The sequence below is a fragment of the Pituophis catenifer genome, unplaced genomic scaffold (assembly GCF_029215685.1).
Source record: "Pituophis catenifer annectens isolate HBS135680 unplaced genomic scaffold, rPitCat1.0.hap2 SCAF_3, whole genome shotgun sequence".
Classification (NCBI taxonomy): domain Eukaryota; kingdom Metazoa; phylum Chordata; class Lepidosauria; order Squamata; family Colubridae; genus Pituophis; species Pituophis catenifer.
The window spans coordinates 196,126,919-196,271,097 of record NW_027256883.1 but is presented as its reverse complement, the minus strand read 5'-3'; the positions used below and the strand labels follow the sequence as shown (position 1 = coordinate 196,271,097).

Genomic DNA, 144,179 nt, shown 5'->3' with positions numbered 1-144,179 from the left:
TCTTGTGAGCTGTTGTACCTTGAGTGCTAAAATAGTTTGACCTGTCTTCAGTGCTAAGTCTTTCCTCCAGAGATGGACTCATTCTTTTTTAGTTATTCATTTATTTATTTCAAGATTTATAAGGCCACTCAACTCCGCCAGTAAGACTTTGGGTGTCGTATAAGGTAAACAATAATAAATCAAAAAGAAGTAAAAACAAAGAAAATAATCTAACAACCAGCAACAATATATAAATCCAAAATATAAAATGAAAATTGGAGACCAAACATACAACAGAACAACCAAGAAACTGAGGGGTGGGGGGGGGGGGAGTATTTAACTAAGTTGGAAGTTTGCATCTGAAGAATTGCTCATTCTTTCACATGCTTTTGCATTACTTTATATTTATTCCAAATGCATCATAAATACAGGTAGTCCTTGCCTTAACACTATAATTGAATCCAGAATTACAGTCATAAAATGTTTAATCATTAAATTATTGCAAGTTTGAATCTCCCCAGGCTCAAGGTTGACTCAGCCTTCCATCCTTTCTAAGGTAGGTAAATTGAGGACCCAGTTTGTGGGGGCAATAAGCTGACTTTGTATAAAATATACAAAAGTATGAAGGCTATTGCTTAACGCATTGTAAGCCACCCTGAGTCTTTGGAGAAGGGCGGCATATGAATCTAATTTAAAAAGAAAAAAAAAGTGTCTCCCACATACCTGATTTTACAATATTTTTTTTTGCAGTGGTCATTAATGAATCTCTTTTTTTCCAATGGGCATTTTTTGACAGAAACTGGAAATAAATACTGGAAACTGCCACTGATAAACCAAATATTGCCTGCTTTCCTGAAATGCCTCTCTAAAAAGATTGAACCACAAGTAGTCCTTGACTTACAACAGTTCATTTAGTGACTGTTCAAAGATACGACGGCACTAAAAAAACCTGACTTATCACTGTTTTTCAGAGTTATGCAGCATCCCCATGATCACATGATCAACATTCAGACGCTTGGCAACTGGTTCATACTTATGACTGTTGCTGTGTCCCAAGGTCATGTGTTCATCTTTTGCAACCTTCTGACAAGCAAAGTCAATGGGGAAGCCAGATTCATTTAACAACCAGGTTACTAACTTATCGACTGCAGTTAATTCACTTAACAAAGGTGGCAAGAAAGGTTGTAAAATGGGGGGGGGGATTTTGGACTCAGTCGTGGTCGTAAAGCAAGGACTACCTGTAATTCCATGGAATTATGCCAGGCTTCACTTTATTCCTATGCTTATATGTATCAGATTTCAGACCGGAAGTGGCCCTTTCCCCTCATCCACACTTAAAGGACAGTTTATTTAATTATTAATTATATTATATTATATTATAATTAATTAATTAATTATATTTATATTAATTAAATATAATTATATTAATTATATTATATTATATTTAATTAATTAATTAAATTTCAGACCGGAAGTGGCCCTTTCCCCTCATCCACACTTAAAGGACAGTTTATTTAATTATTAATTATATTATATTATAATTAATTAATTATATTTATATTAATTAAATATAATTATATTATATTATATTATATTATATTATATTATATTATATTATATTATATTATATTATATTATATTATATTATTATATTATATTTAATTAATTAAATTTCAGACCGGAAGTGGCCCTTTCCCCTCATCCACACTTAAAGGACAGTTTATTCTACATTATCTTCCAGCCTTTGAGGGTCAGAGGAGACATAGTCCCCTTTTGTGACCTTCTGACAAGCAAAATCAATGGGGAAAGCCAAGTTCACTTAACAACCCTGTTACTAACTTGACTGCAGTGATTCGCTTAACAACTGTGGCAAGAAAGGTTGTAGAATGGGGGAAAAATTCACTGATCAAATGTCTCACTTGGCAACAAACATTCTGGGGTCAATTGTAGTCTTAACTTGAGGACTACCTCTATTTATTTATTTTTTTTAAAAAAAGGTGGGGAGGCTAAACAGCTATTCCAAAATAATACATTGCTGATCATCTTTTGGATTTGGAAGCTAGGAAAAATGGGACAGTTTGCCAGTTCAGTTCTATATGGCCTGAATGAAAAGCATGAACTAAAATCCCATTTTCTTTTCACCCTATGAATCATACAATTCAAGTCTTATGTATACGTGAGTTTTACATAGCAGAAATTTGCAAATCAGTCTGGTTGGACGATCCGTGCCTGGAATCACCGCTGTCCAAACCTTAATGGTGGATGAAAATTAATCCCTGCTTTCCCCCAATCCCTCCTTCCCCCCTAGAGCAGGGGCTGTTGTTTCATACTGTGAAAAATACATCTGATGCTGTTTACCTTGGATGAGATGAAAAGCTTAGGCGTTTTAACAAACATCCCAGCATTTGTTTGTTTCTCTGCCTAGCCCACATACTTGTCATTCTTCCAGGCAGTGGAGCCAGTTCATGTCTCTTTCAAAATATTACAGTTCTTATAAACCTTTTCAGCTTTCTTTTATACTAACAGAAGTTTGCTCAAAGTTACCTGATCCAGATATCAGCTCATTTCTTATTATGACTCTGCCGATTCCTCCTTGTAATAAGCTGAGCGACGTGCATTCCAAAAAACACAGAGAAATGGTTATTGGAGTCTTGTTAGCAGAAATCATGGTAATGAAAATAAGGAAAGCAAACAAACACAAATGGGAATTTCCTGCGCCCACCCCTCCCTCCAAGTTTTCTCCTCACAAAGGAGCTCTTTATTTTTCCAGTTCCATATTGTGCATTTTTGTGAATCAAATCTCAAGAACCTAACTGGATACTCATGTTCTTTCTCTCCCGCTTTGTATTTTGCACTAAGCCAAAGCCTGCATAATCAACTACATTTGAGTTCAGCCATCATATTAAAACACTAGTCCTGACTTACAAACCACAGTTGTCGGGTTCATACAACACGCTAAAAAAAAAAAATGCTGATACGGAAAGCTGTAGAACTATACTGTATTGTTGCCTTGTTTGTGTATTTTATTTCTTTTTCTATTTGTATTTTTTCTTTTTTTTTCCTTTCCTTCTTTTTTTTTTTTTACTTGTGATTTTTAAACTTGGAAAATGTTCAGTAAAAACTATTTTTAAAAAAACAGCAACAACATGCTAAACCACAAGTAAACAAAAACTACCTTAAAGTTCAGAACCCCAGACTTGGTAAATAATACACAGGCAGTCCAGAGGTGGGTTTCAGCAGGTTTTGATCAGTTCTGGAGAACCGGTAGAGGAAAATTTGAGTAGTTCAGAGAACCAGTAGTAAAAATTCTGACTGGCCCCGCCCCCATCTATTCTCTGCCTCCCAAGTCCCAGCTGATAGGGAGGAAATGGGGATTTTGCAGTATCCTTACCCTGGATTGGGGAGGGAACGGAGATTTTACAGTATCCTTTCCCCTGCCACGCCCACCACACCATGCCACGCCCACCAAGCCACACCCACAGAACCGGTAGTAAAAAATTTTGAAACCTACCACTGAGGCAGTCCTCACCTTATGACCACAATTGAGCCCAAAATTTCTGTTTTATTAAATAAGCTTTTCCCCATATTACAACCTTTCTTGCTACAGTTGTTAAGTGAATTACAGTACTGCAGTTGTTAAAATGGTAACACGGTTGTTAAATGAATCTGGCTTCCTCGTTGACTGCTTGTCAGAAGGCCACAAAAGGGGATCACATGACCCCCTTGGAACACCGCGACGGTCACATGTACATGCCAATTGCCAAGCATCTGAATTTTGATCACGTGCCCATCGGGATGCTCTAATGCAGAGGTCTTCAAACTTGGCCGCTTTAAGACTTGTGGACTTCAACTCCCAGAATTCTATGCTGGCTGGAGAATTCTGGGAGTTGAAGTCCACAAGTCTTAAAGCGGCCAAGTTTGAAGACCTTTGCTGTAATGGTTGTGAGTGTGAAAAACAGTCATAAGTGACCTTTTTCAGTGCTGTTGTAACTTCGAATTCCCTCCATGGAATTGCAGGACTGCAGGTTAAAGACACTTCTCTGGGGAATGGAAAGCTACTTCTATATTGTATAGAATGTGAAGGATGTGTGTTTGTGTTTTATTTTTATGGTTATAATGTACACTGAAGATGGCATTTAATTTCGTTGTACGAGGTGCAATGACAGTAAACTAAACTATTGCTGCTGAGAAAATGGTATGAATATGTTAATGAAGCCATTAGGACTTAAGATAGAAAACGTGGTAATTTTTTCCCCCGAGCTCTACATCTGGAGGCTGGAAGAACTGACCACTCTAGACCAGGGGTGTCAAACTCGTGATGTCACGTTGTCTTCATGTGACATATTGCAACTCCCCCCCCTTCGCTAAACCAGGGGTGGGTGTGGCCAGCGTGTGATGCATCCGGCCTGTGGGCTGCAAGTTTGACACCCCTGCTCTAGACCAGCAGTCACCAACTGGTGATGCGTGGACCACTGGTGGTCAATTTTGGTGGTCTGCAGAAAAAGTATTTGCATTTTTTTTATATTGCACTATATCAGGGGTCTTCAAACTACAGCCCCTGGGACAGATACGTGCAATGAACGTTTGCAGCGTTCCTGAATCCAGTTCCACTTAGCAGCCGTGTTATTAACTTCACAACTGCAGTGAGTCACTTAACAATTGTGGCAAGAAAGTTTGTAAAATGGGGCAAAACCTAACAATTGACTTACCGTATTTTTCGGAGTATAAGACGCACCTTTTTCCCCCCCAAAAAGGGGGAAAATCTGGGTGCGTCTTATACTCTGAATGTAGCCCCGCCAAGCCTCTCAAAATGGAGGTTTCAGAGGCTGAAAAAAGCCTCAGAAATGAAGCTTCAGAAAAAAAGCCTCCAAACAGAGCTTCAGAAAAAAAGCCTCTGAAACAAAGTTTCAGAAGCTTTTTTTCTGAAGCTCTATTTCCGAGGCCTTCAGAGGCAGAAAAAAAACGTTTTTTTCTGAAAAGGAGTTTCAGAAGTTTCAAAGGCAGAAAAAAAAGTTTTTTCTGAAACAGAGTTTCAGAAGTTTCAGAGGCTGGAAAAAAAGCAAGGCACAGAGCTCACAACCAACAAACCTGTTGCTAAAATTCACCTCTGGGAACAGATGATTGGGGGTATTCCGGGAGGCCAATCCACCTGCCAATCAGCCTTTTTCTTATTTTCCTCCCAAAAAACTAAGGTGCGTCTTATACTCCAAAAAAAATATGGTACTTAGTAACAGAAATTTTGGGCTCAATTGTGGTCGTAAGTCGAGAACTAGCTGTACTCAAAGTATGCCAAGGCTCTAGGGCAGAGGTAGACAATTTATAATCAGGGCCATTGGGGAGATGCAGTTGTCAAAATCTGCAAGATCTCAAGTGTTGCAATCCTTGCATGTAACATCAACTCATCTACTGAAGGGGCATGGCTTGTATCACAACAACCCACCATCTCTTAGAATTTGGTACACACATCTTTATATGCTACAGTTTGTACCATACCAAATGCTGATGAATAGCATCTTGATTCCCAAGGAAGTATGGCTGTTGCTGGAATTATATAGCTCAGCAACCTTTGACATACCATAGGTTACCTACCTCTATGTCAATCTCAAAACAGTACTTAATACTAATTCCTGAAGTTCAGATGTATGGTTATGAAACTGGTTCACCCCAGGGGTGAAATGTAAAATTTGTTACTACCGGTTCTGTGGGCGTGGCTTCATGGTTGTGGGGTAATGTGACTGGGGTGGGCGTGGCCAACTTTTTATTTTTTTTTTAACTTTTCAAAGCATTTTTTCTAATGCTTTGAAAAGCCTCTGGCGATCAGGCAACTCAGCTGGGATCATCAGAGACTTTTGAAAGCATTTTTTAACCACCTCTTCGGCCAAGAGGTTGCAGAAAAAAATGCTTTGAAAAGCCTCTGACAATCCCAGCTGAGCCGCGCAATCATCAGAGGCTTTTTTTTTTACTTTTAAAAGCATTTTTTCGTCAGAAGAGGTTGTAGAAAAAATGCTTTTAAAAGTAAAAAAAAAAAAGCCTCTGATGATCATGCGGCTCAGCTGGGCATGGTGGGGGGGACGCAGGGATTTTTGCTACCGGTTCTCCGAACCACCCGCCGCCATCGCTACCGGATCGGGCGATCCGGTCCAACCCGGGAGCATTTCAACCCTGGTTCATCCTATTTGCTTATTTTAAATTTATTTATTTATTTATTTATTTATTTATTTATTTATTATCAATTAAAAATAGATGTCTACGGAGATTCTCGGTCATCCAGGTCATGGTTGTCCCAAAGGTGTTTTTTCAAGAGGCAACTGGACTTTCTGTTTTTTTTTTCCTTGAAGACATTTCACTTCTCATCCAAGAAACTTCTTGAACTCCAGTTGCCTCTTGAAAAAACACCTTTGGAACAATTAAAAATAGAGTTTAAAAAAGACCTGACTCCAACTAACTTTACATATAAAGTGCCACATTAAAAAAAAAATGAATAAGTGTCTGAGAGAGGAGAAACATGCAAAATAGAAAAATATATAAGACAAAATCTTACAGGGGTTCATCCATAACCTGCCTCAATGTTGAAGAGAGCAAGCTAAGTTTTCTATGCCTTTCAAAACATCATCAGGATAGGGGCCATATGGATGTGCACCTTAGAACTCCACCACTCTTTGCACTGCAGTAAGAAATTTCACGAGACTTTTTTAAAAACCTGATTGGAAAATGGAAATTTTCAGGCATGGAATTGGTTGGGAGCAGTGGTGAAATTCATTTTTTTTTTACTACCGGTTCTGTGGGCGTGGCTTGGTGGACATGGTGTGACTTGGTGGGCGTGGCTTGGTGGGCGTGGCAGGGGAAGGATACTGCAAAATCTCCATCCCCACCCCATTCCTGGGGGAAGGATAGTGCAAAAACTCCATTCCCACCCACTCCACGGGAAAGATACTGCAAAATCTCCATTCCCACCCACTCCAGGGGGAAAAATACTGCAAAATCTCCATTCCCACCCCACTCCAGGGGAAAGATATTGCAAAAACTCCATTCCCACCCACTCCAGGGGAAGGATACTGCAAAATCCCTATTCCCTCCCCACTCCTGGCGGAAGGATACTGCAAAATCTCCATTCCCACCCCACTCCAGGGGAAGGATACTGCAAAATCTCCATTCCCACCCCACTCCAGGGGAAGGATACTGCAAAATCTCCATTTCCATCCCACACCAGGAGAAGGATACTGCAAAATCCCTATTCCCTCCCCTCTCTGGGGGAAGGATATTGCAAAATCTCTATTTCCACCCCACTCTGGGGCCAGCCAGAGGTGGTATTAACCAGTTCTCCAAACTACTCAAAATTTCCACTACCAGTTCTCCAGAACCTGTCAGAACCTGCTGGATTTCACCCCTGGTTGGGAGAGGCCTTTTCACCCAGTGAGTCCAATCCCTGCTCATTGCAGGGCAGACAATTGCCTGGTTTCTCTTGAGCTCATTGACTGAGAAGGTTCATTATCTCCCTTGGAGATTGATTCCTTTGTTGAGTTGTGCTTATGGTTGGCTGGCTTTTCTGTCTTACTGTAACTGAAAACCAGTACTCCATCTTCTGCTCTCTGGAATGATAGACATCAGATATTAACCTTCTACGTTGCATCCTTTTAGTGTCTTTACAGTGTTCGCTCCCTCCAGCCATCTTTTTCTCAAGATTTAATATACTCAGTCCCTTATATAAGTCTTTTGTTTTCTTTGTACCCATTTCAATTATTCTGAGCTTTTCTTAAAATGTTAGGCATCATCTGCACCATACTTGAGATACAGAAATAGTTGCATTTCTAAGCCATTGAGAGTTAATTTCAATGTTTCAAACAGTATTAAAGTTACAAATAGCAAGTTACATAAATGAAACAGTGAATAAATGAATTCTGCATTAACAGCTACTCACACTTTTCTAATGTACCATCATTACCTTGAATTTTACTTATACTGTATATTTTAAACTATCAGCTCTCTCAGCTGTGTTTCATTTGCAACTTTTTATACAAAACCTTTTAGTCCTTAATCAACTGGGAGAAAAATCTTGCTAGAGAGGGAATTTTGAAGCACGAGTATTGAGTCTACTCCTTACTCAAGAAAGGAGTAACAAACATATCATTAAAAGTGCTACGTGGTCTTGCTAGAGGCTTTATATAGGTTATCAAAACCAGCCTTAGTTCTCAGTCTGCCACTTTTCAGAATGATTAGTTTCACACATTGCAGCAAACCACAGTTTTTTTTAACTGTCACCTACTGAATATAAGAACCAGTTAAAATAGTAGTTAAGCCATCAGGCTAGAAACCAGGAGATGCTGCCTATGTCTTGCCTTGGGCACAAAACCAGCTGGGTGACTGGAGCCAGTCACTCTCTCTTAGCCCTACCAAGCAGGCAATGTCAAACGACATCCAAAATCACAGGGACTTGTCCAGGCACTTATCAGAAGTCAGATCTGACTTGAAAATGTACACACACTGAATACACCACAGCATCTTATTAAGCCAAACTCAAACCACTTTAAGACTTAGTGGAAAGTGTGACCTAGATTAGAGAAGGACAGTGGCTACTAGTAAGCCAAAACCAGGGGCATGGATTCAATCTTTGTCTGACCAAAACATTGTGCAGCTTGTTTGCTTGGGCTTAGATATGTGAACTACTTAAATAACAAATTAATGTTGCCTCTTGTGAGCACTCTGTCTGCAAAACAACTTGCCATTCAAGAGGAATGCATATGTGCTTCCTATTTTGTCCTTCATTGGAGCAAACTGAACCACAAACTTGTCAAACCTATTTGACACTTAAGTGTGTTGTGTGAACCCAGCTAGGAGGCTGGTTTAGGATTTCATGTCTGAGTTTATACCCCACAATTAAGCCAACGAGTTATAAGTTTCACATACCCACATCCAGTTAAGTTTCCTTGGGTTATAACAGTTTATGGGCTTTGTGATTTTTCTGTGTTGGATGTCCTGTTTGATTCCAGAAAGCAATCCAAGAATTAACTTTGATGAACTCAACTCAGGGTGTCACACAAACTAACAATAGTGGGTTAACTCAATAAAGCACAGTTCAGTTAACTTTGGGTGAGCCCGTTGTGGAAATTCAGGCTGTATAAAAGGCTGTATATTCTGTGTCATAAGGGAGAATTGTATTTGCAACCTTTTTTACAAGGTAATCCATTCACAGTTTGGAAATCTTAAGCAGCTTGTCCTTTATCCCCCCCAAGGACCATCTTATCTTTGAACATTCGCTTGAAACCGGATTGTCAGATTCATGCAGGCTTCTCAACTCCTCTGTACATCCCTTTTTCTTTCTTCCTCAAAGTGGAAATCGCTCCCCACCCCACCCCACCCTACCCTTTTCAAGGCAAATAAGCTAAAGAACCTGCAAGCCTAGAGCTAACCCCATCTGGGCTGCACACCTCTGGACGACCACCAGGTGGCAGCCAAGCCAGATTTCACCGTCTCTCTTCTGCCATCTAGTGGTCCTCCGGATTTTTGGCAGAAAATGAAGTGAGCTCCCCACACACATGCACACACACTCGAAAATCCAATTCAAGGAAGGCATTTTCACGGAATTAATTTTTAAAAATGTATACATTCGCTCAATGTAAAGACGCCTGAATGGCGCAGCAGACTAATGCTACTGTTAAAGGTAGTATTTAGCTTCCAGCTGCCTGCAATTACTGCGGGTTCAATTCTCACCAGGCTCAAAGTTGACTCAGCCTTCGATCCTTTCTAAGGTAGGTAAAATGAGGACCCGGTTTGTGGTGGCAATAAACTGACTTTGTATAAAATATACAAAAGTATGAAGGCTATTGCTTAACGCACTGTAAGACGCCCTGAGTCTCCGGAGAAGGGCGGCATATAAATCAAAATAAAATAAAAATAAATAAAAATAAAAAAAAATGGCCAGGAGTGATTTTCACCATTTCCTCTTTTCGTTCTTTTTCTCTCGAACTCGACGGCTCTGATTGTCAAGTAAATCTTTGAAGGCAGCCTACCCCCCCCCCCAAAAAAAAGGGGGGGGAGGGGAAAGTAAAGAAGCAAAGGATAAAGTTTGCACGAAAGCTTCCTCCGGAGGAGGACTGGGGAGAAAAAATGTGATTTTCTTCAGTGTAACGGGGGGCGGGTGGAGATGCTTTTCAGGATCCTTTCCACGCGCGCACGGACAAGCCCTAAGTTCTCCATGGAGGCAGAAGACAATGCGAGGGGAAGATAAGGGAGGCAGGGGGAGGTTGTCCAGCCTGCCTAAGAAAACCAGTTCTGCCCCGGCTGTTTATTTACTTTCAAAGATGGACTCGAGAGCTGCTGCTCGCCTCTTTTCCCTCTCTCTCTTCCTTCCCTTCAGGGAAATACCACCCAATCGAGCCGGCGGGCCTCTTGCGCGAAACCCCTCGCCTGCGCGGCGGCGGCGGCGGCGGCGTCCGGCATCCACCCTTCAACCACCCGGACGAAGCCGGGCGGACAGGAGCGGGTCGAGGGAGAGACTACAGTGCCCAGCGTCCCCTTCTGCTCCCTGATCAATGGACCTTATTTGAATAATCTGTGAGCTCTTGGACTCAGGCCAATCAGCTGTCAGGGACCCATGATAAATCGCAATGCATTATTGATAATCATAATTACTCTGACATGCGCATTCCGCTCTTTGGGAGTAATTTCCCAACTCCAGGAATTTGTTGTGAAGAAGAAGAAAATAATTGCTACTATTTTGCTCCCGATGCGTGTTGTGCACCATGTCGAGGCGCAAGCAAGCGAAGCCCCAGCACATCCATTCGGACGAGCGGCAGTTCCCGGATGTAGCAAATGGTAAGGGGAGGAAAAGAAAAAAAAAAAAAAACAATCGAGGGAGAGCCGGTCAATTTCCAACTTTAATTGATGGGGGGGGGAGAAGAAATCAAGCAGGGGGATCGGGTTGGGGGTGGGGGGTTTGCATGCTTTTGTGCGCGTGTGAGTGGCTCCTTCTCCCACCTACCCCGTGCCGCATCGGGGTTTCTTGACCGGGATCCTGAGCCAAACTCTCGAAAATCTGGACCACTTCTCTTTCATCCTGATTTCCCACGACTGCGGGAGCAGATCGGAAAGTGTGTATCTTTATTTCTTAATATGCGCCTCCCCCCCCCTCTTCCACCCCATAGTCTTTCCTTCTTCCTTCATCCATCGGTGCTTGAATGTAGGTTTTAATTTATCGGTGGGAGGGAAATTGAACTCTGAACTCAGACTATTTTTATTTATGGAGAAGAAGAAAAAAAAATCCAGGTTTTCGTAGTGGGTGATTCTCTTTCCCCCCCCCTCTCCCCCCCCCAAAGCCCCTTCTCCGGTTGGGAAAAGTTTTTCTACCTCCTCAGTGTAGGTTGTCTTTAGCATCTCTCCCGCACCCCCCCAATATCCTCGGGATTGATTTGGAGCCATCGTAGCCGAAAGCCGCGGCCAGAAGGTAACTCCCTAAATATTTCTGGAAGGGAGGGGTGCGCCGAGAGGAACGCTGCGAAATACCTTTTGTGATATCTCTCTCCCCCCCCCTCCTTCCTTCCCCGTTTGTGCCTCTTATTTGGATGAACTACTGCTGCTTCTGCCATTTAGTAACTAAAAACTCGCCGAGAGAGAGATTACAATCGCTCGGGACCTTTTGTAGCCTGACCTCCAGCCATCTTTGATTTCCGACTTCCTAAAATAACTCCCGTGAGCTAATATGGGGGGGGGGGGAGAGAAGGGAGGGCAGAGAGCTTTTAAAAATCTTCCCGAAGTAGCTGCATGGAACCTCCACCTTCTCTCTCTCTCTCTCTCTCTCTCTCTCTCTCTCTCTCTCTCTCTCTCTTTCACTCACTCACGCGGATCTCCTATAATTGATAGCGTGGCTTGATCTTTTGGCAGATTTAATTGATTTTGATAATGGGGAGGGGGAGCCGGCGCTGGAAAAGAAGCGCTTTGGTGATGGTAAAAGCGCAGAACTGGACGAAAGGGGGAAAGGGGTACATTTCGGGATGGTGCGCTGAATTAGAGACGAGGACTTTGAAATCTCCTCCAAGGTTTTGGAAAACTGGATTTCAAATCTTATGATCCATCCTTTTTTTTTTTCCGGGGCGGGGGAGGCGCATGGGAGATGAATGGAGTTAATGGACCCACCAGGAAGGGGAAGACACTTTAGGAATAATCAGTTTAATATAGAGAGCCCTGAGCTTTGTAGTTTCGGACGGGGGGGGGAACCTGATACTTTAAAATATTGGAAACTATGCCTAATCGATACACCTCTCCAATCTCTCTCTCTCTTTCTCTCTCTCTCTCTTTCTCTCTCTCTCTCTCTTTGGATCTCTCTCCCCCGGCTCCAGAGGCATAAATGCAAACTTTGGGTGAAATCTTTAGGTCTACTTTTAATGTTTAAGCAAGCGAGGAGAGGGTGAAGATCTCCCTGAAGCCCAGATCCGCCATCCCAATTGATAGGAATGCATATTTTGGGAAAGGGTGGGTGAGAGCTGCAGGAGGTTTGAGTCTCTTTGCCCCCCCCTCCCCTCCCCTTCAGCCTCCCTCTTTTCTTTTGAGTCCAAACGTGCAATTGTTGAGCCCGGTTAATGGTGATTTAAGAAAACGAGCGAGCGAGCCCAGAAGGCTATAAATCCCATGTTTAATGCATGACTGTTTTTCCTTTGTGCATCTGGTTAGGATGGAGCTGGCGCGGGAGGGGGGCACGTTGGAGGTGATGTTGCCACATGTAAATCTCGCTGCCGGCAGCTGGAAACCCACCCGGGAGACTGTCTTGAAACAAAAGGGTTAATAACTTCTTTGGAGTTGCGTGATGGAGGGGGGGAGGGGGGGAACGAGGGCAATCGGAAGATTAGGTAGATGTTCCTGCTTAAAGTGTGTTTCTGCTCCCGCTGCAAGGCACCCGAGCTTCCAAATAATACTTCTTGAATCAATTTTTATCTCAATACACACAAATTAATTTGCAGCCAAGGCTTCAGCTGTTGTTGGGTTGTCGCTTTAGGGTTGCGGAACCCTTTAACATCAGAAGAAATGGGGATTGGGGGAGGGAGGGAGAAGAGAGAGAAAAGGCGACGTCTTGATAAATCTTTTGAGTATGTTGTCAATCTGGGAAAAAGCATCCGCGCTTTTTAAATCGCGCTGAAATGTTTGTTTATCGTTGCGGATCCGGGATGTTTCGATTGCTCTGCTGCGCCACCTCGAGGATGCGGCCGGCGTCGCACGGCCCATCAGATTAAAAATGTGGATTTGGTTTCCCTGCCTTTGGGGGGGGGGGGTTTAATGCTCAGGGGTCTGAAGGATCGGATGAAATGGACAGCGACACCCAGACGCCTATCTTCACAGAATGTAGCTGAAGGTTCACTGAATGAAATTTCTGAACAGGGTGTAAGCCAATGATGATGCGGTCACATTAAAAGGAAAAAAAAATTGCATTTGATGCCCTTCAAATAAATTGGGCCAATTCCCAGTTAATAGAAAATTGCAGAAGATCGAGTTCGGCCTATCCAGCTTATTAAATCACTGTACTGAGCAAGGTATTTGATCTCCCAAGATTCTTTAAACTCTCTTGCTGAATTTCCATGCAACAAAGCCAAAAAAGGCTTTACTTGCATTTTATATAGAGTAAACTCAGCTAGTGTGGCTTCGTTTATTCAAGAAAATAAGCAAATTAAAGTTTAACACACTGTCTGAACCCCACTGTGGTTCTCTGTCCATTCCAATTCTGAAAGGAATGTGCTCAAAAAGAAACCCTAGATATTTTGGACATGAGCTTTAACTAATATGACCTCTCTAGTCCAAGATTATGGAAACCCTCCTGCAAAAAAAATAGCTAGTACTCCTACATAGGTAATCAAGCATCTTGTGTATTTAAAAGATTGCAGCACTTAAGGTGGCAGGGTTACAGTATCAGAAAACACTTCGGTTGGATTCACACAACATGCGGCTAAACCTTAATGTGGTTAGTTGGCATGTACCTTTGCAAACTGAACCTCCTCACTATTCTGGCTAGTAAATGGTTGAGGGTTCTGGGTGCTGTATGAATGCAGCCTTTGCTTCTCCTTCCATTTGTAACCTCAGGATAAACCTGAGAGGTAGATGTAGCCAAATACTGTAAGGAATTGAATTTGGGTGTTTCACATCAGCCTCAGGGCCTGGATAAGAGAGTTAGTCTGGTGTAGTGGTTAAGGTGCTGGCTAGACACCAAGAGACTATGAGTTCTAGTCCTGCCTTAGGGATGAAAACAAGCTGGGTCACTTTGGACTCATCATTCTCTCTCGGTCCATCCTACCTCTCAGAGTTGTTGTTGTAGGAAAAATAGGAGGGAGGACTGCTAAGTATGGACGCTGCCTTGAGTTAACAAAAATAAATGCAGGATTAAAAAAATCTAACATACTTTCCAAAGAATGGAAATTGTGTTGTATTACTGTACTGTCAAACTCTTGCCCTCTATTTTTGTACTGGGGGATGTATTTTTAAATGGTAGGGAGAATCATTTTAAAGGTGAGAAACTCATAGAAGATATCTGACTGTTAACAGTTTGTGCGTGGAAGAAGTCTAGCAACTGAGCTATATCTAGCTGAGGCACTTTAAGGTATGATAATAATTAAAATAATTATTAATTAAATAATTTAAATAATTTAAAATAATTAATTTAAGAATTCTGAAAGATTTGTTGGGAGACATTTTCCCACATTTTGGGTGGGGTTTATAATGAAATCAAGCTCTTTATCTTTTGCCTTGAAATGAAATCCAGATACTACAGAAATTTGCAAAAAAGACTTAAGTGGATATGGGGAGGGCCAGAGTGGGAAGGATGATTAATTTGATGGGTCAAAATAATAACAGGTGATTGTCTTAAAAGCAACCATTTCATACTGACAATTAGCACTTCCCACCGTCCAAAGGTTTTAATTGCTCTTTGCAGCTGCTAACTGTCCTTGAGGCAAACTTCTTTTTTCTTAATATGTGAGGTATATCTGATAAGATTCTTCCATATGAATAACTGCAGGATCTTCAAGTATTTTTAACTATTACATTTGAAAGATAAAAACAAATATAAAACAGCACGGGAGAGCTCTTCCTGAATATTCTTCCTGATTGCGTCAATTACTTTCTGACATACACTGGTGTGGAAAAGATCTCCAAATATTTCACCTGAAACACGCACGAGGTCATTTTATTTCAGAAAGGAAAAAAAAAGATTAAGCAGTGCAAACCTTCCTTAGGACAAGAAAGTTTCTTTTATGCTTGCAAGAGAAGGTAAGGGGGGGGAGGTGCCTTCGTGATGATTTTCTTTCTGTCCCCACCTTTTTTTTTAAAAAAAAAAATTCAACTGAAACATCATATTGGCTGCAGTGATTGGGCCTTTTCTCCAAAGCCTCACGCAGCTTATGATGCTTTTTTGACAAGCTGCTGCTCTAACCTTTGCCTCCTCCTGCCTTCTGTGGGTGGTAAGTTGATGTCAAGCTTACAATTAGGACTTTCCCGCAATTGACCTTGGCAGCAGGATTTGGGGCTGTTTTGGTTGGTCTTAAAACACTGCCCTAGTGTTAAGTGTGGTCTGGAGTTGCCTTGTTTATAATTGGAGGGACTTGGTGGTACGTTGAAGCTTCCATAGCTTACTAGTCGGTGCAGAGGAAGAAATGATTCTTGGATAAGGTAGAACAACTTGTTACCGTCTTCTCTTTCTTTCTGTCTGTCTCTTTCTCTTCCCGGGTGATGCAGTGCAAAATTGAATGAGGTACTCTCTATTATTACTTAAATACATGGGCTTCTGGCTGGTAATGTCTGGTTTGAAGTTTATATTTCCCCCAGCTCTAATCTTTGAATTCAAACCCAGTCCAGATCACTAGCTAAGAATTCTTTTATGGATCTTGCAGTATTTTACATAGATAGTGTTATGTTTATCAATGCTTTTTTTGATATGTTTATCATAATGCTTTTTAATGCTTATCGAATGCTCCTGGCAGGAATGCAGTATTAGCCAATATGGATGAAGTCATGACTCTTTTGTGCATAGATAACTCATCAGTTGTGATCCTGTTTTTCTAAAATGCCACCAGGTCGAAATTTTATTTTAAATCTCTTTTTGTTTCCTGTATCTATTTGCCTGTTTGCCTTTCTTAGAAGGCTACTTGTGATATAAACACAGGATTCTTTAATTTGATCCATCCAAATTTGAGAATTTGAACATTTCTCTCTCTAAGTCTTTAAAATCATGTTTAGTAGAATTGGTAGACTTTTTCACTAAAGCATAATTTTCTTTTAAAGATGTGTTACTTGGGGGAAAGAAAAGGTATTACATTCCTTCAAATGGTTAATGTTATGTGCTGTTCCAAGGCAGCATATTGAAGTCTGTTTCAAGTGAGTGAATTCCTTTCACTTCTGTGTGGCTTATTAGCAACTACAGTACACACATTTAGCTATCTCCAATCTCTTAACAAATGTGTTTGGGTGTTTTGCATTTTTCCTAATTTGGTGCAAGACTTTTAAATCCAGGAGAGTTTTATCATCTGCTTGACATGTGGTGTGATATTCACAAACAGCTGTGACAGTTTGATATGTGTTTTAACTTAAATGGCTGAAAGCAAAATCAAACACCTCATGCATTTAAAAAAAATTTTTTTTTTGTTACAGTGGCCCACACAAGCTTCTTGGTGACCCACATGTGTAACTAATTAGTATTGATTTAACTCTTAGGATATCTAATGGTGTTATCTTCATGCTTGGAATATTGGAAATGTTTAACCAAATAAAGCAACACTCTCCCACCCCCATACTAAGCCTTGCTATGTGCCTAAAATTCTTGGCCAAATATCTACCCAAGAAACAATTTGGAAATAGTTGTTCTTGGTATTGGCCCCGCGGTTAATGCGACTCTTTTGCAGAACAAGTAAAAAGCTTGTTTTGTGAGACAGAGACTCTGACTTGTAACATGATCTGTTTGTAATGTTCACAATGCTATAATTTTAATAGGAGTAAAACCATCCATATTCTGCCAAAGAGAGAGAGAGAGAGTTCTCAAAGTGCTTCCTCTTGACTGAATTATGCTCTATTTGGGAATTACAATCTCTGCTTTGGTGGACAACTTTTGAAAACAAATTTTTAAAAACCAATCCTCATAATGGAAGTGGGATGAATATAATAATTCTCTGAAGCATGAGAATTCTTTTGGAACAAATTGGATCCTATCAGCAGTTGTAAGCACTTGAGTAAATTAAATCAGATTATGAAAGGGCACCAGGGAAAACTTCACGGACTTGTGTTAAATACTGATGCCCAATATCGCATGATCTCATCTATACTTTAAGATCTGCTTCCTGTTTGTTGTGAATCTAGATTTCTCAGTGGAGTTTGGTGCATTTGAGTTATTCAATAAGTTTACAAGATCTTTAAAACATAAAATGCCTATGCATTTTTTGAAGAGGTACAGAACCTGATATTCATACACTGGATCTGGGGTTAAAATATTTCCCAATGTAATTTTTCTACATGCATTGGTATCCTAACTCCCATCATCCCCAGACAATATGCCCAGTTTAAATTTGAAATTTAGCCTATACCTAGACCTGTATTCTACAATGTCTTCTCACATTTAAGAGAATGAGATATGCTATTCTTTCTGGTTTCTCATCTAAGTGTAATACATAGATTCTGATAAATAATAAAACAGCTTTTCTCAATTTAATGTTCCTCAGGTACGTTGGACATCGAGTTTTTAAATTCTCAACAAACATGGGATTATGGAATTTGAAATTCATTGTACCTGCAAGGGAACCAGATTACATTTGTTCAAAAGGCTAGGCAGTGGTTATTTATTTATTTATTTATTTAATTTATGTATGTATGTATTATTTATTTGTTTGTTTGTTTGTTCATTAGTGGAGCTCACAAGTTCTAGTCCCAGAGCCAGCTGAATCATTTTCAGCCAGCCCACCCACCTCACAGGGTTGTTGTGCGGAAAATAGGAAGTGGAAGATGTGTCGGATATGTTTGCCACCTTAAGTTATTTATAAAAATAAGGCAAGGTATAAAAAAATAGATAAAAATGATGATACAGTTTGGGCAAAAGAACAGGTAAAAATAGGTACGCTAAATTCTATTAAACTTCATTTTTTAATGGTGACGGTTGCTCACATTCACTTCAGTGACTAAACCCCCCCCCAGCATAATTAGCATTACATCATGCTATGCCTTTAACCATATGGTAGTTTATTGGTCATGATGACTAGATCCACTCAGCGTTCTAAGGCAAAGTAAAGCAGGCTATGGCTTAGCCTAATGCATGAACTTGTCTGGGTATTTCAACCATGAATCAGAGTTTGCCTTCAAAACCCTGCTTGAGGTTTCTGAGGATACCTAACTGACCATGGTGAAAAAAAAAAGTTTGGCTCAATAGGCTTTTGTTGTGATTCAAATGTTTTGTTTCTTTTTGCATTGTGAAAGACACTCTGAATGCATGGGTGGTTTTGATTACTTCGGATTCAGGCCTGAGTCTTGGTAGTGAAATGTGCCCAAATTGGTACTAGGATCACGGGGATTTGAGAAGAGTTGCATGTGGCCATCCAATCCCAAAGGTGCTTTTTCAAAAGGCAACTGGACTTTGTGTTTTTCTTTGAAGTTGTTCTCTTCTCACCCAAGAAGCTTCTTCAGAGAAAAAAAACACCTTCGGGACAACCAGCTTATTTCACCTTTGGGAAATAAGGAGAAATTTTCTGACAGTGAGAACAATCAACCAGTGGAACAGAAGTTGCCTTCGGAAGTCGTGGGAGCTTCATCACTTGAGACTTTCAAGAAGAGATTGGACTGCCATCTGTCAAAAATGGTGTAAGGTTTCCTGCTTGGGCGGGGGGTTGGACTAGATGACCTAGTCCAACCTAGTCCAATTCTGGGAGTTGAAGTCCACAAATCTTAAAGTGGCCAGGTTTGAAGACCTCTGACCTGCAGGATCCCTTTCAAATCTGTTAATCTGCAATCTGTAACCAAGACGTGGATGACTGAGAATCTCCATAGACTTTGCCATCCAATCTCTCTTCATACAGGCTTTCTCCTTAGCAGGAAGCGGTCTACTTCACAACTACAGGTAGCTCTCAACTTATAACCACAATTAACATTTATGTTGTTAAGTGAAACATTTGTTAAGTGAGTTTTGTGCCATTTTACAACTTTTCTTGCCAGTTATTAAGCGAATCGCTGCAGTTGATAACCTTAAATCTTGGTTGTTAGGTGAATCTGGCTTCCAGATTCACTTATCTCGCTTCTGACTTTGCTTGTCAGAAGGTCACAAAAGGTGATCATATGATCTTGGGACACAGTAACGGTCATAAATATGAACCAGTTCCCAAGCATCCAAATTTTGATCACATGATCATATGATCATATAGAGATGCTGCAAATGTCGTAACTTTGAAAAACGGCCATAAGTGTTCTGCCCCAGCTACGGACTCCAAAGAACACAGCACCCACAAAGTATACAAAACTTAATTTACTAAAATAACTCAGTCTTTCTCAAACAAAGGCTGTTAATAAACTTTCTTAACAGCCTACAAGAAACCAAAGATAAAGTAATCACAATCTTACTATGGTTGGCAGAAAGCCCAGAAGCAATTTTGCAGAGAATCCACACGCGAAGGAGAGAGAACTAAAGTTGTTCCCTACAAATTGCTTCAGTCAGCGTTCCTCCTTAAATAGGCTAAGGGAGTGGCCAATTAGCCCCAAGCCTTACTCTCGAGGAGACCTCCTCCTGAGGAGCCACTCCTGCCTTTTGGCAGCTCTGCGCGCCCATTTATCGAGAAGAGGCTCCTCCTCTTCATCCTCTTCACTTAAAGGAGCTTCTGGAGGTTCTGAAGGCCCTGGCTGAATCCCTGCCTCTGGCACCACATCTTCTTCAGCCTCCTCATTGTCTGACTCGAGTGCCAGCTGCAAAGGCTGCTGGCGTAGCACCACACCAGCCTCCTCGTTGTCAGAATCAGCTACAATATGCACAGGCCGCTGACGGGCCACAACAATAAGTTTTTCACATTTTTCAGTGCCATTGTAACTTTGAACTGTCTCTAAATGAATTGTTGCGAGTTGAAGACTACCTGTACTGTTAAGATTTAAAACCAGGTCTGTGTGATTTGTGGTTTATCAAGCTCAGCCCCGCCTTCCCTGTGAACTATTTCTCTATACCCATCTCCTGCAGCAAAACAGAAGATGCCTCATCTTTTCTGGAGGGCTGCAAGTTAATGGGTGTAGGAACAATGTGACACAATTTGGTGAGTCACTATTGCACTGGTCTAATTTTACTTTTGTTAGCTCATTTGTTTCCTTATTGCCTGAATTTTAGTCTTATCTGGTTGAATCATGGTTGGCAGATAGCCATTACTCAATAACATGATCTTTTTTAAAAAAATAAATTTTATTTATAAACATTTTTGAATACAGTGCATTGTCAGGGTATACCATTTACAAATAAGAGAGGCCAAAGAAAGGGTGATAGTAAATATTAACAGACAAACTAATAACAGTAATAATAATATCATAGCAATAATAATATAACCAAATAGTTTTAATTAAATTTCTTCTTACATTAGCTTATTTACATTTGTGTTGATTATTATAATTATAGTTATATTCATCTCTATTTTCAATACAAACATTCATAGTCTTACTTTTTCTAATTTCTACCTATTGTCTCTATCCATTCGTAAACTTTATTCCACATCAAATAATATTCTGTGTCGTCTTTATCTTTTATTTTTAAAGTTAGTCTGTCCATTTTGGCACAGTCTGAAATTTTCCAAATTATAGCCTCCTCTGGTGGGGTGTTCTCATTTTTCCAATACTTAGCATATATGATTCTTGCTGCTATCAATAACATAATCTAATATTAGATATACTGGATGAAAAATTATAAAATGGTGGTTGAAGAACTGAAGATCTATTCCTCTTGTTTCTTCCTCAAAGCTGCTGGGTCTTTATCTCTTCTCGTAGTCTTATCTCAGATAATCAGACTAAAAGTCTGTCTGACTTTTTCTTGGCCGATTCTCTTTGCCCAAAATTCATATTTTGCTGCCCTGGTATTAGGAGGCTCCTCAATTGCTTCTTTGGAACTTAGATTTATCATTCTTTGTATGGAGCAGATAACAGGTCACTGCTCCTATGTTAAAAAAAAGCACTGAGCATCTTGCTTCCCTAAAGCTTTACTAGATCTTGGTTCTTCATAGTTGGGGGATCGGTAATTGATTTCTTTCACTAAGTTTGACCTTCGTCAGCATGAATCATCTGGAGTTAATATAAACTGAAAGTATTCTTCTACACGGCACCTAAAACTCAATGCCATCACCTTTCTGCATTATTTAATTTCAGTTTTTTCACATTTTTGAACCATCCACACAAATACATTATACATCGTGTTTGGTCTTCGAGCTTTAGCATCACAGCTAACCCTGTGCAGGTGTTGAGTGAATGCATAGAGCTCAAACTAGGTTAAAAAATGAGACAGACAAGATGCCCTACTCCTTTCTTTCACTGTTTACCAAGTAATTACCATGCATGTCTACAGGAATGCTGTATAAATGTTTGCTTGAATGCAAGAATAACTGTTTGCATGATTTGGAAGCCTGCTTAAGATTTTGGATCATGTAGAGAGAACCGCATGCCTGTTCAAACCAGGCAAAGACGTTCCTTTCAGACCTACTTATTGTTGGAGGTTGTGAAATGGAGGGGGAAGGGCTTTGTTTATTTATTTGTTTATTTACTATTTTATTTAATTTCTATGCCATCCCATCCTACTGAGCTTGACTCTCTGAGGGCTATGTTGCAACTCCATTCTCGGTATCTTTTCATGTCTTTCAACCAAAGAGGGCTAATCTCATCAGCATTTCTAAATTTTGTCAGCATCTACTTACCTGATAGTCTGAGAGAATAAGCTATGCTTCTCATATCAGAGCTAGAATTCATATTGGGGGTGGGTGGGAACATTAGTTCTTTCAAGCTTTTAATGAAAATGGCTAATTCCTGGCTGTTGGTTTAGTTGCAAAGCTCTCGTGCCGGCATTTTCTTTCTTTCATCACTGAAGGCTGCTGATGCATCCATTCTAGCTGCTAGTTTCTGATCATGGTTTTGAACATCTCCACATGAAGAAACGTATGAGCGTCATGAGAATGTATGACATAAATATGATAACAAATTAAAACTTGAATTGCACCGTTCCAGCCATTGACCTAGTTTGACTTTTACTAGCAACTAATCAGGTTGAACCCCTTTGACATTATGAATCTTCAGAGGAAACTTATATTAGGGAAGGTTAGATATGCATGATGCAAATTGATGGCATCTACATAATGTCTATAGCAGTGGTGCGTTTCACATTTTGTTAACCACCGGTTCGCCACGAGCGCATGCCTTTTGCACATGTGCCTAGCCTTCCGTGCATGCGCTTTGCTCGTGCGCATGCCTTCCGCACCTGCACCCTGCCTCAAAAACATGCCTAAATAGGATGGCATAGAGCCATCTGGAAGTTGAGTCATGGCCACTCAACTTCTTTTCTTTTTGGTTTGCAACATCTCGCTGCTTCTTCAGGATGACTGAGAATCTCTTATTGACATTCCAAATGGATCTTTCCCATTGCACGTCATTGTCTTATCTATGCTAAAACAGCCACTTGGTGCAACCTCCATATATATATAAACTGTGACATCATGACAGTTTTTGAATAAGGTATTGTTTTCAGCATCTTTCTAGTTTGAAGAACACCAAACATTTTGCTAGAACAGGGGTGCTGTTGTGGTACATGGAAGATCAATAGAACATTTGTTTCTCGAGCGAATCATTTAATTTAAAAGCGAAGGGAGTTTGGCTCTTCTTCAGAAGGATCACAACTCACTGGGAAAGAGTTGATGAGCTGCGGCTCTGTCTGTCATACAGCTTTAAAGAGTCAAGTTGGTGGCCATGACAGCACAATCAAATGGAATACCTGTTAAATAGGAAGCATAGCTTGGGATTGGTCTATTGCCTTTTTTGGCACACTCCTATGAATACCTCTGCTGGCATTTGTGAGTAGGTTGTGGTTGAGTCTTATTGTTCTGACCTAGGCTTCCTTTATCTTCTTTGACATGCTGCCAAATACCTAATTGGCAATTATCTTGGCAAGGCCACACGGAAACACAGAGTCAAAAACGGAGCTTCAAAGTACAAACCAACACCATGCACAACGTTGCTTCCTGCAAAGGCCCACATGCCTTTGCTCTTCCTTTATGTCTTTTGGGAGGGGCCAATCATCTCCAAGCCTTACTCCTGAGTCGTCCCTTTTGTTTTAACTGTTCTTGCCTTTTGGCAGCTCTGTGCATGCGCGCACTAGGAACATATTCCTCCTGTTCCTCTGGCTCTCTAATGTCCGACTCTGGAGGCTCCAGAGTCCACACATAACTCCCAGATGGCCCTGTCCCCATCTCTGCCTCTGATGCAGAGCCCTCGTCCGAGCCTTCCCCAGACTCTAGGACTGGCCCATGTTCCTCCCCAGCCTCCTCACTGTCCGACTCTGCTGCTAGCTCCACAAACTGCTGGCGGCCCACTTATTTCTAAACCCAGCCCATTCAATATTCAACAAATCATAGTTAAAATAAGGGAGAAATAACTGACCTTTCCATATTGAGATCTGTAACATTTGCCCAAGCAATGTAAGCAATTTTGCTAGACATCCACAAGCTTAAAAGATATGTCAGTATGGCAGAGCTTGTATCTTGTGCTTAACTGAATTTCAAGTTTCGATCATAACTGAGTCTGGCAATTATGGCCATAAGTCACGACAGTCGTATACTGAATTTATGACTTTTTATCAGAGCAGTCGTTAAATAAATGCCACGGTCATTAAACGAACTCTGTAGTTGTTAAGTGAACCCATTGTTTCCCAGGGGACAATTTTTTGCTAGCAAAACTATAGTAAATTTCAACCAAAAAATGAAATCATGGTCTTGTGACCACAGGACTTTGCAAATGGCTGTAAATGCATGCCAATTGCCATGTGCCCAGTGGTGGGATTCAAATAATTTAACAACCGGTTCTTTGCCCTAATGATTTCTTCCAACAACCAGTTTGCCAAACTGCTCAGAAAGTTAACAAGCGGTTCTCCCAAAGTGGTGCGAACTGGCTGAATCCCACCACTGCATGTGCCCCAAAACAGTCACTTGACTAGAGGGGAAATAACACCAGAACTTCAAAACCGTGTCAGAAGTAGCTTTGTATCTGTCATAATTTTCAACATTCGCAAATTGAGGACTTGCCTATATTGACTTAATTTAGATTCCCATTTTTTCCGTGAAAACTCAGAACAGCTTTCCTGAGGTTCGTCCTTAATTTTATTCACATCAAAAGTATCTTATGATTGAATTAGGCTCAGAGACTGGTCCCAGGGCCTACCTTGAGTTCATTAGTCAGTGGCTACATTGGAATGGGAAAAAAACTGCTTCTAATTATTGTTCACTAATTTGCTAATAGGTGAGGAGGCTATTAAAGGAGAACGGTTGCTTCCTTCGACCCTCCAGTCCGGTTAAATTTCTATGGATTGTAGGGGGGAAAGGCAAGGTTATAGTTATATAATTGCTAGCAGGTGATTGAAATGTCCGAATTGGGATGACTTTTTTAAAAAATGCCCTATCTTATTCTAGATTAAATCCTCCTCCTACCCTGTTTCCCCAAAAATAAGACATTCCCTGATAATAAGACCAATAGTGGTTTTGAGCGCATGGCAATAAGGCCAAGCGCTTATTTCAGGGTTCAAAAAAATATAAGACAGGGTCTTATTTTCGGGAAAAAACGGTAGTTTACCCACCTCATTTTGTTCAGCTTAAAATCTTTTTTTTCAATAAATTGTGTTGCCTGGAAAATGTGCTTGATTAAGTAGCAGCTTATTCTTTCTGGTTTGTTGATTTGCTAGCAATTGCACATTCGTATTGCAAGCAACTACCTCCTTGTGCCAGAAAATACTGTCTGGCTTCCAGATAATGCATGAAATATTAATAAACATCGGGCATCTGACAATTGTTTAGACAGTTTTGATTTAATTTTGAAAAAGAAGACTGTCGAAAGAGAACTGGAAATATGTGGTATAGGTAGTCCTTGACTTACAACAGCTCATTTAGTGACCGTTCAAAGTTACAACAGCACGAAAAGAGGGATCTATGATTGTTTTTCCCACTTACAACCGTTGCAGCATCCCAATGGTCATGTGATTAAAATTTGAATGCTTAGCAACTGGTTCATATTTATGACGGTTGCACTGTCCCTGGGTCATGTGATCCCCTTTTGAGATCTTCTGACAAGCAAAGTCAACGGGAAAGGCAGATACGCTTAACAACCGGGTCATTAACATAACAACTGCAATGATTCACTTAACAACTGTGAATAACATCAAATGGGACAAAACTCAATAAATTTCTCATTTAGCAGCAGAAATTTGGGGCTCAATTATGGTCGTAAGTCAAGGACTACCTGTATTTAGTAGAGCTGTTCATCTTTAATGGATATGAGGAGAAATAGTTTTTCATCATTTCTTCTTCAGCTTCTTCCTTAGAACTGTCCCAGGAGATAGGAGGTACTCCCAGAACAGAGTTCATACAATACGGGAAGACCAGAAGCCTTCATAGTTTAGCATAAAGGAAGACTAAGGCAATTGGACTTGTGTTTGATTTTCTACTTCCTTTGACAAAGACATTTCTTAGTCCACCCATTGCAAGTAGCTGGGTGGAAATAGGTTGGCAAAATGTTTCTTCTATCTGAGTTTTAAAGGAGGCCTTTGATTACGATTCTTCTGTCCGAACTTCGCATATAAAACCAGCTATTGATGGTCAGACACTGTGGTTGGCAGTTTGGCATTGGTGTACCTGCAACTGTGGTTATTGACACCCATGAGTTCTTGGCCCATCTGTCATTTCAAGATTTTTCTCGGTAAAATAAAAGTGACATTGGTATACTGTAAAAGCCCGGCATCATTTTTTTTTTTAATTTGATTTATATGCCGCCCTTCTCCGGAGACTCAGGGTGGCTTACAATGCATTAAGCAATAGCTTTCATACTTTGAATATTTATACAAAGTCAGCTTATTGCCCCCACAAACTGGGTCCTCTATTTACCTATCTTAGAAAGGATGGAAGGCTGAGTCAACCTTGAGCCTGGTGAGATTTGAACTTACAGTAATTGCATACAGCTGGTGTTAATCACAATGCTATCAGTCTGCTGAGCCACCAGGCTCATACCTTACACTCAAGCGTTTAGCTGAGCCCAATAGATCCTGTAGACCAGGGGTGTCAAACTTACCCACCCCCGGTTTAGCAAAGGGGAAAAAAGTTGTGATATGTCACATAACGATGTGATGATGCAAGTTTGACACCTCTGCTGTAGTCATACTTTGAAAATTAAAATTTACAGGAGAAAGCTAGACAAAAATCTCATTACTTGGCCTTCTAAGAAATAGATAGTTTGTCATTGGCTATGTCCATTTTGTCATCCACACTATTGGAAGAGAAGTTCTCTGTAGCTATTTGATAAGAGCATCAATGGTACACTCTCAAAAACTGATATATGAGTATTGGCTCCCAAAGCTTTGCATGCCACTGATCTTCCCCTTCCCTAGAGTTGCACAAACCTTCGACTTTGCTAGGTTAAAGATGACTCTACTTGCACTTTTCTTTCTTTCTTTCTTTTTTCCCCCACCCTGTCCTTCTCATCTTTTGCTCTCCCCACTGGCATTTCCAGTCAGCCCTGGGTCCAAGGAGAAGGAGGGAGTTGGCTTGGAAGTTAGGCCAACAAGAAATGGACTCTGCAATGAACACTGTAAGGCTTATTTGGGCAGCAATCTGCTACTTGAATCTTAGCATTCATCTAGTTAAGAAAGAAATTTAAGAGAGTTTGCAAATCACCCTAAGACCTGGGGTCATATTCCTGTGGAGTTTTTAGGTGCGTGAGTTCAAAGAAATGTTTCAAAACCACTTTTTCCACTGCTGAGTGTGATAAGCCATTTTTGTGTGTCTTGGCATTAAAACATGCAAACAGCTTTCTTTTTGGGGTAGGGGGAACATGAATCTTGCTCCAACTGAACTTGGCAGTTTCTTCTACATCTTCCATAAAACTTTTATTGGTATAAATGATTCAGTGTGTGTCTGCTCAATTGTGGGTGGAGGAACATGGTAGCTACCTGTACAACATTTTGGTAATTGTTAACAGTGAAGCTGACGTTTACTCTTATAATGAGTGAATTATTAAAAAAAAATAAAAAATAGGCCGCCTTGCTTTTCTCTGTAAAGTTGCCATTTACTTTTATAAAGTTTTTGTTTTAAAACCTGATGAGTGATCTTCAAAGCAAGCTTAATTAGTAGATTAACTACAAGCTACAAATATCTCAAAATACTGCTTTTCAAAGACTGCTCCTTAGTTCACGTTTTGAAGTTTTGCTGAGGCAGTATTTCCTGCAGTCATGGATAAGTTATTTTCTGAATAACTATTTACCCGAATTTACCTGAATTACCCGATTAAGCACTTTACTCCCTCTGTTTTAACAGCATAGGAGTTCACACTTTTTTTTTTAGCGAACAAGACAATGATTGTGGTTATTTTCAAGTATTTCTTTCCCACCAGCTTTGTCATTTGGCTTTTAAAATTAAACAATGAATCAAAATGCATTGCAAAATTAAGAATGCTCCTGTGTACCATTTGGATCATTTTATGCACCCTGTGAAATAACAACAAAGAGTCTTTGCACAAACTCTGCTGGTCAGGAAGTTTCCCTAGTAGAACTCCCTTGTATAATAGCAGACTTAGAGGCAAATTGGTCTTAAAGGCAAATCTGTTTTCAGTGATCAGGTGTTCAGCCGCTGATCCATTATCATGATTGAGCTGACTGTCAGGGCATTTGGCGGGGTGGGGGAGCAGGGATTGAGTGCTGTGGCCCAGTAACATCAGGAGCCTAGTCCATCTGATGGACTTCCACAAGCTATTCTTTGAGCCACACCGCATTAAGGTAAAAATAAAGCCTCCTTTTATTGAATTTAGTTCACAATCACTGCATGGGTGTGTCCAAGGGTGAAATGCTACCGGTTTGCACCGGTTTGGGAAAACCAGTAGTAATAAAAGCTACCAGTTCAGGTGAACTGGTACTAAAAAAATGCTACCAGTTTGTCTGAAAACAAACTAAATCAAACCACGGAGGATTTCACCACTGGGTGTGTCCGTTTAGTTTTCTTGACAGCATTTCAGAGGTGATTTGAATTTGTCACCTTCTGGAACATTTTTAAGATTTCTCTGTCTGGTTTACTTTTTTTTTGGATTTGTCAGTGGCCTCCTTTCCAAGTACTAATCGGGTCCAGCTATTCCAAGATCAACCATAGTGGCTTGATGCTGCCACCAGTTATGACTTGTGTTTTACTGGAACTTATAAGCAGAAAAGCAAGAACACTGATGATTCGAAAAAGAATAAAAAGTGGGAAAGGTAGGTAGGAGCATAAGAACCTGGTGATCATTTGCCTGCAGAAGCAAGCAAACATTTAGTGTTAGGACTGCATTCTGATATCTAAAAAAATGTTAAAATCATGGGGACCGGATCTTTAACCTTTTTAAAGATACTTTTAGCCTGGATGATTGAGTTTTCAATGGCAGACTACATTCTGAGTTTTAAATGTTTTCTTTTTGAGGGTTACACAAGTCATAGTTATAATGTAGTGACATTAAAATTTCAATCCATTTAGGTAGAAGTATTGGCGTTTTGAAAAGGAATTGCTTGTTTTAAAATACTTTTTTGTCCCTTGTTTTGCCATCAGGAATGCAAAAAAAAAGTAAAAAAAAAAGTAAATCAGACATTATGGGGTTATACCAGTGATGGGTTGCCCTCGGTTTGGACCGGTTTGCAAGAACCGGCGGGAGGCTCTGCCCACTGACCAGGACGTCATCAGAAGTAATCTGTGCATGTGCAGAAGCTTCTGCACATGCGCAGAAGAGCCTGCGCACGCGCACGCATGAGCGAAGCAAGCATGTGTGCGCTGGCATGATGTGAACCAGTAATAAAGGTAAGTAGAACCCACCCCTGAGTTATACATGCTATGACATAGTGTTTCTCAACTGTGGCATGTTGGCAATGTGTGTGCTTCAACATCCAGAATTCCCCACCCAGCATAACTGGCCGAGGAATTCTGGGAGTTGAAGTCCCGACATCTTCAAGTTGCCAAGGTTGAGAAACACTCTTATAGCAGCTAGGGAGCTACTTGTGAACTGTGAGTTGTCAGTACTTCTGCTAGTAGAATAGGAGACAGTGGAATCTCCATTTGCTGGAGTACAAGCAAGGATATCAGCCAGAGGTCTTCAAACTTGGCAGCTTTAAGACTTGTGGACTTGTGGCTATGCTGGCTGGAGAATTCTGGGAGTGGAAGTCCACAAGTCTTAAAGCTGCCAAGTTTGAAAACCTCTTTGATATACCATATTTTTTGGAGTATAAGACGCACCAGAGTATAAGATGCACCTTAGTTTTTGGGGAGGAAAATAAGAAAAAAGCTGATTGGCAGGTGGATGGGCCTCTGGAATATCCCCCAATCAGCTGTTCCCAGAGGTGAATTTTAGCAACAGGTTCCTTGGTTGTGAGCTCTGTGCCTTGCTTTTTTTTTTTTTTTTGCCTCTGAAACTTCTGAAACTCCATTTCAGAAAAAACTTTTTTTTCCTGCCTCTGAAAGCCTCCGAAACAGAACTTCAGAAAAAAAAAGCCTCTGAAGCTCTGTTTGGGGGCTTCTTTTCTGAAGCTTCATTTCTGATGCTTTTTTCAGCCTCTGAAACCTCCATTTGAGAAGCTGGGTGGGGCTACATTCGGAGTATAAGGCGCACCCAAATTTTCACCCTCTTTTTGGGGGGAAAAAGGTGCGTCTTATACTCCAAAAAATACGATAAGCAATTCTTCCAAGGCTGAAGGCAACACTCTCAGTTGCCAAAATAATGGTGCTGTGTTTTGCAAGCCAAATGAGACTAAAGAACGAATTCACACACTCTACATCTCAACCAGCTTACTTCGGTTTCTCAGTTTCACCTTTCTCACAAACAAACAAACCAAAATACAACTGAGAATGAGGAAAGGAGCCTGTATCTAGATAAGATGAGAAAGACCCAAATAAACACAAACGTATAATTATCTTTGGGAGGGTCTGCTGCGGTTAGCATTGCATAGCGCATTGTCTTGCATTATGTGTTTGCTACTACTAGTCATTACAGTTCTGGTATCAGGAAGAAAATACTGCTGCACAAAGTGTTGCATTTAAGGTGCAAAACACTCTGTTTCATTTGCCTTCCGCACATGTTAAGGTGCCCTCCCTGAGTTTTCCCCCCACTAAAAATACTGTATTTTTTTCCTGTAATAGCTTACAAAACAGGGAAAGATGCCTATCCAGTCATTTCTTGCAAATTCATTGATTGTGAATTTTAATGTAAAGAAGAGATTTTTATTGCCGCAGCGTTTCTGCTAAGAACAACACATCTTCATTGTACAACCAGGTAGTCCTCAATTTAGGACGATCATTGGGAATTTCCAAAATTCCCATTGCCCAACAAGGCAGTTGTTGAGTGAGTTGGACCCAATTTTATGAGTTTTTTTTTTTTTTCCCATGGTCATTAAGCAAATCACTGCATTTCAACCATTAAGCAAATCCGGCTTCCCACATTCCCCTATCTTGTCGGAAGCCAGCTAGGGAGGTCACAAATGGTGATCAACGTGACTCCAGGATGCTGCAACCCTAATAAATACATGCCGGTTGACAAGCCCCTGAGCACATAACTGTGGGGAGACTGCAACAGTTGTAAGTGATAGGACTGGTTGTAAATCACATTTTTTCAGTGCAGTTTTAACTTCGAACAGTCACTAAACAAATGGCTGTAAGTTGAGCACCATCTACCCTGTTTCCCTGAAAATAAGACATCCCCTGATAATAAGCCCAATCGGGCTTTTGAGCACATGCGCTAAAATAAGCCCCCCCCCCCCCCCGGAAAATAAGCCCTCCTAGAAAATATTTAAATGCAGAGCTGGAAATCAGGTAAGACGGCAAGAGGAGCCCCATCTTGCCCCACGTGCCCCAAAATAATAAGACCTCCCTGAAAATAAGGCCAAGCGCTTATTTCGGGGTTCAAAAAAATATAAGACAGGGCCTTATTTTCGGGGAAACACAGGTATATAGTGTTCTTTCAGCCCTTCCAATGTCAACCCAGCTCAAGACTTTCACCCAGCCATCCTTTCTTATGAGGATTTCCCCCTGTGGTAACCATTCTATCAGTTTGAGAACGGATTTTTCAGCCTTTCCCTGGTAATGAAAATATTAATTTTGCCACATGGGGGAGCCTTCAAAGAAAAAACTAGCTCAGTGAAATTATTGCAGAGTCTTACTATGGGTTTCTTAGCACATATAACATGACAAAGCAATACGGTTTCCAGGATTTCTGATGTGGATACATGCAGGGGTGGGATTCTACCGGTTCGGACTAGTTCAGGCGAACCGGGAGCTCCAACGATAAGCTGGGCCCACCCGCCCACCTCTGCGCTTTCCTTACCTATAAGTACTTTATTTACCTGGGGTGAAATGCTACCGGTTCGGACCGGTTCAGCCAAACCGGTAGCAATGGTGGCGGCTGGTTCTGAGAACCGGTAGCGATGGCAGCGTGAGGCTCCGCCCACCCACCCAGTCATCGTTACTTCCTGGTTTGAATCCGGAAGTGACCTGTTTTTTACCCTCTGTGCATGTGCAGAACGGTTTGCGCATATGCAGAGGGTCCGCTCGCATACGTGCACTTCCAAACCGGTAGGGAAGGTAAGTAGATTTCATCCCTGCTATATCTTCACAGCTGATTAGCGCATCAGAGTGGATTGCCATGCCTCGGCTGTTTTAATTCCCTAGCACTAATACTAACATGGAAGGTGATTTTTCGTTCAATTGCGAAGCATTTGTGTGCAAAGCACACGATCACCGAACCAGTTGTTAAACTGGTAGAATCCCACCCCTGGAGACACGTCCCTCTCTTTTTGCAGAAGTAGAAAGTACACTACAGCTCCCCCTCTGGAAGCGCTTCCCACAATATTGTTTCATTTGTATGCCACATAATTGAAATAAATAATAGTGCCAACCTTGAAGTGAACCTGGCTGAGGCCATCTTTGAGGCTTCAGGGTTGCCACAAAGCAGGAGGGACAGGGAGGGGGGAAATAGCTAGATGAGGTTTTGTAGCCAAAGCAAAAAAGTTTTCCTGTGGGAACCAAGGACATTCTGACAGGTGTCTGGCCAGAGGAGGAGTGAAGTAACCAAGCAACCGGCCAGCACCTTGGTTGGACAGCGTGACCAAGCAGTGACTTGTGGGTTCAGTGGTCAGGTAGTGATATCAGCAAAAGAATTTGGGGAAGCTTGAGTGCTTTGGGATCTTTGCCACTTAATATCTGGATTTAAGCCCATTCAAGGTTGGAAAATGGTGATGACATCTATAGGGCTATTTGCAAGGATTTTCCAATTTATTTAAGTAGACTCACAAGGTTTCCTAAAACTAATAATATTTTAACAGTTGCTGCTGCTGCTGCTCAAAAATCACCCTTCCTCCACCTGATCTTAACAGAAACAATGGAGGGCACGCTTCAGAATTCCCAGCTGGAGGAGCCTATCCAGGCTAATGGGAATTTCTACAATCCCAATAAATCTGGAAATGTTCCAATTGGTAAACACCAACATAGCAGTTCTCCTGAGCACGTAGCTACTTGAAAAGTAGTACCACAGTTAGTCCTCAGCTTACAACCACAATTCAGCCTAAAATTTCTGTTGCTAAGCGAGACAGTTGTTAAGTGAGTTGCTCCTCATTTTATGACCTTTTTGCCACAGTTGTTAAGCAGATCACTACAGTTGTTAAGTAAATCATGTTGTTAAGCGAGTGGCTTCCCCCATTGATTGCTTGTCAGAAACTGACCAAAAAGGTTACAAATGGTGATCACATGACCCTGGGATAGGGCAACTGTTATAAATTATCCAAATTTTGATCATGTGACCATGAGGATGCAGCAATGCTCATACTTGTGAAAACCGGTTATAGTCACTTTTTTCAGTGCTCTTGTAACTTCACTGAACAAATGGTTGCAAGTCAAGAACCACCTATAGATCCAAACACTGGGAAATCAAAATGGTGTGCAGCCAATGGTGACCTGGAAAGCAAGTCACCCATCTTTGATTCACCAACTTTGTCTTTGCCCTAGGACAGGGGTCTCCAAACTTGGCAAAGATTTGTGGACTTCAACTCCCAGAATTCCTCAGCCAGCCATGAAGAGTTGGAGTCCACAAGTTTTAAAAATTGCCAAACTTGGAGACTCCTGTCCTAGGATAATTCACAAATTGCTTTAAACTATAGCAGGCATAGAGACTGTTCAAAGACTGTCCCTATTCATCATAACTACGTAGTATGATGGACTGCAGGGCCGGCGCAATGTGTAACATGTTCACACTGGTGCAATAGGACTAGGTGTTTTGTTAATATGATTTATTGGGTTAGGGATTTTTTGTCTTCACTGTGAGTTGTATTGTGTTGTGGGGGTGCACTGAGGGAGTTCAACCAATCTCATTGTACATATGTTGAGCATGATAATAAAGATTTGGATTTGAATATTCCTCTGTATTTCAATCATGGAAGCCAGGGTTCTCCAACTGTGGCAACTTTAAGACTCGTGGATTTCAACTCCCAGAATTCCTCAGCCAGTCATGACTGAGCTGCTCATCCCATTGACCTTGCTCATCCCATTGACTTTGCTTTTCTGGTCCGTGGTGTCATTCCACTAAGATCTTTTCTCTCTTTCTGATGTCTTTCCAGGAAGTCCACAGGATACCCCAGGTGACAGAGGTGAAATGAATGCCAAAAGATGTCGGACCGAAGAAACCCATGTCTGTGAGAAATGCTGTGCTGAGTTCTTTGACCTCACCGAACTCCTCGAGCATAAGAAAAATTGCACTAAAACACCACCTGTCCTCATCATGAATGACAGTGAAGGGGCAGTGCCCTTAGAAGCCTTCCCTGACAGCTCTGTGGAGACTTTTCCAACCAGCCAAATGGATGGTAGGTTGGCTGAGGAGAGTCACGTAAAGAGTTCCCCAGCTTCAGCAGAAAAGAGAGAAGAGAAAGCTGGATCTGAACCTTCAGGAGTGACATATCTAAAAACAGAGCCCTCTGTTGCCTCCGCAACTCAAGGGCTAAGCTTTCTCCCCAAACCCAAAGTACCAAACACTAATGTGACTTTGCAAACTATACATGGCACTAAAGTAGCTGTCAACCAGTGTACCTCAGAGTCTCTCCCTCCCTCTGTGGCTGGCCTCAGTGCCATCCCGATGATCCTGGAGCAGTTAATGTGCCTACAGCAGCAGCAACTCCAACAACTCCAGTTGACGGAGCAGATCCGCATCCAAATTGCCATGATGGCCCCCCATGTCCTACATCCCTCCACTGCTGCTGCAGAACCCCTCAAAGCTTTGGGGGCTCATATGTCCCAGCAGTTGTCGGCTGCTGTTGCTTTAATTGGACAGAAAGCTGGGAATCCAAGCCTATCCCTCGAATCCTTGAAGCAAGGCAAACTACCTCATTCGAATATCGCTATTCCGACAGCCGTCTCGGTGGCCGGTGGGCTCGCTCCTGCCCTTTCCTTGAAGCCTGATGTGGGTCGAAGCTTGCCAAGTTCCATGTCTCGCTTCCTGAGCCCTTTGCTACCTCAATCCTCCAGCTCAGCCATTTTCCAGAATCCCCTTTCCACTGTCTCCCCAGCCAGCGACCCCTCAAAGAAGGGGAAAGGGAAAGTAGCAAATGTGAGCGTCCCTGAAAGTAAACCGAGCCAGGAGGAGTCCTTCTTCAAACACAAGTGCAAGTTTTGCGGCAAAGTCTTTGGCAACGACAGTGCTCTGCAGATCCACCTCCGTTCCCACACCGGGGAGAGGCCCTACAAGTGCAACATTTGTGGCAATCGTTTCACCACCAAAGGCAATCTGAAAGTGCATTTCCAGCGACATAAAGACAAATACCCTCATATCAAAATGAATCCTTATCCTGTGCCTGAACACCTAGATAATGTGCCCACCAGCACCGGCATCCCTTATGGCATGTCTGTCCCACTAGATGAATCTAATCTCATTGTGGATTCCAAACCTATTTTGACCACCCTGCCTGGCTCCGTAAGCTCGTCCTTGCCACCACCTAACACTTCCAACCCCACAGGTAGCAAGGATCCTTTTACCAATACACTTCTAAGTGATGCCCAGCCTAGGCCTTCTCCAGAAAGTGAAGGAGAGTCTTCATCAGGTCCAGCCAGTCATGAATCGGGAGCTGAGCAGAACCAGAGCTCTCCGCAGGCTGGCTGCAGTGGGAGCGCTTTCCACGGATGCCAGATTGGTGAGCAAGGCTCTGAAACAACAAAGCTCCAGCAGCTGGTGGAGAACATTGACAAAGCCACCACTGACCCCAATGAGTGCTTGATCTGCCATAGAGTTCTCAGTTGCCAGAGCTCCCTCAAAATGCATTACCGCACTCACACGGGAGAGAGGCCCTTCAAGTGCAAGATTTGTGGCCGTGCTTTTTCCACCAAAGGCAACCTCAAAACACACTACGGCGTGCACCGGGCAAATACTCCCCTGAAGATGCAGCACTCCTGTCCCATCTGCCAAAAGAAATTTACAAATGCAGTGGTGCTACAGCAGCACATTCGCATGCATATGGGAGGGCAGATTCCCAATACCCCAGTGGCAGAAAACACCCATGATAATAACGACACGGAGGCTACTTCAGCTGAGAACAACGGAGATCCCTGTTGCTTAGAGATCAACGAAAGCATGGAAATGGATGAAGATTTGGAATCACCCCACGGCCCAAACCACTCTTCTAAATCTTGCAACACTCAAGCTGATCCGTCAACATCTGTTTCTGCCAGTATTTCAGCGCTAGAAAACCATATGAAGATGGTGAATTCGGCTCTGACTTTGCAGCGACAGAGCAGTTTGAAGTCGAGTGATAATGGATCTGCAGAGAGCGATGGCATGACCAATGATTCTTCCTCGGTGGCAGGTGATCTGGACTATCAAAACGGTAGCCGTAGCCCCATCACCTCTGAATCGACTTCCTTCCTGGCCATGTCTCCAACCAACAGTCAAGCAGAGAGCACCAGATCAAAGTCACCATGTTTTAGTATCCAAGAAGACGGAATAGTGGGAAGTAAGGCTGAAGGCCCTGAAGTCACACCTACAGAAAGAGAACGGGCTTTGGATCTAACATATGGCAATATTAGTCGAAAAGTGATCAAAGAGGAACCTGGGTTATACTTCCAAAATGGAGAATATGGTGAGTCACTTTAAAAGGAAGCAAAAATCCTAGCAATTACTGTGAAATTGGTTTTCTTTTTAATACATGAAGGGAGTTAAATGTTTGTAGTCTATGCTAGGACAGCCAATCTCCCAGATCAGAAAATTTTACTTCATAAATCTGAGTTCCATTCATCATCGGCCATATTTTTCTCTAGTACCTAATTTTTGAGGAATATTGACTGTGAAAAATGACACCTACCTATCTGATCAAAATCAGTTGAAGCCTAGGAACAATTCCATAGCTCTCACCAAAGAGGTGAGATTGTAATCGGTACCTATCTTGTTTGCATGACTGTATTGTTTCCTTCCTTCCCTTGTGTTCTCTGCCATGATTTTCAGGAGCAGCAATATTAAATCTGAAGTCAGCGTAGCTAGACAAAGTATAATGCAGAATTCACTTTATGAATGACAGGTAAATGTGAATTTGTTTCCTAGGCAAGAAAACTCTTTATTTCTAGTTTTCTTTTACATCCGATTACTTAAAATAGCTTAAAATATAACTCATGGCTTTGGAACAAGTGGGAAAGTACTGCAACTCAACATGGCATCATATCGCTGTTTTGAATTATTTAACTCCGATTTTTCTTGATGGGATGGGAGCTGTGATCTCATTATCCAAACAACATCCTGTTGAAGGCTGGCTTCTCGCACTAAATGATACAGAATTATAAATCAAAGTAGGACTCTTGTCTTGTTTCTGAAGGAGAGCCCTTTATGCGTCACCAAAAAAAGGAAATGCACCTACCCCAAAAGAACAAAAGCAGAATTGTATGGGCTCTAATTTATACACCATGTTCTAATGTTTCACGCCAGGCTGAAGAAGATGTTGATCTTTTCACCAGTTGCATCTGGCATTTGGCTGCTAAATGTTGATGGTTTAATTTTAAGAGTCTTGCTTTCTCTCTTTAACTAGACTTAGCTGGCAGGCAGCCCTTGACATAAAGAATAACAGTTCTGCCAAAAGAAAATTGTCCTCTGTAAAATAGGATATCTAGCTATTCTTCTTTCCTCTAACTTGTACAGTTTGCTTGGTAGCTAATACACATATCTGGAAAATACATGTTCTTCAGTGTAAACAGTGACTGGGTTCATATAGCATGTTAAGCCATGATGAGGTTTGTTTGGTTTTGGCTTAGACCAAAGTGCGAACTTAACGATTATGGATTGGTAGATGTGGTTTATAACTTATTGTTAGTGAATCCAGTCAAAAGTATCTGTTCAACTAACTATAATCAAGCAAACTATGACTTAGCAGGATGTGTGAACTAGAGTTGTGTTAAGATTTGATTCAGAGTTTGAATTTCCATTAGAACTGATTTTTCTGAGTAAGTTCACTGATTCAGATCAAATGGTCAGATTCGATTAGGTGCTTCCAAGTAACATGAGAGATGTTTCTCTCGTGAGAGAGAGTCCACTAATTTAAAAATGACACATCAATTCAAATTATTATCTCAGTTTATTTTTTCCTGCCACACTCTCCTCCCCCCCCCCGCCAATCTTTCGCAAGCTTTTCTTGAACAGCTGAAATGGTTTGTGTGAATTCCAATTAGGGAAAAAAAATTGGCCAAAATTATAGTTGTAAAAAGCAGAGACATCACCCTGCCAACAAAAGTGCGTATCGTCAAAGCTATGGTTTTCCCACTTGCCATGTATGGCTGTGAAAGTTGGACCATAAGAAAGGCTGAGCGCCAAAGAATGGAGACCTTTGAACTATGGTGCTGGAGAAGACTCCTGTGAGTCCCTTGGACTACAAGGCGATCAAACCGGTCAGTCCTAGAGGAGATCAACCCTGACTGCTCTTTAGAAGGCCAGATCCTGAAGATGAAACTCAAATACTTTGGCCACCTAATGAGAAGGAAGGACTCCCTGGAGAAGAGCCTAATGCTGGGAAAGATTGAGGGCAAAAGAAGAAGGGGACGACAGAGAATGAGGTGGCTGGATGGAGTCACTGAAGCAGTAGCCATGAGCTTAAATAGACTCTAGGGGATGGTAGAAGACAGGAAGGCCTGGAGGAACATTGTTCATGGGGTCGCGATGGGTTGGACACAGCTTCGCAACTAACAACAACAATAATTGTAAAATTGAGCAATTTAGTTTACCATCTATTATGCTGAGGTCATGGAACTTCATGGCTGGCTGGCTGGGGCCTCCCGAGTCCTTGCCCAAATCCTGGCTAGCATTCAGATGACTGAGTTAAGTGCCCTGTACTGAACCCAGCCATGTGAAATATGAATTATGGCTTTCTTGGTTTGGAGGAAAGATGGGTTCAGAAAAAAAAATTAGGCTACTGTGGTCTATTGAGAAATATTGTTCAGCTTTTAAAAACCTGCCTGATTTATATTTGTGGGTATCTTCAGTTATGACCTACATTTGGTGGGTCCCTAAGAGAGGTACTTTCTCTGCTGTGACACCCACCTTATGGAAAATTAGATTAAATTAGATTACTCCCATTGCTTTTTTTTTTTTTTTAAGCCTCAAGACCTAGTTATGCTGCCAGGCCTGAGGCTCCCAGGGAACCAGAGATTTGTCTCAATGGCTCTATTGCCGGGACGGCATTTTTATCCTCCCTTCGCCTATGGTTTACTTTAGATGATATTTTTGCCTTTAGGCTCATTAATGTGGCTTTTTTTACATTTTCATCCATTTTTATATTGGCTGTTTTATCGTTGTGTACTGCCCAGAGTCAGCTTTGGTGAGATGGGCATCTGTATAAATTTGATACATAGATAAATAAATAAATACTTAACTGGAATTAAATGGAAGGGCAAACTTGCCAGTATACAGTGTCGTTTAGCACAGTGTATTTAATTCCGTTTGGACACTGGCCAACTCCTACTGACTCACAAAGTAATATAAAAATGAATACGACACCCAAACAAGATGACATCAAAGCAAAATATACAGACACAGCAATAACAAACCTGGGACTCCATCTGTCTTAATCCAAGGTCTGGGAGAAGAGCCCAGTCTTCAGGGCTTTATAGAACAGGGGACTCTAACCTTGGCAATTTTAAGTCTGGAGGATTCAACTCCCAGAATTCCCCAGCCAGCAAAGCAAAGCTGGCTAGGGAATTCTGGGAGTTGAAGTCCTCCAGGCTTAAAGTTGTTAAGGTTGGAGAGCCTGTTATAGAACACTTGAGAAGGTGGGAGCCACATTGATTTCAGGGGGGTGGAATCTCCTTCCCAAAGCCTTCTTGAATTCTGATAGATGACATTGTTTAATTGAAAGCACCCCCAGTATGCCAACTCTGGTGGCATATGCCAGTTGGGTAGAATCCATGGGAGAGAGGCAATTCCTCAAGTACAAACGGTCCTTGACTTAACAATTCGTTTAGTGACCGTTCAAAGTTACAACAGCACTGAAAAAAGTGACTTATGACCATTTTTCACAGCTGCAACCTTTGCAGCATCCCCATGTTCATGCGATCAAGATTCAGATGCTTTGGCAATTGGTTCATACTTATGGCCATTGCTGTGTCCCAAGGTCGTGTGATTCCCGTCTTGCAACCTTCTGACAAGCAAAGTCAACGGGAAAGCCAGATTCACTTAACAAGTGTGTTACTAACTTATCCACTGCCGTGATTCACTTAACAAATGTGGCAAGAAAGGAGCCGAAGGATAGGGAGGGGGGGAATAGAGATAGTTGAGGTTTTGTAGCCAAAACAAAATAGTTTCTCCTGGGAACCAAGGACGTTCCAACACAGGTGGCTGAAGCGAGGAGGAGTGAAGTTACCTAGCAACTGGTTAGCACCTAGATTGGACAATGTGACTTATTATTTGGGGGAAAAGGGAAACTTTCACTTTTTAATTAGGTGAAAACCGCGGAAACAGAGTTGGTTTTCACCAGTCTGTGCCAGTATGATGTCTCCAAATAAAACTGTTCTTTAAGGAATTTACTTGCCTCAGAGTTCTGTTTGCTATGGGTACATTACTTGAAACGTTGACATAGACTTTATAGGTTGTAACCAGCATCTTGAATTTCACTCCAGAAGCAGACTGGCAACCAGTGTGGCTTACAGAACAAAGAGATCAGATGGCCATACTGAGGCATGCCCATAAATGCCTCCCACTGCTGTATTATGAGCCAACTAAGGCCTTTGAGTTATTTTCAAGGGAAGCCCCATCTAAAGTGCATTGGGGCAACTAAGGGATGAGAGTAGTGGAATGTCTGGATGACCTTGGGGAAAGGAGAAAAGATGCCAGCTTCTCAGGGTTTGACATCATATCAACAACCTGTTCCATTGAAGAGCTTTGCTGGGATAAGTGCATATCCTGTACTGTCAAATTATACAGGTAGTCCTCAATTTACAATTCATTTAACAACTGTTCAAAGTTACGATGACCCTGGGAAAAAAAGGGACTTCTGACAAACCTTTGCACTTTTGCATCTGATCAAAACCTGAGTATTTGGCAATCGGCATATATTTGCATCATCCTGGGGTCTCACCATTGCCATTTGCAACTTCTGACAAGCAAAGTCGGTGCGGGGAAAGCCAGATTCATTTAACAACCATGTGATTTGTTTAGCAACTGCAGCAAAACAGGTGGTAAATTGGGTGTGACTCATTTAACGGCCACATGGTTTAGCGATGGAAGTTGTGGTTCCAATTGTGGTTATACATCAAGGATTAATCTACATACACCTCAAATCTTCACCCCACAAGTTCCTAATTATTTTCATCTCCATCAGGTCTTTTCTACTCTGGGTTTGGCTTGTTCATATTCAGTCAGTTATTTGCTTTGAATAATAAAATTGGGCTTGGATAATTTTTATTAATTTTTATGTATAAGCAATACATCAATAGACATTTTATCTTTTTGTTATTCAGGCCGGAGCAGCATTCACCCATCATTTATCAGAGCACCACCGGCTCTCATAAAAATGGAGATGTCTAGTGATCGCCCCATCAGCACCAGCCATTTTATTGCCCCTCCTGTATTATCACCCAGTGTGCCTCCTCTACTGGTGCCACCCCATCGCCGTACAGCTAAGCAGCATATCTGCACTACGTGTGGTAAGAACTTCTCTTCGGCAAGTGCTCTTCAGATCCACGAGCGGACTCACACGGGGGAAAAGCCGTTTGCGTGCACCATCTGTGGAAGAGCTTTTACCACCAAGGGGAATCTCAAGGTGAGCAATTTGAAGGCAACGATAGCATACGTATGTTCAGCTCCTTCTTCACTAGGTTGTTGCAGTTATTACAGGATGACATCCCATATTCCTGAGATGTTCTCATCTCTTCCCAAAAGTGCTCTTTTAAAGAGGCAACTGGACTTTCTGGTTTTTGAAGACGTTTTGCTTCTCATCCAAGAAGCTTCTTCAGCTCTGACTGGATGGTAAAGAATGGAAGGATTTATACTTCTTCCTGAAGAAGCTTCTTGGATGAGAAGCAAAACGTCTTCAAAGAAAAACCAGAAAGTCCAGTTGTCTTATGAAAAAAATCACCTTTGGGACAACCATGACCTGGATGACTTGAGAATCTCCATAGACATTCTCATTACTTGTTTCTCCTCTTCATGATCCCAAAGGTGCTTTTTCAAGAGGCAACTGGTTCTGGTTTTCTGGTTTTTCTTTGGAGATGTTTCACTTCTCATCCAAGATGCTTCTTCAGCTCTTCTTGGATGACAAGTGAAACGTCTTCAAAGAAAAACCAGAAAGTCCAGTTGCCTCTTGAAAAAACACCTTTAGGACAACCATGACCTGGATGACTGAGAATCTCCATAGACATCTTCCTTGTGATGGACTCATGCCAGTGCCTCCTTTCTCTTTAATTACATACCTGCAATTAAAGAACACATGGGACGAGATACATGTCAGGGACAGGCAACATTTTTCCTCCCATGGAGATTACATGTTACATGTCCTTGAATAATGGATAAGAGTATATGATAGTAGGGCTACAAGCTACCAAGGGATGAGGCCAGACAGAGGCAGAAGTGGGTGGGTATACTCTTTTTTCAAATGTGTAAGAGACAGTTAGCTATCACCAGAGGTCTGAATTGCAGAGGAACCTTCAAACCAGACTCGGGCCATTAGTTGCTTACCAGATACATTTCTCTCCAGAATAAAACTCTGGAACAGTAGAAATTGAGAGAGGGAGTTTTATTCAAGAGGTCATGGTAGCCACTGGCCCTGAGCAAGGATTTGAATCTTACATATCCATTCGTTTTAGTTTTAGTTCTTCCAGTTTTGTCCAGATTCATACCCACAGAAGCCTAATGTTGACATTCTTCTCCATAAGGTCCATGTTGGAACTCACATGTGGAACAATTCTGCCAGACGTGGAAGAAGACTGTCCATTGATAACCCGATGGCTTTGCTTGGCAATGATTCAAAGAAGGTATCAGAAATGTTCCCTAAAGATGCAGTGAGCCCTTCGGTGAACCTTGATCCATCGGCATGGAACCAGTATGCTGCAGTGCTCAGTAATGGCTTAGCCATGAAAACCAATGAGATCTCTGTGATCCAAAGTGGAGGCATCCGTTCTCTTCCAAACACCATTGGGGGAAGTCCAGCAATCAATGTAGCAATGAATTCTGCCACCATTTCCAAGATGGATAGTTCCCAGGCTCTGATTGGCTCAGAGATGGAGAAGCCGAGCAGCAGTGCTGAAGACAATGTGCCAAAACACCAATTCCCTCACTTCATAGAAGAGAACAAAATTGCTGTTAATTGAAAAACCAGAAAGCTTGAAAGGTGGCAGGATGGATTTTTTTAAAAAAATCACTATCGGAATATACATATATATATCTATATATTTTTAAGAGATGACACCGCAAGTATCCTTATTTTCTTATTGACGTGCAAATGATTCTAAGGCTGTCTATGGAAGAGTTGCCCAGAGTACAATCATGTCCGTGTTTTGCGCAAAACAAAAATGAAGCCAGTTTAGGATCCTCCCTTTTTCTATGCGGGTCTTGCAAGATTCTTTTTACGTGGGAAACATCAACCTGTAAAAAAACCTTCGATGTTTTACAATGTGAAATTCCAAAGGTTATAACATTTACCTCATTTTTTTTTCCTTTTTTGTTTGCTTACTTGTTTTTGTTGAGATGGCTTAAGTAGAAACCATTGGAGAGATTTGAGCAGAATAAGAAGCGAGTCTCTCTTGATATTTTGGAGCGAGGAGGGGAAATGGCACTCATGGAATTCGTGACTGATAACGTGGAAAGTAATTATGCGGGTAAAATATCCTAGAATGCCATGTTCCCTTTTTCGTTCGTTTTGTTTGTTTTTCATTCGATGCGGTTTTGAATGTAATAGTGTTACGATGCCTGTTGGACGTCAGGATCTGATATACACAGAACCCTGTTTTAAAAAACCCAAAACTGAATGTTTAAACAGGCACATTGTTGGCCATTGTACACCTTAAATGCTCTGTATCGATTACTGCTGCTTATTTAAAGACTACATCATTGTACATGCACCACCTACAGTGCCAAAAAAGCTGACTCTTCCGTGGCTCTGTGTTGCTTTCCTCCTACCCATCCCAATATGCAGACAGAGGCATACTGTTGAAGGGAAATCCAATCCTAGCAAGACTTGAGTTTTTGCTGTTTCTGCCATTTCTCTTCAGATTCTCAGGTGATGACTTTGGAAGCAGATTACTTAGTGAATGGAAATCTTCCCCACAAGTTTGCTCTTTCTCTGCCACTATCCTTCACCTCCACTTTATGTAAGGGAGTCTGCCTAAATCTGTATTTAAAATGAAGTAGGTGTTTCATCCGTCTTTGTTGTGTGTGAGAGACAACATTTCCACTTTAGCAATTCAGGGGCTGCAATCCAGCGAAGACATATGCGAGTTTCGACTTCTCATACAGCAAGACTGAGTCATTTCTATTTTGCCAGAAGAGGAGACTTTGGGGGCAGTCCTACATTTTCTTTGGACTTTTATCTATTTGTAGTTCTTAGGGGAGAAAGCCTGGAAAAAAAAAATCTCAATGTGGCATTTGTACTGTATGAAGGTTACTGGAATGGTCTTCTGGATTCTAAGTTATCTACCTCATTATTATTATTTTTTATTATTAATTTGTTTATGGTAGTGTTAAGTTCTATTTTTCTAGACAATAACCACTGTGTCAAACTTGAGATCCAGACAGAAACTACTGTGCACTATTTCACGCCAAAATAAGATATGCTTGTAGGGATAGTTGAAGATGTTTAGAGGTGTGTTTCATGGAGTGGGGGGAGTTGTTTTTAGTCCAGACACCTCCATTCTCTTTTCATCAGCAGGATCTGCCTGTGTGTTAGCTGCATTGGAAAAACTGAACATAGATTTGGAGATTAAGAGAACTTGAATGAAAATGTGGCTTTTTCCAACATCAAAGTCCAGCTTCGCTCATGCAGAAGGTCTATGAAACAATGTGGATGTATAATAATATTTTTTCTAAAAAAAAGAAAAAAGAAAAAACACCAATGTGGTTGCACCTGAACTATTGTATGTGTGTATGTCTCCAGTTATATATATTTTTTAATTATTATAATTTGCTTAGGATCAGTTTTTGCCAAGTTGTGCCTTTCCACCTGGACTTTGTAAAGTAAGAACACAAACTGTTTACACTGTAAAATGGATCTTGTTACGTGAAACATGCCAAAGGTGCATCCCGAGAATAATCTCTCTTTCTGCATTGTGAATGTTTGGACAATTTAAGCAATTCTGCGTAGGATTATATTTTGTTTGTTTATTTGGACTATCTACTGATGCATTTTCTGTTGATATGAGAATAAATCTCTGATAATTTTTTCACATGATGCAGCCAAACTTTCATTTTCGCTACATGACCATATTCAATTCACTAGAGAAACTTCTATTGCATTTTTTTTATTAAATGTTTGTTTTGCTTTATGTGGTTTACAAATATTTATATCCAATATAAATATAATCAAAACTCAAAACATGTAAAAGGCATTACAAATATCTTACAATTTACAAGGCACTACAAATGTAAAGCTTCCTACTAAAGTGTAACACAAGGAAAGGACAGGCTCAAAACACAACCTGGGACCCACCATGAAAAGGCACAATTGGCTCTTGGTGTTCAATGAATCCCTGGCAGAAACTGCAAAGATAATTCAATAAGGTCTAGCAACATGGGAGGGACTTTCCAGGCATACAGAGTCTTGGAAAGAGTTTGGTCCCAAGCTATTAAAGCTTTATCCCATCATAATGAGAGTCTTGAGTTTTGTTTGAAAGTTTCAGCAGAGGAATGATGACAAAATGCATGACTACATTATTATGCAAATGCCACAATTTACATACTTGGGACCAGTGGTGGCATTCAAAAATTTTTATTAACGGTTCTGTGGGCGTGGCAGGGGGAAGGATACTGCAAAATCTCCACTTCCACCCCACTCCAGGGGAAGGATACTGTAAAATCTCAATTCCCTCCCCACCCCACTAACCTGCTTTCCAGCTCCGTGTGCAGGGCAACAAAAGAAGACTCAGCCAATCAGCTGAGACTCCGATCAGCTGGGACTCGGGAAGCAGCGAATAGATGGGGGCGGGGCCAGTCAGAGGTGGTATTTGCCAGTTCTCCAAAACCGGCTAAATACCACCTCTGCTTGGGACACAAGTATGGGAGGAGGGTGACATTTCGGCCATGATGTGTTTGTGCAGGCATCTTCAAGCTTTGTGGTATGATGCTGCTGCAAAGCATTACAAAGGGTGATGTGAGACCCTATTTATCACTACAGCTTCCCCATTCTAGGTCAGGTTGTCAACAGATTGAGATAACCAGCTTGTATCACACTGATGCCAATCAACCAACCTTGATAAAAGCCACTATTAACACACTAATGCCATCAGATTATCCAGCATCAGTGCTGGATTGAAGAGGGCTCCCAAACTGCAGATCAGGCATTTCTACAAAATCATAACTCCAAGCCCTGAAGCCAGCTATAGTTCTCTCTTAAAGAAATTCAACTTCAGATTGTTCTTACCTTCAGTCTTTCTAATCCAGAGACATACAAAAATACACATTTTCCACTTTAAATGAAAGAAGGAATTCCTTTCCCTCAGAATTATTCATCTCTGCCAAAAACAAGCTTTAAAAAGCCTCCTAGACCCATTTGTAGGATGTTTTTGGAAAGAGTCAGTGAAAAAGGAAGACTACCTTGGAGAATCTTGGCATGGTCCTTAATAAAATGTAAATAAACTTCTGTGCCTTGACGAATAGAGGACAAGCTATTACCAAGTGACTGGATGTGGAACAGTATGTGAAACTAATAGAATAAACTCTAACATTGACCAGAAATGAATATCGTAAAAGACTTCTTTTTCCTGTGACAGCTGGAAGCAAAAACTTCCAGCTTTACTTTTTAGAGGACATTTGACTTGAATGTTACTATACCAAAACAAAATGTTATCCAAGTCTACGGAAGAACTTTCTGTCTCCAACCATCTCCCACAACTTCTATTGGGGTAAATGTGTCCTCTCAAATTCCTGCTAATCTTGGAGTTATTTTCCAAAGTCCATACAACACAGTAATGTATAAGATATGCCTTATAGCCTTTTTATAAAAGCCAGTGACCATGTAAGCCATTATAGCTTGTTTGCAAATACTGACAGTTTTTTGAAGGGTTTTATTAAATATCTGCTACCACCTTGTACTAGAAAGGGGAGAGATGAGAAAAAATAAAGCCATCCCAGCATATCAGATCAAAGGTGATTATGGCTTATTGCACTATACGAGCAATTAATTAGGCAATTATTTGCAGTACATTTGCCCAAGTTTGGGTACAGAGATGAGATAAATGTGCCACGTGTAGATTAAAAGCATGCACAACACTGTTGTACTGTTCATAATTCCAGTCTGGGTACCCAAACTTGTTACTTGCATTTCAATTTATGTAATGCACGTTCTGTCCAACAATTTAATGCTTTTGTTTAAAGTGGGCAAACAACTGGCTCTTACATGTCTTCATAGCTGGTCTCTATTTTAGGAGGGGATGGGCAAAATAAGGCTGAGTTTGTGGATTAAGGACATAATTGGGATGTAGTTTGTTTCTCAGAATTGCAACCAGTTTGTGAATTAGCCTGCTCAGGAGTGGAAGATTGAACAAGTTTTTAGTAGTAATGAAGAGGAGGGCCAACCAAATCCTTTGAAATGTGCAGCAAAAATGATCTCTTATCAGATCACTAAAATAGTCATGCCTTCTTTCAGGCTGCATCCAATTTTGGTCACCACAATATAAAAAAAGTTGTTGAGACTCTAGAAAGAGAGAGACAAAGATGATTGGATGGGGGAAGGTTTTAAAGGATAAGACATATGAAGAACAGTTGCAGGAATTGGTATATCTAGTCTAGTGAAAAGAAGAACTAGGAGTTAAATGATAGCAGTGTTCTAATATTTGAGGGGCTGCCACAAAGAAGAGGGGATCAATCTATTTTTCAACGCACCAGAAAGCAAGAGAAGCAATGGATGAACAAAGGGAGAAGCAACCTAGAACTAAGGAGAAATTTCTTGACAATAAGATCAATCAATCAGTGGACAGTTTGCCTTCAGAAGTTATGGGTGTTCCAACTTTGGAGGCTTTTAAGAAGAGACTAGACAGCCATTTGTCTAAAATAGTCTCCTGATTGAGCTGGGGGTTGGATTGGAAGACTTTGAAGGCCCCTTCCAACTCTGTTATTCTGTTAAGAGCAATTTCTAACTTCTTGCCAGCTTCCGCATTGAGTTTCCTTATGGGAATCTGGCAAGGAGTATCAGGAATCTTCCATTCACTGTGTGCTCTCATCCACACAGCACAAAGTAAATGGCTATTGCTGTATGGGTGAGAGCATGAGGGATTTTGAAACTGGATGTCGAAAATGAAGATCACATGACCACAGCAGCAGTAGCAGCCAAATTTCATTCTCTTGGGAGTCATGGGTTCCAGATTTTGGACACATTCTGTAAGTTAACCTATTTGACATACCTTGGTTTAAAAATGTTGCCCAACAATGGGCCATTTTGTCCAGTTAACAATGAGACAATGAGATATTTATTTTCAAGCAGTAAATGGTGCATGTACATGATAAAATGCCCATCCAAAGCATGAGTTTCCCTTATATGTACTCCTTACACTGTCCCAAATACAGGCTGGGCCTGCCTGCTTTATATGGGATCATTTCAAGAATTAAGCCAGCAATTTTCTGGCTCTACATTAATAAAACTATTGAATATTAGCTTTAAACTGGTTTCTGAGAGGTTACAGAATGGAAACATTCAAAACTTTGTTGTGTAAGAAACTTTTACTTTTTTGTAATAAAATGAAATGCAAACAGTTCCAGAGAGGGCTTTTATTTTAATATACTGCTTCATAATTAGCCAAAAGTTATGGAGCATCAAGACAAAACTGTCTCTCATCTGGAATCCTTCCATATTTTCCCACACCTTTTTCCTTACCAGAACAAAATGTGTAATGGAGGAAAAGAGGGACTAGTCCCAGGGTGTCTTTGCATTGATAATAATGAAATACCTCCATCTGAAATCATCTTCAGGGCTACAAATGAGAATTTCCATTTTAACAGTTCTTTGCATAAAGAATAAAATTTGTGTAAGACAGAAGTTAGCTGTCAGCCAGGTCAGACTTTTTCTCAAGGAGGTGTTTTTCCCCCTTTGCATTTCTAACATGCAAGCACAGTTTTACAATAACTGTATTAACTTTCTAGAATTAAAAATGGGACTGTCAGTTCTGCTGTTGCAACATTCTATGTCTTAATTTCATGCATGCATCAACTGACTTTTGCCAACAAGTTATATCCTCACTGATATAACTTCCCAAATTCCAAACTGATATGGCCAAAACACAAACTCATCCTGTATTGCTACATTTTATGCTGATTCTTAGACTTAAGACTTCTCAAAACCATTTCCCTAAGATTATGCAACCAAGGCAGAGAAATTGGGTGGGGGGTATAATAGGTACTGTCTAATTGGTGCCTTCTGGATGTTTTAGACTTCACGTTAGTCCTATGCAGCACAGACAATGAGGAAATATGGCAATTGCAGCACATGGTTTCTGCCACACTTTTGAAATATTACTATATTTATTGGCCATGAAGAAAAACATTGGATCGTGTTTCTTGAAGGACAGGAGTTGAATTTGTTTTCTATGTGTTACAATTTGATTCTCATAAACCCCAGCCAGCATGATCAAAAGGGAGGGATGGCATAGTTCGTTGAGTAGTATAGTATACTTTGTACTGTACATGTATGGAAGGACCATTCTTCTGAGAAAAACCTACACTTACACTTGAGAAATATTGGGAACGGGAAAACCAGAAAGAAATGTAGTGTAGGAAGTAGGGAGAACACAAAGCCAAAAATATGCTAAATAATAAAGAAAACCAAATAATACCAAAAATAAATCCATATGTTGATTATAGAAGGGCCTTTGAAGAACAAATCAAACTTTCAAATGTCTTATAGATGATAGATGGATCTAGATCATTATCTATCTATCTATCTATCTATCTATCTATCTATCTATCTATCTATCTATCGGATAAGAAGTCACAACCAGACCAAACATGGCCAAACATACTGGCTCCAGACTTCTAGTGAGACAAGACTGTATATTCTCACTTTATTTATTTAACAGAATATACAGTATATTGAAACAGGCTGGATTGGAAGCAAATGGTTTTAAAATTGCAAGAAGAAAATTGCTGGAAAATTTATGATAGTACTCTGAAAATGTAAATGATCTACATCCTCTAGTAATGAAAGTCAAAAGGCACAGTAAAAAAAAAAAAGATTAAATATAAAGAAAACCAAACTAATGACGACATATTCAGCAGACAATCTAGAACTGACAATGAAAATACTGACATGGTAGATATTGCCTGCCTTTTAGGTTTATTCAATTAGTGTGATAGATTGACCTTGGGGAATAGTGAAGTAACCAGTTAGAAACAGATCATTTGACAGAAGGCCTATCTACATGAACCTAATGGCAAATAATCAACAATCTTGCTGCATGACCACTTTTGCTTCAGCACAGGGGCAGATGGCCTTTATACTGCTTCTTCAAGGATGCTAACTTGTCCAGATCCCATGTAGGAAAGTGTTCTCCAGTCATGATACCTCTACCTCCATGTTTGATATTTGGAATGAGGTTCTTATTATGAATAATGGTTTTGGCAAACATAACATCAATGTACCCTCATAAATTCTACTTCAGGTTGACCTGCCCATAGAACATTGTTCCAGATATCTGGAAGCTCATCTAAGTGCTTAAATCTAAGTCTGAGATTTTTAGTGAACCATTGTTTCCATTTTGCTATTTTTCTATGAATTTTATCCCAGTATTTTTTCTAATAGTGAAGCTATGGCAAGACAGGCTTAGACATTCTGAGACTCTCCATAATGATCATTGCATTCTTCCTAGATGCTTTTTAAAAAATGATTTCCTAGTTTATCCCAAACATTTTGGAGCCTTTCTGCAAAGCCTTTGATGATTGAACAATGCAGGGCATTAATTATGAAGTTGCTGTTCCTGGTAAACCAGGGGAGATGGTTGGATTACAAATGGTTACTGGATATTTATTGAAGTATTGATTTGGCAATTATATTACCAGTATTATATGTTGTTATGTTTACTGGATGGGAACTAGGCCTCTAAGAACCATTATGACTGAAACAGTATACAAATCTTGTTGTTACTGTTGTTAGTCGCAAAGTCATGTCCAATCCATTGCGACCCCATGGACAACATTCCTCCAGGCCTCCATCCTCTACCATCCCCCAGAGTCCATTTAAGCTCACGCCTACTGCTTCAGTGACTCCATCCAGCCACCTCGTTCTCTGCCGTCCCCTTCTTCTTTTGACTTCAATCTTTCTCAGCATTAGGCTCTTCTCCAGTGAGTCCTTCCTTCTCATTAGGTGGCCAAAGTATTTGAGTTTCATCTTCAGGATCTGGCCTTTTAACAAGCAATCTACTCCAGCACCATAGTTCAAAGGCCTCCATTAATTGGGGCTCAGCCTTTCTTATGGTCCAACTTTCACAGCCATACATTGCAACTGGGGAAATCATAGCCTTGACTATATGCGCACTTTTGTTGGCAAAACAAAAGTGTGCATACAAATTTTAGCAATAAATAGATACTGGTACAGTGCTGGGATTTATCGTTGATTTCCTATGTAAATATAATCAATCCCAACTCTAATTAATTTATTCATTATCAGCAAGGTAATCTCAATGCTATAGCCTATGATCTAGCCCTCAAAATTCATGGTTAGAATAGAATAGAATAGAATAGAATAGAATAGAATAGAATAGAATAGAATAGAATAGAATAGAATAGAATAGAATAGAATAGAATAGAATAGAATAGAATTCTTTATTGATCAAGTGTGATTGGACACACAGGGAATTTGTGTTTGGTGTATATGCTCTCATATACACTGGGACTGCAAACCAATAAATAAATAAATAAATCGGTGCTTGTGAACCGAATCGTTCAAACAAATATCTTGGGCTGTATATTAAGCTTTCTCCACGGGAGATCTGAACGTATGTAAGGGCGAGCCGAGGAGAGCCGGTCAAGAGCTCTCGGAGAGGGTAGGTTAGCGAAGAGAAGCAACGTCTCCTCTGAAAGCACCAGGCAGCGCACCCGAAAGGAAGGCGACAGAGGGATTTAAGCAAGGAGGAATGATGTCCACGGAGTCCAGAGTCTTGAAAGGCCACTCGAAATTCCTGGGCCAGAGCCGCCACAAGCCTTAAGAGCAGAGTGGCGGGAAGATATTGCGACGAGGGAGGGTAATAAAACCGGCAAGAGACGCAGCCGGGGAGGTGTCCCCCTCCGCGAAGAATGAGGAAAAGGCACCATCGCTTGAGGCGACCAAGCAAACGGCCCTCGCCCATTTTCCACACCCGGCTCGGTGGGCTGGGGGGGGGAGGAGGGGACGGCGCGAGCCGGCGTGAGAGTCCACGTTACCTGCGCGACGCCGCCGCCCAGCCCCCAGCCCGCCCGAGTTCGGCAGGCAGCGGCGCGCTCTCCTCCCAGCTCGGAGAGGCTGGGTGTGGGCCGGGCGAGGCGAAAGCTGGCGACGAGCCGAACCTGTTTCGCGCTCCTCCCTCGCCGGCGCTCCTCGCCACGGCTGCCGCGGTCATGACCGATAACATCCCCTTGCAGCCGGTCAGGCAGAAGAAGCGGATGGACAACAAGCACCGCGGCGGGTGAGTTCGGCGCCCGTCCTCCTCCTCCTCCTCCTCCTCCTCCCTCCGAGGGTCTCGGCCTCCCTTTCCCCATTCAAGCTTTCGCCTTTTCCGCGCCGAGGCAGCGAACCTCAGCCATGGCTGCGGGCGCGCCGCCCCGGCTTTGGTTCCCGGCCCCTGACTAGGGAGGGCAGCCTCGGCTCCTTCGCTCGCTCGCCTTACCCGGTGCTGCTAATTCTGGGGCTGCTTTAAGGGAAAATGCCGCTGGGTCTGTGCCGGCCCTGCCATTTCGGCTGCCGAAACGGCGGCTTCCGAGCTGGCCAAAATCCTCAAGATAGCGACGGAGCGGATTTCCGTGGCCGATTCCCTAAATGCTATACGGTGCAGCGCCTTCCCCTTGGCCGAGCCGGGTTCCGCGGATCGTTTTCCCCACCTTTTTCTACCCCCCCCCCCTCCACACACACTCCGCCTGCTGTAAACGCTTCGCTGCCGCCTCAGTAGATCATCGTGTTTCCCTCGCGCTGGGAAGAGCCCGGTCGGCTTAGAAGGAGAAATAAACCGGGGAAAGGGTTGTGGGGGGACGTGGGCCGGAACGGGCGGCGGGAGGAAGGCTGGACGGCAGGAACTGACAGGTTGATTCTGACGCCATTTGTAGGTGGCACGCCCAGGCAGGCAGAGGCTGCCATTCCAGTCTCAAGGACCTGGATGAGGAAGGGAAGGGAAAAAAAGGAGACGGCTTTAGTGGCCCTTCTCTGGGCCAAGCTGGGAAGGAGGGGGAAAAAAAGGAAGGAAGCATCTCTTTGTATCTACAAAGTGTCCCTACAACCAGGAGAAAACAATAGGGACTTCCACCAAATATGAATTTGGGAGTGGCTCCACCCCTTTTCATTATTAGGCAGCTCAGCATGTAAACTTTGGGCTGGTGCTCTTTAATCATTGGTATAAAGTCTAGTGCATCTTCTGGAATAATCCTGCCAGAGATATCCGCATTAGGCTAAACTTGGTCCATCGTAGCAATTAAAATGCTTTCTTCCCCCCCCCTCCTCCCAGAAATGACTTCCTTAATGTCTGATTTCTGGATTGTATAACATTATACCTGTCCATCAGGAACACCTGACCTAGTTTGTTTGTTTGTTTGTTTGTTTGTTTGTTTTGACCTGGGCTACTGGATATTTTCTGCCTTTAAAATTCCTGTTGAAGCTGTCAAATGAAATAGCATATTCCTTTCCTAGTCGGTTTCTCTGATTTCTTTGTGTAGCAGGCCTGAAGTTCAAGTCATCATAGGGTTGGGCTTCAAGTATAATTTATACTTCCTAGGAGACGCCTCTTTTGTTTCTAAGTCAATGTGTACCATTTGTTGTCAGGCACATTTTATAAGCCCATATTTGCATCATGAGGAAAAGAGACATAGAGGGTGAAATGTAAAACAGAAGAATGTTGAACGCTACCTACAAATTCAATCTATAAATGTTAGAACACCAGGTTTCATGTGCATAAAAATGTCTGTTTCATTCATTAATTATTCTGCTTCTGGGGTGGGGGGAAATACTTAAAGCCAAGTAACCACTTCTTGCATGGAATTAAAAGATATAAATCACTCACAGTAAACAGGTGCGTCATATATGTTCAAATATATAGGATTGTGTTAAATAAATGCACTATTTACTTTGATTTATGAGATGAACGGTTATGAGGTGAAAGTTCTAAGCTGTTCAGTTATTGCACATAAAAGTCATCAAGATTTGATCCAAAAAAGCAAAGAGCAAATCTGTGCAAAAGGTAAGGTCCTTTTCAAGTCAAGCTCAACTGATAGTGGGCATTTTATCATCTCTCTCTGTTTTTCTTGGCTGGCTTACAAAAGTAGTTTGGCATTTCCTATTGCCGGTATGTATAAATGAGGTAGAAATGGGAAAAGATCTGGCTGCTTCATTTGTGCTTCATTGTGCTCTGCAACGCCTTTTTGAAATAAAAGTTTAAAAGCATTGTACAATTAGAAATTAATGCATTCCTGTTTTATTAGGTTTTGGAGAGGCATGGATAAACTTTATATATTATTAAAACCTACCCCTGCCCAACTTCAAATAATCATTATTGGAATGAGGGGTGAGAAATGAAGGGTGGCCAATACAAAAAATATGTAATTTAATTTAAAGAATCATTGTGGGAGAAATGATTATCCTCTCCATTCAGAAACAGAAGAGTCATTTGCTACATATATACTGTACGTGTACAGTATGCATATGTATATAAATACTATAGCTACTTTGATCTAAAAGAGGTAAGAAATACCATTACATCTGGTAGTAGTTGGATTCCAATTCTTCTTGCTTTAGTTCTGATAGCCAGTGAGGAGGAGTAATCCAAGCTATATTAGCAATGCTTGGAGGATCATCCATTCCTTATATTAAAATGGCTCGCAGATCAGATCACAGGTGTCATTGATCATCAAGTTAAGTGAGGTAACATTTCAAATAGCAAGTAATATGGAGGGAACAATAGCTACATCCTCTTGGCTAATACCCCTAAGTTGCCCTGAGCTTTTTTGCTTTATATCAGTCGTTTTTCAATTCCCAGAATTCTATGATTGGCTATATCAACGGGAATTCTGGGAATTGAAGTTTACACATCTGAAAGTTACAAGGGTGGGAAATTGCACTCTACTAGGTATTAATTAATTATGTGCCATTAGGTCAGTTTTGACTCTTGGTAACCAGTAGATATATTTTGTCCATCATGATCTGTTACTAACCTGGTTCTTCCAACAGCGAGCTCCTCACTACTGTAACTAAGTCCATCCCCTTCATTTGCTGGTCATCCTCTTCTCTTTCTACCTTCCTAGCACCAGAGTCTTCTCCAGAGAGCTAGACCTTATGTAATTGTCTAGAGTAGCATAATTTGAGCCTAGTCATTCATGACTTGACTAAGAACTCATCCTTCCATCCTTCCGAAGTGGGTAAAATGAGGACCCAAATTGCAATATAAAGTTCTGTAAAGCGGTATATAAGTCTAAATGCTATTGCTATTACTATTGTTTGATGATCCATTTCTTTATTTTCTTGTCTGACCACAATTACTGCGAGTTCAATTCTCACCAGGCTCAAGGTTGACTCAGCCTTCCATCCTTCCGAGGTAGGTAAAATGAGGACCCAGTTTGTGCAATGCTCTCTACATGGGGCTCCCCTTGAGGAGTACCCGGAGGCTCCAACTGGTGCAGAATGTGGCCGCGCGGGGGATTATGGGAGCGAGGGGGTGCTCCCATTTGACACCTCTCCTGCATGAGCTGCATTGGCTTCCAGTGGTCTCCGGGTGCACTTCAAGGTGTTGGTTACCACCTTTAAAGCGTTCCATGGCATAGGACCTGGGTATTTGCGGGACTGCCTTCTGCCACCGATAGCCTCTCACTGACCAGTACGCTCCCACAGAGAGGGACTCCTCAGGGTGCCGTCAGCCAGGCAATGTCGGCTGGCGACCCCCAGGGGGAGGGCCTTCTCTGTGGCAGCTCCTGCCCTCTGGAATGATTTGCCCCCGGAGATATCGGATCTCTGGGTCTTTCGCCGTGCCCTGGAAACTTTTCCATCAAGCAGGGCTGGCGTGAAACCCCCCCCCCTTTTTTTTTAGTTTTTTAGGTTTTAATCTGTCAATGGGTTTTAATTCGAATTGTTTTAAATTTGGGCCAAAGTATGTAATTCTTTTAATAATTTTAAATTTTGTATTGGTATGTGTTTTAGTTCTGGCTGTGCAGTGCCCTGAGTCCACTAGGAGAAGGGCGGTATAGAAATTGAATAAAATAAAATAAATAAATAAATAATAAAGTGGGGGTAATAAGCTGACTTTGTATAAAATAGAACACCGCTGGGGGGGGGCAAAAAGCCCTACTAAGCAGGTATATACAAAAATATGAAGGCTATTGCTTAAAAGCATTGTAAGCTGCTCTGAGTCTCCGGAGAAGGGCAGCATATAAATCAAACAAACAAACAAACAAACAAACAAATAAATAAATAAATAAATAAAAAATTCCAGTTCTACTGTCAAACTAAGTTCTATATGCCATGTAGCATTCCCTGTGTCCCTGTCCCCCACCTGTAAAAGCATCTGTTTCTCACATATGCTATGGAGTAGCCAGTATTGAAATGATCATCTAAGGTAGAAGACCTCTACTTTAGAGTTGAATGGAATGAATGGGAGTTAGATGAATGGGAGTCGATGCCATCCTGTTGTCCTTTGTTCCAAGATGCGAAGTTTCTTGGGTTTTCCTTCAAAGGCTGACTCATAAACCATTGCAGCAACACACACTGCAGCTTCCTGAATTCCTAAAAGACTAAAGAGCACATTGTGAAGTGTAGTAAACATATTATAGCTAATAGCTGATCATAAGGATGGATATTTTGTTAGGGATATGATAATATCAAGCATTAGAAAATAACGTAGCTGAGTGAAGTGGATTAATCTGGTGATTCTGTTGACATGAAAAGCAAACCTCATGATTGTGAAATGTGTAGGCCAGTTAGCACTCCATTGCTGCAGTTCTCTTTCTGAGGATTATACAACTTCCACTGGTGTTTTCACTAACTCAGTTGTGTATCTTACCTTGTTAGTAATGTTTTCAGTAATTATATCGATGTAACCTTAGCTCCAAAGCTCTGTTAGTTACAGGCTGGAGAGTCTGGTTGTTTCAGCTGGGTTACGGAAGCGATCTTTCCTGTAACCATCAAGAGTTGTTGAGAGCATAGAACCGTATTGCTACATTAATGTAGCATTATTTTTTTTCTCAACTGTCTACCTTCCTGGCCTCTGGGGATTCTTTTTTTTTTTTTTTTTTTTTTGTATTAGCTAGTTTTTCAGAATTTTTCAACTCTTTCAGAAGACCAGCTTACTTTTCATTATTCCACTTTATTTCCAGTAAAGATGAAAACATCTGATTGGTAAACACTATTAGTTTGATAACATTTTGGTGAACTGAAAAAGCCTCAAAGTAGACAACTAAGCCAGTTATTATTTCTAAAACTTAGTAAAAATAATTTTATTCAAATTACAAAGGGCACATACTCCTTTAGAGAAGGCACCTCCACCTGTATTTGAAGGATAGGAAAGGCTGCTTATAAGACAATACCTGTAGTGTCTATGAGCCATAAATATATAATTCCAAATTCCCGGTTATGGCTTGATCATTCCTCCTCCTTGCTCCATCAAGCAATCTCAAAAATATTGATCCAGTCTAAAATATTGGCCTGAGTCTGGATCTCCTAATGTGTTTCTAATATATTCATTTATTATAAATTGCTAAATCCTTGTCATTTGTAGAACTGGGAAAGACCAGGAAAGTGTATCCTTTTCATTTAAAAAAAAATATCAGCAGTTACGCTAGCATTACTTATCAAGTTTTTTTTTTTTTTTTAAATTTGATTTATATGCCGCCCTTCTCCAGAGACTCAGGGCGGCTTACAATGCGTTAAGCAATAGCCTTCATTCTTTTGTATATTTTATACAAAGTCAGCTTATTGCCCCCACAAACTGGGTCCTCATTTCACCTACCTTAGAAAGGATGGAAGACTGAGTCAACCTTGAGCCTTGGAGAGATTCGAACCAGCAGAAATTGCAGGCAGCTGTGTTAATAACAGGGTGCACTAAACCCCTGTACTATCAAGTTTTGATAGTATCAGTTCAGGTTGATATGCTAATTGTCCTATTTATGGTAACCTTTTTTAAATATAGTTTGTCACACAGTCAGCCAAATTTTCAGACTGGGTTTGGCATTTTTTTCTGCCTATGAGTCCTTCCCAAGGACCTGAGCTAGGCAGATGTAGATCAGAAGTGGGTTTCACTTACCTTCGCTACCGGTTCAGAACTATGAGCGTGCACATGTGTGTGTTTGCTTTGCTCGTGCGCAGCGCTTCTGCACAGGGCATCCATGATGATGTCCGGGCGGGTGGGCGGAGCCTGCCGCTGCCATTACTGGTTTGCCCGAACCGGTAGAAACCCACCACTGATGTAGATGTTTGATGGTGTTACAGATATTTAGTACCATCTGTATTGCAGGATGTAAAGAATTCCAAGTAAAGCTGCCTTATATCATCTTATATATGAGATACTGGGCTGTTTCAGAAGACAGCACTGAACTCTCACTAGTCCTCAGTAGGACAATGAGATTAGTCTGACCCAACTCAAAATGATGGTATTTAAAGTCTTAAAGGAGCTTGAAGGATTATTTCCTGCCTAGACTTCAAGACCATCTTTGTAGATATTGAAGTGAGTCAGGTAGTTACTAAACTAACTCTTTTAACTCTTAATTGCTAATTTTAATTCGTTTTTAAAAAGGGGGGTGTTTTAATGTGTAAGGGCCAAATTCATTTAATATGTTTTAAATTGTTTTTTTAAATTTTATATATTGTTATGTGTTTTATTTGGCTGTTCACCGCCCTGAGTCCTTAGGGAGAAGGGCGGTATATAAATCTAATAAATACAAATACAAATACAAATATAAATACAAAAGCAAGATCTTTTCAGTGATGAAACATGTTTTGCTAATTTTTAGGCATAATTCAATGTCTTTTAACTGTTTTCAGTGTTGTTGTTTTAATATAATATGTAATATATATTTGGTGCTTTGGTGTTCTGATATACATCCTTGAAGATGTTTTGATTATTTATTTTACTTTACTTTTAATGATAAGTTCATTGTATATCTTTAAATAAATTCTGTAGTTTTATTGTTCTTTTATAGATGCCATCATTGTCTATCAATACTATAATTGATCTTAGCCAAAAACAGAGAAACAGTGCCATTTATTATTGATAGGCAATATGAAAATGTTCGAAGTAACTATATAAATTAGAATAGGAAGGCATTTCCCCTCAAAAATCAAGATATGAATATTTAAATACATAATTTTCTCATATTGTATAAACATGATGTGCAAATGATACATTGTGAATTCGAGTCCTGGATCTGCCTATCAAGGCACTGAACCCAGTGGTTTGCTTCTGCATATAAATCTATGGGATTAGACTCTTAATTGATTAATCAACATCTTCATTGACTAACTGCCATATAGGATTGGTTAAAGATGCAATCTGTACCTACTCCTTGGATATATTGTAAATAATCTTAATCTCAGTGGGACTCAGTAGAACAGACCTATGCTGCAATTGTCTTCAATTTCAGATTAATTTCAGATTAAAAGAAAGTTTTCCTTAAATCAAGTCCAACTCTTGGTGATATTATGGACATGTCCATGTAGTACTGACAGTAATATTGAAATGGTTCGCTCTTGCTTTCTGGGATATTTTTTTAGTTTCCTAGTTTGATTTACATCGTAAGATAATTTTGCATCCTAACAATCTTATATTTGAATGATTAGGAAATAATCCTAATCACTGGAACACCAAGAACTGGAAAAAATAATAGAAAGATGGGCTTCTGTTCCCAAAATACTCAATGAAAAACATCTATTTCTTATTAAAACAAAACACAAAGCAAAGAGGGAACATTTTCAGTGATCTTTGGGGGAAAAACAACTTCCTTCATCAAGATATTCCTATAAAAATATTTGTTCAGTGTAAAATTTTCAAGAATGGTTAGGGAAACCTGTGGAAGAACAATTTCTTATCTTTTTTTAGTCTCTGATTTATTTACATAATGAAATGAACAGGACTCTTAAAAAGGACTTGCAGAGAACCTTAAAAAGCTCAATACAATTTGACTGAAAGCTTTATATTCTTTTGCTTCATCCAGAATAAATGAAACAGGAGTAGGGGGTCCCCTGACTGTTGGATAGAAATTTTCATTTCTTAGAGATATACATTTTAGACTAGAATAACAGAGTTGGAAGGGACCTTGGAGGTCTTCTAGTCCAACTCCCTGCTTAGGCAGGAAACCCTACACCACTTCAGGCAAATAGTTATCCAACATCTTCTTAAAAACTTCCAGTGTTGGAGCATTCACAACTTCTGGAGGCAAGTTGTTCCACTGATTAATTGTTCTTACTGTCAGGAAATTTCTCCTTAGTTCTAAGGTGCTTCTCTCCTTGATTAGTTTCCACCCATTGCTTCTTGTCCTGCCCTTAGGTGCTTTGGAGAATAGCTTGACTCCCTCTTCTTTGTGGCAGCCCCTGAGATATTGAAACACTGCTATTATGTCACTCCTAGTCCTTCTTTTCATTAAACTAGACATACCCAATTCCTGCAACCGTTCTTCATATGTTTTAGCCTCCAGTCCCCTAATCATCTTTGTTGCTCTTCTATATGTAAATGTTACTAAGCCAAACAAGTGTGCCGTAGTACTGGTTGAATAAAATTAGGATCATGTGAGAATAAGGAATTGCATTAATTTGTACATGTTTAGGGCGATTGTATATAATTTCCTTTCCTTTGTAGTCTGATGGAGACCTTTGCTGAGCACTTTGCTCCCAGCTATGACACATGAGGTCTTATGCAGAATTTGTATTAAAAATTAAAGATTTTCCATGAAACTGAGTGAAATGTTTGAGCATCTTGGATGAAATCCATTTAGCACATTTCATCTTCAACTTTGAAGCTTATTATGGAGTACATTTAATTTAATTTAGTGAAACTTCGAAGAAAACATGGCTTTGGGATGGTCATACTAAACCCTATTTTTTTGTAGCCCCTAAGAATTAGGCTTATGTTTAGTTCCTTATTGAAAATTTACTTTAGCCAAAAGAAGTGTTACACAAATAGTGTCTCTGCAAGGAGCTCCCCTTTGCCTTCTATTAGCCAAGAAAGATACATTGATGGGGATGGTAGTGTCTGCTCTTTGAGGTAGCCCAATGGACAATGCATAGGTTACAGGAATGGTACTTTATTATTGTAGGGTATAACAAAATCTTGAAACCTGCTAGAGGTTCTCCATGCCCTCTTTTATATCAAAGAGACTCAGGGAGGGTTGTTTTGCCTTCTCTTATCCCAGCATTGAGATGTTTCTTAATTTTTCTTAACTGTTCCTGCCTATATTTTTCATGTCTTTCATCTCATGTCTTCATTCCTATATATAAGGTAGGATTATTTTATCATTCTCCACCAAGATAATTGAGAGTGGTGGCAGTTTAACTGGGTTATGGTCTGGAGATGACACCCTCTACCATGATGGAAGCTCTGTTGAGAGGGCATAGTAGGGTTAACACATCCCTGCTCATGTTCCAAGATCTCTCAACAGCTTTTGATGCTATCAACCATGGCACCTGTTGGTTATCTCTTGGTACACTAGACTGGAACAAATTAAACAGACACAGAATCCAGTAGGAAAGGTGGATAAGATCGTTTTATTATAGAAAGGTAAGAGGTCCTTATGAAAGAAATTCCAGTGACTGCTGCTTATTAAATTCAAGCTCTATTTATGAATCACAGTTCAAATTTCTCATGTCACTCTCTCCCACTTACATAAAAGTTTAATATGATTCACTTTTGGGCAGGGATACAGTCTCCATCTGTTTCTTATTTTTGTAAGGTTGATAGAAATGGTTGTTAACCTCGACAATATGAAAAGTATCTTTCACAGTGTCCTCCTAGACCAGTTTAGGGGATTGGGGGCTGGGAGAATGGTTCTGCTGATCCTAAAATCTGTGCAATGATCAGCTCACTGAGGGACACATGATACATGCCCTACTCCGACCCTTGTAGGCCCTCAAAAAAGCCATTATGTTCCCCGATGATTGAGAGTTAAGAAAAGCTTCCTAGGAGAAAGGTTCTTGCCTAAAAAAGTGATGAGCTTGCCTATTTTAAAACTGAGGATGGACAGAGAAAGCATGGTGGAAGCTTTAACTTGATTTCAGCTTTGACTGAGCAAAGGGTTGAATTTCCTCTAGCTCAGTAGACTAAATGTCTGCTTTCCCCTCTAGAATTCTGTTTTCAAAATTGAGTAATTTGGCAATTATGCTACTGAATACAATCCATTTCAAACCTGTGCTACTTTTGTAGGTCTACTGTACACCCATCACACTGTCCCTTTCAGAATATCCAAATATTGTACTGAGTATAAAATAGGAATAACTATAATAAATAAAAAACAAACAAACTAAAGTGTGGAATAAGGAAGGCATGGGATAAGAAAAGAAGAAATTATAGCTCTCCATTTCTTATAACCAGTCCTTGTTTCATCCATATCCATATCCTAATTCTAAATATCAGCTTTTTTCTTCAAATTTCTTACTTCTTTTTGAGAATGTCATCATTTTCATAGAGCCACAACTTTCTTAATCTTCTCCTTCCTCTGCACCAATTCACTGCTTTTTCATATAGGTTTCTTTATTTTACCGGTACATCTTGATAGACTTCTTTTATGATATTCACTCACTTACATATTCACATTCATTTAACACCCATTTTTTCTTGTTAAATCCTATCTCTTATTTAATAACGTGTTAATTTTCACTTTCATTCAACTCTTAATGTTTTTTTCTGACATAACCAACCCTCACTTCCATATAACAAAGTGGGCTAAAGTATACTCTTATACACAGCCATTTTCACTTCTTTCAACAAATGTAATTACCCTGACATGTCATCTCTCTTTCTGTCAGCATATGCACATCTTAAAATTTCCCATCTTAGTAAACATTCCATCAAGATATGGACTTGACTTGCCTTTTTTTTTTTTTTACCATTTTGGTATAATTTTCAATCATTTTCTTCATTTTGTCTGATTTAAACAAATCTACATGGAACAACAGCTGGTTTAAACCTATTAATACTTGCAATTAGAATATTGCAATTTCTTGCAGCTTTGAAACCATTGTTAGATTTTCTACAGGATAAGGAGAAAAATGAAATTTTGATTTTGGGATTTGAGGATTAGATCCAGTTTGACTAGATAAAGATTGTGGAATGTCAAATATATGACTATGATTTATTTAGTTATAGGTTTTTATATGTTAGATTACACTGATGGAGAGTATTTGAATATTGTGTTTTCAGATACTAGTTATTAATACTTTAAAAGTTTTTAGATGTTGATATTATTAAATTTAGAGGTTTTATAATTTTCTCTGCACTGAAAATAGTCACAGGTCACTTTTTCTGTATGTTTTATTATGTTTTTGTGTTTGGGTATGTTACTTTTTAACTTTTCGCTTTTATCCCCTCCCCCTTTCCCCCTTTATGTTACTTTGTATTTTATTGTTTCTTTGAAACTTAATAAAGCTAACAGGAAAAACCTGTTATCTCTAATTTCATTGTGTTGGAGATCTTATAACAGACATAGCAGGCTAGTTAAAGATGACTTGTTGGCAGTAGGTGACAATGGCAGCTAGTTTCTTAGAAGGCTCTTGTTTACTGGCATTTCCTAAAATCTTCAAGGCAGATAACAGTAATGGCAAATAGCCTTAGATGTATTGTTTGTATCAAGATGAGACATCTTTTTGGTCTAAGGGGAAGTACTTCTTTGTATTTTCAGCAGTTGCAGGATATAATATAAAATTTGAAGCCTGGCATATAAATATTTAAAATACATTATTAATGCACTGCTGTTTTTAAGAATGCTAAGCTCATTTGAAAGCTAAAAGAGTACCTTGTTTTTTGTAATGTTCAATTTGTCCAACAGCAAATGTTTCCTGGGTGAACGAGAAGCAAAAAGCAAAAAGTAAAAACACAAAATCAACTATGTGACAGCCTTTTAAGTATTTGAAGAGAGCTTTCATGTTGCTTTTTATCCTCTTGAGGTTAAACATAATTCAATGCCTTCTATTTGTCCTTGTTTCTTCTATGATGCTGAGTTAATATCTTCCAATCCAGAGTTGGAGACTTCCTTATATATAAGATACCATGGTGGCAGGTTTCTCATACCCACCTCAAAAAAGTAATTGCTACAAGAGAAGAGTAGAAGACATAAATGTCTGGTACATGCCATGATGGTATTTTAATATGACATCATCATGCAAATGATGCAAATTACATGTGTCATTTTGAAGTTTGTTTATTTATTTATATCCTGCCTTTATTATTTTTATAAATATCTCAAGGCAGCAAACATACCTACTATTCTTTCCTCTTACTGTTTTCTTTACAACAACAACTCTGTGAGGTGGGTTGGGCAAAGAGAGAGTGACTGGTACAAAGTCACCCAGCTGGTTTTCATGCCTAAAGTGGGACTAAAACTCCCCCCTCCTACACACACACACACACACACACACACACACACACACACTAGAGGAGCAAACTGCATGTGTGTTGTAATATCATGCAACGGCATGGTTTATGTATGGCAGGGCCGGGTTTCAAAACCCATCACTACCAGTTTGCTCATGGGTGCGTGTGCGCTTGCACATGCATGATGCTTCTGCATATGTGCAGAAGCATCTGGGCAAGTGGGTGGAGCCTCCTGCTGCCGCCACTACTGGTTCACCCAATCCGGGGCGAACCAGTAGCAACCCACCACTGATGTATGGGCAACAGATATCATCTCGCCATTTTGTAATCTGTGCAATGACATCATGACTCAGTGACATCATGTTTACACTATGTCATTGTGATGTTTTACCAATCCTATTTATCCCTGTTAATGTTCTACAAATGTTTCTGCTGTTAAAGTTGTAGGAACATACTGTTGTCAAAATCAATCTTTCCATGGTTTATATTCAGGCTAAATTTCACTTCTAAGGAAGGAAAGCATCTTCTTCAATTAGAGAAGATAAATCAACCCTCCATCAATGATTTTTAAAAAGAAAATATGAAATATATATCACAGTATATAGAAAGGCATAAAACAAAATCTTTTCCCTGAGGAAAAGGGAATCAGACATATTTAAACAGACTCATCTTTTGTAAAATGTTTATTAAAACTTGATTCATACCTGTTGGAAATATTTAACTACCTGTTCATCATTTTTGGCTCTGATCTCCAGATCTCATCTACTGTTCTGCTGCATTTCTTCATTTTCCTGGGAATTATGTAAGGAATCTATTTTCTGTCTGCGCATATGAAAGTGGCTGTATTTGAATAATCAAACTCTGGTTTAATAAACCAAAATGAGCATTAGCATTGTGACCTATTTAAGGTCTTATCACTTCTTCATTCCTGCAAGAGGTAAAATAAATCAGGAAGCTGCCTGGAAGCATGATCTTTATCATCTAAGATGCAGAAGTCAACTTTAAAACAAGGCAGTATGCCAAATAGTCCCAACCTAGTTATTAACAGGAAGCTGTAGTAAACATCAACTTAACTTTCTTCCTGCTCAAAGAGGTGCATGAAAGTAATGCATATTACTTAGAGGTGCATGAAGGTAATGAATATTCTGACTTGCTGAATTAATACTTGATTATCTGAGCAGCACCCTCGTCAAGAGTTGCAAGGAGAGTTGCTTTTAAATTCCCATATAATGATAAGTAAGTAAGCCTGGGAATAAGGGCTGAATGATTGGTGGAAACAAGTAGACAGTTTATGTCAGTGGTCATGAACCTATGGCATGCATGCCAGAGGTGGCATGCAGAGCCCTCTCTGTGGGCACGCGAGGTGTCACCCCAGCTCAGTTCTGCTGTGCATGCACATGCGCCTCCCGCCAGCCAGCTGGTCTTCGGGTCTCTGCTGCGCATGCACGGGGGTGCATGAATGCACGGTGTGGGGTGCATGCGGGGGACACATATGCATGTGTGGGACACACACGTGCATTGCACTTGGGTGGGTTCGCATTTGCTTTGGGCACTCGGTCCGGAAAAGGTTAGCCATCATTGGTTTATGTCAATCCTAACCCTCACACACAAGAAATGATGTGGCTCAGGGTCCCCCCCCCACACACACAAATCATCAGGGTACCATGATGTAGCTTAGGGTTAAGTGTAGGTAATACACTTGTATATGAATGCACCAGAGGACATAGCTATTCAATGGACAGTAGAAATTTGTTCTCCGTATTAGTTTTATTCTAGTCTTCCATGTGGAGCTCACTAGGCAACATTTATTATCTTCCATTGAGATCAAAACTGTTTAGTAAGCATGATTTTTTAAAAAGATTGTGATGGCCTATTTGCTATTGGAGCCACTGTGCATGGTGGAAAGGCTGAGCTGCTTCTTCTCCAGCAAGTACATGTCACATCCCATAATATCACCAAATACCCTAATCTAAGACCTGGGGGTGGGGGGGAATCAGGTTTTTTTTTGAAGATGAGTAGTGTTGTTAGAGCCATCTGAATCTCTGAGGAAATGCTATTCTAATAGATAGGTACTGCTCCATGTTGCTTGGGCACCAATATTCCAGAAAGGTACAGATTAGTTGTCGTTTAAACTTGTACTATTGCTTTAATGCTTTTTTTCCTTTGATACACATAGTGCACCATTCCAGAAATAATGGAAATGTCATTAAATTTAAGTCGTATTGGCAGGAGTCTGAAGGCAGATTATTCTTCATGGTTCACCTTCTATTATTACATGTATGATGTTAAAAGAACACAGTTGAGCAAGAATTAATTGCTACTCTGTAATTGTGCATTCAGCGTTTTCTGTCAGTAGTGAACACCAAGGCTTATTCGGGAGAAATTTCTCTGATTTTTCCCTTAACTGAAGAGTTGGGCCTTATGGAGTCTAAATCCCACATGCCCTTGATAAGGGGCTGATGGGAATTGAAATCTGGGATTATATAATATTTGGGGAGATAGTTTTTTAGAAGAAAAAAAATAAAAATAAGTCTTGATAAGAGTTAGAGAAGTGGGTTGAAAAAAAAAGATGGGTGGCCAATCAATTTTATTTATATATAAATAAATAAAGAGGGAGGGAGGGAGGGAGGGAAAAGATTTTAGGACTGTAGCTGGTGAGATGGGAAAAGAGTTCTCAGACTAGAGAAAAACATGTATAAACAGATACTGGAGTCCCTCAAGATGAGGAAGATAATAGCCAAGTATCCATTGACATGGATAAGCAAGAGCAGAAGGCCTAGAATTTAAAACTAGAAGCAGAGATCTATATAGAGATCTTGCCTCTTATGTAGGAGGCAGATCTGCTTATTCACAGACATAGTGTATATATAGTCTTTCTTCTTGTCTGCATAAAGAAACTACTCTAAGAGTGACCTGTTTATAAGACTTCAACCCGAATATGGGGTTAAGTGTTTGGAGAATTAAGATTTATTGTTGCAACAGGTACTGTGAAATGTTCCCCTCCTTCAGTCTATTGACCTTCTCTCCAGGTATCTCTTTCGGTCTTGTCATTGTCTTCTTTTTTCTTCTCCTTGTAAACACTTACTTGACAGTGCAAGCTGTCAGTGGTATTTAGTACACTTCTTCCACATCATTGTCTGGTGGCAAGTTGTACTGGTGAAGGAGATGAGTAGATTCAGGAAGCTCTTAGCAGGAGCCCAACCTCTTTGAACTGTGTTCCTAATTATATTTAAAAATCTAAAATCCTGATGAGCTGAATTAGTTCCTCTGGGATCTTCTGGCAATTCTGACAAACTTTAGTGCTAATGTAATGAATACAGTTTGTAGTTATTTTAACAATAGAGTCATCTTTGCTAAGCACAGATGAAACAAAGAATGCATGCAAACAGCACATTTAGTGTCAAAGCAGAAGTTTTATTCTAACATTGTTGACGTTATTGATATTCCATTATTTCCTAAAATGGAGAATGTAGATTAATGGAAAGGAGGAGGACAATGAACCAGTATTTGAATCTTGTCATATAAACACTTGGAAAAAAAATGAGTTTTTAAATTCTTCCAAAAAGGTAGTATTAAGTATTAGAACCATCACACAAAAGCCATGTTCAAGGACAGAATATTCAGTTATGAAAATTGATACATTCTCTGAGGTAGTGGCTGAATAACTTCCTGTCAGGGGTGTTGTAATTCTTTCCTGTGTTATAGATCCAGCTTTCAGGACTAGACAGCCAGTTTGGCGTAGTGGTTAAGGCATCAGGATAGAAACTAGGAGACTGTGAGTTTTAGTCCCATTTTAGGCGCAATGCCCGCTGGGTGAGTTTGGGATTGTCTTTGTCTCTATCTCTCTTTGTCTCTGTCTCTCTCTCTTTGTGGAAATCTGGGGTAGAAGAATGGCCCTTCATGAGACTTGTGGATCAGATGCACCAACATTAGAGATTCATTCCTATTCTAAAAGCAACATCCTTTTGCCATCCTTCTTTCCTCTTTTATCATTGCCTGAGGCAGCCTTACGCTTTTTTTAAAAAAAAATTGAAAATTAAAATCTGCTAGTTTATCCCATATATAAATATTACAACTGGGATCATGGAACAGGGAAACAGCAGTATTTAATCTCTTGCCTTTCATTGACTATTTCCTGTTAAAATATTTAGTTTAGAAAGTATTGACCTTACATGGAAATCATGTTGGATTTGTTCTCAACAGGATGTCTGAAAATGACTCTTGTGTAAGTTAATCTTTCTGCTACTGGGTGAAATATTTCTTATTTAAACTAAGCTAACATTTCCTATCTTATTCCTTACAACCCAGTAGATTTTTACAGCTGCTGCTTCTCTGGGGGAAAGAGGGAAATCTTTAGATTTTTTTTTAACGAGATAAGATTTCTTTTACACTTATTTGCAAGCGGTGAAGTAGAAAGTAAGAAATGTGATATTTAATTTAAAAGAGAAAACAAGAACAAAACTACCTTGCTGGTTGATTGCCACTCCCCAACCAATTTCCTGTTCTGCAGCTTGCAATCTCATGGAAAAAAATGTACAGTTGAAAGTGTTAAATAATTCTTTAAGGAAAAATCATTTTTCTTCTAAGTATTAAGAAATTTAAGTACTGAATTTAGTATTGAGTAAATGCTAAAGGTTTAGTGGAGAATATTTAATTGATGAGTGGGAGCTTCTACTCATGAGGGCTTTGTTCATTTTTTGCTTTCAACAGAATTGCGAGAGAGAGAGAGAGAGGCGGGTGGAATCTTTAAGCTTTTGTTTCTTTTGAATGCTCCTTTATTAAAATGACCTATCCTATTTTCTTTTAGGGCAAATTAATACTGAGTGCAGAAACTGAGGAATAGTAAGCCAAAGAAATTCAAAAAGAAAATGAAACATAGCTAAAATGAGAACAGCCTGTCCTCATTTAGCAACCATAATAGGGACCGGCAACTCAGAAGTAGTCGCTAAATGAAATCGTGACTGTTCTTACAATCTTACTTCAGCTCTCTTTTGCTTTACAGACTTGTGAAGATCATAAATGTAAGGATCAATCACAAAGTTACTCTTTCATCACATTGTAACTACAAATGGTCACTAAACAAGGCAATCCCTAAATGAGGAGAGAAATAAATTCAAAAATAATGTGTTGAAAGAAGATTAAATGTCAGGTTAAACCTGATGTTTCAGCCCCCCCCCACACACTGCTGCATTTACACATTTAACCATATGTTTAACACAACACACTTTACAACTACGTAATTGTTATCTCCTCTGATTTTGGAAGAGATCTATGGCTCAACCAAGAATTTTGGAATTTGTGTGTGCCTAAGACTTGTATTACTTGTTTCATTCTACTGTAAAGCATGAACATGGGGGAAAAATCATGGTAAATTATGATACAATATTTGATTAATGGAATCTGTTAATTTAGAATTATAAAGTCCTATAGAACTTTTAAGTTTACTATTAAGGAAAGTGCTTGTGTGAATCCTAAATATTTTGTTATAAATAATTTGCGGACCCCTGATAGATTAAAAATTTCCATAAATAATAAGCGGACCATTCAAATGAGATTTGTATTGAACCTGTATTGAAGAATATTGATTCTTAAATGTCTTAAAGCAGAGATGGGGAACAATGGCCCCTCTTTGACTTGTGGACTTCAACTCCCAGAATTCCTGGGCCAGCCATGCAATTGGCATCATGGCTGGCTCAGGAATTCTGGGAGTTGAAGTCCTCAGATCATAAAATGGCCATCGTTCCCTACTCCTGTCTTAAAGTATGGTTTGAAGGCACTGCTCCAGTTGGCTTCTATAGCTTTTATCAATACAAGCAGAGCAACAAAGTACAGCAACTCACTTTTGTATTCCTTTGGAATTATATCCATCTATAAACATTGTAGTCAAATAAACAATGAAATCAAATGGGAGCCATAGTTACTCCATAGCAACTCTATTATTCATTATGAAACTCTTTGAATCATTGCCCTCAAACACTGAGCAAATACCAGGGTGGTTCAAGCATGTTAGTTTATGGGAAGAAAATTCAGAAGAAATTTAATAGAAAAAAAATGATCAATACAACTGTATTAAGTTCATCTTAATCTAATTTATGTTGATAGCCTATCATGCAAAATTTTGAATAACACAGATTTCTTCTTCAGAAAAATAAGGGGTGAGGAGGGATACTTCAAGGACAACATGGGATTCTTTGCAGGATAGTGTGCTGGTCCTTATAATTTAGAATAAACTGTTTATGTAAAATATTCTTGCTTTGAAATTCCTATATGATTTTTAACTGCTGACTCACCCAGATGTATAAGAGACACATAAATTGTGTTTATGAAGCAGCATACTTTGTTCTTTTGTTGCAATATCACTTGTATACTATCTCAGAAAAAAATATTATTAAAAATAAAAGTGGAACCAAGCTAGATTTCTTGCTGAAAAAAAATGTATGAGGTTGCGAAACCCCTAGATTTGAAAAGGAGCAGTTGTCAACACTGCAGAAGTCAAGCATGCAATAGGAGAACAAATATCCAATTTCACAATTTTCCCCACAATCAGCAAGAGAAAAGATAGCTTTAGGCACTAGGAAAAATCACTGGCCAGGAAAGGAACAGGCAAGTGTGAAACTCACAGAATGCAACACAGAGGCACTAACCAACAGCTCGAAAATGGCTGGAAAAAATGTTTTCACAGTATGGAGATTAATTTGAATTCTTTTTGTTTGCAAATAGCTTTCGTAAATACCCTAGCTGCAAATTTGCCTTTGTGAAAGGTTGGCCATTCTAATAGGACCATGAATCATATGAGGTTTTCTCTATTTATGTGCCCATTTTAATTTATGTTGGTTTTTATTTATTTCTGCTTGTGCTAGTAACTTACATGATTATTCTGTTGAGTAAAAAACGAAGGAAATGAACTGATGCAAATAAATGAATAAAGCACAATTTTATGCTTTCCTAACTTGAGTAGATTTACTTTCATCTAATCTGCCTAGGACTCAAATCTAAAACAGAACAGAATATGAGAGTTGGAAGTGAACTAGGAGACCTATATCATTCTAGACAAGTGGCTGTCCAGTCTCTTCTTAAAGGTTTCCAATGATGAGTATAAACAACTTCTGAAAGCAAGCTGTTCCACTGGTTAATTGCTCTCACAGTCAGGAAATTACTCTTTAGTCCTAGGTTGCTTCTCTTCTTGATTAGTTTCCATCCATTGTTCAATTGTTTCATTGTGGTGTTTTGGAAAATAGGTTGATCCCTTCTTCTTTGTGGCAACGCCACTAGTATTGGAATACTGCAATCATGTTACCCCTAGAACTTCTTTTCACTAGACTAGATAAACCCAATTCAGATTTAACAGATTAACAGAACTGGAAGGGACCTTGTAGGTCATCTAGTCAACCCTCCCGCCCAAGCAGGAGACCCTACACCATTTTTTGACAAATGGCAGTCCAGTCTCTTCTGGAAAGCCTCCAGTAATGAAGCTCCCAAAACTTCTGAATAACAAAATAATAACAGAATAACATTGGAAGGGACCTTGGAGGTCATCTAGTCCAATCCCCCGCCCAAGCAGGAGACCCTACACCATTTCTCACAAATGGCAGTCCAGTCTCTTCTGGAAAGCCTCCAGTGATGAAGCTCCCATAACTTCCCAAGGCAACTTCTGTACCATAGGTTGATTGTTCTCACTGTCAGAAAATTTCTCTTTATTTTCAGGTTGAATCTCTCCTTGATCAGTTTCTATCCATTGTTCCTTGTCTGGCCTTCGGATGCTTTGGAAAATAGCTTGACCTCCTTCCTCCTCTCTGTGGCAGCCCCTCAAATATTGGAAGATGCTATCCTGTGTCCCCTGGTCCTTCTCTTCACTAGACTAGCCATGCCCAGTTCCTGCAACCGTTCACGTTTGTTTTAGCCTCCAGTCCCCTCATCATCCTGGTTGCTCTTCTCTGCACTCTTTCTAGAGTCTCAATATCGTTTTATAGTGTGTTGACCAAAACTGGATGCAGGACTTACTAAGGCTTTATAGAGCGGTATCAGTACCTCACTTGATCTTGATTCCATCCCTCTGGATTTGGAATTAAGAGAACCACCATTTTTGGCCTGCTCCACGCCGGAGCCCGGCTTTGCAACCAGGCGCCCGCCTGCTTCGACCCTCACCTGCAACTCACCTGCAACTGTTCTTCATATGTTTTAGCCCCCTAATAATCTTTGTTGCTCTTTTCTGCATTCTTTCTAGAATCTCTACCTCTTTTTTATAATATGGTGACCACAACTGGATGCAGTATTCTTACTAAGGTTTTATAAAGCGGTACTAATACTTCATGTGAACTTGATTCTATCTAAGTAAAATGAAGTGACTTTCTTGTTTTAGAAATATATTGATGAAATTGGTTAATCTCTCCTGAAAGCAATGGAACAGTGGAACCAGTGGAACAGTTTGCCTCCAGAAATCATGGGCACTCCAACACTGGATGTTTTTAAGAAGAATCTAGACAGTCACTAATCCAAAATGGTATAGGTTCTCCTGCTTGAGCAGGGGGCTGGACTAGAAGACCTCCAAGGCCCCTTCCAGCTCATTCTGTTCTATTCTATCCCTCTGTTAATGCAACCTAGGATTGCATTGACTTTTTTGGCTGCTGGCTCATATTTAAATGATTGTCCACTAGACTTATATACTGCTTTACAGCCCTCTCTAAGCGGTTTACAGAGTCAGCATATTACCCCCAACAAACTGGGTCCTCATTTTACTGACCTCGGAAGGGTGGAAGGCTGAGTCAACCTTGAGCCTGGTGAGTTTCAAACTGCCAAACTGCAGGCAGCCGTCAGTCAACAAAAGTACTCTGCAGTACTGCACTCTAACCACTGCACCACCACGGCTCTTATGGTGACCTTTTGCAAACTTCTTACAAGCAAAGTTAATGGGGAAGCCAGTTTAACAACTCTTTAACAACCGTGTTACTAAGTTAACAACTGCAGTGTTTCACTCAAAACTGAGACAAGAAAGATCATAAAATGGGACAAAATTCACTTAACAAATGTTTCAGCAACATAAATTTTGGGCTCAGTTGGGTAACTGAAGGAACAGGATGCATCCAGAGTTTGTAGGTGGAAATATTGGGATAAGATGTATTTATTTGTAAGCAATGTTTAGTCAAGTGAGTAATCTCTTTATCAGCAAATAAAGATCTGCATGCCTTTGAGGGAGCATTGTCACTGAAGTGTACTTTCTTCAAGGGAATGATAGCTTCTTTCACCCCACCCCACCCCACCCCAACTTTCCAACAAGTAGGTAGAACATGGCGTAAGTGTGTTTGCCTTGTCCTATTAGAGTTTTCATGTGACAGGCTTTCCTTAATGTGACATGATAGCAGTGTTCCAATATCTAAGGGGCTGCCACAAAGAAGAGGGGGTCAACCTATTCTCCAAAGCACCTGAAGGCTTTGACCTGAAGAACCAATGGATGGAAACTAATCAAGGAGAGAAGCAACCTAGAACTAAGAAGAAATTTCCTGACAGAACAATCAGTGGAGGGACTTGCCTCCAGTTCCAACACTGGAAGGTTTAAAGAAGAGATTGGACAACCACTTTTTGAAATGGTATAGGGCTTCCTGCCTGAGCAGGGGGTTGGACTAGAAGACCTCCAAGGTCCCTTCCAACTCTGTTATTCTGTCATTATGTTCTGTTATTCTTTGGTTGAAACTGATGGTTTCTATCAGTGTTCATCCAAAATTGTACCAGAATTCTTCTTTTTTTAAAATCTCTTATTGGTGGGGGAGAGCACATTTCTTTCTCTCTCTTAAAAATAAAATTAAGCCTATTTTAAGCACTTGTTTAAGTTTTTAATACGTTCTGTGCCTTACATTTTTTATGAGTCTTTCAGGAAGAAAGAAATCACTGAGTGGACTTCTGCCACCTTCTTCAAATATGTTTTTCAAATTCTCGTCTTAACTAGCTGCCCTGGGATTTGCCGTCCAAGTACCGTACTAAACAAGTTTCACTGTTCGGCTTGAATTGAAATTCAGTGGCATAATTAAGAGGGAATTCCAAGGGCTGGAGAAACAGGGAGGGATTGTAGTGTACTTGTGCCTCTTTAACACATTTGTCTGACATCTCAAGTACATCTGCAACTTTTTTGCTAAGAACAGTAGCTACACATTTAATGTAGCTACTGTTCTTAGGAGGGCCAGCTCCAAACTGAACAAACAAAAGTTCAAGGATTAAAAAGGTAGTGGATCTTACTTCCTGGTGGCCTCATGGATCAGTATGATTGATTGATTGACAATAGAATGGAATAAATTTGGTATGCTTTCTTCCAGAGTATTTTTTTTTTTACATTTCTAATAAAGAACCATTAAGCAGTCATAACAAAGTGAAAAGTCATCAAACTAGCTTCAAGGCATGCATATATTCCATTCTCACATACACAACCAAATCCAAATAAACCCTATGATGGCTAAGTGTGTTGTTCCACTCCAGATTTTATGGTTTGTAAGTTGTGGTCTTTTGCTTACTTTGAATTTAGTGTCTAATGATTAATTATTTACCAGATTAAAATAGGTTTAGAGCCAGATCATAGTATTAAAGCTGCTTCCGTGATTGGTTCCATGAACTAGACAGCCTGTGTATGACTGCTTAATCATGGTTAATGTAAATCTTATTTATTCAGCAAAGACAACAGTCTGGTTCATATGACATTAAACGCAGGTTGGTTTTGCACAGTAAAGAGGGCTAAAATGTATTTGGCTAATTGGTGTTTCAGGATATAGAAACATTACAGTACATTTCATTGAAGAAATACATATTTTATTGCACTTTTTTTTCAAAAGTTCAGTCAAGAACTGAACATTCTGGACTCGACTGTTTTGCTCAATTTTTAATGAAGAGGCATTTCAAAACCTCTCTTCAGGGTGTTTTAAACACTGTAAAGCAGATTAACATTTCATAAATAAAAATAGAACAAAAGGTTTCAGAAATCTGATGCACTAGAAGTGAAGTGATCAATATGGTGAGGAATGCACCATCCTGGCTCCATCCTGACAAAATTCCATTGCTGGGGTTATTTGAGCCCCTGAGGTCTGAGACATTTTCACCTTTGGTCCTGATGGGATTGCACTTCCCCATTTGAGACCAGCGCACACTTCTGGGGATCCTCCTGACTCACAGGGACTGCTTAAAATGCTGGTGACTGTTGTGGTCAGGAGGGCTTTTGCACAATTTGGTTTTGTGAACAATTGCATCCCTTTCTGGACTTGGAAGCACTGTTCACAGTCACTCATGCATTGATTCAGTATATTAATGGCATAATGTGATACTCACTTTCTTCGTTTCTGATTCACTCAAGATTTTCCAATCAATTTATGAAAAAGCTCCAGTGTATCAGCCTTGGACGTGGTGGCTCAGTGGCTGAGACGCTGAGCTTGTCAGTTGAAAGGTCGGCAATTCAGTGGTTCAAATCCCTAGTGCCGCGTAATGGGGTGAGCTCCTGTTACTTGTCCCAGCTCCTGCCAACCTAGCAGTTTGAAAGCATGTAAATAATGCAAGTAGAAAAGTAGAGACCACCTTTGGTAGGAAGGTAACCGTGTTCCATGTGCTTTTGGCATTTAGTCATGCCGGCCACATGACCACGGAGACATCTTCAGACAGCGCTGGCTCTTCAGCTTTGAAATGGAGATGAGCACCACCCCCTAGAGTTGGGAACGACTAGCACATATTTGCAAGGAGAACCTTTACCTTTACCTTTTATCAGCCCTTGGGTTGATGAGCTGGTACTCATGCATCTCTTGTGCCAATTGGAGTTAGAGTTCTCTGCTTTAAAAGATGCATCTAAAAAATTTACGCAGATAGATTCAGTTGAGACTCCCCCCTTTCACTAAACTGGACATGGGTGTGGTCAGCGCGTGATGCATCCAGCCCACGGGCCGGGAGTTTGACAGCCCTGATGTAGAGAAACAATTTGTTCTGAGAACTAAAAGAGAAAAATACGATTAGGGAAGGGAATCCCAAATTACAATTTGAAACCATTGTTTGATTTTGGTTTAGAAAGCCTAGCTTAATTATCATTTGTTCTTACACTTGCATCTAGAATCCTGGCTTATTGTTTTGTCAGGAACAATGGCAGAAAAGTGCAACCTTTGGTTGAACAAGCTGGCATTATTTTGCTTTTCTTGAGGTAATAAGGTTTTAAATTCTAGGGTTGTTTTCTACAGATGCTGTGAATGCCTAAGATGTTGTGGAAGAAGAGATCCCAGGCCTCGAACCGTGTGGCTTGGCCATCCCGAAAAGAGGGATCAGAGATATCCACGCAATGTCGTCAACAACCAGAAGTACAACTTCTTTACTTTTCTACCAGGAGTAAGTATGATTATAGGCATTGCTTAGAATCTACAACAAAAACCAGAACAGCACATGTGGTGTGTTGTATTTTGCAAATGTCACCATTTGCTAATGGTGACATGTGACTGGTGCCACTAATTGGCACCAGTCACATGACACCTCTGATGCAAATCAATAATCATGCTATTTGCATGATGACATCATGACCCATGTGATGTCATTTCCTCCCACAGATGTATCTGTGTATGATAGCCAACAAACCAAAATAGAAGTGGGTTTTTTTAAAAAAAAATCTTCATTTTTTTTAAAGAGAGGAATTATTCAGTTATTTCTTATGAACAGGAATTTTCCTGCCCCAGTTGTTATAATAGCACAATCACTGCAAAGGTTTTATGAAAAGAGTTCCCTCATGAGATTTCCCTCAGGATTTAATGGAAATATGGGAGGCCAGGATATTCTTATATAGTCTCCTAACCTCCCATATTTCCATTAAATCTTGCTAAATGAAGGCAAGAATGCCTCACCCAATGAACAATTACCTTAAATAATCTACTTTGGAATACATTTCTAAAGTAAATTAACTCTCATCTAATGTGTCTTCCCAATACTAGTGCAAAAGTACAATACAATGAGGATTAAAGATTACTGAACTGATTCAAACTGCTACAGGCTTATAAGCAGGGATGAAATGTAAAATCTGTTACTACCAGTTCTGTGGGCGTGGCTTGGTGGGGGGGTAATGTGACTGGGTGGGCGTGGCCAACTTTTTTTTAAAAAAAAAAACTTTTAAAAGCATTTTTTCTAATGCTTTGAAAAGCCTCTCTGCCGATCAGGAACTCAGCTGGGATCGGCAGAGAGGCTCTTTAAAAAATACCAGTCTGCCGATCAGGGAACTCAACTCAGCTGGGATCGTCAGAGACTTTTCAAAGCATTTTTTTTTTACCACCTCTTCGGCCAAGAGGTTGCAGAAAAAAATGCTTTGAAAAGCCTCTGATGATCCCAGCTGAGCTGCGCGATCATCAGAGGCTTTTTTTTATTATTTTTAAAAGCATTTTTTCATCGAAAGACGTTGTAGAAAAAATGCTTTTAAAAGTAAAAAAAAAAGCCTCTGATGATCATGTGGCTCAGCTGGGCATGGGGTGGCACAGGGATTTTTGCTACCGGTTCTCCGAACCACCCACCGCCATCGCTATCGGATTGGGCGATCCGGTCGGAACCGGGAGCATTTCACCCCTGCTTATAAGCATTCATTTAGTGACTGTTCAGAGTTTCAAAAGCACTGAATAAAGTGATTTATAATCAGTCCTTGCAGTTCTGACCATTGCACTATGGTCATGTGTTCAGGTGCTTGGCAGCTGGCATATATTCATGACAGTTGCATGACCCCCTCAGGGTCACATGATTGCCATTTCACAATCATTACACATGATTGTCTTTCCAGCTGATTTCCAAAAAGCGAACGTCTAATTCACTTAATAACTGCAGTGATTCTCTTAATATCTGTGGCAAAAAGGTCATTAAATCAGGCACAAGTTACTTAACTGCTTTGTATAACAACAAAAATTCTGGTTCCACTTGTGGTTGTAAATTGAGGACTACCTATATTCTGCCTAGAGATGAGAGTATTTGGTGTGTATGTATGTGTGTGTTTTTATAAATCAGTAAAGTTTTACTGTCCAACTATTTCCTTTTTAGAATCTTCTCAGATTAACATGTTTTTATGGATTGCTGCTTTTATGTTGGATGAGTTGCTTCCAATATTCCCTTGTCACTTACTTAATCTTCTCGCTCTGCTTTTAGGTCCTGTTCAACCAATTCAAATATTTCTTCAATCTCTACTTTTTATTTCTTGCCTGTTCTCAATTTGTTCCTGAAATGAGGCTTGGTGCACTTTACACATATTGGGTTCCACTGGTAGGTAATATCAGGTTTATTTATCCAAGAAAAGTTTCAGTGTTTGAATACAAGATGTCCTTTGTTAACCTTATCTCTGAGATCCAAGTAATGCTGAAACTTAAAATGGTTTTTGTTAGCTTATTTTATGAAACCTGCCCTTTATGTCTTTGGGAATTGTAGATGCTTGGTTTAACTTTTAAAATTGATTTAATAAAGGTTCACCATTCAGAAATAAAACCTTGAGTGGTGCAGGAAAATGAAATACACAGGGAGACACTTGATCAGGGGAGTAATTTATCCCATAACTTAATCATTCCAAGAGTTCAGTTAAAGAGATTCTCCTGGGTTAACTCCCTTTAAAAAGTAGGTTGTCATGGAAGCATTTTTGTAATTGTCTTTGGAACAATGGACTAAACGCTGAACAAATACGAAGTAGATAGACTTTGGGTTTGTTTGTTTTATTTTTCTAGATCCTTCCAAAGGTTAAACTATATAAACTATATATTGACCAATATGGAAATTAAGGAGGAACATGCTGACTTGCACAGTTCTAACTGGTTTTGCTTGTTCCTCTCACCAGCAGTCTGTGTCTAATAAACCATAAATGGTTTAATTGTTTGTTTAATACAAGGAAGTGCTATGTTTTGTTTTGTTTTTGCATCAACAGCCACACTTGGATTTTGAACAGTATGTTAATGACTGGTTTCCAAAGACAAAATTGGTAGGGCCAGGAGTAAAGCTAAATTTCATTTCATTTGATTTAAATATATGTTGTAGTAAATTGAATCTGGTTCAGATGTGTTTTCTTATTGGCTCAACTAATTGTGAGAAGAGAACTATAGTCATACGAGTTGGATGAAGAGGAAGACAAAACCAAAAATGTAATAAAATTAATAAAATGATAAATAATAACAATCCAGTTATGTGTTTAACCGGTTGTGTCACTTTAAAAAAATTATAATGGCTAATGCTTTTTAGAGATCTCCGGAAGCCACACAAGATTATCAGTTGGGTAGCTGTGATTTAGTATGCCTTTAGGGATTTTAACTTCTTTCAATTATAGCTCTCCCAACAAACAATTTAGCAAATCAGGGCTTAGGATAATATGATTGGATAATTCAAGGCTGTTATTTTTTTACTTTAAGATAGCGAATGGAAAACCAAATTTTCTCTTCCTCCCAAAGCAGATCTATATTTCTTTTCATGAGGCAAAAACCACTTTTGGGGTTGCTGGGGGGGCGGGGAGGGACTTGAAATGTAGAAAGCAACAGAGAGGAATAGGTTAAATTTCCTCTTCTCCCCCATTCCCAGTTGTAGTTATTCTGATTAAGCCTTTGTTTGCTTTTGAAAAGAAAAAAAGTATTGAGAGATAGCTATCTCCAATGGCTTGGCTTAAATTTAGAATTTAACAAAGCAAGCCACTTCTTAATGTAGCATGATTGCTAGAAACTTTCCCCCTTTTTAATGGTAGCTTGTGTTCTTAATATGCCTTCATTTTATATGGTATGGAATACACATCTGGCTGCACTACTGTATGGTGTTTATTGTAGAAATTAGTTTTTATTTTTTTTAACAGGGCTTGCTTCAAACCTGTAGCTCATTGTAATTTGTTCAGATCACACGAACCATTAGAATTCAGCATGTGAGCTGCCAGAGTTATAAATAATAGACTTTTTGTTCATTGTAGACTGCTGAAACAGCCGTTTTGGAGTCAAATAACAACTTGAGAGGAATCAGTGAGGCAGAATAAATGGGATAGTTTTAATGATTATTTGGAACCCCAATCTTTAGATGCATAGATTTCTTTTTCCTATATAGTACGCATAAACCTTATAAACTGGTTTTTGAGGTAGCATTTTAGAGTAATGATTGATATATATTTTAAGCACCAAATTAAAATGCTATCATAATTGGAGTAAAATAGTATGATAATTGAATGCTACTTATCTACTTAGAAGAAAGCCTCATTAGTTATTGGGACTTGCTGTCAGTAAGTATTTACCTGGGCTTATTTTTAATTGAAGGAACAACAATATAGGAAATCAGAGCTTGTGATGATAGGATTGGATAATTCAAGGCTGTTATTTTTTACTTTAAAATAGCAAATGGAACACCAAATTTTCCCCATCCTCCCAAAGTTGATCTATGTTCCTTCCCATGGGGCTAAAACCAGCTTTGGGGAAGAGAAACTTTGAGGGAATTAAAAATACAATAAATAAAATACAGGATTTGAGTTTAGGTAAATGTAAAAAGGGTTGTTTATTTCTCCAAAGGATATTGCCATTCTTTGAAACAAGACTTAATAACCCCAAATTCCTTTGGAGTTGCTTTATACAATATACTAATGATTTCCAAATTTGGGAGAGCTGGAATCAGTCCCCTGTATCATTTGCATCTCTTTGTAATGGCAAGCCTTGAAGGCATATAGTAATATAATTCTGAATTAATGTTCATGGAAGCTATGCAAAGGAGTGGAAGATTCCTAGAAATTAGTACAGCAGATTGATTTCCTTTGGACAGCTTAATTACATTTACAGAACAAATTATTTCCTTTCCATGATTCAGGTAAGAAGAACCTACATCAAGAATGTTCTTACACAGATATATAATCCCAGTCTGGAAACATATTTTTAAATATTTAAAGTATGTCTTAAAAAGAGAGAGGAAAAACTATGAAAGAAAATGCTTTTAGACTGAGAAGTTGAATTTTAGTCATGATATTTCTGCCCTCCTCCCCTTCAAAAGGATGAAACCAGGGGTGGACTGCTGGGGGTTCTCAGGGGTTTGGGAGAACCTCTAGCTAAGATTCTGTGCAGTTCGGAGAATCCCCAAATCCCACTCCTGGCTGGCCCCGCCCACCCCACCCCTCCCAGGAGTCCCCAAGCGGCCTGTTTTGGATGTAGATAAGTGCAGGGTGCATGCGGAGGTTCGGGGAGGGTGAAAAACGGGCCTACCAGAAGTTTGGACCTGTTTCTGGCCTCCAGAGGGTCTCCGGAGCCTGGGGCGGCCATTTTTGCCCTCCTGGAGGCTCGGGGAAAGTCTCCAGAGCCTGGGGAGGACAACACCCCCCCCCGTAGTGCAGGAGGCTGACTAGGCCACGCCCACCATGGCCACACCCACCCAGCAACCAGGCAGAGAACCCCTTGCTAAAATTTTTGAAGCCCACCCCTGGATGAAACCTGTAATCTCACTCACTTAGAAGAAAGTCCTGTGTGTTCAGTGGGGACTATTTCTCAGGAGTGCACATGTATAAAATCACTATGAATGTGTCTTGGTATCTTTAAAAAATATCAAAACAAAAGCATCACCAATAACAAGAATCTAAAACATTACTTTGATGAGCAGTATTATGATAGTTTGCAAGCACTAAGCAAGGTGATGATATAGGTTATCAGAATTAGATAAGGCTAGTTATATAACCACCCAAAGCAGCTTTGGGTAGTGAGATGGATGGGATATAAATTTAATAAATAAATGTATTTCTTCCTATGAATATCACTTGTTGGGGTCACAAATGAAAAGGTATTTCCTTCTTATTGAATGGGTTTTATTTGTCTTGTTTAAATTGTTCATTATTGAATATTTTAAAAATAAATATAAAAATATTTAAAATACAATAAATACAATATCTATGGAGTTTGCAGAGGCATTGGATTGACCATTGGTAGGAATAGAATGGAAGAAATGGATACAAGCTTGGTTTGTTCCAAAAGTATTTGTATTATCTAGAAAGTAAAAGAAAAGAAAAGGCCATCTCGGAAATTTTGTAGCAACATAGAAGTTGAATATTTGCAGCTTGAACATTGTAGCAATGTGGCTTTAGTACTGTTTTGTACTACCAGTCTTTATTTTTTCTACTTGTTATTTCTAGTCATGTAATATAGAATACAGAATAACAGAATTGGAAGGGATCATATAAGGAAATGCATATAAGGAAAAACTGTATAAAATGTTTTATAGATGGCATTTTGCACCAACAAAATTGGCAAAAATGTATAAAGACAGATCTACTAAATGTTGGAAGTGTAATCAATCATCTGGTTCATATTACCATATGTGGTGGACATGCCCAAAAGCAAAAAAAAAAAAAAAAAAAAAAAAAAATGGACAAAAATACATACATGGCTGAAAAAAATGACAAAACAACATATAGACCTGAAACCAGAAATATTTTTCTTGGGCATTCTACCAGAAAAATATGATTAAAAAGACTACATACCTGATCTTGCATATACTAACCGCAACTAGAATTGTATTTGCGCAACAGTGGAAAAATGATGAGATCCTATCTGAGGGGAATGTAGTTAAGAAAATATTAGAATGCGCAGAAATGGATAGACTAACGCTTACTATTAAGGATAAAGAAGAAACTGAATATTTTTTGATATGGGACATATTTTATCAATGGCTAGATAATAGAAACAGAAGTTAGAAAGGAGGAGATATAAAAAGAGGAAACGTTAAAGTGGAGAGTTGTTAAAGAAGATGATGTTAAGTATTATTGTTATATTATGTTATAAGGAATGCAGCGGCTCAGTGGCTAAGACACTGAGCTTGTCGATCGAAAGGTCGGCAGTTCAGTGGTTCGAATCCCTAGTGTTGCGTAATGGGGTGAGCTCCCGTTACTTGTCCCAGCTTCTGCCAAACTAGCAGATCGAAAGCACATAAAAAATGCAAGTAGAAAAATAGGGACCACCTTTGGTGGGAAGGTAACCGCGTTCCGTGCACCTTTGGCATTTAGTCATGCCGGCCACATGACCACAGAGACGTCTTCAGACAGCACTGGCTCTTCAGCTTTGAAACAGAGATGAGCACCGCCCCCTAGAGTCAGGAACGACTAGCACATATGTGCGAAGGGAACCTTTACCTTTATCTTATTATGTTATTATATTATCAATATTATGGTGATGAATACCACAACAAAGATGTGTAATATGACTATTTAAACATAACTGTACCCAGACCACACACTGTTTGATGAAAATTAAATGTTATATAAATAAATCAAATAAAACATGAAAAAAAAGAATTGGAAGGGATCTTGGAGGTCTTCTAGTCCAACCCCCTGATCAAGCTGGACACCCTATACCGTTTCAGACAAAGGGCTGTCCAACCTCTTCTTGAAAACCTCCAGTGATTGAGCACTCATAACTTTTGGAGGCAAGCCATGCCACTGATTAATTGTTCTCGTTGCAGGAAATTTCCCCTTGATTCTAAGTTGGATCTCCCTTTGAGAAGCTTCCATCCATTACTTCTTGTCCTGCCCTCAGGTGTTTTGGAGAACAGGTCAACCCCTTCTTCTCTGTGATAGCCCCTCAAATATTGGAAGATTGCTATCATGTCACTCCTAGTCCCCCTACATATACCGTTTCTCCCAAAATAAGACATCCCCTGATAATAACAATAGGGCTTTTGAGCGCATGGCAATAAGGCCAAGCTCATATTTCATGGTTCAAAAAAAATAAAATAAGACAGGGTCTTATTTTTGGGGAAACATGGTACCTAGTCCCCTCAATCATTCATCATATGGTTTTATATCATATTATATCACATCATAAAATGTTAGCCTCTACCAACTAAGTGGCTTCTTCTGAAATGGAAAATTTAACTAAATATTTAATCCTGACTCCATGTTGTGATCATTCACTAACTTCCCAGGTCTTCTGACAAGTTCTTTGGATTTAATCTATTTTCTTTGACTAATCCTCCACCATTTCTCTTTCTGCCTCTTTAGGGCTTTGTGCTTACTGTTACCATCATCCGTGAGGCAGTAGAAGAGATCCGATGTTACATGCGTGACAAGGAAGTCAACTCTCAGATTTACAGCAAGCTCACAGCAAGAGGTCAGGAAATTGGCTCCAGCTTTCTGTCTCTTTGCAACTCTATCAAAAGATGATGATAATCAGAACAGCAATTTTGAGAAAGAGGGGGTTGAGGGGGAAGATGTCAAATATACGGACAGAGCTTTTAATTATCCTTTTGGTGACTTGGGCCAAATCAGAACTTTATAATGTCCTATTGAAAGAATGTTCTAGCAGAACCTTCCTACTAATGATTATTTTTTTTATAAGGCAAATTTATAACATATATAAAGTTTGTAACTATATGAATATCTGGTAAATAAAAACAAAACAAAACATGCTGCCATTTGTACATAATGGTAGGCCATGGTTTAATAGCCTTAAATTTAAGCTGCTAAATTTTTGGAAGGAGAAACTCCCTAAACAAATGTCATTATAATTTTATTCAGTGTGTGAATCATAAATCATGGTTCATGGCTTACTTTCTTGTACAAATTCATACAACTGGAGTTGAGCAATTAAACACAATAATTATAACCATAAACATAACAATGGCATAGCAGGATGTACAAATCTACTTGTTAACTGCTTTCAAATATTCAGATACTATGGTAAGTAAAATTTGTAAACAGTAAACAGTATTAGGGCTCAAACTACATGTAGTGTAAGCCCTAATATTATGATTCATAAGCCAGCATGTATGTCCTAGTGTATAATAATTAGCCAACAAATCATGCATGAATATACTTATTGTGAAGCTACCCACTATCTCTTTATCTTTATTTGTTGGAGGATACAATGGGGAGGCAGGCATCCATATGTAAAACAATGTAGACAAATGTAATAAATGGAAAGGGGATAAGAAAATATGCATATGAAAAGGCACTCTTAATTAACACAGGATTTCCTTCTCTTTGATAAGAACCAGGAAGATAAAATGGAAGATAAAATAACAAGGCACAAATAATCTTTGCTGTGAAAACCTTTGCTCTGAATCTACATTTAAATTTCATAGTGGATATTCAAATTTGCTATTTTTTAAAATTGCATTTGCTTTCTGGGATACTGAAAAATATTTTTAGGGGGGAAAGATAAATCTATATTTATCAGATGCAAGTTTGTTGAACATGTATCTTTTGGCCCAGTTTTGTTCTTAAATTTGCAAATGCTGGGTTTGATACCTTTTTAGGTTTTTGGTTTAAGAGTTTTATTTTCTTGCTTTCCTCTCTCTACAATTCATGAATACAAAGCATAGTAAACCAGACCAGCATTAAAAAAAAAAGTCCTATGAAATGCAGAGAGACCCCCTACCAAGGGAGCACTGCTTTGATATAGATCATTGGCATTTACCAGCTGTATCAAAAAGCAATATTTTCTCAAACCTTTTGTGCTCTGTTTTGCAAGTCATGATGTATAAGGTCTCCTAAAAGCCAAATGTTTCTTGGAAGAGTGGGGAGTGTTTTTAATTCCCATCTACACTTTGTTGTTCTTTTGCTTTGGCTCTCTGCTTCAAATTTAAATGCATGATGGTCATTTGTACTGTTCACAGCTGCATAAAGCTACTCTACAGTGTTTTAAAAATGAGGCATTGCTCTTTGCTAATACTTGTTGAGTTTTTAGCATAAAGGATCATATCAGCTGTGGACCATATTTGCCAATAGAAAGGTGCCAAATAATTCCCTCTGAATTGAAGTGTGTGTGGGAGGGTTGTCACCGAGAATGCTTAGTGTCTTGTGAAGAATTATGCACACTTTTGCAGAATTTTAAAGCAGTATTTTGTTTTGTCTTCAGGCACAGTGAAGGTGAAAAGTTCTAATATTCAAGTGGGGGACCTTATCATTGTGGAAAAGGTATGACTGCATTTAAAAGATGGTAATATTTTCCTCAATACCCATAACATAACAGAGGAATCAGCATTTAGCAATCAATGATGATGATGATGATGATGATGATGATGATGATGATGATGATGACTACAATGTTATCCATTCAGTCCTGTCTGACCCTTGCCCATTCTATGGGCCAAATCTCCTCCAATCATGTACTACTTCTTAGTTATTCTATGTTCTGGCTGGTGTCAGTTTTGATGGCATAGCAATTAATAGTTAAAGCATGTTGTACAGCAGGTTTCTTCCATTTCATGCCTCTCTATATGTTGAACTTCAGTAATCAGAATTCCAAGCCAACAAATCTGATGGACACCAAATTGGGAAGGCTGCTTCATAATTGCATGCAAACAATTGTAGGCAAACATCCAGATGAGAAGTACATGACAGCACAGTGTTATATGTACACCTATCCCTTTACTGGCCTCTAGTAGTTAACTGGATTTTGCCACCCGTATCTTATAGTCTTAATTCTTGTTTAGAAGTTAGTTAAAATTTCAGGAAGGAAGCTCCATTATTTGATTAGCTTTGGACCAAAGGTTGAAAGCCTACTTTGGTTTTCAAAACCCTTTAGATCAGGGGTCCCCAAACCTGGCAGCTTTAAGACTTGTGGACTTCGACTCCCAGAATTCTCCAGCCAGCATAGCTCTGCTTTAAAGACCTCTGCTTTAGATGCTTTTCCGATTCAGAAATGCTGGTGCTGACCTTAATACAAAAGGAAACTTTCTGAGGATATTACTGAGCACTTTCAAGGTAGAGAAGAATTAGGAGGAGAGAGAGCCTCACACTACAAAGATGAATTTGGTGTGAAGGCCTTCTCCACAAAGAGTATTCTGTTATCATTAGACTTCTTGGCAGGTTGGAGGAAACAGTCTTCAGTGGCAATCTTCCTTTTTTTTCCTGTGCAAATTAATAGAGAGACCACAGGTTCCATGGGCTTATATGGACGAGAAGAAAGGCAGCTGCCTTGAAACCAGATGTAAGAGTAAAAGGAAAACCACATCCCTGATAAGGACATTTGGGGGCAGCAGAATCATTGCAATGGAAGGAAACTTCTCCAGATTAGCTATTTGCAAAAGACAAGGATTTTTCTTTCTTTCTTGGATAACTGCTCAGACACATGTTTTCAAAGCAGTAGTTCTTGCTTATATTATCAACTTAAGTGGGAACCTTTGGAAGCGTATACATCATGACAGCTGTCAAGGCTCCATATCCTACGAAGTCTCCAAAATGAAAGTCTGTTTCACTTCAGGATAGGCCTGAAGCCTTGCTAGTATTCTGTTTCAGTTCAGTATTCAGGTTTTGTCTTTAGAAAACCCATCCACCTCTACTTCACTGGTCTTAAGAGCTTTCTCTTTTCTGGTCTTTGACAATGATTCAGGTTTAATGATCTGAATTTTATACTTTTACTTTCATTGAATGGTGGCTGTGTAAAAATATATAATAACCATTTTGATTAAGAGAATAAATGGATATGCTATTATAGCAAAAATGTTCTGTTTATTCCCATATCACTTAAATATGAAATTACAGAAAAAATAGAGTTGGAAGGAACCTTGAAGGTCATCTAGTCCAACCTCCTGCTCCAGGTCCTATACCATTTCAACTTCATTTTTCTAAATTGTCTCTTTCTATTGTGGGTGACCTAGTAAAGATTGACACTGGGATTTAAAGTTATGAAGTTGCTTGTGTAATATATCTCTATGAATTTAGTTTGGATGGAATTATACAATAATCTCTATATAATACACAATAATCAGCCTGTCTCAATGAGCTCCTTTACTTAATAATTATATTGTGCCTGTTAAATGTTTTAACTATAATATATTTTTTGAATTGTAAACCCTCCCCCAGTCATTGATTGAGATGGGCAGTTATAGAAATTGAATGAATGAAAAAATAAATCTTCTTAGATATATATTATATTTCCAGTCAAAATTATGGACTGAATATTCATTGACTGCCTTTCTTTTCCCAATGAAGAACCAACGGGTCCCTGCTGACATGATTTTCTTGAGGACATCAGAAAAGAACGGTAAACATCTGGAACCCATTGTGAAAATAACCATTAACCTTTTGCCAGTTATAGGGGACATCATAATCATTTTGAACATGTAACCTAAGTAGATACAATTTTAAACTTGGTGAGTCTGACCAACTCAAACACTCATTTTCAATAGCTCAAGCTTCCTTCTTATTTTATAATTGGTGATTTTTTTAAAAAAAACATAGAGCTTGTTTATCTTGCAGGACGTCCTGTTGTGTAAGGTCAAGCAATAAGAAGGAAAGGGAGATTGATGTGGCATGTTGGCGGTAGCTTGGGCTTCATTGAGCTTCAGATTAGCTTCTCTTCTGAGATGTCCCACCATTTGTTCAGGCAGCTTGCAAACTCTCGGCTACCACAGCTTTATGTTTATGTAATCAGCAATTCTGAAGCTTCTTCATAATATTTATTTACTTCTACCTAAATTGAACTGTGGGAAAAGAAAAGCACAATTTTAAAACTACTTCGTAAAGTGAAGACAGTGGGATCCTGCCTGGGTGTGATAATATTTATCAAGGGAACAGCTGCCAGTAGCACTGTTGATTCAAGTGCAATCATATTATAGTCATGGTGGCCACAGTCAAATTGTTTGTAGGTCACACAGAGACTGTGACCCACATCAAAAGATGGTTTGGAGGCACACATGGAGCTGCTCTCAACACTGAAGTTATAGGGTTATTATTTGGCTTAATCTTAGCACCTCCCCCCCAAAAAAAGAATGATGTATAAAAATAAAAACCTCTGTATTTGCAGCTTATCTCCAGAGACAATTCTGATTTGTGCAAAGCACCAGTGTTTTGTGTCTGGTACAAACTAAAGCTGAAGGACTGGCCCACAATGCCTCTGCCAGTGAAAATGGAGCTTGGGAGGGCTGCACACAGCCCTCCCGAGCTCCGTTTTTGCTGGCAGAGCACTCAAGCCACCACAGATGCCCCCAACACGAGTGGTGTTGAGCTGGCCATGCCCACCCAGCTCTCCGAGGTCAAGCACAACCCTGATGAAGCAGCCCTCAATGAAGTTGAGTTTTGACACCAAAGTTTTAGAGACTACTGCATGGATGATGTCCTTTCTGACATGAAAGTGATGGAATCTTCACCACCACCTTACATGAAGTCCAACATGCAAGGACGGGACCGCATTGAGGAAGGCATGTCTAGTTCTATTGACTACTCTATTTTTTTCTCAGCATGCCGTCTGCTGGTTTTTTGTTATTTTTGTATGGGGAGCCCCTCTGATCAGTCCCACAATTAATTATAGGTAAAACACATCTCAGATCACTGAGTTAAGATTCTTCCCCTACTGTACCATGTAGGCTAAACCTTTCTATAAAGAATTTGCTTTAAATAATGAGGTATCATATTTCCTATGTATAGCATGGGAGGGAGAAATTAACTCAGATGAATATTTCTATAGGGTCTTGCTTTCTCCGAACGGATCAGCTGGATGGTGAAACAGATTGGAAACTGCGCCTGCCTGTCAGCTGTACTCAGAGGTTACCTACTGCTTCTGTACGTAACACAAACGTTGTTTTAATTATACAACCTAACGTGCCATTAAAAAAAAATATCTCCCAATGACATATTTGTTTTCCAAACCAATTTGTAGCTTATGTGCTAAGTTAAATCTTGGTGGTTTATTTGAGCATATCTTGGCCTCTGGTTCCTATAGGAAAGATAGCTAATTCTGTCAGGGGTTCAATCCTAACCATCTCAAGGTTGACTCAGCCTTCCATCCTTCCAAGGTTGGTAAAATGAGGACCCCGGATTGTTGGGGGCAATATGCTGACTCTGTAAAGTGCTTAGAGAGGGCTGTAAAGCACTATAAAGCGATATATAAGTCTAAGTGCTATTGCTATTATAATGAATTTTGCCCCTTTTCTGTCTTCATGCTCTCATCTTCCTTTGTAGGACCTTCTTCAAATCAGGTCATATGTGTATGCAGAGGAGCCAAATATTGACATCCATAACTTTGTTGGGACATTCACAAGAGTAAGCATTGCCTTTGTTGTTTAATAAAAGAAAAAAGTAAAACTTAGAAACTTCAGGAGAGTATTGGGCTTATAAAACAATATTTGGAGATGTTCTACATGTTCCATATAGATTTTAGACCGAGATAACACTTTTCGAAATGATTTCTGTTTGGGACATGTGCTGGATGAATGATCTTTTCATAAGGAGGGATTTTGTTTTTTGAAAGTGATATATAACAGAGAGATTTGCCCTATAACCTCCCAGCTTTGTCCCAATCAACAATTGCACCTTAAAGCTTGGAACTTTGGAGGAAAATGTTCAAGTTGGTAGCTAATGACTCCTTTCATTAAGCTCCAAGTTGCCTTGGAGAGTGCAGTTTTTATACCTGGGGAGTACACAGCTTTCAAGATAAAAATTATTCCATGGGTAATTGTAATTAATCTAAACAAACATGTTTGGAGATGAACAGCATAAAATGTAGTTTGTTCTTGTACTACAGTCTTGTAAGAGGAAATAATAGAATTGGCACTGAATTTTTCTTTTTTAACAACACATCATCAAATATAATTGTCCAATTTTCTAATCAACATAAAGCATGGGAAATGGTTTAGACACTAAATCATTGCTTGTCTTAACTACGTTTATTAACAAGTGATAATGGTTAGTACATCTGTAGCATTAGACAATTATGGTAAACTGTATCATCCTGGTAAATCAAAAGCTTGGTTTGTTATTTTAATATTATCTGGGAACCCAACCATTGTAACTTAATCCACTATTTAAAACAATCCATGGTTTACAGAAGGAAATTTAAAAGGGAGACATACAGCTGCTCCTTACAAGAAGGTTGTTCAATTAAAAAATGATTTGGTATTTAAAGTGCCCAGGTAGATCACTAGTTTTCATTCAAGGCAGTAAGATTGTGTTCCATACTGATAATTATTTTAATATTTTGAGTTTCCCTAAACACATCTGTTTATTCATTTCAATTGGCAAAAGGGACATGTAATGTTGGAGGGAGGGAGGGAGGGAGGGAGAGAAAAGCTGGGAGGAAGAGGACAGGTGTCAGTGAATAATTTTTCCCCTGAATCTTAAAAGGGGTTCTTACTTAATATAATGTGTGAACATGACCCTGGAGTTAAGATTGTTGGTTTACATCATCCAAATCTACCTTTTATAACTGGAAAAGGCTATCTGCAGGTTCAAGCTAACATCACTGTTTTCCTTTGTGGCATGATTTATTTAAAATGAAATGCTCAGAAACAGCTACGGACAACCACACAGCATTTCCTGAACCTTTCAGATTTGAACGATAATCTATGATGTAACCAGCAGGCTGTTGAACGTACATTACCATAATCTGTCAGGGTGTTGTGTTATTGGGAGCTGCAGTTCAACTGTTGCTTCTTGTAGCCTGCACTACTGAACATCTTGACACATATCACACTCCAGCATTGGCTTCACACCTGGGGTGACAGGGAAAGAATTCTGTGGTCTTTCAGCACCTGAGGATTGAAGCAACAGTGTTGAGAGATTTAAATGTCTCTGATCATTTATGAGATTCTAGAAATGGTGTGTGAACCTTTTAAAAAAAATATATGCACAAGGTGCTTATTATTTTTGTTTTTTTCCTTGACTCTTTCAGGAGGACAGTGACCCTCCTGTGAATGAGAGCTTGAGTATTGAAAATACCCTCTGGGCTAGCACAGTAATTGCTTCAGGTAAGGCCTGATGTGTGAATTTCCCAGGGAGTATGTTAGCAATTTTTTTTTAAAAAAAATCTCTTTGTAATTGAAAATAATCATCTCTTGTCAATGGAAATTAGGGGTTGGAATGAAGTTTTCCACTTGTGCTAACACTACCAAGGGTTTGAGTTGACACCTAATTACCCCTTTGGACATTTATAGATGAGAAGACCTTTGGAATTCCAATAAATAACCTTTTGGAGAAAGCATCCACTGCCAGAATAGCACTTAATTGCTCCCTATATTGACATTTTAAATCAGTTACAGAAAGGGTGTCAGGGAGACTTTTAAAGGGAAGCTGGGATAAAAGATCCACAAATAAATGGGGTTCCCCATTTGCGACTCCAAAAGAGAACATCTGATAAAAGCAAGAGCAGATGTATCAGGCTATAGTTGGAAGAAATCAAAGGCTTTTCTCTGAAGCGTATTTCAAGAAACTATTCAGCTGTCACTCCCCTGAGATGGCTAAATATACTCACCTCTTTCTCTATAAGCTTTCCATCTTGTTGAGCACTTAAGGCATGGATGTGCCGCTTTCAGGGAGGGAAGTTCATGGTATTTAGCTGACTGAGAGGCATGTCAAAGACAGAATCCTCAGAAGAGATGAGATTAAAACAATGAGTTGGGTAATGCCAGGATGGTTTCTGTGATTTGTTTGTTCTGTGATTTACCGTAATCAGACAACTTTTGTGCCATGTGTTGCCTGCATTCTTTGCTGAAGCTTCCCTGAAACCTGGCACCCTCTGATGTGTTGTCCTTGCAGCTGGCAAAATTCACAGCCAGCCTAACAATTGGCTATGATTCCTGAGAGCTGCCGTTTCAACAGATCTGAATACAACAGTTTGAGGGATGCTAACTTCTATATATGATTTTTATATAAAATTTACTGGAGTAAAAATTCTTAAATTCTCCCAAAAGGTTTATGTAGTATAAGATGCCACTGAATCTTTAATGTCAAAGAAAACTAACCATAATTTATAGTATTGGGATTAATCATGATACCTCTCCTTAGTTATATTTTAAATTAAAATTATATCTTGTATAGTTTTGGTTTTAGCTGTACATCTTTTCTCTTGACACTAACAATTTTAATGTTCTGGCCTCTAAGCATCATTATTTACTCACCCCCCCCCAAAAAAGATTGCTCTGCTGATTTTAACAACAGAATATATGTTTTATTGTTTTATTTTTGAACACTATTGGTATTCTCCAATTATTGTACCTATGCATGTAAATTGTATTGGTTAAGACCTGTTTATAAATTAATTAAAATGCATGAATAAATTGATTACCAGTGCAAATCATCATCCTAGGTTCCTTGGTGGCACTTTTGTGGAGCCCAAATATATCTAGAGCAGGGGTGTCAAAAACTGGATTTCTTCGAGGGCCGGATCAGCATTGTAGCTCTCCTCTGTGGGCCGGTGGGGGGAGTGGGGAGCAGGGGGAGATGGGATGGCTGCCTCCTGAAGCACCCTGCTGGCCAAAACAGGGTGCGGGGGGGGCTGTGCACAGCCCCCTCTACCCCATTATCGGCCTGAACGGCCTCCTGTAGCACTTTACCAGCCAAAATGAGGCCCTCCATGGCCTCCATCAGTACTTTGCCGGCCAAAAACAGGTCACGCTGAGGCCTCCTGAGGCCCCTGCATGGCCCATTTTTGGCGTCCCCAGCCTCCAGCAGCACTCTGCCAGCCAAAAACAGACTGTGTGGAGGCCTCCGTTTTGGCCAGCAGAGGCACCGCGGGCCAGTCCTTTGATATTTCCAGGCCAGCCCCACAGGCTGGATTTAAGCACTCTGCAGGCTGGATGTGGCCCGTGGGCCTTGAGTTTAACACCCCTGAACTAGATCATCTTTCTCCAATTTCGCAAACTTAAGATATTTTAAATTACACTTTCCATCAGTCCCAGACATCTTAATCAACATTGGCTTGAGAGATTGCCATTTTAATCCAGCATACTTGAAAGGTTTCAAGTTGAAGGACATTAGCACACATCTACCATACATCACAGTCTAGAATAGTGTTTTATTCTTTGGCATTGTTGTATTCTTGCCAAAAAGATTAGTCAACATCAGTCAACATTAGTCTTTTTTGCCAAAAAGAAAAGTCAACATTATTGGATTCTATGAATCAGATATCTTGCAAAAAGAAAAACACAGCTTAAATATTAATGATATACAGTGTACCCCACTGACGTTTTCATAGAATGTATAATCTGGTTAAATGGTTCAACTACATGTTCAAGGTACACAATTGCACTGAATCATCCCTGATAAGTGACCATCAGCATCATTTGAAACCTCCAGTGAGAAAAAGGCCAGCTCTTTCCCTGGAAGGCCGTTCTAGTGCACTATATATATATGTGAGAACAATAATTATGTAATAACTTATATGAACAGAGTGTAGGACTGGTGTTTTTACTTCAATCCTTTAGGAACAGTTGTGGGAGTTGTTCTCTATACAGGCCAAGAGTTACGCAGTGTCATGAATACCTCAAATCCACGCAGTAAGGTAAGAGAAATGATTTCCTCATTAACTATTTATTCATTAAATTTATATGACCACATTACTTGCACACAGGTGACTCTGAGCTGCTGACAACATAAACTCGTCAGCGTTCTGAGTAATGCACCCATCAAAAGTAGAACTCCGAGGCAGGTAGATTCCTCAAAGAACAGCTTTATTGGATACATCATATCGGCATAGCTGATAAAAACCAACTCTGAAAATTCCCATGGTTTTCACCTAATTAAAAGTGAAAGTTCCACCCTTCCCCCAGGTCATCATTTACATTGTCTAATGGAGGTGTTGGTCATTCACTTGGTTACTCCACTTTTCCTCTCTCAGCCATTTGTTGAAATGACCTTGGTTCCCGCAGGAAAACTTTGTTTTGACGGCCAAGTCAGGCTATCTATTTTCCCCACTCCCTTTCCCCCTTATGCCTTGTGGCAACCATGAAGCAGCAAAAGATGCCTTCAGCAGGGTTGACACTCATCTCTTTTACTTGGTCTTTAAAGCTAGCTTTGCCAATAAATATGAAAACTTGTATAGTCCATTTTAGATGCCTGATCATATCTGTCACATGTCTGACATGTGTCACTCGGGTGTGCAAATAAAGCATGTTAGATGAACAATGTAAAGTATGAGTTCTCAGACAGTGACTTCATGTCAACTGGTTCCCACAGGAGAATTACAGAAACCAGATCTTTGGTCATCCACATCAATATCACCTGTGTGTCTGCATACAGAAAACAGTGTCAAGGAGAAGGGGCTAGCTTAGTTTATATTTATTACAGTCAGAGGACAGCTTTTTGAAGTAAAAAAAAAAAATCTGAGTACAGCACAGTTACAAATATAACCATCACTGATAATGTTACCTAGTTATGGTAATGAAACATCTGCAAGAAAACAAGCCAGCTCAGAAAGTACCAAGGACCTCTCATTACAAATATAAATATACAGATATACAGAGGTAAAAATATCAATATAGCTGTAGAAATAACAATGTACCACAAAAATAAAAAGGGAGCCATGAATAACTATTAAGACAATAATACTAATTTATAGGATCACCTGATCTTCTGATCCCTATACCTAGAAGAATATTGATCATCTGAATCAATCTTGCCTTGTTTGATGCCTTCTGAGTAGAATTGGAGCATTTAAAATTTAAAGTAACCTTAGAGCATGGGTATCAAACTTGATCGTGTCATGGGCCAGATCGTGACATATTGCGACATTTTTTGCCTTTGCGGAGCCAGGGTGGGTGTGGCCTGCATGTGACATATCCAGCCCGCAGGCTGCAAGTTTGACAGGCCAGCCTTAGGGGTTCAATCCCTGGCCAATGCAAGATCCCCTCCTACTTTTTATTGGAAGTCAACTGTTGATGCCCTGTTTAAAAAATCTGAACTAGGGAAAGTTGTGCTATATCTTTTTTTAAAAAAACCTGGAGTAGTGTGTGACCATATTTTAGTTTGATACCTGCTCCAGTTGCAATAATTGTTAATGCAAACAATCATTTTCTCTTTTTAAGATTGGTCTCTTTGACTTGGAAGTTAACTGTCTAACCAAGATACTCTTTGCGGCCTTGGTGGTGGTCTCCCTTGTCATGGTCTCCCTCCAACACTTTGCTGGCCGCTGGTACCTTCAGATCCTCAGATTTCTTCTTCTGTTCTCAAATATCATTCCTATCAGGTATAAATGTATTTGTTGTACTCCAGTGGTGGGATTCAAAATTTTTTACTACGGGTTCTGTGGGTGTGGCTTGATGGGCGTGGCATGGCTTGAGGGGCGTGGCTTGGTGGGTGTGGCAGGGGAAGGATACTGTAAAATCTCCATTCCTCCCCACACCAGGGGAAGGTTACTGCAAAATCCCCATTTCCTCCCGATCAGCTGGGACTCGGAAGACAGAGAATAGATGGGGTGGGGCCAGTCAGAGGTGGTGTTTACCGGTTCTCTGAACTACTCAAAATTTCTGCTATTGGTTCTCCAGAATTGGTCAGAACCTACTGAAACCCACCTCTGTTGTACTCCTTTAAAATAGAGTTGTATTTTTGAGGTTCTTCTTCATTTGAGCCTTACTCAAACTTCCATAAATGATTTACTCCATATCCTTAACATCAGCCTAGTTGCTTTTTATGTAACTACTCTTGTTATTTTCAAGTGAAAAGTGCTTCCTTGAAGGCTAAAGCAAGCATGCTAGAAGTTCTTGCATGATGTAATTATTGATAGGTTTTACAGTTTCAGGCCATTGTGAATTCTGCATGAATGGGCTAGATGAGTTTTAGGATTATGCAATCTCTTAGGGACATGTGGGTAGGAAGTATCAGTCTTTCATTCCTCATTAGGAGCAAAACAAATCCTGTGCTTTAAATAAATCACAGTTCCCAAATCTGTGTGTAACAACAAGTGAACAACCTTCCTATACTTACAGAGTAAAGCGAGCAAGAACTGCTTGCAAGAACTGACTAATTTATGTGTATAATTCATCTGTATATAAATTATAGTTTGCAGCCTGAAAAAGGCCTGTAGAGCTGTGAAAATTTAGAGCAAAATTTAGTGCTGAGGAACTTGGGATCCTCTGTTGCTCTAACACTTCCACCAGTGTCATTGCCTGGACTGACTGACTTGGTTAAATGATGGAGTTCATTAGCATTTGGCGTGCTTTGATTTCCCAGCTCTAGTTTGGGGAATCATCACAAGTATTCCTTATTTTTAAGAAATTCATTTACAATTTTTAGCTTGATGTAAGTCATATTGATAAAGAGCATTTTAAATATAGGAAGTATAAATATTAAACATAGAAAACAAGTGACAATTCTCTATGTGGGGAACTCTAAAATTCCTCCCTATGCTGAACTGTTGTTCTTAAAAAAAGGCTGGATCCATTCTTCATACTAAGCCATAATATGCATAGTCATCCATTCTTCATCATTTTGATACCCATTAAAAAAATTTCATGATGCATTCTTTTTGTACTTGTGTCACAGCGTGCAGAAGAGTCTGCATAGTGATATCACTAGATGTCACTTGCCTTCCCTTGTTTCCTACAGTGAATGCCAATGATAATGTGGTTTACTTTGAGCTTAGTACAATGGTGAACCAGAACACTATGGCTTATCCAACAAATCTTAGTTAAAACCCACTAGGTGTTATGTTTGAAAACAGCTGGAGATCCAGGTCATGAATTTCCCAAATATCACGTAGCTTAACTATGAGTTTTGAACTGGATTACAACATACTCCCTATTACATTGTTTGCTAATAATGGCCAGAGTTCAAATAACTGCTTCAGACCACAACTTACCTTGAAGCGATTTTTATTTGATACGATCCTAAGTACTGGGTTACAAATGTCATTTGGAGGAACACTCTGTGGCTTCAGAAATGAGAGAATGTGTTTATATAAATCCCGTGTAAGAAAGTAGCATCTGGTTCAGACCTTATCTAATTTTTATCATGGTGTTGTCCACTGATAGTTGCAATCCCACATACCGTATTTTTTGGAGTATAAGACGCACTGGAGTATAAGACGCACCTTAGTTTTTGGTGAGGAAAATAAGAAAAAAGCTGATTGGCAGGTGGATTGGCCTCTGGGAATACCCCCAATCAGCTGTTCCCAGAAGTGAATTTTAGCAACAGGTTCCTTGGTTGTGAGCTCTGTGCCTTGTTTTTTTTTTTGTTTTGTTTTTTTTTTTTTTTTGCCTCTGAAACTCTGTTTCAGAAAAGCCTCTGCCTCTGAAAGCCTCCAAAACAGAGCTCTGTTTGGGGGATTTTTTTTCTGAAGCTTCGTTTCTGATGCTTTTTACAGCCTCTCAAATCTCCATTTGAGAAGCCGGGCGGGGCTACATTCGGAGTATAAGACGCACCCAGATTTTCACCCTCTTTTTTTGGGGAAAAAGGTGCATCTTATACTCCGAAAAATACGGTATATAGATGGAACCAAATTGGGGTAAATTGCAAGGGACCAAACCTCTTCAAACATCCTTCATACCAAATTTTAAGTCATGTTTTGAGTAAACTCCTAATAACAACCTATTGTTGCTTCTTCCTCATCTTCTCTTCCTTTTATGTAGTTTACGAGTGAATCTTGACATGGGAAAAATTGTCTACAGTTGGATGATCCGGAGGGATTCTAAAATTCCTGGCACAGTAGTTCGATCTAGCACAATCCCAGAGCAACTAGGCAGAATATCCTACTTGCTTACTGATAAGACAGGTATTTTCATATATAATTTTTTGCAGGACACAGAATCAAGGTTCTGTTGCAATTATTTGTTGTGTTGTGAAAGATCTTAGTGCCTTTTTCTGAATGTACAAAATGGATATGAGATACATGACAACTTGATAGTACTTTCAGTTTTGAATGGTATGCTGGGCATTGCTCTTTAAATAGCAGTGGCTGGATGAAGTAGAACAAGCAAATTTAATTCTAGTTATACTTAATTAATATTTTAAAAATGGCTAAAACTTTAATGTATTTATTAATTTTCTGATTTATTTTAACTTTAAAGATTACAATCTGTAACAATATTTTGATATCTCTCGGGATGCTTTTCTTGGTAATGCATGGTCTTTAGGTTAAAGCAGTTCTGGTGTTAGAGACTTAGAAATGTTTCTTGGTGTTTAATTTGCTCTTTTTGTGCCATAATATGTAATTTTCCTATTCTAGGGACTCTAACACAGAATGAGATGGTTTTCAAACGTGTCCATCTTGGAACAATGGCTTATGGGTTTGACTCCATAGATGAAGTTCAGAGCCATATCTTTAGCATATATACACAGGTAAGCAAAATTATGAGGCTATGTCAGAGTTAAGGAATGATAGAATTAAAAGATGTTGCTGAACCATAATTCTGGCATCAGGAAATGATGTTTTCGTACTGTTTCTGTACGGAAGATGAAAAATCAGCTAAGCCAAAGAATCCAGCAACCTCCGGAGGGCCATGAAACTCCCGCTTGTGGCATATACTACAATAAATCCTGAAAAATTAAACTTTTTGTTAAACACAGCATTTAGTGCTACATGGCACACTGTTTTGAAATTGAGTAGCATTTCCTTCATTTGTAAAGCATTTCCTTCATTGTAAAACCTATTCCTGGTTTTCTCTCCATACTACTTTTTCCAGTTTTCATTTCCATAGAAAATCTGTTGAGAAGGGGAAAAAATTAGAATGGTAATGATTGCACAGTGTCTTATAACAGGGCTTTTTTTCTTTTTTCTTTTGCCTTCAAATCAGTTTTGATTCCTGCCAACTGTCTGGACAAGTTCCTTCAGTTTTCTTGGCAGAGTTTTTTGGAGGTGGTTTTCCATTATATAAATTGAACAAACAAACAAACAAACAAACTCCTTCTAAGGACTGAGAGATAAGAACTGGCCCAAGATGGGACTAGAACTCAGTCTCCTGGTTTCTAGCCTGGTGCCTTAAGCACTAGACAAACTGACTCTTTAATAGTAGGACACATTTTCTCCATGCTGCATGATTCTTGCAATAACAAAAATTTAATATTAGAGAAATAATGGAATTAACCCAGACCTTTAGCTGAATGTCTTAAAAAATCATGTTATTCATTTGCTTCTCCAATAAAGACAGAAATAGTGATTTATCTTTTCTGGCTAGAGACATTTTAGCTTCTGTTTTTAAATAGATGTAGAAGATGGGAAGCAAATAACACTTAACACTAGCTTTGTTTTTGTACACCTTCTTTCCACAAATCAGAGTAATAGGAGAGGTACAATTGGGGGCAGGAAAAGCTTGTGTTTTTTTTTAAAGTGAAGATTTTAAAGCTCTTCAAACTCTATAATAAATTTGCTTCAAAGGTGGAACAGGATCACATCTTCTGGTCTTGCCTCCTTCTCGCCCACCCCACCCTGCCTTCAGCACAACCCAGAGGTTGACACACCTGCAGCAATACCACAAAACATCTTTGGAAACCCCAAACTTAAACTAACAAAAATAGATGTCCAACAGTTTACAAAATGTGTTGATCTTGTGAGATTTCAGCCACTGGGCCGTGGCCATGCAATATCCTGAAAAAGGTTACTGGCCTCAGCATAATCTGACAATGACCTTGTATGGGTAAATGATATTAATCCAGGTTCTGTATACACAATCAGGGACCTTTAAATAGGCTGCCTCCTAGATAATTTCTCCCCATCACAACCTAACTGGAAGCAGGAAAAGTAGATCTGCAGATCACTGTTCTATTTCCTGGCTCCAACCTGTAGCCAAGATCAACTTTAATTAATATAGTTTCATTTAATAAGATGAAAGAAGCAGCTAACAGTGGTAAGGGATGTCTCAATGAGTGCAAGCTTAAACATAATTGAAAGGTTAGAATCTCTGGTAATTGGAAGCATTTGCTGGCCATGATTCATTTAAATTGTAGTTCTGATTCATTGCTCTAATTATTGGTACCATGCTATGCCCTTTGACCTGGAAGTGAAACTTTTGTCCTCTTGACACAAGAGGTTAACAGAACAGGAAACTCAATGGTTATATATTCCCCTGTGACCAGCATAATTTAGTAATTGTGAAATTACCTGGAAGGTTTGGTGCAGACTCTGAAAACAGTAATAAAAATTAAAACTTTCGACCCTCATATCTGCCCACTTGGGTTTATTTTTTCCTTTTCTATGTTTATAACATCATATCCTATGCATTAAACATCTTTTGCTAAGTTTGCTTTCCTGTAAATTTATATTTTTATGGAGCTTAATGCTACCAATGAAAAGTAATCTGTCCTCTCTTGATCAATGAAGAACATTCCTGTACAGTTGTCCTTTTGATGTTGTTGATTGTCTAAATTGAGGCATACAATGGATAGACCAGGAACTACATAGATGGTGGTAGTGGTTTGTTCTTTTGAATTTGTTGCTTAGTTTCTGAATGTTTTGTCACCAGGCTAGGTAACATCAGTAGAACTTTCAGTTGAAGTGAAGTCTTGTTTCAGTTCTCTTCTGCTTTTATAGGTCTTATATGATCAGTTGGTCATGTGGCTGATTGGTCATGCTGAGTGAGGCTTAGTTGTCTGGTGTGGCCAAGACACATAGATGTCTTGGCAATGTACATTGATTAGCATCCAACACCCACTTCTGTAAAATTAGCAACAAGGAAAAGCATTTTCCCTCCCCTCTAAATTTTGATTGGTGAAATTCGTAGGACACGACAATGATCTTAGTAGTGTTATTGATAACAAATTCCCAGCTGAAGCATGTCCTTAGGAATACTTGGTTGATCTAGACTAAAGAATTATAGGATCTGCTCCTTAGAATAATGTTGAGATGGGAGAACAATTGATGAGAGCTCCTACCATGTTGTATTATCCTTCACAGCATAACAGTAACAGTAATTAACAGTAACAAGTAATTTTACAAGGAGTTATTTGAGATAAATGTTGTTTTTATTTTCTTCCTCTCCCTGAGGTTAATTTACTGTGGTGCTATAACATTGCCAACTCTTTTGCTTCCTTCATTATAATGTTATCCAACAGGGCGGATCTTTGGTGTTGGTGAGGACAATTTATCTCACCAGACATTCCCCATATAATAAACTATATGATTAACAGTAAGATTAGTCATAGATCCCTAACTGTTCTGTCTCAGCCACCCATTTCTATAAGATTATTTATGATCTAGTCATCAAATGCACAAGCCCCTTCTCCCAACTCCAAATATTCAGTATTCAAATATTCATATCAATTACTATGGTCAAAATGTCTTAAGGTTATGAAGACAACAATGCTGAGAGAGAGAGATTATTCTTGCTAAAAGTATCTTCCAGATGCACAATGTTTCAAGGGGCCATTTATCTCTTGAACACTTAATTTTGAAAGTGAATGCTGCTATGAAGTTAAACTTCACTGAATAATGAATTTATTCCATATGCTGAGAAGTAGCTGACCATGCACAATTGTCCAAATGTCCATTAATTGTGTTTCTAAGTGTGCTTTAAATTTTTTTTATTTGTATAGAGTGTGTTGCCATCCTTAGAATACTTTTTGCAGACAGACTGAAAAATGAGGGGGGGAAACCTTGTGTATGTTTAAATCTCATTGACCTCAGTGGGAACACATAAGAGTGCTCCTAACGTTGTAACTGCTTACTTTTAAACTGTTTGGGCAATATGTTCATTTATCCCATAGAAACAGGACATTTTGAGGAAATGGTACACTAGATAAATTCTTTCTAATTGCCTTTGTGGGCTAAGCAAATAAGTTAATTACTTTTTCTGTCCTACAATGTATTTTTATCATCAGTTTTGATCTTCAGAATGGCCAGACTCATAAGGAGAGTATTAATTTCAGGATATTAATTGCAATCAGCCTCTTTTCCCCTCTCTTCTAGCAGTCACAGGAACCACCTGTTTTAAAAGCACCCAGCCTGGCTACCAAAGTACGAAAAACCCTGAGCAGCCGTGTCCATGAGGCAGTGAAAGCAATTGCGCTCTGCCACAATGTGACTCCTGTCTACGAATCGAATGGTGTGACAGATCAGGCTGAAGCTGAGAAGCATTATGAAGATTCTTGCAGGGTGTACCAAGCTGCTAGTCCTGATGAGGTAAAATGGTCCTCAAAAGAATGTTATTGTCTTTTTATTTCTTAATATGCCTTTTTTCCCCCCTTTTGTTTTCCAAATACGGTTAATGGTATTTTGATGGATAATGTAAGTACAGCTGTTAAATTTCTTATGACATTAATGCTTGGAATTTATCCATGGCAATGTAATTGGTTTATATAAATAAGATTTCTCAAATCATACAATTTTCTTTTATTTCCATTCAATTATGTCTAGTTTTCTTGGCAAGATTTTTCAAAAGTGCCTTCCTAGGGCTGAGAAGAAATTAGCGGCCCCAGGTCATCCAGCCAGCTTTGTGTCCAAGGAGGAACTAGAACTCACAGTCTCCTGGTTTTTAAGCTGATGCCTTAACCACTGCTCCAACTGACTCTTACAAGCAAATATACCAGAATTTTATTTTGTTTTAAAAGTTAAATCTTTCATGATAAAATCCTGTCTTGGAAGAATATAATTTCTTTGACAATATTGGCAATATAAGTCTTCCATTGTCTTCACCCCTAAAAAGCTGGCTTCCTTCTTTTTTTTAAAGAAAGAAAAAAGCTAAAGTTACTTTTCTGAATTTTGATATGGCTAAGCCATTCCCTGTAGGAAATCAGTGAAATGTTGCTTTAACAGACTTCTAAAAATCTACCTTTGAAACTTTATAGTAATAAAATATTGTTAAGTCAGGAAGAGCAGTTAATGTTGAAATTCGAACAAAACCTTGAAGGTCCATCTCCCTAACCCCCCTTTTTCTGAAGAAAAAGGATAATTTCTACCAGTTGGCACAGCATTCATTTCCTGAAACACAAAGCTGGGTTTCCTACATTTGTTTCCGGTGTGCATTCCTGGGCCAAAGCTCCTGAAAGCATCTTTATAGAGAGATCAGTTACAGCCTCTGGGGCTCTGTCATTCTGTCTGATTGAGGCCTTACAGTAACCAAGGGGAAATTAAGTAAGAGGTAGAATCTGATCAGATAACTTGCCCAGGAGAAGACATGACCAAGTGGCCTTTAACCCCCCCAAAACACCTCACCACTTCCCAGAATGTGAAAAAAATGTGTCTATCAACTACATTACAAGCAGCTGTTCACAAGGATCCTGCCATCAAAATGAGATTTTGAGGAAAAAGTAAGAAGGGTCTCTTTATATATCTCCATAGGTCTGAAGTGGCATTAATCAATAGCCTTGTTGGCCAATAAATTCAGATGAGTTCATGAGCAAGGAGTGTTCAATTGCTAGAAAGTTACAGGAATGCTAGCCAGTAATTAGAGGGCTATAGCAAGACTATTGTCTTACATATTGATATAGAATTTCATGGCTGGCATCAAAGTAGCAATGAGCTTTTGGGATGAACAGCCATGATCTAGTTTGCTTTAGATCTGATGTTTCATCAGACGCTGTGGTTGGCATCTTCAGAGACGGAGTGTGTTGCCTTGTGGTGTACCTTTCTATGTGCTTCTGAAGATGCCGGCCACAACATTGGGTAAAACGTCAGAACTAAATCAAACTAAACCATGGGCGTTCAGCCCAAAAACATATCACTGCTCCACTGCCATCTTATGCTGTGGTAATCACCAGAATTACCCTGCGGTAATCCTAGGAATTTCCTTTATAGAAGGATCATTGGAGATCTTTTGCATTTTTAAGAGAAGTGTTTACAGGTGCACAGATGAAATGAGAGCTAAGCAAGCAAGGAAGCCCCTTCAGAGAGGCAGTTTTTGGTTTAATGCAGGCTGTGGCTTACATAGACCAATGCCAGATTGTTAATCGGCTACCACGTTCCTAAAAGCCACGTGCCTTTCCCTTTTATTAGATCTAGATTCACTAATCCATCAGCTAAGAATAGCATTTTAACAACACGTCACTTAATGCCTGGAATAACATATGTAACTATCACATAGTCACATTAAACCGCATACCAGCTGTGCCTTCTTTTTTTCAGTTTGAGGGCAAAGGAGGAGAGAGATTGGTCAACCCAAACCATTTGACCTCAAGGATTGGATTTTTGGCTTACCACTTTTTCTTGCATGTGGTAGAAATCCCTGCATAAAAGTCCTCTATTCGAGAAGCTTAATCTCATCTTCCTCAAATAATGATTTTATTAAGTTCCTCCTCACCCAGCAACACCCTTTCATGATGACTGTCACGTACTCACAGCAAACTCATATTTTGAATAAAGATAGGTAGCCAAAGCAATACGATTGACAGAAAAGACAGATACCATCAAGGGAAATTTTTAAATGTGCCAATTTCTTAAAAGGTGAAACATTCCCCACCCCCAGTTCACCTCAATGAGAAGTTTGCTCTCATTAGTGGAAAAATGCTGACTAAAACATGTGAGAGGGGAAGAAAAAAAGAGTAGAAATTAATGAGAAATTATTGAGCGTCTTGAAAACTGGCTTCCCTGAGGAAGAAGCAATCCATGCTGCATTTTTTTGGTTGCAGCTCCTTTGTGCAATTTACATAGAGGTAGTCCTCAACTGAGTACCAGAATTGAGCCCAAATTTTCCATTGCTAAGCCAGACAGTTGTTAAATAAATTTTGCCCCATTTTTCAATATTACTTGCTACAGTTGTTAAGTGAATCACAGCAGTTGTTAAGTTAGTAACATAGTTGTTAAGCGAATCTGGCTTCCCCATTGACTTTGCTTGTCTGAAGGTCGCTAAAGGTGATCACATGACATCAGGACACCGCAACTGTCATAAATGCATGCCATTCGCCAAGTGTCTGTATTTTTATCATGTGACCATGGGATGTTGCAACAGCCTTAAGTGTGAAAAACAATCATAAGTCACTTTTTTTTTCAGTGCCTTGTAACTTCAAATGGTCACTAAACTAATGGTTGTAAGTTAAGGACTGTATGTCAAATAACATTGCTAAAGCACAAGACGCAAGAAAAGCTTGCTATATGACAGGGGTGTCAAACTGGGAGCCCGTGGGCCAGATGCGTCACATGCAGGCTCTGCACATGGGAAAACATCGCAAAACATCATGTGAAGGCAACGTGGCATGGTGAGTTTGACACCCATGCTATATGGGAAGCTAATAATGGCTGCAGCCTAGGAAGGTTCATTGATGGGAGTATATCCTGAAATTAGTCTCCTATTCCATATCTTATTAGATAATATTTGGGCAAAGAGATGCAGAGGAAATATTTGGGCGTGTTAGTTTCAGAGTAATTCATTGGAACTCACAGTGAAAGATAAATTGATCCTCACACTCATTAATCATTGTATTCATAAATTGTTATTTTCTCAGTATTTTCTATATTTTCTCCTGTCCTAGCAACATGGTTGATGTTAAGGCAGAGTATTTTCCTTTTCCTTTCTTCATCATGGGGGAAAAAATATTAAAAAAAAAAAAGGTTGGCAACAACAACAACAAAAAAAAACCCCACAATGTTGTTAACAACTTTTTAAAATTTATCCAGAGAAAAATTATTTAACTTTGCAAGGATTGTACTGTATGTAGCTAATGGAAAGCATTGGGACAAAAGCTAATTCACTGTTACTTTATTCTTGTTTCAGTGTACCTTTCAGGGTGCTGAAGTTGCTCAGTCATTTACCTTTGAGATTCTCGAGCAGTATTTCTCAACCTTGGTCACTTCAAGATACGTGGACTTCAACTCCCAGAATTCCCCAGCCAGCATGCTTGGCTTCACACATCTTGAAGTGCCAAGATTGAGAAACACTGTTCTAGAGGGATGGGATGAAAGGAGAGCAAGATTGGGAACCCCAGGCTCCTGGATACGTCATTCTCTCAATTGCTGTCATATTCCCAACCCCAACCATATAAACCACATCTGCTAGTCCCAGGTGTTATCAAATTAGAAAGTCACTTCTAGCCATGGCAAAGGCTGAGGAATCCAAGAGAGGAAATGGTACAGTTAATAATCGAATCACTTTCTTCTTCACTTTGCCTTTTTCCCTCCTCCCTCCTGTTGCATTCGCTTGACCTCTGAACCCACTAGCTCAGCAGTCTATCTGACCTGTGACTTCTCTTGTGCTTAGGTGGCCCTGGTGCAATGGACAGAAAGTGTTGGCTTGACACTGGTTGGAAGAGACCAGGCTTCTGTGCAGCTGAGGACTCCTGGTGGCCACATTCTAAACTATACCATCCTGCAGATTTTCCCCTTCACGTACGAAAGTAAACGAATGGGGATTATTGTTCGGGTAAGATGAATAAGCACACGGAGAGAAGCATTCTCTGTAAACTGGGGTGAGATTTCAGGGTTTTAGGAACCAATTTATTGTGGGTGGGTGGTTATACAGTCAAATATTTAGACTGGATTTGGCATTTTTAACCACCTATCAAGTCCTTCCCAAGGGTCTGGGATAGGCAGATGTTGCTGCTTAATTATATTAATGATATTGTCACAGGATGTAAGCTGTTCCAAGTAAAGTTCCAAGCTGCCTTTTGCAATTGACTGATGGAGATTTTGTCAACGCCAGTGGTATTCAAGTGCTGCTCCAGATGTATTGTTGTTATTATTTCTTTATTAGGATATTTTATAAAGCAGAGACTGGTGCAAAATATGTAATTACCTGTAAATGATTCACATCTCTCTTTTTTTTAAAAAAAATAGGATTAACATATGGACATGTGTGTTACACGTGCCATAATATATAGAGACATCCTTTTCCTAATCCCTGGTTTATATAGTGCCCTTCACAAACTGTTGATGGAATTGTGATCTGCATAAAGGGAATGGCTGGGAATGATTGCTATGAAACTCCTCTGGAATCTTAATACTAAAATGTTTTGAACAGAATGGAGCTCATACCCAAAAAAAATCTGCCTAGTTTTCCAAGCTGCTTTCTTTTCCTCAGGTTAAAACTGCTGTTCTTGATAATCAATTAGGAGTCAAAAATTTATCTCCAAAAGTACTGCAAAGTTTCTAGAGACCCATCGGAAAAATCTGATCTACCTTCTAACTCCATCCTTTTGAATTTGATTATATTTCTTTCCAAGTTAATCATTCCTTATTGGCTCTTCCAGCAGTGGGGAAAATGTTCATTGATTTCTTTTTCTGCCATAAGAAAACTCCCAGTTTATAGAGAAGGTTCAGAGAGGCTGATATTTCTGAATCTTCATTTTCCTACACTTCCTACCTTCTATTATTCAAATCATAACTGCGATGTATTTCCTACATAGTAAAAGTTAAAGGTTCCCCTCGCACATATGTGCTAGTTGTTCCTGACTCTAGGAGGTGGTACTTATCTCCCTTTCAAAGCCAATGAGCCAGCGCTGTCCGAAGATGTTTCCGTGGTCATGTGGCAGGCATGACTAAATGCCAAAGGTGCATAGAATGCTGTTACCTTCCCACCAAAGGTGGTCCCTATTTTTCTACTTGCCTTTTTTACTTGCTTTTGAACTGCTAGATTGGCAGAAGCTGGGACAAGTAATGGGATCTCACCCCATTACACAGCACTAAGGATTCGAACCTCTGAACTGCTGACCTTTCAATTGGCTCAGCCACTAAGCCACTGCATCCCCTCTATTTCCTACATATGCATGCATCAGTTGGGACCATTTTTTGTTTAAGAGGATGAAAATACTGAGAGATAACATGTTGATGTATGTGATATAGAGAAATAGAAAGGGGAAAGGATCTGAGGCAATCTCAAATACAAAAGCACTGTTAGTAATAAGATGTTGGATCATATTTGTTTTACTTATAATCTTTGTGGCCGAGTTAAAAAAAAAAAAAGGCCAAATACCTTTTCTAGATTCTCTAGCTGCCTTGCAAATGGTAAAACAATTAGCAATCTCCCTCTCCCTGAGTTTTGTAGCGTCTTCTTCTTAAAGATTTGTCTGCTTTCATAGTATCTGATTCCAGGGATCCTGTTATAGCCAACAAGCTGGGCAAAATAAGACAGTTGCTGCCTCTTATTGGTAGGGAGGTAGCTGTTTGTTCAACCACAAAAACTTTCCAGTCTCTCTTCTTCTGAGCAGTTGGAATGGAGAATAATTTTTTTTTTGTTTTTTTTTGCAACTCAGAAACTGCTATTGTCATGTGTCAAGTGGGAGTTGGGGGAGGGAGGGAAAGGCCTTTGAACCTTGGCCCAAAACCAGACTATGGTGGAAAAAGATGTGGTTGAGAAACAATACAACTGGCAAATCTTTCTGCAGATTTATACTTGTAATCGTGCCATATCATGGGAATGTGCTAACCTCCTACTGAACTTGGTGAGAGGAAATGACTAATGCAAGGAGATAGTTGATATGATATTTATATTGGACAAAAGATCTAAACGCTCTTAAAACTAGTTCTGCGCTGCAGGAAGTGGACTTTCTTGTTAGTTTCCTATCAAAAAGTTATTAAAACATATCTCAACAGTTTAAACGTGTAATGCACAAACATTGATCTTAATTTGTGTTGAAAATATTTTAATGTGTTTTTTTTTTCCTGGCACCCTTGGATTTGAAATTGGAAGTTTGCATTGACAGATGACTCCATTGTCATATGTCCTTTTGTCAAAGATGACAAATAATGTGCCACTGCCATATGTAAAAGCCACTGGTATAAATAAGGTTATGGTGTTTATCTTTGTGTTGATTTCCAGCCTCAAGATATTACAGTGCTAAAGAAGATTGTTGATCAAGCTTATATAAATGTTTTTAAAAATAAAAAAAAACAGAGGAGAAGGGAGAGAAGTCCACTTAACTCTTTCTTCATCTGATGAAAGAAATCTTTTGCGTTCTTTAGCAGGTGTACTCTACAGTATCAATGGAGGAGAGAAATTTTGTATTTGGTCTTAGTGTTAAATCACATACTGTTGAGAGGTCAGCCATTCCCATCTCTACAGAAGGCATGTCTACAAGCCCAAGTCTCAACACCAAATTTAATTTCTTTTCTTTCCAACAAACAAAGAGAATCTAGGGACTGCATCTACCATTTGGGGGGAATAATGGGAAGGGCAATAATGCAAAATGACCAGGATTTTCTCTTTTTTTCCCTCCTTGGTTTTGTCAGGAAGAGATTTTTTTTTTTTTATTAAGCCTGAAAACGTACAGTAGGTACCTCCTGTGTTTTCTCAAAATTATGGAACTGTTATTACAATATTAGTTAATTGTGAGCAGAGGATTTTGAGGTTGTAAAAATGAGATTTCTGGCACTTTGTCCTATTCTAGCTTCTATAGCCTTTTAGAGATTTCCAGAACTTTTTTTTTTGGCTGGTTATCCTCTTTTCACTCTGTTTATGTTATTGAGATACTATAATCTTCCTGGATTTGCATCAAGTCTTTTCTATTAACTTCAACTGGGTTTGTTTTTTCATCTGGCTGACTGACAGTCAGCTTCCATGGATAAGGATGGATTTGAAATGAGTCTTCAGTTCTTATCTAACATCTTAATCACTGCTCCACAATGGCTCTGGGGGAATCCCAAAGATTTTAGAAGAAAAATGTGTTCGTGGCTGAAAATCATTTGGGAGGGAGAAAGAAAACAAGATCGGCCCAGCTGTAGAACTTCTGCTCAAAAGCGGAGTCTACAGAATCTGAACAGTATACATATTTCTTATTTATAGACCAACTAATAAATTTCTCTCTCTCAACATTCCCTTTGGATTCGGTGTAGTTAATTCCAGTTAGGTGAGTATAGGATTACAGCCTTAATCCTGTGATTTAATACTCACCAATTTCAAATGGATTTTTTTTTGGGGGGGGGGAAGATAATGTACATGTGTGTATTTTAACCCTAAATGTGAATTAGTGTAATGTTTTATCCTTTGCAAGAGAATGGCTGGAATGAGGAAATAGCAGTGACTTTTTTCCATGCAAAACAGTGGGAACCTGACCTCAGCCTGGGACTTCAGCCAGTAACACCTGTCATTAGATAGAACATCAACCCATTCTCCCTTCTTGATAGAACTTACATCATCAAATTCTGTTTATTTTGTTCAAACGCATAGAAAATTTACAGGTCAAGCAAAAGGCTAGGGTAGAATTGATTTCCTTGATATGCTAATATACGTGGAGAGTTTGGAGTTTGTTTTATGGTGGAGCATTCAGTCATTGGAGCACTTGCTTCAAGTATAAATTATTAGTGGACGTACACAGATGTATTACTTTGTTTGATTGTTAGTGTTAGCTCTTAGACACACTGAATTAGTAAGGAGTTCAAAGGCTATTTAGTCCACGCCCCAATGATATTAGAAGTTCATAGTTATTCCATTCTTCATAAGTGGTCACACAACTGCTAATCTTCAATAATCTTCAATAAAAGTTTTTCTACTTCCAAAATTATCTCTTCAGAAAATTCAAGCATTTAGAACAAATCTTATATCCTGTAATCTTAACCTATTACTATAGGACATACTCTTTGGAGAAACAGAAAATTTATTTCATCTTCTATATGACAGACTTGGAAATAATGGAAGAAAGTTGCAATTTAATTAACTGTTTTTCAGGCTAAATGTATCTTAGAAACTGATAATACCCAGACCAAATAGATGTAGATATTAAGAAACAAACAAGATAATACATAAATGACATATGCACATCTATTTTTTAAAAATTAGTTGCATGAGAATGATGATCTGATCAAAAGAAGGACCATTATATGCTTTGTGGGTAGGAAAGGATAAGAACCTTTCCCCAATGTTCCCTCTTTTTAAAAATAAAATGATGGTACGATAGTCTTTTTTATAAAAGAGACTCCCTCTATCAAACTGACTCCTACACACTGTGCAAATTGGGGAGGGAAGAAGATAGCAATTCATAATAGAAAGCTGTTGTACATTCTTCTAACTTTTGCTTGCTAAGATTCCACATTGTTTTTGCAAATGACATAAAACTTTTCCTTTCTTCCATTTTTTCTTCTTCTGAACTGCACTACCTTATATTCTTTGGAGACAGCAATTTTCTTTTGCTGATTTATGGTTCTTCAAGTTAAGCATTTCTAGAATAACACACAATGACATTAAATTGATGTATTACATATTTTATGAATAGATTTCTGTATCTTTAGTATCTGTATTAAAACAGGGCGCCTGAGATTTTTTTCCCCCCTTTTGTCATTTCATTTATTTCTCTTCCCTGTTTTCTGTCTCTTTCAGGATGAATCTACAGGAGAAATAACATTCTACATGAAAGGGGCGGATGTGGTTATGGCAGGCATTGTTCAGTACAATGACTGGCTAGAGGAAGAGGTACAGAACAGCATTCTCAATGCTGTGACTTTTTTTTACATTTGCAAGTATGAAATTCTCATTAGAAGTATGAAATTGAATTCAGAGAATGCTTTGAATGCTCCTGATGATATAACTCAGCCTTTCCTAACCTGGCAGCTATCTGTTGTACTACAACTTCCATTGTTAGCCTGGCTGGCCACTGTGGGGTAGTGGGAGTAGTAACCAAATCATTTGAAGGCAAGAAAAGACCATCTGCAAACAGAAGAGGAGAGGAGAGGAGGGATGTATGTTCTAGTTATAGATATGGTAAAGAAAAGTAAAAGTAGGGCAACGTGTGTGCATAATGGTGAGATGTATATACACATCTTGAATTTGCAGATATATTTCATGCAACTTGCTTATGTAGACCATCTTTATTAGAATGGTCTTTGCAATTTACCTATGCAATAGTAAATCCATGCAAAATCTAAAATTTTTGGAAGTCTCCATCATTTAGCTGTCCCAGAAAAAAATGAGGAAAAATATTTTACATTTACATTGTCCTGCATGGGAGAAACCTAAGACTGAAACACTATGTAAAACACATGGGTATCCATGCATCTGGTAATAGTGTGATTTTTCTCCAAAATTAATCTGGAATTTAATTATATTTTTGCTAAAATTTTAGAAGGTTGCTAGATCACAGGAGGTTCTAGCAAGCTCAACCAAGTTTTTACATTTTTTAAAAAATCCAGATTTCATTTGAGATTTCACCTTAGTTTAGCATTCTCACCAAAAATCAAATAACATTTTAAGGTAAAATAGTCAAAGCCTTGCAAGATTTTTGGGTTGAAAAGATTGCTAGCCTTTGATATAAAACTGTAACCATTATTTTGAAGATGACTTTTAAAACTACAGTTTCAATTTTATTACTTATAGTTTTATTAAAACTATAGTATTACTATTATGATGCAATTCCATAATTTTGGAATTTTTAAATTATGCTCTCTGAAAAAAAAAGCAGGGACAATTATTATGCTAATATTTATTTCCAATGTCAGATTAGTTTATAAGAATATGTCTGTATTCCTTTATAGTGTGGTAACATGGCAAGAGAAGGATTAAGGGTTCTTGTAGTAGCAAAGAAATCCCTGTCTGAGGAGCAATATCAAGATTTTGAGGTAAGCAAATTAAATATGAAATAGAGCTCAAAACGAATATCCCATTTATGTCTGGAATAAGCAGGGCAGTGCCTAAATAGGTTAAACTGTAAACTACTATGCTTGCTGTTTCCTTTTCTTGGGAAAGATGGAATTGGCCACAGTCAATCATGCATTGGCAACTTCCAGACTGGAAGGGCTACCTTTAGAACATTTTGGAAAATGGATGAGTGAGTTGGCTGTATAAAATATATACCACTTGTATCTTATCATTTTCATTGGATGTGGCCAGTGGTGGGCTGATGCTGGTTGTAACAACCGGTTCACCCAGTACCGAAAATGTGCTAGCGCGCCTTCCAAGCATGTACGTGGCTTCAAAAACATGGCAATATAGGACGGGATAGTGCTGGGACAGGGATTGCAACTACCAGTTCTCCCAAACCAATCTGAACTGGCAGCAGCCCACCTCTGGATGTGGCTGTTTTACAATTCCAACCTCACGAACTGTTTCTTACCTCTTGTGAGTAGTCTTTTCTATATTTCTATATCTTAACTCTTGTGAGTAGTCTTTTCTATATTAGATGCCCTCCAGAACAGAACTTTACCTTCCATAATTCCTCTATCTATATAGCCATTGCCAAGAATTCTGGGAGAAAGTCTATCCACATGGAAGGCATCAAGTGTAGAATAACTAAAATGGCTTATATTGACACAATATGCTTAACTTGGTTTTTACGTTAACCTATATTATAGGTACACAAAGCATGAATAAACTAATCTAGTCGGTTGGATTTGCACCACACACTTACTAAACCATTAAAACACCTAACCAAAGTTAATAGTCTATCTAGGCATGCTGTGCAAATGCAGTCCCTAGATCTTTAACTTGTCTGGTTAAGTGAGTAGTGCAAAATACTTTATAACACTTATATCAAAGAAGGATATAGGGCAAACAGAAGGCACGAATAAATCTTCATAAGAAGATTTAAGGGTATTTACTCATGTAGAATGGCTGTATTAATATTATCCTTCTCATTTTTTCTACTACCTTTTCCTCTAGATATCTTATTATTACATTACTTTATTGTATGTATACTGTATGTACACTGAGAGCTTATGCACTGGAGACAAATTCCTTGTGTGTCCACTCATACTTGGCCAATAAACCGATTCTATTCGATTCGATTCGATTCGATTCTACTTTATTCTATTCTACCTTGCATGACAAGGAGAAAGGAATCCATATAATTTCAACCAATTCCAGCTAGCACAGTCAGAGTATGTGTGGCTGCACAGCATGGAGGGCACCTGTTGGGGAAGAATATCTTACATTATCTTCTGCTCCACCACTCTTGATGATGCTATATAATTTATTCCAGGATGTTGAAGGACAAAGGCTAAAATAAAAATGACTTATGACATGAGGGCTGCTCTGGATGTGCTCCTAATGTATCAATGGCAGCCAGCTGGCAGCTCAAGGGCCACATCAAACTTGTGGATGCCAGCCAGTTGACTCACCATTCTCCCATGTTCTTCTCACAGATAAAGATTCTTGAAATGTGGGCCAGTCTCTTCCCATCTGGCTTTAGGAGGGAGTGGAATATATAGACACACACACACACACAGAGAGAGAGAGAGAGAGAGACAGAGATAGAGACAGACAGAGAAAGACAGAGAGAGACAGAGAGAGTCAGGGAGAGGCTACCCAACCCATATGTTTCCTGCTCTTTTCCTCCTCTTCCCTACCCTATAAACATGCTGGCAATTGCAAGTGAAGGAATATATTTGCTTCCACACCTAGTTTTTTTTTAAAAAAAATAATAATTGCCCAGTTTTTTAAATGAGAGGGATACTTTTTCCCCTGCTGGAGCTGCGTTTTATTTAATCTTCTGTGAGCCACCAGGGGGCATCCTGGTGATACAGTGACATTGTGGGAAGGAATGGTTGATCCAAAATTTTTATGTGTCTGTATGCATGCTTTTAGTTTTGTTTAGTTTTGTTGTGCACGTGAAGAAAGACAAGAAGATAGCTCCTAAAACCCTGAAAAGGCTTAATGCACCTGATTTTTGTCTTGAGGGTTAAAAAAGGAAACCAAAAATTATGCTGCTGAATTTTAGCTTTTTGCTGCCAAAACTGAATAGCGCAATCTGGCTGCTTTTAAAATAGAGGTGGGGGCATTGCTGCTGGCTCTTGGGAAATTGTCCCTGCTTTTCCTCATCCATGGTACTTTGTTCTAATATGAGCTAAGCACTTAGTGAATGAGCAAGTAGTAAAGGGATGTGTCTCTCGTGATCTTCCTTAGGCCCGCTACGTCCAAGCAAAATTAAGTGTCCACGATCGCTCCCTGAAGGTAGCCACAGTGATTGAGAGTCTGGAGATGGAGATGGAGCTTCTGTGCCTGACTGGAGTAGAAGATCAGCTACAGGTGGATGTCAGGCCAACTTTGGAAACTCTGAAAAATGCTGGCATTAAGGTATGATTGATTCAGAAATCAAAAGTGTAAGATTTACTGTTTTCCCCCCGCGATGTACTAGTCTATGGCTGAATAAACATGACAGAATTATAATGAGCAGAAATGGATTATTTCCACATCATTAAAAGGTAAAGGTACCCCTGCACATGCGTGCTAGTCGTTCCTGGCTCTAGGGGGCGATGCTCATATCCGTTTCTAAGCCGAAGAGCCAGCACTGTCCAAAGACGTCTCCGTGGTCATGTGGCTGCCAAAGGCGCACGGAACGCTGTTACCTTCCCACCAAAGGTGGTCCCTATTTTTCTACTTGCATTTTTTACGTGCTTTCAAACTGCTAGGTTGACAGAAGCTGGGACAAGTAACGGGAGCTGACCCCGTTACGCGGCACTAGGATTCGAACTGCTGAACTACCAATCTTTCGATCAACAAGCTCAGCATCTTAACCACTGAGCCACCGCCTCCCTATTCTACATCATTAGCAGCACCTTAATAATGCTGTCAGTATATAAATCACTACAGGTAGTCCTTGACTTACGACCAGTCACTTAGCAATCATTCAATGTTACAACAGAACCAAAAAAAAGATACAAACCGTATTCAAAGTTCTGACAGCTGACACTACACCCACAGTCACATCAGTTGTATTTTGGGCATTGAGCAACTGGCCCCAATTTATGGCTGTTTACTGCTTCCCACAGTCATATGACCGCATTTTTTTTTGCCAGAAACCAGCATTTACATTTAGTTTCCAACAAAAAATGCCCATTATAGACAATGGCTTTGCTTAATATCCATAGAAAGACTCACAACCATAATTCTTGACTCAGTTGTGGTTGTAAGTTAACGACTACCTGTATCGGTTAAGTACCTACATTGTTTATGGAGTCACATCTGAGAATTCTGGTTTGGTATTGCTACGATTTTTGGTAGAAGAACAGCATTTCCCCTTCAATTAACAAAATTATTTATCTGAGCAGAATGTTCCACTGAAATAGGAAGTATATTCCATTCTGCTTCTAAGTAAATTCAGGGATTTGACAAAGGTGGCATTACAAATACTTCCCACTGCTCTGGATGCTGCAGCTTATCTGACTTTCCTGTTGCACACTTTTCCAGGGTATTCAGACCAGTGTCAGGACTACTGTCAGGCAAATATAAATAAAAACAATATAAATATATAATATAATATAACCTGTTTAAATATAACCAAAGAGCAGCTGAAATTGTCATCAGTTCCATTAAGAATGCGATTTCAGAGCCAGATATTTCTAAAGGCAGAGGGATTGACAGCCCAATAAAACTTCCAAGGGAATACATTTTATTTGATTGATCTCTCTTTATATCTGGTGATATAAATAGATGGCAGCACCTAGCTGACCTTGGCTGATTTTTAAAAGCTAACCTTGGTCAGATCTGATTAGTATCGGAATCTTCCAGGAAAGATTGGCTGAAGGCTAGATTGGCAGGTAAAAGAAGAACACCTCATAAGAAAAAAATAGCAAGCCAAGAAAAATACAAGGATGTTTCATGAAGTTTAAAAAGAATTAAGCTCAAACTGAAAGACCTTTAACTTCTGTATACTTTTATAGTAGGCATTGTTAATATATGAGTACCCACCTGCTGTGTGGATTCCCAGAATGACTGAGAGTTGGGAGTCTGTCTATTCAGAGAGCACTTGTATTGGAAAAAAAATGGTGGCTTAGGAATCACACCATAGCTGGTATTTCCCCATGTCAGGAAAGCAAACTTTTTTTTTTTTAGTGTTTTATTATTAAGAAATTATAATAATACAATTTTTGTCCATCCGGTTACATAGTGTAGAAAAAAGAAATAAATAAAAATATAAATGTTTGTACATATAGATAATCTTTGCTAAACGGTTACATGGTATAGAAATGTGTTCTTATATCATTCTTAATGTGTATATATATATAATAAATCTTTAAAGGTAAATTAGTAAATACATAAGTCATATCTTTTGCTTACCCATGTAACCTTTCCTTGCCTCGTTATATTTTCTACCATCTACAGTACATCTTCTCTTTCTATTTCATTTAACTATTTCTTGTACTCACTCTGGTCTCTTTCCTTTTTTTTTTTTTATTTCATCTTCCTCTTCTCTAACCACCCGTACCACTTGTCCCACACGCTATAATAGTCAGAATCTTCTCTATCATTAATTTCTAGCGTTAATTTGTTCATCTCGACACATTCCATTATTTTGCCAATTACTTGTTCCTTAGTTGGTATTTTTTTCTCTTTCCATTGTTGAGCGAAGGCGATTCTTGCTGCTATTGTTATATGCACTGCCAAGTATTTCTTCTTTTTTGCCATTTCCGTCTTGAGAATTCCCAGGAGAAATATTTTAGGATCTAATTCAAAGGTTTCACCTATTATTTCTGAAAGCCAATTGCCAATCATCTTCCAATATTTTATTGCTTGAGAGCAGGTCCACCAGCAATGATAGAAAGTACCTTGCTGGTGTCCACACTTCCAGCACTTTGGGTTTGAGTTAGGGTAAATCTTGGCAATCCTAGCTGGTGCTAGGTGCCACCTATAGATCATCTTGTACTGGTTCTCCTTGTAGGTAGTTGCCTTAGTAAGTCTTATATTGTTGTTCCATATTTGATCCCATTCTTCCAAATTTATATTTTTCCCAATATTTTTGGCCCATGCTAACATTGGGTCTTTAACCACTTCTTCCATCAGGTCATATTCTACTAAATAGTTGTACAATTTAGCTAATAATTTGTTGTCCATACTCATCCAAATCTTATCAAAATCTTTGCTACCCATTTCTATACCATATTGTTCTTTATCTTTTTTGTATCTTGATTTTATCTGTGCATATGTCCACCATTCAATAAAAGTGCCTTGTTCTTTTAATTGTTCTATTGTCAGCTTATAACTAAGGTACCTGTCTCATCCCGAGTAACATAGTTCAGCTGATTTCATTATTGTTAGCATTACCAAGCAAACTGGACTATCTTGTACAAATTTCAGTGTATATATAGTATAAAGAAAGTACTGAATTGTGCTTCCTATTGGCTAACATGAAGCCATGTGTGATTTTTATTTTTATGTATTTTATTTTGTCGACTACATATTAGATAATATATATAAGCATGAATTGAATACATAAAATGAATACAATTAAAGGGAGCATTAGGACAGGGATGGTAGGCACGCTGGTTCTCTTATGCATGCCTCTTACAGACCTCTTAGGAATGGGGTGAGGTCAACAGTAGACAGTCTTAGGTTAAAGTTTTGGGGGTTTTGGGATGAGACCACAGAGTCTGGTAGTGCATTCCAGGCATTAACAACTCTGTTACTGAATTCATATTTTCTGCAATCGAGTCTGGAGCAGTTCACTTTTAAGTTTATATCTATTGTGTGCTCATGTATTGTTGTGGTTGAAGCTGAAGTAGTCATTGACAGGTAGGAAGACATTGTAGCAGATGATTTTATAAGCTATGCTTAGGTCATACCGAAGGTGGCGTAGTTTTAAATTTTCTAAACCCAGAATTTCAAGTCTGGTGGCATAAGGTATTTTGTTACAAGCAGAGGAGTGGAGGACTCTTCTTGTGAAATATTTCTGGACACGCTCAATTGTATTAATGATATATAGAATGCTTGTCTGAAACCATGGGACTTTGGATTCCTGTCTGAAGGGAAAGAATGGCAGCATGGAGTTTATTCTTATTTTACAATTTTCCATGAAGGCCAAGACTTGAACTTTTGTGAAAAAAGGGAGAATGGATACGATATCCAAGATGTAGAGAAATACCCAAGGCCATGCTTGTGCTACTCAGAAATGCTCCCCAAACTCTTGGCTTTGCCTGTTGAAAGTGTTCAGTTCCTTCCCATATCAATTATAACTCTTCCCAGCGTGAATTCTCATATCCCGTAATAGACTAGAAATCTCAGGAAAATGCATGACTGCTTGAAAAACTTGGTATCAGGTGGTACATGAGTGCTCCTTCAAATTGGCTTGGGAATTCTGGGAGTTGAAGTCCACACTTCAAGCAGCCAAGGTTGAAAAACATTGCAGTATACTATAGAAATATCATAAGTATCAAAGATAAATTTGCAATTTACAACTGGCAATACAAAACAAAATGTGTAGTAGAATTTATGGCAGGTTACATGATTATATACCTCGTGCCCAGGGATGAAATCCTACCAGTTCAGACCAGTTTGGGTGAACCGCTAGGAATTATTGGCATCAGTTTGCCGAACCGGCTGGTCACTGCTCACCTCTTCCAGCTGCTCAATATTCCACAGAATTCAATGTTAAATGCAGCAGAGAGAATGCTAACTTTTCTCCCTCCATTCAGAATGGAGCTGCTGCAGCCTGTCCCTTTTAAGGTAGTCCCCAGGAGGGAGGGGGACGGGTGGGGGAGCAGCTGGAATGGAGCCATTTTGTGAAAGGCAGGAAAATGGGGAAGGGGATTTTTCTGCCTATCATCCATTCCTCAATCTCAGCACAGATTGAGGGACGGATGGTAGGTAGGAATATTCCCCTCCCCATTTTCCTGCCATTCACAACAAGGAGTGGCAGAGGGGAGGGGCCAGTGAGGAGCCCCTCGATGTGAGTGATGTCAAGTTGGCCATGCCCACCCAGTCACATGACCTCTCCCCAACAAGCCACACCCACAGAACCGGTAGGGGAATTTTTTTAATTTCACCACTGCTCGTGCCCATTCCATAAGATGTACATGATTATATATCACTAGTGCCCATTCCATAAGATGTATTTCCCAACAAAGCAACAATTGTGCAATATGCAAAGCAGGCCAATTTTGTTGGATTCCACTGACTATTAAAAAGTTTAATCAGAGAGTTGCGCGCATATTTTGGTTGCTATGTGAAAATCTCTATGAAGTTGTCCACATGGTTACTGTCTTCTCATGATGTACAATGACTCATTGTGTGGATGTGGCAATTTTCTCCATGTCACCACAGACCTTTCTTGCTGCATCTTCTTCACACAAACAGCCTGTTGCATTGAGACAGCTGCCACATGGAGCAGTTTAAAGCTGCCTTTATAGAACATCCATTACTGCATTATTGGTGCCATTTGTCTTAGCTGCAGCTTCCATCTCCAAAAATGGTCAAGGTTGACTCATGTTTTTGCGAAATATATCTCTTAGATCCCAGTAGGATATAAAAAGGCTTTTTAACAATTACTTTTAAATTCCATGTAATTTATTCCAAATACGCAATTGCTAAAATTGCTTTTGTCAATTGCATTTATATAAAACTTCAAAGAATCGTGGGATTTGAAAAGACTATTGAGGCCATCATACCTAAATCTCTTCTCGGTGTAGGATTTCAATTATATTTTAATTAAAATCCAGTCCAGCCTCAGCTTGACCCCACCTAATTAATACTGGGAGATCCTTATGGATAGTATTTCACCACTTAATCCTTCCACCCTACTGGTTCCTAACTCAGTGGTCTTACCTTGCAAAGTGTGGTGAAGCCCTTGAGGAGTAGAAGCTACATACTTTTATCATGGGACTTACTTTCAGATTTGTACTTGTCCTTAGTTTGTCCAACTCTAGTATCCAGAAGACAGAGATAATCTACTTGGTATAAAGGTGCAAGTTCCTTCTATTTATTTTTACAGTGCCTAGATGTTGGGTAGTTGGAAAAAACGATGATACGTCAGGGAGGATGGGTCTTCTCCAATTTTCCTAATGGTCTTCTACTCTAGTGCCAAGAAAAAGAAATGGGTATGTCCATGAAATCACAGGAAGTCATCAATCTCTTGACACAATGGAGATTTTGTATTTTTATAGGGTCATCTTTACTAATTTGATTGATTGATTTGTTAGATTTATATAACTTTCCTCCAGGACCCCAAGGCAGCATACTTAGTATTTCCTCTGTGTGTGTTTTCCCCACAACAGTAGTGGTGTGGGGTAGGTTGATTTGAGAGAGAATGATTTCACCCCATGATTTTCCATAGCTGAAAATAGACAAACCTGAGTCTCCAGGATCCTGGTCTTAACCACAGTGCCACATTGGCTTCTAAATATCTAAAATATAATATATATATTAACTTTCCTACAAGCTAAACATTTATTAAGTGCCTTTTTATTATTTACCATTATTTATTTACTACATTTAATACAACCTGCTTTCCTTTTAGAGTTGAATGCAGCTTAAATATGAGCTTCTTCTAATATTATCCCCAGAACATCAGCCTTGTAAGCTGACTTGAGAAAAAGTGATCCACATAGTGAGCCCTGTGGTTGAGTGGGATCTTGAATCTGAGTCTCCAGGGAGTCTGGTCCAAAGCAAACCATTGCATTATACTGGCTCTTTGTTTCTATTCATGTGAGGTTTTGAATTTTTTTTTTATTCTAGGTATGGATGCTCACAGGGGATAAACTGGAAACAGCCACGTGTACAGCTAAGAATGCACATCTGGTAACCAGGTCTCAGGACATTCATATATTTAGACTGGTGAGTAATACAAATAAAACTTAATTTACTTAGCACTTGTCCACAGAGCTTTATTTTGAATTGGGGGGAAATAACATTCAGCTTCACTGTGCTTGTAGACTACAGCCTGAGCATATGATATAAGCCTAACTTTGCTGCAAACATCATTGCATACGATGGGTCCTAGAAGCTGGAACTTCAACGTGGCAAAAGAGCTCTTGTTTCCTCCAATTTCTTGCAGGCTCAATTTTATCAGGGTGCTTGGATCGCTCCTGAAATAAGTTCTTGAACAAGGCAAAATGCTGGGCAGAAATGCATTTTATGAACAAATCAAAAATGTTAAAATGGTTAATTCTTGTTCTGATGGTTCCCCTCCTCCTCCCCCCCCCAAATATTACAGCAAGGCACTTTGGCTTATTTTCCAAATCCGCCCTTCACTGGAGATTTGAAACTAGTGGGAATGTTGTTTTCTTCTGCCTTGTCTTGCAGAACTAATTTATTGCTCATCCTTGTTGTTCTGTAAAAGGAACCCTGCATCTCTTTGAAAATGTTTTCTGAGGGCACTTTGCAAAATGTCAGGCTCCAAGATTTCTTTGGGCAAACCAAGAAAGGCCACTGTGTTTCTGTACCGTGGCTGTGCAATAAAAGATGGAATATCATTTTGTTCATTTAAACTAAATTGTCTCAGGCAGAAGGACTATCCTGAGTCATTAAAGTAGAGATGCAGATCTTTATGCAGCCTGTCCTTTAGCCCTGCATTTAACAGTCGCTTTCATTTCTGAACTGTATTGTGTGTTCTTCCTCTATGCTATTGACTTCAGCTCTTTTAATACAGTGGCATTAAATTTCCTAAAGAGCACTAGAAATTACTGATCTTTGTCTTCTAGAATTCTTTCAATAGATCCTCTCTTAAAATTGCCACAAGTTCATAGCATTGACCGGGATGGAGCAATCTCTTCACAAAATGTGATCATGGGTGTAAGAATAAAAAGAGAGGGCTATGCAGACGTACCCCTGGATACTGATTGTTCCATTCAAAAACCAGATTTGGTTATTTTTTTTTGCTGTATACAGCAAAAATATGTGGTATACAGACCCCCAAAAGCAAGAAACTAGTTGTTTTGGAATTACTGTGCACACATCCCCTCTGCTTGATACAGGTATGCCACAGATATCTCTGCCAAATCTGAAATGTCCTTGTCTTCTTTGGATTTGAATACTTTACACTTTCTTTACCAAGTAAGAATGCACTGAATTATGTCAGAAAAATGTTTAGGTGAGAATAGTGTCATATTCATAACCCAATTCTCGTCCTACCTTTATATGTCCTGTTTCCCCCCCCCCCCCCAGACTGATCAGTACTTTCTTTTACTTCTTTGAGCCACTAATCGTTCTTCTATGTTCTGGATAAGACCCACACTAATGTAAGTTTGTAAGCGTTCAAAAATCTGCAACATTTGAGTCACTTTTTGCTGCCTACAATCCTTGGATCAAATTGCTCCTCTGTGGCCTTTCACTGTGCAACGATCCTAATGAGTTCCTTGATTTTTCTGAGGAACTTCAGGAGACAAAATGCCAGAAAAAGGCCTAGAGTGCTGTTGGAAGAAGACAAAGGGTCTTTGAATCTAATTGAGGATGAATGAGAGCCTAGGGATTACATGGTAGCAATAAGAACGGTGAAATGTAATTATTTCTCCAGCTTTATCACATCCTCAACTAGCTGCCCAGTAGGTCTTTTTTTTTTTTTTTTTGCTGTGACTCATTCCTTGCTAGGGAGGAGCAAAATGCAGGATTTATGGGCAGCCACCCCGGTTCTTCTTGATATCCAGCAGCTTTCAGTATCATCGACCATGGTATTGTTGTGGCCCGCCAGCAGAGCTGGCAGCAGATTCGGACAGTGAGGAGGTTGGGGAGGAACATGGGCCAGTCTGAAGTCTGGGGAAGGCTCTGATGAGGGCTCTGCATCGGAGGCAGAGAGGGGGCCAGGGCCGTATGCCAGTTATCAGCTGCCTTCAGAGTCAGACATCAGTGAGGCAGACGAACAGCTGGAGCCTGTTCCCATGTGCACATGCGCAGAGTTGCTAGACGAAGGGAACAGCAAAAGAACAAGGGTCAACTTGGGAGTAAGGCCACAGGTGGATGATGAATGGCCCCTCCCAGAGGGAATAAAAGAGGAGTGAAAGGGGAGTGGAGTTTGCAGGAGACAATTAATTCCCTTAATTGGTTCATGACTCCTTGCCAAGTTTTGAAGATACCGGTCTGGCAGCTCTACAAGCCAGATAAGGTCTGTGATTGTAAATTCTCCCTTGAAAGACTTCACTGGATGTGAATGAGAAGAATTCACAGTAACTTAATAAAAAGGGTTTTTTGTCGGGACAAGGAATCTGCTTCATGCTCTTGGGAAGCCTAGGTCAGAACAGGTATCCTCCAGGTATTAGGAGTGGGGATCAGGATGTTCTAGTGATCTCTTCCTTTCTCTGTGATTGGTTTCGGTCAGTGGGGAGAGGTGGGGAGAGGGTTTGGGCAATTGCCCTTTCTATTTGAGGCCACTGGGTGAGTTCATCAGTGTGCTGATGATACCCAGTTATGCATCTCACGCTTCTCAAGATCTTCTCCCAGTGTCTGGAGGCGCTGTGTGAATCTGAGCTGAACAGGCTTAGGCTCAATCCTGACAAGACTGGGCAGTTGTGATTAATTGGATTCTCCCCCCCCCCAAAAAAAAAATCTGGACTGCTTCCATCCATATTTAGTCCTGAATTGGACTGCACTATCGTTTTCAGGATTAGTCACAATCTGGAGATCTTTCAGAGTTCATATCTTCTGCTTGAATAGCAGGCAACAGCTGTTGTCAGGAGGACTTTCACCCAAATTAATTTAGTGTGTCAGTTGTGCTTGAAGTTGAAGGCCCTTAAGACAGTCATTCATGCTTTGGTCACCTTATGTCTGGACAATTGCAGTGTAATTACTTGAAATATAATACACCAGAGTTATGAGCATGCTGTGATATGTTCAGGTAACACTTCTGCATTGTAACTATAATAGTTACCATAAGGTCCTATGTGCAATTCAAGGTCCTGGATATTACTTATAAAGCCCTTCATGGAATAAGGCTTTGCTATCTGAGTGTCAGTCTATTACCAGTAGTTTCTGCCCATCTCATGCATTCTGTGGTAGGTTGACATCAGTGGTGGGTTCTTCCCAGTTCAGCCCGGTTCAGCCGAGCCGGTAGTGGTGACGATGTGACGTCACCAAACTGGTTCTCTTAGTCTGGAAGCTGGGCCCTCCCACCTGCCCCCGCGTTATTCCTACCTTTATTTCTTCTTTTTTAGCCCAGCTGATAGGCGTGCACGAAGAGAACCGGTAGTAAAGCCGGTTGGAACCCACCACTGGTTGACATCCTCCAGGTCCAATAAATTGTGTGATGGGAACCAGAAAGCAGGCCTTTTTTTGTCATAGTGCCTGCTCTCTGAAATACAATTCCTCATCCACCAAGATTCATATCTTCCAGGCCCCACTTAAACAAACTTTTAAAAGCTGGATTTTCTCAAAGCCATGAATGAGAGTGGATGGTGGTCCCTTGTATTGGCTTCTTCATTTTGCCTAACCTTAACCTTTTTTTTTTTTATTTTGGGGATTATGTATAGTCTTGTTTCTATTATTTTCTCACCTACACAGAATTATGACAGATTGGGGCAGCCTACATATATACTAAATAAATAAGACTTGCAGTAAGTACAGAAGTGGCAGGGCTTGGATCAGAGCACCATACCCACCATCTGGCTGATTTGATCCCCATGTGACTTGCAATGAATTCTCTGCTGACATTAAGCTACCCGTTCTCTCCTGTCCAGGTGACCAACCGTGGAGAAGCACATCTGGAGCTAAATGCTTTCCGCCGCAAGCATGACTGTGCACTGGTGATTTCTGGGGATTCCTTGGAGGTGAGAGGTGGGCTGGAGCTCCTGGCTCCTGTTTCTGCAGCAGGTGCCAGCTTTGGCCAGAAAGGCCTTCACTCAAATTCCTCCAGGGAAATGTTTTTCAACCTTGAAAAGAAGTTGTCCTAGAACTCTTAGCTTTATCTTAAAGTTGCCACGACCGAGAAACACTTGATCTAGAACATCAGGCTCTTACAAGGGACAGGAGTCGGCAAAGAATATCTGCATCCCATTACCTTTATTTGTTTCTTTTTTTTCTTTTTTTTTTTCATGGAATAGGTATGCTTGAAATACTATGAGTACGAGTTCATGGAACTGGCTTGCCAGTGTCCGGCAGTCATCTGCTGTAGATGTGCCCCAACACAAAAGGCTCAGATTGTACGCTTACTCAAGGAGAGAACTGGGAAGCTGACCTGCGCAGTAGGTAGGTGTTAAGCCTCACACAGGTGACATCAAGGAAGCAAAGATTAGACGTACTTCAGTATGGTATCTTTTAGGTTATTCTTGGGGAATCTACAGATCAGTGGTCCCCAACCCCCAGGCTGCAACCCACTACCGGGCTGGGGGATATTCGGAATTGGGTCACATGAGGGGCTGGCCGCAACATGCATGCACATGCGCAGCTCAATTTGCACAAGCAACAGGCCGGCAGGCATGCGGCCCTCCTGAGCTCTGTTTTCACTGGTAGAGGGTTGCAGGAGACCGTAGCAGTCAAAAACGGAGCTCAGGAGCCCGTTTTCGCTGGCAGAAGCACTGCAGGCCGGTCCTTCGCTGATTCCAGGGTGGCCCCACAGGCCATATCTAAGTACCCTGTGGGCCAGATCTGCCTGCCCCCCCCCCCGGTCTTGAGTTTGACACCCCTGGGTAAAGCTATCTGTGGATTATTCTTCAGTTTTTCAGTTGTTTCTTCTTATCTTTATTTCCTAGCCTCCCTGCAATCTCTCATAGTAGGGATTCTCCAATTGGATTCTCTAGTTTAGCATCTTTTTCTATATATTGGTTCCTCAGTGCATGGAAACGGAGAAAAAGCTGTGATTTAAACATCACATATCTATGGGTTTTCCATTTTTCTGGAGTTTTAATAAAGGTTAGAGAGTTTCTGAAGCAGCACCCCAGTAGTGGGTTTCAAATCCCGGTGTTACCGGTTCGCTACTGGGAGCGTGTGGCGCTTCTGCGCATGCACAGAGCGTTTTTGATGACATCTAGGTGGGTGGGCGGAGCCTCCCGCTGTCACTGCTACCAGTTCACCCAAACCGGGGCGAACTGGTAGCAACCCACCACTGCAGCACCCCATGAAATGAAAGGAACCGCTGCCTGAAGGAAAGCAAATCCATGGATGTAGCTATGAAGTAGCCCTTTCCATGCAAATGTAATAATTTTGCAAAAAATAAAGAGAGACCAGAAGCGATCATTGAGTCTAACCTCCTGATCACTTGCAGAAGAGTAATTAAACCATGCCATCATAACCACAGACATTTTGGTGTTCTTGGAAGAGATTATCGTGGAGAAAATCTGTGTGATTGCTAAGAGTTGACAGTGATTTGATGGCTCTTAATCAATTGAGTTTATTGGTAGTCCTCAACTTATAATCACAGTTGGGACCAGAATTTCCATTGTTAAGCAAGGCAGTTGTTAAGTGGGTTGTGCCTTATTTTATGATATTTCTCCCACAGTTGTTAAGCAAATCACTGCAGTTGTTAAGTGAATGTTATGTTCATTAAGAAAATCCAGTTTCCCCCATTGACTTTGCTTCTTGGAAACAGGCTGGGAAGGTCACAAATGATGATCACATGACCCCGGGACTCTGTAACCATTGTAAATTGTGACGGGCTTGAATTTTGATCACGTGATCACAACCAAAACAGTCATAAGTTCAAGGACCAGTTGTAAAGCACCTTTTTCAGTGCCATTGCAACTTTGAATAGTTATTAAACCAATGGTTGAAATTTGAGGACTACAGTACTTGGATTAAATAGCCTTGCCATTCTTGCAGCAAGGTATTATCATTGTCCTAAAGCTCCAGAGTTCCAGTTCTCAGAGAGATGGGATAACTCTTCTTCATCCCATATTGAGTGTTTGAGGGGCATAAACTCAGCAATATAATTTAGCCCTTATTTATGCTGTTTATTTCCATGGAGCTAAGGAATGCAGTGGCTCAGTGGCTAAGACACTGAGCTTGTCGATCAAAAGGTCGGCAGTTCAGCGGTTCGAATCCCTAGTGCCGTGTAACGGGGTGAGCTCCCATTACTTGTCCCAGCTTCTGCCAACCTAGCAGTTCGAAAGCATGTAAAAATGCAAGTAGAAAAATAGGGACCAACTTTTGGTAGGAAGGTAACCGCGTTTCACGCGTCTTTGGCGTTTAGTCATGCCGGCCACTTGACCACGGAGACATCTTTGGACAGCGTTGGCTCTTCGGCTTTGAAACAGAGATGAGCACCGCCCCCTAGAGTCGGGAATGACTAGCCCATATGTGCGAGGGGAACCTTTAGCTTTACCTTTATTTCCATGGATTTAAATTTAGATAGGTTTCAGATTAGATAAAAGGTACAGTTCTTCCTAAGGAATAATTTATTCTTAATGAAAGAAAACCACATTTTAAATTCAATCCCTTATTATATACATGCAAAGTTTTCTTAAGAGGATTTTTACTTGGAAATTGCAGTTCCAACTTCAGTGGCTATCAAATAGTGGATTTATTTTATTTTATTTTATTGCATTTTCTACAACTGCAGCTCTTAACTCTTTTCCCCCAGACTTTGTGGGTTTGAATTTTAGCCACCATGTTTTATTATCTCTCCTTTTCCTGAAAATAGGCCCCATGAAACGTGTTCTGCTCTTTTATTTAGTTATTCCGCTTGCTTGCTTTACACCTCATGATACTGGAAAAAAAAACATAGCATAGTTAAAACGTGAAAAGAGACAATGAAATCTATATTGAATGACCTGAAATAATTGTCCAAAGAAATGCTAAACTGCTAGTGATATTAGAATATCCATCCTGCTGTTCTTTTCGTTTTATGTTGCATGTATAATGAAGCTCTGGAATCCATTATTGTAACCATTCAAAAAGACGTCATTGCCAGCTAGGAATTCTACAGCTAAAATGATTTGTCTCTTTATGGTTAGCTATAGCAGACCAAGTAAAACCTAATCAGATCCAACCTTGGCTAGCAAGGGGAACTGGAACTGGCTTTCAACCATAAAGAAAACGGCAAAAATGGGATGTTCTTATGATTCATTGCTTCCACCATTTTCCCTGTGTGGCTTCCAGATAACTTATGAACTTAAGCCAGATGTGTTTCAGATGTCTCCACCTCATTCCATGGGGGAAATTTTGTGTTTCTTTGTCTCTCTGATGGTGTCTGTGTAGTTCTTTTTTTAAAATTTCACCTGCTAGTTGAAATTCATTAGCTTGCGGTAATGAGCTGTTTCATTCACTAGATGCATGCAGGTAAAACTTGAATGTCCAATTTGACTCTATGCCCATCACTTGGGCTTGCCTCTAAGATTGTAGAAAAATGCTACAACAGCCCTGGAAGCATTCCCATGTTGGAACTATCCCTTTGCAGCAACACAGTGTACTTTATGCCCAATTAGACTGAAAGTGTTGGTTTTAATACCAGGAGTGGTTCCAAACAGAGCACTTATTTTACAGCTGTCTCACTCACATAGATTTACAATGTTGACTCTGGAACAGTTTTCCATTTATAATTCTCCATGTTTCTCATCATGGCTTCTGTTTTCTTTTTACCTTGATAAGTCTTTTAAAATGGAAACATACTGTAGAATAGCTACGGATCGTATCTGATTGCTAGCATTCTAAGCCACTCCAAATTTTCCTGAATTTTTTTGATCTTATGTGTTACAGGTGACGGGGGAAATGATGTCAGTATGATTCAGGAGGCAGACTGTGGTGTTGGTGTTGAAGGAAAGGTAAGTCAAAGCATGATGTTTAGTTTGAATGCAACAGTCATAATGATAGGGATTTTAGGAGAGTGGGATATGCTTTAGTTCAATGGATAGACATAATCTCACAATGAGAGTATCATCTGATTTATGGAACACAACCTTGGAAGCTCTCTGGACAAATTGTTTCTTTATTTATCAAAGACCCTTCCTCCTTTGACCATAATTGCTTATTCCTATTTTAATATGAGAAAACCATAATAATGTAAGTATAATCTTTAAAATAGACATGACGCAGTGGAAAAGTAAAAAAAAATTTTTTTTCCTGAGCCCACAGATGTGATGTGGTCCCACTCACAGTTTTGGCGGGTGTCAAATTTTTAGGATTTTAGCCCCAATTTAAGACATATGCTTTTGATTAAACTGTCATCCTGTACCTTTCTGGTCTGATTTTATTCCTAACCGGGGCATTGTTTTCCCTCTTATCCAGGGGTGAAATGCTCCCAGTTCGGACTGGATCGCCTGATATGGTAGCAATGGAAGCGGGTGCTTCGGAGAACCAGTAGCAAAAATCCCTGCCCCCCCCCCCCATTGCCCAGCTGAGCCGCACAATCATCAGAGGCTTTTTTTAAATTTTTAAAAGCATTTTTTCTACAACTTCTTCAGCCGAAGAGGTTATAGAAAAAATGTTTTTAAAAGGAAAAAAAGCCTCTGCCTATCAGGCAAGTCAGCTAGGATTGTCAGAGGCTTAAAAAAAAGAGAAAAAGCCTCTGCCAATCAGGCAAGTCAGCTGGGATCATCAGAGGCTTTAAAAGCATTTTTTTTACAGCCTCTCAGCCGAAGAGGTTGTAGAAAAAATGGTTTTAAAAGAAAAAAAAAAGTTGGCCACGCCCACTCAGTCATATTACACTCCCCCCCACCAAGCCACGCCCACGGAACCGGTAGTAACAAAATTTACATTTCACCACTGCTCTTATCCAAAAGTATTAAGAAATGATTTTGAGATAGTCATGGCATCCTTAACATGCAGTGAGAGTTGTGATGGCATCACATGGGTCATAATATCAAACTGGATTCACTTAATGTCCATTTGATTCACTTCAACAACAGCTATGATTCACTTAAGGACCATGACCAAAAAGATTGTGAAAATCAGGCACAAGTCACAACCCCCATCTTGCTTATCAACAGAAATTTTGGTCCCAATTGTGGTCATAAATCAAAGACTACCTGCAAGAAAAAAAAAGAAAATGTGTTATAAATAAATAACAATAAATAGAAGTACTATGTTTCCCTGAAAATACAACCTACCCCCAAAGTAAGTCCTGGCTTGATTTTTACATGTGTGCCCAATATTAAGCCCTACTCCCAAAATAAGACCTAATTAAGATCCCATCCACTTCAGGATGCACGGATAAAAATTAAGCTGGGGATGGAGGGTGGAGCTGCCCTACTACTTACTTTCGGATAGTTTCAGCCACGCCTCGCACACCCCGACACCTGCCTTGCCAGCCCATTTCTTCTGCAGGTAGCAATGCCAGCAAGGCTTTCATGAAGGCCTCTGCAACCGATAACAGAGCTCTGGATCGATCTGGAGCTCTGTTATCGATTGCAGATGCCTTTAGCCTTGCCATCTGCAGAAGAAATTCCTGAAGGCCTCTGACAGCGAAAAGGAGACCAGGGACAACACACGCAAGTGTAGTGAGTCAGTTGATGACATCCCCTCCCCCGAAAATAAGACCTGGTGCCTTTTTGGTGGCAAAAAAATGTAAGACAGGGTCTTATTTTCGGGAAAACACAAGTAGAAAACTGAAAATGATTTTGTGAATGCCTCAGATATCCTAAGGCACATTCTGCATGCGGATTACACTGCAGTAAACTCTACTAAATACAGATGAGTTTACCTGTGAATAATCTGCATAGAATAGCACTGTAAGTCAACCAGACACTGGTAAAAAAGAAAATCCTCGTTCTTTGGAACTCCTTCACTTCTCAGTTTTAAAGGTGAGGGAGCTGTGCAAAAGGTACATACTATGTTCACCGCAGTCAGGTGCCTGATTCAAGTGACTTGTGCTGATCTAAGGAGAACAAGCTTCTGTATACAACTAGAACGATGCCTGCTTTTGTGGCAGGAGAATTCTGGGTTTTGTAATGATGGAGGGTATTGATATTTTTGTTTCACGGTATTCCTAGGAAGGAAAACAAGCCTCACTTGCAGCAGATTTCTCCATCACTCAGTTTAAGCACCTGGGACGGCTACTGATGGTGCATGGAAGAAACAGCTACAAAAGATCTGCTGCTCTCAGCCAGTTTGTGATCCACAGAAGTTTGTGCATCAGTACCATGCAGGTCAGTGATGTTTCTTTACTGTCTTTAGTGTCCTCTGGTCATTTGACTCCAGAAGGAGGTTTTTTTACAAAAAAAAAAAGTCCACATAGGATTTTTACTTTGCTCTGTCCAAATGGCAAAGAAAATAAGAGAAATCAATTAAACAAGAACTGAGCATTGTTTCTTTTGGTCTGTAAATTCCTACTTTCTCACATTCAACTGATAGGGTTTCTCTTCCATGTGTGGAAAACAGATAGCAGTTTGTCAGTGAGTTACACCAATTTGGGATCATGTAGCTTTTCATTTTATATCTTGCATACTGTATGTACACTCTCTGCATTGCTTATAATCCTTTTTTTAACACGATAATTTTGTTAAATTTTAAAGTAAAAGGATAAAAACTAATAAGAACTAATGAAAAAGGATAGAAAAGAAGAAAAAGTAAAAAATATAGGAAGAAGCAGAAATGCAAAAAAAGAAAGAATAATTTCAGACTTCTTTTACAGAAGATATAAATAAAAAGTAATTCACATCCATTTTTTATAATCTATGAACATTAATAGTCCCCAAACCCATATATCATTTCATTTTTTCTGTTTGTGCAAAAAAAGTCCAAAAGAGACTTCCAATTAGCATGAAAGTTACCCAATGCTTTTTCTCTAATGAGACCCTCAGTTTCAATATCTCAGCCAACACCATCAACTTTGCCAACCATTCTTGCATTGTATATAATGTCAACTCTTCCCACTATTGGGGATATAAAAGTCTTACTGTCATTATCATATATAGGAATAGAATACCATGCAGTTTTCCTAAATTTTTATCCATCAGCCCTAGCAGAAATATCTCTGGTTTTGATTGTATAATGACTTTCAAAAAAATTTGAATTATTGAATAGGCATCATATCCTTTGGAACCCTTTAAAAAAAAAAAACACGCTTTCACTAGGATTTAATTTACCATGAACAGCAATGTCTCCTTTTCTAAATTTCCAAATCTTTCTGGGTGGAGAAGCCACCTGTGGTCTTTTCTCATTCCTGAGTCCTGAGTGTTAATTTTCACTACTTGCCTTGTCACCTACTTGACAAATGAGGGAGCGCCAACTCTTTCCGTTAAGAGAAAGCTGAAGAGATAGTTGTCATTGACTCTTGTTTTCTTTTTGCTTTGAAGCCTAATAATTCCTTGCCTTTTATTCCATAGGCAGTTTTCTCTTCGGTGTTTTACTTTGCTTCTGTTCCGCTCTATCAAGGCTTCCTCATCATTGGGTAAGAGCCAAACCCTTCCCTGTGGTATCGTTAAAATGTATAATGAGATTTGTTTGAAGCCTTCCTGAGTTTGAAAACGGTCATGGCAATGTGTAGCACAGGCCAAAATGTTGCGCTCCTTCCTTCCTGCCTCTACTGCTCTTATCGGAACGAAGCAGGACACTTTGAAGATGCACAGTTTCAAAGCAACTTTAATCCAGCAACCATTAAAAAGCACATGGATCCCATTAGGATCAATTTTAGCTGTTAAAGCAACTTTTGTATCCCAGAAGCAATGGTATATAACATGTTGGAGGGGAGAGGGGGAAAGGGAGGTGTCTTTTCTGAAAACAAAAAGCAGGGCGCAGATTTTTTTTTTTAAAAAAGTAAACAAAATCATGTAGCCATGTTTTTATAATATGACTCTTTTGCAGAAAGAAAATAAAATGAATGCCAGTGCCCCACATCACCGTATTTTTGGGTGAAAGCCCAGCAGCATAGGGAAGGTTTGAGGCTGAGTCCTGTTGCGTTTTGGATAAAATTAAGTCCTGGATCTTTGGACCATTTCAGCAGCATACTTTGAGGTTTTGTTCAAAATATAATCTGGCCAAGAAAACACAAGCAGCTCCAATTCTTGATGTGTACATGTGCATATTTTTTTTGCATATCTGGTCACCACATTTATGTAGCACATAAGACTTATTACGTCTTTCTTTATAACTGTTTATTTTAGAGGTCAAGCAGCGCTTAGACATTAACAGTGGGGGGAAAGTTAGTAGCTGAGTAGTAGAGTATCTAATTTGTACTCAGACAGTCCCAGGAATTGATCTTTTCCAATTCAAAGTATCTGGTAACATAAGCTGAGAAAGACAATGGAGTCTGCAGAGCACTCCGACCTTGTTGAATTAAGACACTGATTGTATAAAATAGCTTCTTAAGACCTGCAGTCTTTCATCTCTTCAAATTTTAATATTTCAAGGTTATTCCTTGCAGATAGCTGGTCATTTGCATTCTTTTAGAGGCCAGTTGGAGGTTTATCTGTGTCCTCAGGGTCACCTGTGTAGTGCAAATGGGTGTGGAGACCTTTCAGAAGTTCTAAGAAGCTCCTCAACGTCTCTCTAAAAGAATGCAAATCACCAGTTGTCTGAAAGGAATATAAATCCTCTCCATTCCACACCATTCAGTCAGAGATGAAGAAGCATCTTGGATGAGAAGCAAAATGTCTTCAAAGAAAAACCAGACAATTCAGTTGCTTCTTGAAAAAGCACCTTTGGGAGAACCATGGCCTGGAGGACCAAGAATCTCCATAGACAATATTCAGGGTTATTTTGCAGGATTAATAGTAAAACACTTACATACTTTCAATACCCTAGAGTTAACCTTGATTTCTGGTTGCCATAGAAACTCATCCAAATAGTTTTTGTAGCAACACCACAGAAATGACTTCCCACTGACTTCTAAGATTTTCTTTACCAGCCTTCTAGCCTACAGTCCTCAATTCCCTGGGGGATCTCCCATTCACAGGCTAGTCAGATCAGGGGTGAAATCCAGCAGGTTCTGGAGAACCGGTAGCAGAAATTTTGAGTAGTTCGGAGAACCAGCAAATACCACCTTTGGCTGACCCCAGAGTGGGGTAGGAATAGAGATTTTGCAATATCCTTCCCCCCAGGAATGGGGTGGGAATGTTGATTTTGCAGTATCCTTCTCCTGCCACGCCCACCATGCCCACCAAGCCATGCCCACAGAACCGGTAGTAAAAAAATTTGGATTTCACCACTGAGTCAGACCCAACCCAGTTTCTGAACCCAGCTGCCACCTACTTAGACAGCACAGGTTTATCCATGCATTTTATATATAAAGTATGAGCATAATTGCCCACTATTTTGAAATAGGAAACATAGTAGTTGTAATACAAATCTGGAGGAAGGGTGGGAGGGAGGGAGGGAAGAGAAAGGAAGGAAGGAAGGAAGGAAGGAAGGAAAGAAAGAAAGAAAGAAAGAAAGAAAGAAAGAAAGAAAGAAAGAAAGAAAGAAAGAAAGAAAGAAAGAAAGCAGTAAGCCTTCTAAAATAAGCCCAAGGTGGAGAAAAAAATGGGTTCTACCCTTGTATATACCCCATTCTGTCTTCCTCCTTTGCATCATTACTCCTTAGTCCTCTGCAAAAGTGTTAAATGTGGCCCCTGCCAATGAGTATAAACAATTAATAACCTCTGGCACAGATAAATTTTGAAATTGAAATCATTGTCGTTGCTTTTTGTCTCTATGTCCTACCTTTTTGAAAATGAAGAGAGGATTTGCCAAGAAAACTAAAATGGTAGACTGTAAACTTCAGCTGGCATTTCTTGTGTTCCTGCTTTTAGATATTCTACCCTCTACACCATGTTTCCAGTATTCTCTCTAGTGCTGGACAAAGATGTCAAAGCAGTAGTGGCTATGTTGTATCCAGAGCTCTACAAAGATCTCCTGAAGGTTCGAAGTTTCTTTCATTCGTATTCCTTTCAAATTTCTGCATGTGACTTTGAGGTTAACAAATATGAGACAGATTTCATTTTCATTTTTTCTGCCCTTTCATTTTTAGGGAAGACCGTTATCTTATAAGACATTTTTGATCTGGGTTTTAATAAGTATCTATCAAGGTAAGAGGTTTCCTTTATTCATCAGGGTGTTTCTGAAAATTTGAAATAAATTGTTCTCCAAGTTTGGCTTCGTATAATTCTCTGTCAAAAAAGAAATTCAGCCATTTTTTAGTTTCACAAGTTATAAAGAGAGCTGGCAAATTTTGGACAGCTCTGAATTTGTTCACCACCAGGGGTTCTGTTTAGCTTCTGCTGAGTGATCGTATTTCTTCAGACTTTGGCTGCAGTCTTGCTTTCCTTCTCACCAGAAAGCCTGTAGAGTGGCTGGTAAAACTAGTGGCCTGGAGGTAAGCCAGAGATATGCAGACCAAGAGCAGATTTATCTCTGGTGTCAGTTTGAACACAGACAGAGCAAGGATCAACAATTTCATAGGAAATTGGTCTATGTCATCTGAGGCCTACCATTGCCAGAACTATTCTTCCCTTTTCTGCAATGATGGAATTAGATGCAGCAGAGAGGAATCCATCAAGCTGTCATCGATTAGTAGGGTTCTTGGTTCTGTTGCTACATTTCCACCTTGAAAGTGCTGGTATGTTAAAGTGGTTCTGATGAAGACCATTGCAATCTCTTCTCACATATGTTTCATGGACAGATCATTGTCACTTGTCTCGGGTTCCTCCAATCCATAAATCAAATGCTGCATACCAAAACCGTTTCATCCAGTTTACATGCTCCAGTTGTATAAGTTCTTCCTCCATTTTTCTACTAAGTACTGCAGCTTCACACAGCTGTAGTTCATAGAGCTTTGCTACCTGCTTACTATTCATATTGAATAGTAAGCAGGTAGCAAACATATTGAATAGTAAGCATCTTGAAGCTGCACCTTCTAGGGATTTGCCTTTTATCAGTGGCATTTCTGCTGATCACCAGAAGAAAAAGGAATGACATGGCCTAGAACCCAAGAAATAACTGAATTCAGTGAAGGAATTGAAATGACTTTATTTTGAAATAAGATATCTGGCTACAAGATACCATAGTAATGGCTTAGACCCATTGTCCACTCGTTTTCAAGTATATCTCCTCATTCACTCATCCATGACCTCAGTGCCTTCCGCCGTGCCCTTAAAACTCACTTTTTTCAGCAAGCTGGGCTGGCTTAAGAAGAAATTTTTAAATGTTTTTAATTGGTTTGTGATTTTTAATTTTTGGGCCAAATTTATACATATTTTAACTGTTTTTTAATATTTGTATTTTATGTTCTTAATTCTGGCTGTACACCGCCCTGAGTCCTCAGGGAGAAGGGCGGTATATAAATTGGAAATAAAATAAAATAAAATAAATAAAAATTCACTAGGGCAACCGCTTGTCTCATTTTGGATACTTTAGAGAAGCAAAATCAGGAAAATAAACATGTTGGGATGGTAATAAAGATGTGTGAGAGAACGTTCCAAGAGAAATTATTTTCAAGGGCTGTATCAATGCTGGAAACAATATGAAAGCCTTCATTTGGACACACAGCTTCTGGTCAGTCAGAAAAAATGAGACATCGTGGGAAAGATTTCTAAACCAGGACTCTTCTCCTATTACATTCTGTGGGTCAAATGACTTCACCCCCTTGATGGATCACACCATGCAATTTGGCCAGTAGTTTTTGCCCAAGAATGGCCCCAAACCGAGCTCTTCCCAGATGGTGGAAAGGTTATTCTCTGAATCTGTATTTTATGGCTTAATCTTGAGTCACTGGTCAAATTGCTTTTCAAATTCGGCTGCGGATTACTCATCAACGTAGATTACTCATGCTGAGGTCATGACTTGTGTCTGCATCTGAATCTCTAGGATGCTGTGAAGCCATTCTTTGATCAGCCAGAAGCAGAATGCAAAGTCACTCTTGTCTTCCCATCCTATCTCCTTACATGCTCAGCTACCTTCAGTGTAGTGTCTATGTGTCAGTGAATGTAAGTTCCTGCTGAAGTTAATGGATCTAGTTGCTTATGTATGCTTTGGATTATAGCTAAGAATCAATTCCAAGTCCCTCTGAGCCTTAAGCTAGAAAGTTTCATCTATACTACAGATGTGCATAAAATTATGAATGATATCATGTGAAGTTGGATAGGAAGGAATGTTTCCATTTCTTTCATGAGAAAAGGTGTAGAACTTAGGAAAGATTACCTGTATTGAGATATGCAGAAAGCAACCTAGGCAAAAGGAACTGAAACATTTTTTCTAAGTTTAGAACAAGAGATAGCATTCAGAAGTGGCTCAGGCAGATGCTTCCCTCATTCAGTGAACTAGTAAGAAGGAAGAAGAGGCACAGCACAATCAGACTTGCAAGATTCTGTGCTTTTATAACCAATCTCAATAAAAATGATATTAGCCATTTGAGGAAGTTGATTTCCTGGTCTTTTCTACATAATGCAGCTGACAGAATCATAGATTTGGAAAGAGGTTTTTAGGCCATAGAGTCTAATGCCCTTGCTTTGAAGCAGCACTGATTGAAGTAGAAGGGATTACTGTTGGAAGAAAACAACAAATATGCACACAAATATGAGAAAGCACTGATTCCTGAAAGTATATTTTCCTTGGATTCAAATACAGTAGTCTTTTTTTCCATTCTTTCTTCCTCTGTGTGTGATAAACTGGTTTCTTGTTTCTTACTCTTCCTTATGCTCGTTACCTGTTTACATTTTCATGTTCCTATACCAGCTACTAATAAAACATGGCCACCACCAATTCCAGTTCCCAATTCTATTTGGGATTTCAAATTAGAACATCCTTGAGAAATGTACAGTATGTTTTGCCTCAGTTTCAGCATATCTAATGATGGAGAACCCATCAATTCTCTTGTGCAACTTGTTCCAATAAGGATTTTACAAGAGAATCAGAGGGTTTTTTTAGCATTTCTTTGCCAAACAGGCCAGTAAACATTGTTATAGGATAGGCTTCATTGTTTTGCAGACTTATTTGCAAACGTAGAATGAATCATGAATAAACAGATTCACTAGATAAAAATAAGATCTTTCCATACACACTAATCATTTCTCTTTAGGAAACTATTTTGGTAGTTAGCCATCCAGAATAGTCCAGGTTGGGGAAAAAAGACTGCAAGGACTATTGGAACTCTATTTTCTGTGGGTTGTGTATAATAACAGAACTGTGGAAGCCAGTTTCTCCTGAATTGATCAAAGTACTAAAGCCATTTCCAGCGGCGAGATACAGTTCTGCAAGTTTTAGATAAAAATTATAATTTGGCCCTCCCCATCATGTGGGGGGTTTGTCTATGGGCTGGCTGGCAATTACAGATTCATTTCATCAGGAGGTAAGTTCACAGGAGGGAGGGGGTACATTCCAGAGGAGTAAATGGCAACTCAGTTTGAGATTTGTAAGAGAAAGAAGGTGAAGATAGCTCCTCTCTTATAGTTCACAGAGTATATTGTAGGTAAAGATAGTAGAATGTTTAGTTTTGCAAGATGTTGTCTGTAGGTGTGAAATAATTAAAACTCATTTGGAAGAATTACATGTCATTCTTGGTTTTGGGTCCAACAGGAAGGGTAACAAGTGTCATTGTACACAGGTTGAATGAGAAGTATATAATTTTATACTCCATAACTATTCATTAAACACTTCTGCCAATGATGAACAAACTTCTGAAAGCTTCCACAAAAGAACTCCAATCTGTCTCTTGAGTCAGGGGTTGGTAGTCTTTTCCACCTCTTCAACAAATGCCCACAAAGATATTCCTTCAATTTGGCAAAAATATGGAGATTACCTGATGTCAAGTCTGGGTTTTAGGACGGATAAGATAAAATGATGAGATCCAATTTCACAACTGCTTCATAGGCAGCTCATGAGGTATAAATCCTAAACATTGTATTGTCACAAAAAAGAAATCCTTTTTGTGTGTCTGAACTTTCAAAGCTTTGGATTATTTCAAAATAGTTCAGTTCAATTATCATTTGGAGACATTATTTTCCATTCAATCCAATCATGTACATTATAGATAGTCGACAACAATTGTCATTCTGGTTGATGCTGTAACTCCTTTCATTTCCTCTCATTTCAGGCAGCATAATTATGTATGGCGCACTTCTGCTTTTTGAGTCTGAATTCGTCCACATTGTGGCAATTTCCTTCACATCTTTGATCCTCACTGAACTGCTGATGGTGGCACTGACCATTCAGACGTGGCATTGGCTCATGATAGTGGCAGAATTACTCAGTCTGTCATGCTACATTGCCTCACTGGTCTTCTTACATGAATTTATTGGTAACTATCTTTTGTGTTGTCTTCGTTCAAACTTCCTCAGTTATTTGCAAAATGGAAAAACACCTCAATCTTCTGCTAAATAATGAAGCTGGAAATTGATGATCATTTTATCTGTTACATTTTTATTGAAATTGTAAAGTATAGGCAGTTAGGTATGAAAGAACTGAAATGGTTTTTGATCAAACTTTATATAAACATCAGGAAATATTATCTCTCATGAATGGAAGATCAATATCAGCAATAAGAGGCAGATCTTGGTTTCAAACCAGTATGTGTCTAGGCTACTTGCTTAGGGACTAGAAATTCGAGAGGGGGATTATAAAAGCTGGATTGAGAAGCCTTCTAGAAAATAAAAGCTTCACAGCTGTGTTAAAATTAGAGAGATGGGAAATCACTCAACTATCCCCCACAGTTTCTCTAATTGATACTCTTTCTATCAAGTAATATGTGTTTACTAGGGGCTTATTTTCCATCTCTTGTTAGTCGGTTCATGTAGTGAAAATGGAACAAATCAGGTAATTGAAGGGTTTGATAGTAGAGAAAGAACATTTAGAACATTACAGCTCTTTTGCAAAGCAGTCCTGAATTTACAGCAAGACAATACGGTGTCCTTGATTGACGGTTGGAATGGTCCCAAATGTGAAACTGTCAATGCCGAATTTTTACTTAAGTTTCCCCAATTTCTATTTTTATCTTCCACTTCTGTGCAAAACTTGACAAGCAGGTTTATTAAAAAAAAATATTCTGTAGCCCAAAACATCCCACTGGATGCCAAGTTTCATGTGCAAATTTGTACTTCAAAATATAACTCTCTTTTATTTTAAAAAGTCAGAGATTTATTTTACCCTTATAATTTAAAATCAGTTTCACCTGTTCTACCTTTTAAAATGTCCAGAAATTGTTTATCAAGAAAATATTTTATGGAATAATTCTGTGCAAATAAAGCTATGGGAAATAGTTAAGATCTTTCCAATCATCACATCTTCCCCCGAATTTTCTTCCTCCCCAGAATTGCCACCTGGGGAGGAAGGAAAAGGGGAAGGGGGGAAGGGCAGTGACTCAGCAGTTAAAGATACTGAGCTTCTCACTGGAAAGCTGACAGCCCAGGTTCGAGACCCAAGCGCCATGTGACGGGGTGAGTTCCCATTACTTATGCCATCTCCTGCCCACCTAGCAGTTCAAAAGCAGGCAAATGTGAATAGATAAATAGGTATCACTTCAGTGGGAAAGTAACAGTGTTCCGTGTGCTTCGGCATATAGTCATACTGGCCACATGACCATGGAAAAGTCTTCAGACAATGCTGATTCCCTCAGCTAAAAAATCAGAGATGAGCACTGGCCCCTAGAATGGACAGAGGAAACCTTTACCTTTTAATGTAAAAAAAATCCACTGTCTCTGAAAGTTTGTTGGCAGAATTCTACTAACATTGACACAAGGCTATCAGAACTGTGCTATAAAAATCCAGCAAGCTGCTAAAATTCAGCAAAGAGACAATGCTTTGCTTTGCTTATTTTATTTTGCTTATTTTTCTTTACTTGTTTTTCTCTCCTTTAATTTTTCTTTTCTGTTCTTTCTTTTTCGCCATCTAATCCTAATCTGGATTTTTGTAGCTCAAAACTGGTAGCCTTCACTGAGGATTAATACGAGGCCTGCTGGAACTATGTGAACTGCTATGCTTAATTTCTTTTTCCTCTGTACTCAGCAGGCTCGGAATAGGAAAACAAATAGGCCCCAAAGGTAAAATTAAAACTCATTGCTATAGGATTGCCACGAAACAGCAGGAGTCGTGCTAAGCAACAAACTGGTACCATTAACAGCTTCCTGTTAACATTTCTGATTCAGAGTTCATAATTCTATTATAGTTGCTACTGAAATACCGTGTTTCCCTGAAAATAAGACCCTGTCTTATATTTTTTTGAACCCCTTGGCCTTATTTTCGGGGAGGTCTTATTATTTTGGGGCGAGTGGAACAAGATGGGGGTTCTCTTGCCGTCTTACCTGATTTCCAGCTCTGTGTTTAAATATTTTCGGGGAGGGCTTATTTTCGGGGGGAGGCTTATTTTAGCACATGTGCTCAAAAGCCCGATTGGGCTTATTATCAGGAGATGTCTTATTTTTGGGGAAACAGGATAGATGGATTGCAATTGAATTCTTAATCTGTATTTTTATTAAAAGCAAACAAAGTTAACCGTGAAAACATGTCCTTCTTAGTTACAGTGAGTGACAGAGAAATATGTTCTTTCTTGCAGATGTTTACTTCATAGCAACTTTATCGTTCTTATGGAAGGTGACTGTGATCACCTTAGTCAGCTGTCTTCCTCTCTATGTCCTAAAGTACCTGAGACGAAGGTTTTCTCCCCCAAGTTATTCAAAACTAACCTCATAGGAGCAAGGACTCACTTTTCTTCTTTGCACAGTGCTTACAGACTCAATAAATGTGTATTCATCATCGAACGATGTCCGACAGTTGGATAAGCAATCTGCACTGGCTGGGGAACAGTGCTGGAAGACTGAATAATTCAGTTAAAACACACACACAAAAAACCCCCTCGCAGTCAAACGAAGCAGAGAGAACTTATATCAGCAATTCAGTTTTGTCACTTTATATTTATCAAACTGAAAACAAATGCATGTAACTGGGAAGGAAAAAACTGTCTGCATGGGATGGGTCTGCTTACCTGGAAAATGCTAAGTCAGCTGTTGAGATGACGGATTTTTTTTTTTTCAAATGTATTTTCCTTTTTCTGGGGGGTCAACTTATTTAATTTCCTCATTTTTATTGCTACTTATCTTTTGAGTTCAGGTTCTCATTGTGAATATTTTCTGTGCCTTGGGAAATGCTTTCAACTGAGCAACACAACAATGTAGTTAACAGGCCACTGTACATACCTCAAGCCGGGTTGACCTCTTTGAAGTGGTCCAACGCAAATCAGAATTACTGGTTTCTATTGGCTACGATTTTTCTTGAGTTTTCTGCAGAAAAGGAATTCACAGACGATTCTTTCCAGTTAAAACATGTTGCAGTGGTTTTCTAAAGGGAATGTGTCTTTTTCCTAAAGAGAAAATTATTGAAAAGTTTTTTGGGAGGGGAGAAGAAAATTGTAACCCCCTATCCTGGTTCTGCAAGGACAAACTGCCCATTTATTAAGATGAAGGTAAGAGTGGAAGATCATTACCAGGAAAAGAAGAACAGTCAGAAGCTCAGGTTTTACCCTACAATTTACCACCTTCCCCTCTGCAACCTCCAGCTCTCTTTTCTGAGATTTTCTCCAAAACAGCTAAAACAAGCTTGGCTGCCAGAACCAAAGAGAATAAAGGGAATGAGATAATTGACAGGTAAGAAAAAGGATAAGAAGTTAGGGATGGGCAAGGCCTTAGAAGTTATTGAAGAAACATTTGTGCAAAGCTCAGCTCTGAAGCTACTTCACAAAACAACAGACCTTTA

At 39.5% G+C, this 144,179-nt stretch overlaps 2 protein-coding genes across 2 annotated transcripts; both read left to right on the top strand.

The window, feature by feature from the left end:
* Positions 1 to 10,718: 10,718 nt before the first annotated feature.
* Positions 10,719 to 43,001, top strand: SALL4 (spalt like transcription factor 4). The gene is made up of 4 exons (XM_070940051.1): positions 10,719 to 10,791; positions 33,797 to 36,301; positions 41,154 to 41,455; positions 42,567 to 43,001. Exons 1-4 carry the CDS (start codon positions 10,719 to 10,721, stop codon positions 42,999 to 43,001), a joined length of 3,315 nt encoding a protein of 1,104 aa, XP_070796152.1.
* A 9,421-nt stretch (positions 43,002 to 52,422) lies between these two features.
* Positions 52,423 to 143,237, top strand: ATP9A (ATPase phospholipid transporting 9A (putative)). The gene is made up of 28 exons (XM_070940049.1): positions 52,423 to 52,490; positions 76,763 to 76,907; positions 78,690 to 78,803; positions 84,520 to 84,628; positions 86,378 to 86,436; positions 88,456 to 88,507; positions 89,930 to 90,024; positions 90,424 to 90,504; positions 92,132 to 92,207; positions 94,662 to 94,738; positions 96,261 to 96,421; positions 98,802 to 98,944; positions 99,398 to 99,510; positions 103,073 to 103,285; positions 107,295 to 107,456; positions 112,344 to 112,436; positions 113,495 to 113,578; positions 115,860 to 116,030; positions 122,403 to 122,501; positions 126,332 to 126,421; positions 126,695 to 126,839; positions 130,284 to 130,348; positions 132,515 to 132,670; positions 133,850 to 133,914; positions 136,253 to 136,361; positions 136,471 to 136,528; positions 140,530 to 140,733; positions 142,984 to 143,237. Exons 1-28 carry the CDS (start codon positions 52,423 to 52,425, stop codon positions 143,118 to 143,120), a joined length of 3,144 nt encoding a protein of 1,047 aa, XP_070796150.1. The 3' UTR covers positions 143,121 to 143,237.
* Positions 143,238 to 144,179: the final 942 nt, after the last annotated feature.

Excerpts from the sequence above, each read along its gene's own strand:
- SALL4 (XM_070940051.1), top strand. The coding sequence starts at position 10,719 with ATGTCGAGGCGCAAGCAAGCGAAGCCCCAGCACATCCATTCGGACGAG. Across the intron at positions 10,792-33,796 it reads GTTCCCGGATGTAGCAAATG|GAAGTCCACAGGATACCCCA; the intron begins GTAAGGGGAGGA and ends ATGTCTTTCCAG. Across the intron at positions 41,456-42,566 it reads CCACCAAGGGGAATCTCAAG|GTCCATGTTGGAACTCACAT; the intron begins GTGAGCAATTTG and ends CTTCTCCATAAG.
- ATP9A (XM_070940049.1), top strand. The coding sequence starts at position 52,423 with ATGACCGATAACATCCCCTTGCAGCCGGTCAGGCAGAAGAAGCGGATG. Across the intron at positions 88,508-89,929 it reads GAGGACATCAGAAAAGAACG|GGTCTTGCTTTCTCCGAACG; the intron begins GTAAACATCTGG and ends ATATTTCTATAG. Across the intron at positions 92,208-94,661 it reads TAGCACAGTAATTGCTTCAG|GAACAGTTGTGGGAGTTGTT; the intron begins GTAAGGCCTGAT and ends TCAATCCTTTAG.